At 34.1% G+C, this 144,179-nt stretch overlaps 1 protein-coding gene across 2 annotated transcripts; it reads right to left on the bottom strand.

The window, feature by feature from the left end:
* Positions 1 to 53,064: 53,064 nt before the first annotated feature.
* LOC126966854 (lachesin-like) lies at positions 53,065 to 118,399 on the bottom strand. 2 transcript variants are annotated; one of them, XM_050811119.1, is made up of 11 exons: positions 118,233 to 118,399; positions 106,996 to 107,052; positions 99,087 to 99,190; positions 92,084 to 92,291; positions 87,896 to 88,051; positions 81,830 to 81,958; positions 66,112 to 66,249; positions 60,762 to 60,926; positions 58,444 to 58,518; positions 58,286 to 58,369; positions 53,065 to 56,172 (listed from the first exon to the last, which is right to left on the bottom strand). In XM_050811119.1, the coding sequence occupies exons 1-11, from the start codon at positions 118,330 to 118,332 to the stop codon at positions 56,069 to 56,071; spliced, it is 1,320 nt and encodes a 439-aa protein (XP_050667076.1). In that variant the 5' UTR covers positions 118,333 to 118,399; the 3' UTR covers positions 53,065 to 56,068. The 2 variants fall into 2 exon arrangements, with proteins under 2 accessions (XP_050667076.1, XP_050667077.1); XM_050811120.1 differs by having other exon boundaries at positions 60,762 to 60,911.
* Between the last annotated feature and the right edge of the window lie 25,780 nt (positions 118,400 to 144,179).

The raw sequence follows: 144,179 nt of genomic DNA, 5'->3' as shown, positions 1-144,179 counted from the left end.
CGCCTTAATTCATTCCTTATTCAAATACAGATTTTGCTTGGTAATTTTAGAAACAAACCCTGCAATAACATTTGGGATTTGTATCAGCCGATGAATAAATTATAAATACATTTAGGAGCGTACGGTTCGAGCCATTTCTCTTCTAGCTCGGCTTGCCCATTTGCAGATCTCCAAACGGCGCTATTACTCAGCAATAAATTGGCATTTGCGCCGTCATACATAAATAACAGGAAAGCGAACCGAAAACTCAAGTTCTTCTGCACTCACTTTTTACGTATTAAGTGAACATTATACCCGTTCTTCGGGCTGGCTTCGATAAAACTGATTATTAAATTTAGCTGTGTCATGCTCAAGACCGACTAATGTTTATTTTATTTAATTTACATTATATTTATGTCTTATATATACCTACAGTCAGGTATGTATAAGACACAATGTTCATCATTTAGTGTCATCATCGTATGCAATCCAAGGATTGCATACGATGTACTACTACAAGTAGAAGGACTCGATTCTAGTTTATAAGTGAAGAACTCCGACTAAAAATGTATTATTTACATATTATTTCTCATTTACAATACTTACTTATATATATGTCGTCATATTTTTGTTGCAGTTGGTTTTTTGGTTAGTTGATTTTTTAGTTAATTTAATTAACCGGCTAAGTCTTAGGTTATAACTTTTAATATAATTAGTTTTCGTAGTGCAGCCAACGTGCTACTTTTTGGTATATTTCGATCTTATATTTATATTTTCATTTAAAGTTTTGGAGCATTGGAGCATGGGAGATTAGTTTGCCCCTGTAATTATTATTTATATCCTATTCCTGTCGGATTTCCGGGAAATAACAATACAACCTTATTAACATTTACATTAACCTTAGTTATAAATGTCATTACATTTGTCGTTGAAATCTGTCAAAGGGCTTAAGTCTTAGAGAGCGAACAAAATTTGTCAGACATAGATTTGTATATATCAGCATATGGACAATAATGGGCAATTTCTGCATTATGCAATACAAAATACAAAATATTGTATCTATATATATATGTTGTATATGTATTACGTTCTATTAATACAATAATATCCAAAATTCGGTGGTTCTTGTGTGGTTCTTCGGTGGTATTCCGTATCATCTGTTTGTTCTACTTACAAACATTTACTTAAATAGTTAAAATGTATTAATTATTACTGCATCTTAATTTTTTTTTTATGAAAATAAGGGACGAGATGAGCAGGACGTTCAGCTGATAGTAATTGAAAGGCCCTGCCCATTACAATGCAGAGCTGCCACAGAACGGATAATAGACAACTGTTCTGTTAGTGCTGCTTAGAATTATTGAAAAACCCAAAAATTCTGAGACACTACAACTGCGCTCATCACCTTGAGAAATAAGTTGTCAAGTCTCATTTGCCCTGTTATTTCACAAGCTACGGCGCCCTTCAGACCGAAACACAGTAATGCTTGCACATTCCTGCTTCACGGCAGAAACTGGACTTCACTGGACTCACATTTTGGTTACTTTAATATATATTTAAACAAGTAAGAAAACAAATAAACAAACTTAGAAAAGTATCCTTATAAAATTTTCAAGCTCTTAGACAAATCAGAGAGAGCGTTTTGAAACTTCAGAGTTTGTTAATACTTTAAACGGGTAATGAAGGCATTAAGGCAGCGCTGAATGCATAAGAAATGAGTTGGCGCCACAAGCTTCTACCAAATTAGTTTTATAATATAGTAACTTTACCGCGTTGTTTTGGTAACCAAATAAAATATATGGTGACAATAATTAATTCACGTCCAATTATAAAGCTAAATTTGAATTTCCTTTTTCTTCATGGTCGAACGCTCTTGGCAGTCGTGATTTTATTTTATGGAAAAAGGAGGACAAACGAGCGTACGGGTCACCTGGTGCTAAGTCACCGCCGCCCACATTCTCTACAACACCAGAGGAATCAAAGGTGCGTTGCCGGCCTTGAAGGAAGGTGTACTCGCTTTTTTTGAAGGTACCCATGTCGTATCGTCCCGGAAATACCGCTAATAAGTTCATTCCACAGCTTTGCAGTACGTAGAAGAAAACTCCTTGAAAAGCGCTCAGTGGAGGACCGCCACACATCGAGATGGTGGGGATGATATTCTAAATTGTGGTGTCGTGCGAAGGTGGAATTCGGCGGCAGGGATCAGGTCAAACATTGATTGTTAAGAAGTTTTAATAGTGGCAGATGTAATGCGCTTCACAATTTCTCACCATCTCTCTCTGTTAGAGGTCATACGAGGGCACTCATTCACGAGGCCACTCACAGCAGATTGGATCTGATCGGTACATCGCATAGGTATCCTTCCACGCGTTCTAATGCCTTCTTTTGTAGGTCTAGACGCACTGTAGTGGTAAGTTCGAGTACTGCGAATTCAGACATAGGTGCGTATCCCAAAAGCACAGACCTCTACTATATACCATTGTACTGGCAGCTGTAAAGTCCTTTTGTGCCTGTTTGATATTCGCCTTTTATTTATTAAAATAAGGGATGAGACGAGCAGGACGTTCAGCTGATGGTAATTGATACGTCCTGCCCATTACAATACAGTGCCGCTCAGGATTCTTGAAAACCCCCAAAATTTCTGAGCGGTACTACAATTGCGCTCGTTAACTTGAGACATAAGATGTTAAATCTCATTTGCCCAATAATTTCACTAGCTACGGCGCCCTTCAGACCGAAACACAGTAATGCTTACATATTACTACTTCACGGCAGAAATAGGCACCGTTGTAGTACCTATAATCTAGCCGGCATCCTGTGCCAATTAACCTCCCACTGGTATGCCATTTTGGCCAGCGCCATTTTGGCACTGTGGGCCATGTAGCGAGAGTCTGCGGTACTAAAACTAGTGATGACAACCTATTGGACAACATAGATAGTGGGAAACTATTTACAAAAAAAAAATGTGTACTTTATTACCTTGATTCTTCAAATATAAATAGCACAGAAAACGAACGAAATTAATTCAAAATGTAAAAATACTTCAGAGTATTGTACGTTCCTTCGCAGCCATTTGTATTATACGTCAAAATTAGTTCTCTGGACGCTCGCGAGTGGCGCTTCAAATAGGCACAAAAAGTTTGCTGTCAAACATATGGAACAGCCTGTCCAGTGGTATTTATACAGGTCAGTGCTCAGAAGGCTTCTTAAAGCGTAATCCGAGATAAAGTATGTCTCTTTCATGCACGGGTATGAAAACAGTGACAAAAAACACTTGATCATTTACGTATTTGAATACGGACCGTTTCTGGAATACGGACAGTCATAAAGAGAAATTGGCTGTTTGGTAACTAGAGCCCAAGATCTGACCAAAACGATATTTTTCAAAATCTAATTATCTTATAAATATACAATGTTCCATCACTCTTTTGAAAAATAATCGAATGAAATAAAAGATTTAGGGGAAAAAGAAAAATAAAAATAAATATGATCGTACGAAATTATGGCTATTCCTGTAAGTGAATTTATGTTCTGACAAGGAATTATACCATTCCCTTTAATTCATAAGTCTGTTTTCTGTAACCAAACTTTACGGAGTGGAACTTCTGATTAATCAAAAACTTAATGCTATTAGGAGAAGCCTTTGAAATATAATTTTACAATGTAAAGCAGTTGATGAATATTCTAGAACCGAAATTCAATTACGAGTTCAGAGCGTGAGTGACCATCAGATTAAGGGCAGACCCCAAGATCGAAATTAATTGGCTCATCCAGATATTGTTGTGTTCAAGGACCCTCATCTCAACGGATTTATGTTGTGTATATGTTTATAGTACTGCCCAGTCTATAAAGCTTAATGCGATTTTGTAAGCGGTTATGTTTTCCTTGGGTTACGGTTATGGTTTGTTTTGTTTTCATTAAATTACTCAGCTTGTGTAACTATATTGATATTAAAATATTTAATATAAATATTAGAAGAAGGTATATAATAAGGTGAAACTGGTAATAAGTGAGACTTCATTTATTTTAATTTTACTTTTTACGTTGCTAGTGAAATTACTGGACAAATGAGACTTAACATCTTATGTCTCAAGGTGACGAGCGCAATTATATTGCCCCTCAGAATTTTTGTGTTATTCAAGAATCCTGAGCGGCACTGCATTGTAATAGGCAGGGCGTATCATTTACCACCAACTGAAGTTTTCATAAAAAAAATATTATAACACCTACACTTTCTTATAATTGTCGGAAACGGATTACAAGTTTTTATACGTATTTCGCTGAGTTACCAATATACTTAATAAAAATTGTTTGCATATTCTGTTCGATTAAATACTTACTTGTAATGCTTCCACCTTCGCACGACCTACCATAATTTAGGATATCATTCCCACCATCTCGATGTGAGGCGTTTAGGCGAGGATTTTAAAACTATATTTTTCCAGCATTATTCTCTTTGGCCATTGCAATATTACCCCATGACACATGACGGACTGGTGTCTATTTGCAATGTTTTTCAGAATCACTATAATGCGCTCAAATAAACGAGCGCTCACGTATTTCTTTATTTAATTTAAAAGAACTTTTTGCCACGAATGAGCCTCCTTGTGAACTACAGAACGATCGTAAATTTGTACCTTCAAAAACAGCGTGTACAAACTTTTCTAAAAGGTTTGCAAAGCTCCTGTGATCCTCTGGTATTTCAATACTACCCATGTTCACCTGCAAGAGAACTGTAGCACGATTGTCGTCCTCTTCTATAAAAAAAATTAGTGAACGGCCATTATTAAAATAGTATAGCAAACTAACAAAAATAAATGAATTTTATTTAATTTTGGGTAATAATGGGTCGATGGTTTGAATAAAGATGTATTTAAAAACTCTTCCTTGTTATGATGAAAATTTATAAAAAATATACAAAGAAATTGTTCGCGTCGTAAAATTCACTGGAGTTCATCGAGATACTGGATTTTCAAGTCAAGTCGCGCATCTGTTACCAGTTTTCTTCGCTCTCCTGACTCGTATTAATGGAATTAACGAGCCGGTTATGAACAAACGAACTTAATTTTATCGTTTGTCTTTTGACCTAACTTTACACTTACATTTTTCACATTTAATAGAGTAATATCTGGATGACCGAGGCTTGCACGAATTTTTAAGAATGTACAAAACTTGAACAAAAAAAACTAATAGGACATTTGGATTCGAACCGGGATCTTCTGTTTTCCGGATCACCTACTAGAGCTAATACAGTCTTGTATATACGAGCAAAATTTATCTTAAAATTGAAACCTAGCTAGATCGATTAATCGCCCCCGAAATCCCCTGTATACTAAATTTTTTGAAATTCGTTGGAGCCGTTTCGAGATTCAGATTATATATATATATACAAGAATTGCTCGTTTAAAGATAAAAGATATCTATCGTTATTAAGGATGAAGAAGTTTTGTAGCGCGGTTCCTTCCATATAGTGACTCTCTGCGACCCGTAGCCTAAATGAGCCTTACTACTAACGTATCTTGGTAGTACTTGGTAATTACTTATATTGGTAGTTAAATTTTTTTTTATTTTGGTATTTTCTCCAGAACAGTTTAATGAGATTAGAACGGCCTTGTGGGCGGGGCAGGTGCGCCGCGTAAATGAGCGACGGACCATATTTCGACAAAATTAGCTTGACCGGCTGACAGTCGCGTTCTTATCGCGCATGAAACTCCGCGAAAATGATGAATTTTGCCGTCTTGCACTATAATAACTCGTCCTAAAAGAAGCCTGGTGTGTGGTGTAGCCCGAGAAGGAAGTTTCTTTTCATCGGAATGTCCAAAAACCTTCAAATACAAGAGATATTTCTAATTATAAAATATATCAAAGTTTGAATCCATGCACATCGATAGGGTTGTACCTAATTGTAAACAACGTCGATATTAAGTATGTGTAGACATTTTACATACACGAAATAGGTAAAAATGGCTGAATGGGTAATGTGGGCGTAAAAGCCGCGCTGTCACTATGATTAGGCAATCATACTTAAACCATTTAATGCGTTCATCGCTGGTAGTTTTTTTTGACAGCTTGTAGTTCAAATATATTAAAAAATATATTTGGAAAATGTTACTGTAATCTACGAATTCAGTATGTCAAAAAGGGTTGTTACATGTTAAATTCATCAGTTACACTTTAACTTTACTTTTATATATTGACATAAAAATTACGTTTCAATTCAATCAACAATCTGTCAATGACTGCACGTTTCATACAACCGTGTGATTCGCTTTTTTCTAAGAAGTTACGCTAAGCTGTATACAGTCTATATTTGATTATAATCATTATTGTGTTTTGGTCTGAAGAAAGCCTTAGCTAATGAAATTACTGGGCAAATCAGACTTAACATTTTACGCCTCAAAGCGTGTCAATAATCTAACAAGCGCAATTGCGATGCTGTTCCGAATTTGGTTTCAATCAAGTACCGTGATTGGCACTTCATAATTACCAGGGTGTATCAATTTTTGAATTGAAAATTTCTTTAGATATGTTAAACACTTTATAGGTAAACAAAATACATTCAAACCGCGTCATCGTCACCGCACGCTTCCCATGAGCTTATAATAAACTGTGTATATATGTATATAAATATACCTCCGTGCGTTTTTAGCATAATTCGTAGTATAGTAGGATCGTAGTATAGTTTAGTATAGACTTACTCTGTGTTTATAATTTTATATATACAATATTATAAGTACGTCTCTCTACATATAATAATTAATTATGAAATAATAATCTTATAGCTGAATGACACAATCCAAAACTTAATTTTCAATTCTATCCGCAGTCCCCAAACACTGCCATTTCTTTTTTTTTACTATAACCACAATTTAAACGACTTGCTCCGCGTGTCAGTTTTCATGAAATTAAAAGTAGTTTAAAAAAAATCTACAAAACACTCTTTGATTGAAAACTATTGTTGAAATTTAAAATGAACATCAGTTCCTGCCTTATCGACGATAGATGGAAAAATTATACAAATTAACCAAAAACTTATTTTGCAAATTGAAAAATGGAATAATTTTATCAAGTTTAAGTCTTGTCATCGATCCTCGATAAATCTACTTGCCGTTTAAAGTGGGTCAAAATTGCGCCCAAATGACTCGGTTACAAACAAAATGCATACAGGTGAAGCTAATAAAAAGCGTGTCAATATACTTAAAGTTAAAAATAATTTAAGTCATTCAGAGTCAGTCAGATTGTGCCTCAATAAATACCCATTCATTGGTCAGGATATTATTCCAACATTTATAAATCTAAGTGGATGACTACGAAGGTAACCTTTGTATGGCATGATTTTTATAAAAATTATAAATTTAAAATCAACTTGTAGTTGATGAGCTATCAAACCTTTAATAAAAAAACAATATAATTTACGCAATTACCGAGGATTCGAGAGCGAAAAATTATCCTGACCAAAATGGTCAGTGAGATAACATCTAAGAACCTCATTGCGATAACCAAGTTACCACTCCTATTATTTTCCTCTCCTCACGTGCCTCTGCACTACTGGAGTTTTCAAATGTTATCCTGTGTTGTGCCAAATAGGTCTAGCACTCTGTGTACATTGCTTCAATTCAGTTGATTTTTATAAATATATATAAAACCAACTACAAACCAACAAACTTTTAATTTTTATAAAACAAAACAATTTACGCAATTAACGAGGATTCGAGAGCGGGTGAGAGACGAGAGCTGACGTTCTGATTTGGTGTCCATTGTGTATTCTTGGACGAGGGTTCGTGATTTATAGGAGGGCATTGACAACAAACAAACGACGAGCAAGGTTGCTTTGTCTTATCACGCCGTGACGGATGCGTGTGTTGGTGTCATTAATTTCATTCCAACGGTGGGAATAAAAATTAAACCCGCCTTAATAAATCAATTGAAGTTGTGATGGTTATTAATTACCATGTCACAGGGTGGTAGTTCATTGTGATTGACGATATGAGTTAAAAATACAATAAATACAAATATTTTATTTTGTCTCAAAAGAAAATGTTGTATACAAAAAACCATGTACAAGTTACTACGTACTCATAATAACTACTACACAACATTATACATCACAACCTTTAGATACAAACATTAAGAAGAAGCCTACATAAATAAGTTTGGTAAGTGCATCTATACAAGTAGGTACGAAGTTTTTATTGCTAGGCCTTCTTAAATAAACTAGGCACATACAGACAGTAGGTTTATGTGAAACAGACATAAAAGCTGGTGCCTTTCCAGAAAATTAATATTTTTCATTTGTATTGCATTGAGTGTAGGTATGTAGTACTAGTAGATGGCTGACCTCTAACTCCTAATTAAGTTTTCCTGTGTTTCGGATATTAGTACTTCTCGTGTATCCATCATAAATAGATAGATAATATTTATTTATTTATTGAAAAGACTAAAAGCATAAATTTTACAATAGACTCTTAAAAATTTGTGTACATATAACAGCCAATTACAAGTCTCTCTATATAAACAAAAAAATTAACTAATGAATTTTCAACTTAATTTACTGTAACATAATAATACGAGTATGTCTAGTTTAAAAACATTATCAGAACCATAGACCAAGTATACCCATGAGACAGATAATATCCTATATATATAGGTATATAATTTAACACAAGCGTTCTTTCACTATCACTTTTACATAGTAAACCAAAATTCCTTCGCTTCATCGCACCATATTTCCTTCGATTCTACTTAAAATTGTTACTGATATTGCATAAATAGTGGATATTTCACACGTTTCACAACAATAATAGCTTATTTTTACAGGCGCAAATAAAAGTAAACAAAAGATCTGTGCAAATCTGTCAAGTTTGCTTAGCACACCGGGTGTGCTGACCTTGAAAAACCCGGCACGCATGGCGAAACAAAAAATCTAATTATTCTATCTCATTTCTTTATATTAGACTCGCATAAGTTTTTCTTTTTCTCGTGTGAGTGAGTCGGAAGCTATCAATTAATCTAGTTACTATACTTGGTCTATACTTGATTAGGAAGGCATTTCGGGGCGTTCCGGGGCGTAAATACGTAACCGTAGTTCCTCCTCTCAAAAAAAAAAAAAACAGTATTTCCTCATCTCAACAAAAAAAATATAATATATATCATATCATTATTATTGTCAATGCCGTTATATACATAGAACGTCATTGGTAATTGTGTTAATATTACGTTTGGATGTGTATGTGTGCGTGTAGTGTGTGTTTGTGTATATGTTCGTGTGTTTATGTGTTTGTTCGTAAAATATTACTCCAGTAATATTTTTCCTATATAATAGTATAATAAAATAGGTTTTTCAGGTTATATGAAATCTCATGTATTTTAAACACTCGTTCTTTTTGTATCGAATTTAATAAGACAACGTAATAAAAGTTGAGCTCTGTTAGGGCGTGCTCACATGGGTCTATCTTAGTTGACAACATTGTAACGAATACGGCTGTATGGGCTTGAACCCTTTGCCTGTCCTAATAATAAAAGTAAGTACAAGCCGAAAAAATTAATAAAGGAATGTCAAAAATGCCAGAAAATTTTGGAAAACACTTATTTATTAATTATCATTATAATAAAGTAGTAAATAAATATACAAATACACTTGGAGATTTTCAAAAAATTTTTTAAAAGCATTTTAATACCTTTAAATTATAATGGTTTTAAATTGTTTTAATTGATTTTATTGTGACACAAGGATCGCGTAACGTAACGAAACGGTTTGCCCTGCAATCATAAGAAGTTATGACTTCAAAAATTTATTTATTAAACCGAGTTTTTGACTGTATTAAAACATTAAAGACCAGTAATTTAAGTAACGGCGGTGAAATTAGGATTGCACAAAGCAGGCCTCAATGATATGGGAGAGGAGTTTTAATACTGTACTGTAATTTTTTTATCTATACTTATGCTTTTAATCCTCTTTTAAAAATTCTAAAACGTATTTCCAACATTAAAACACCAACTGTCCTAATAACCATTACATCATCCAAACGAGTGTTGTAACATTGTACTGAATTTCGTTACAAGTTACTAGAACTAGCTTTTTTAATGTTAGCAGTAAGCTTACTGTTTCAGAATCTTTTAAAGAGGATTCATTTTATGGGTGTAGATAAAATCTTGTATGCAACTTGATAATTAGGTGTTATGCAACAGTTGCATAAATAACTATTTAAAAGTATCGAAATGTTAAAATACGCAATTATTATTATACTTTTTAGTGCACATTATATCTATTGTTTTGGAATAGTGTTTTAAAGGCGGTTGTTTTTTTGTAATTTTTTTTTATTCTATGATTTTTACTGAATTTGAAGTACACTAACTAACAATTTGTCAAAATATGTGTAGATATACTAAACTTTTCAATGAGCAATGAACGTAAGTGCTTTGCAATTTGATTACAGACAGTGTTCCGTTACTTTGTAATGGATTTCGTAATTAGAACCTCACCAAACTATCTTTGAAGTATATCCTTTCCAATAAAAAAATAATCATCGAAATCGGTTGGCGTGATATTGAGTTATTCGTAAATTTATCATCCACTTTGCTGTACGTACGTATAGCAAATTTAAGACTTTTATGGTTTTCTCATAGATGCCATTGCCAGATCTGGATGAAATTACAATGGGACTAGGGGACACGGGAAGCACCAGCTTTCAAATAAAAAAAGAATTATTTAAAGCGGTTCCCAGTCGAAAGATTTGAGGTAACAAACATAAAAATAAAAATAAAACATACCGACGAATTGAGAACCACCTCCTTTTTGAAGTCGGTTAAAGATATAAAGATTCCAGTAGTGAAGAGGCACGTGAGGAGAGGAAAATAATTGGAGTGGTAACTTGGTTATCGCAATGAGGTTCTTAGATGTTATCTGACTGACCAATTTGGTCTGGAAAATTTTTCGCTCTCGAATCCTTGGTAATTACGTAAATTATATTGTTTTTTTATTAAAAGTTTGTTATCTCATCAACTACAAGTTGATTTCAAATTTATAATTATAAAATCAAGCGGCTGCCTTCCTATTCATCTACTTAGTTCGAATAATATCCTGATCAATGAATGGGTTCTTCTCATAATCTCAATGACTTATATTTTTAACGCGTTAGATTTTTTTTCATGAAAGGTGACGAGCCGAGCAAGTCCTTCATATTGTGGTTATAGCATGAATATAGAAAAGGCACTGTTCGTGGACTACCGATAGAAGTGAAAATTAAGTAACTTTTGGATTGTGTCGTCCAGATATTAGATTATTATTTCTGAATTATTTTTGGTTAATACATGTAGAGAGATGTATTTATATCAAGGTCTGTAGTACCGATCGGTGGCAGATCACAGCTAACATACTAGTTTGATGCGTCAGTCAAAGCAGCATCTGACTTTTTTTTATGGAAAAGGAGGACAAACGAGCGTACGGGTCACCTGGTGTTAAGTGATCACCGCCGCCCACATTCTCTTGCAATACCAGAGGAAACACAGAATAGATAGAACGTAAGAGAAAGCTCCTTGAAAACCGCACTGTGGAGGACCGCCACACATTCAGATGGTGGGGATGATATCCTAACTTGTGGCGTGTCGTGCGGAGGTGACTACAAAAAACAGGCGTATCAAACTTGGGCTGCGGCGCTGGGCTCAAAGGATCCGAACTGCAAAGTTCTAAGGAGGAAATATAACCGTGCCTCCAGATTCTTTAAGCGGCAAATCGCCCGTTCGAAATCAAAGCATGTTGTAAAAATCGGCGAGTAGCTTTCCTGTTACTCGACTGGAACACGCAAGTTCTGGTCGTTGTCGAAAGCTGTTCTTGGTAACTTCAACCAGCCATCCCTGCCGCCGTTGCACATGAGGAATAACACTCTGGCCCATACGGCAAAAGAGAAAGCCTATCTACTTTGCGCTTTTGTCGCCTCTAACTGGACTCTTAACGACAACGGAAAAACACCCCCGACCATCCCGCAGTTTCAGAGCTCTATGCCTGAAGTTCAGTTACAGTTCAGACAGAAAACTATTCTGCGAGCTCTGTTTTCGTTGGACGTCAGAAATTGGAGTGGGCCGGATGGCATTTCTCCAATCGTGCTTAGAACGTGTGCCCCTGAGTTGACGCCGTTGCTAACGCGTTTATTCCGGCACTCTTATTCAAAAGGCGTAGTCACTGACTCATGGAAGTCAGCCCTTGTTCATCCGATACAAAAAAAAGGAGACAGTTCGGAACCGGCAAAATGCAGGCCTATTGCCATTACCTCCCTGCTCAAAATCATCGTGAGCATAATTAACCGCCAGCTCTTAGCATACCTAGAAGGTCACCAGTTGACCAACGACCGACAGTACGGCTTTCGCCTTGATCGGTTGGCAGGCTATCTTCTAGTATACCTAACACATATATTGAAAGCAAGGGGGATGGCCTGGCAGTTAGCCTGCGTACAGCGAAGGCCTTTGATCGTTGGCGCAAGGTGCCCCTCTCAAAACTTCCATCATTTGGGCTTCCCGAGAGCTTATTCAAGTGGACCTCCAGCTTCCTCACTGGCTGCAGCATACAGGTCGTTGTTGACGGTTATTGCTCGACAGCACTGGTGATGCCGTATACACGGGCCATGCATGTCTCTCTCGCCGACCAGTGCCGGGAGAAACTTGTGTCTTCTATCGAGTCCTCTCTTGAGAAGGTCACGGAATGGGGTAAATTGAACCTTGTCCAATTTGAACCCCAAAAGACTCAAGTTTGCGCGTTTACCACAATAAGTCTCCATTTGTCCTATCACCGCTCTTCGACAACACTTCCCTTAAAGCCTCGCCTAGTATCGGAATACTGGGTCTCGAAATCTCGAGTGATTGCCAGTTCCGTGGCCATCTGGAGAGCAAAGTCAAATTGGCTTCGAAGAAGCTGGGCGTCATTAATAGGGCACGGCTATTGCCGTGTACATAAAAATATTCAATGAAATATAATGTGAAATTCAATATAAGAATATTGAATTATGCAGGTATCATAAAGTCCGAAGACAAAGTTTTCTAAACCGTTTTAAATTGAATATATTATGAATATGAAATATTTTTACAGACATGTCCCATTGTAATCAAGCTGCATTCAAGTTAGGATTATTGGAGGGAAATTGTTGATGGATTGCTTTAGTGGTTGTAACTTTCCTGGTATTACTTAACGCTAAGTAAGCGGAACTTTCCATAAACTTAACTAGTTTTAATCGATCACCTAACCAATGATCTGCGGAAGTTTGTAGGATGTCTAAAGTAACGGTGATTTATGCTGGATTAGTCCTTTTTAAAATAAAATAGATTCCAATTATATAAACTAACTAAAATTATTATGAAAAGGTGAGTTTGTTTGTTCATTACCCGTTCATGTCTTAACTACTCAATTGATCTTTATGAAACTTTGCACTGTGTCAGTGAACAGTAACGTATATAAACTACCTATATAAGGTTTTTTAGGAGTTTATAAATACTACTAGCTGACCCAGCAAACGTTGTATTGCCATTTAAAGTTATTAAAACATTTTTGGCGTATAAAAATAGATGCAACCGAATCTCAGACCTACCAAATTTATCTTACTACAATTATTGAATTCGATTGCCATCTTGCAACTCTATAGCGGATTTGTGGATGTCACAGAATAGTATAAAAATCGCGATACAAAAATAGTTGTAGATCGTAGAAGGGCGAAAATTTGAAGTTGTATCTATTTTTTAATGTTCAATCTTTAAAAAAAAACAAAAAATAAAAAAAAAAATTGGGGTGGACTACTCATAACATTTAGGGGGATGAAAACTAGATGTTGTTCGATTCTCAGACCTATCCAATATGCACACAAAATTTCATGAGAATCGGTCAAGCTAGTTCGGATTTAAAACAACAAAATCATTATCCCGTGCTTGATTCACTTAGATTCTTACGGCCTTATTCATTATAAAACGCTTATCGAAGGTATAACCCTATATTAGTACAACGTGTTTTAAGCCTACCGAACGCCCGATAAAATTCCTCATTGATAATCATTTGATAAACCTCTTATAGCTAATACGTGTCTATAGTACGCAATGTTGCCGATCAAAACTTTTTTGATGATTTAACGAGTAACTGTCTATGGAAACAGACATCTTTTCAACGTCAATGGTTTACCAGTTGTCAAAACGCGCCTATTTCTGCCGTGAAGCAGTAATGTGTATGCATTACTGTGTTTCGGTCTGAAGGGCGGCATAGGTAGTGAAATTACTGGGCAAAGACTTAACATCTTATGTCTCAAGGTGACGAGCGCAGTTGTAGTGCCGCTCAGAAATTTTGGGGTTTTTCAAGAATCCTGTGCACTGCATTATAATGGGCAGGGCGTATCATCTACCGTCAGCTCCTGTCGTCCTGCTCATCTCGTGTCTTATTTTGATAAAAAAAGCAATGTTTTAAATCTCCGATACAGTCTTATTCATAATGAAATTATATATGTTCTAAATTCATCCTGCAGGTATACGATAAAGCTTCTGTATTTTTATTAAACAATAACGGCTTTATATAATGGACCGTTATTGTTGCATTATTATACAGGGAACAGTTCGTAGAGGTCGCTTTGTTCACGTTTCATTAGTTGCGGCGATGTTGGTGAGGCGGGCGGTACGTACTGGAGCGATTGAGACCGTCTTGAATCAACACCGCTTCTTACTCATTAATATTAATACAGTCCATAATTAACAATTCAGGAGCCCTATTACGAAAATCGAAGTACGAAATTTCGGTTAACGGACCGTACATTTTGCTGTTACGAAAGTGTTTCGGATCCGAAGTTCGCGGTTAGACATTTTGTCATTCGTGAACATTCTTCCCAAATTCACTTGACATTTACTTTTTCGTTGTTTGACATTATTATGATAGTAATTACAACTTCACTCTTTATGGTTCCGAAACGAAATCCGTATGCACTATTCGGATCCGAAATACTTTCGTTTTTTGAAGTTTGATTTAATTCGAAGTTCGTCGTTCTTTCGTTTCGGACTGAAACTTCGGCTTTCGATTTTGGTAATAGATCTCCAGATTCTTGCGCCCAAAGCAAGTATTTTATTTAAATTGAAAACTTCTTAAGCCGTGTTGGGTAGTTTTTGGTAGGGGAAAATCTTATGGTTTCACGTCATCGACATGCTCATGTCTGGCGCACATGAAAAATAAATAACTAAAAAATTAATATAAATTTGTACAGTTAGACACTTTTTGGATGAGTGAAATCTTTTGAGTTCGCGTCACTGAAATGGATGTTATAGCAGTATATTTGTAGCTATACAGCTGACGTATTGTGCAACATTGGTGCTGTGTATATCTTATAAGTGAAATTGAATGGATTTACTGAAAAGTTCAATGTGTATATACCGTGCTTTATTGAAATAGTGTTTTTGTTTGATTATCATATTAATGAAAATAAGTTGTAAAAATAAATTGAAATTAAAAATTTTACTGTATTTGAACATTATGAAATTGGAAATTTAAATGCTTAAAGTTCTAAGTTTTCACTTCTATCAGCAATGTCTATAACTGCCATTTTATTTTGTAACAATTGAAGGACATATTTTTGTGTTTCTTGCGATCAGTGTATTGTGCAAGTGTCTTCGTGGTGAAAAATAAATTGCTTTTTATACAACAAGTTCGACGCTTCGAGTCAAAATTTAATTATTACGGCGTAGAGATAAAATGTAAAGATTATATAGATAGTAACATTGGCAAATTAAAAAAAAAATATAGGAATATTATTTCCTTGAAATTATATAAATTTGATATTTTTTACAATCGAATTCAACCTATTTATGTACTTTGGTGATACGATATTATTATTTCAATGTAAAGGCATTTATACAGGTGTATAATATATATGATGTAGTTTGATCATATCATTTATCAACCTTAGTGATATTTTCCGAAGATTTTCACAAAACTATGAGGATGATCGGATCACAAAAAAAGCAACAAAATAAAGCAAAATATTTGTACAAAAAGACAATATGATTTGGAGACTTTCATACATTTTCTTTATAACATTAATCTTTTGCGTCACATTATATTTTCTTTTCCCTTTTCTATATAAATCTCGGGGATTTCGCTCGTATTAAACAGAATTGGATACTCACGCAAAGTATGTTTGGATTAAATTTTGCAAGCAAATTAGCCATGTGTTCAAGATTAAATACAATTAAATTATTTGTTTAGAGTGCGAGTTCTTAAAACCATCTTACGGCATCTTAACTGTATTTATTTTTAAGGTGAAACTTCTTTAGAGGGGTAATTTTATTTGTGGGTATTGAATGAAACTGAACCCTGACGCTGGGGCTTGTAACTCTCATTTGGGTAACGTTGGCTCGGATTGACTAAGGGAGGCTACAGTTTAAGCGTATTTGTCTTAAGCACGTACCGTTTTTGAAGTTACACTTTCTTTGACTCCTTAGGGAAAAATTATCAGAGTTTATTTTTACGAGGCGCACGTACCGACACGACAAATTCGACACCTGACCTGTGTGTTGGTCAATTAGACCATTTGTATCTTCACCTACCATCAGCAGCCTCTTGAAACTAATATGTCTACTGAAGCACAACCGATGAACGAGAATCAAATAAATTTCAATATTTATAAGTTGTAGGTTTTTATATTTTTGTGTAGGTATTTTATAAAGTAATTTAGATATTAAGTAAACAAGGAAATTGTCTAATTTTAATAATGTTATTAGGTACTTGTAATTTAATTAATTGCATGTCGAGTTAGCCTGTAAATGGGGTATACGATGTTACATAATAAAAGTTATTGATGTGTAAATTTTCCATGAGCTTCCAACGAAATAAAATAAAAAAAATCAGTTCCTTATAATTATCTAAAAATAATTTAATGATATTTAAGCAAACGTTTTTAAACAAATTATGCGTTATTATAAAATTTTCATTGGTATTTAATACCTTCTTTATTACAATATAGTTCTTTGTACAAACGTAAAAAAGCTCAAGGAATATATTTTTTTAAGGATTTTTGTATTGTTATGCCAAAGAAGTTTAACTTCTTGCGTGCGTACAAACACACTTTTTTATTTATATAAATACCTACTTATACACCAACGGCACTAGAATCAATCATATTTTCAAGCTGCCAATCATTTCTCGTCCTACCACTCCACACGGCTTCCATTAAACGATTCAATTTTCTAAACGCCAACCGTATAATGAACTTGACGTTATCACGTTCTGCAGAAAATTTCATATTCAACGATAAATTTATTTCTTTAAAAGTACTTTGGTATTTTGTAATTGGAATAAAGTAACTATTTACTTCTTAGTGAGTGGTCCCTATCTTCATTCATGTAATTATGATATAAACCTTTTAATATACGTCTCAGGCTGGGTTGCATAAAAAGGCATAAAAGGCATTTATTTTCTCAAAATGGATTCCTTTAGAATCCTTTTTGATGTTATTTCTAATATACTAGATACTACTACCGCTTTGGAAATAATTGGCGTTCTGAGAGAGAAGAAGCGGCGTAAGAAACCCTGCCAGCATTCTTTTTAATGAAATAAACAATATTGTACTGCCATTGTTATTGCTATAAAATAATCATAATCTAGTCCCAGGCTGTCAAATCACTTAGATATTCAGCAATATAGTAGGATTTACGACAGAGCCATTTTTTATATTACACCAACTAACTTTAACAATAACAAACATGTTAAAGTACCGGTTAAGCAAAAAATGTATTGCACCATTTGTCAATTTTTAGATAACGTCATAACTGTAGATGTTAACCGTAACCGTTCAATCTTCTCCAGTTAAAGCTATTGTTAATATACAATAGCAACCTGTCTAAAGTTTCAAATAAATATTCGATATTGACTTAATATTTCACATTTTAACTATTCCAAGTAAAACGATGGTGCAATACATACCACAATCAATGTTAAAGTCAGAATTATTATTAACGGTAAAGGTTTAAGTCTTTAGTCTTTTAATATTTAGATATTTTTTGAGTTTTCTTGAGTGTTAATTCTGCCAATATTTGTCTTCAAACAATTCGACACGTGTTTAGTCCTTCATGAGCCATCCTCAGGAGATGTTGCCTCGCCAAACTCTGGCACGAGACTGTGTGAATTGTGAACAGCTAATATGATGCAACCCATCCTTAATAGATTGTACAATGCTGAGCGTAACTTTATAATATACCTATACTTGCTAGGCATATGTAAATAGCTTAATATGAAGTCTTAACTCACAAGCATGAGTATTCAAATTAACTCGTCTACATTCTCGCTTCGGTCAACAATGAAAATTCTCTTGATTTATCTATTTTACTTCGCCACACGGCTGGGTTCAGCGGAAACTTCGTAACTTCACGGCTTTGGTCCAATAAGTAGTTGTACTTAAGTTTGTGAACAATTAAAGCATAGTGCGACATTTTCTTCCTTATTTCCGAAAAAAAGGTGAAATGGCAGGAAATCATCGAGTTTAAATAAAAAAAAATTGCCAAACTAGTGATAATAATAATTGCGTGCGTTCAACGTACAAATGTCAGAAGTGAAACCTGCATTGTGTATGAACCTGTAATCTGAATATGAAGTCCTGGTACATCTTGCTAGGATGACACACGATTTCAACCGCTATGAAAGACATTACTATCACCACTATCATATTTATGTTCTCCTGGTGTCTACGTAGTGCGCATGACGTCAGAATATTTTAAGCTATACTCGCGTCATACATAAGACAATCTCTTCTTCAATTATGATCACCTGGTACCAAAACATTGTATAATGCTTCCTATCTCGTTTTCTCCCACGTTACATTTTATGAATTTATGTGTCTGTCTCATTTTACTGTCACTTTTTCGGTTCATCGACTTTTAAATCACAGCGATGCTAAAAAAGTTTTCACTTCAAAATCAATGTGTATGTACTCATTATGGAGCCAAAACCAATTTTGATTAATTTTTAAGGCACTCTACTGTAAGGCTAGCGCAGGATCTATGGTATATTAGTTTTACTAGCGATTCAATACACATAAATATTTTAGCAAGTTCTCAACATCCCTATATCAAACTGCCAATTATAACTCGTTCTCACACTCTAAACGGCTTTCATTAAATGATTCACTTTACTAAACGCCTGCTGTATAATGAAATTGGTAACGTCTGCTTTCCGCTGCTGTTTCAATTTTGGAGCGAGAAATTCTACTATGTTATATAACCTTTTTAGGTCTGTAAAGAAGTTAAAATTTCATTTTACTATTCTACTCTTGTTCCTAGGTCATTTATTGATTACTCAAAACTGACACAGAAAAAGCAAAATGAATGAATGGTCACATGAAGATTAGAGTTCCGCAGGTATCGAAAAAAAACTTTAATGCGTAATAAGTAATAAGTATAGTGCTTTGAATAATAATAATAATAATAATAATAAAATATTTTATTGCCAGCTAAAAACTTACAAAAATACAATATTACTTACTTAAAATTAAACATAAAACATAATAAACTTAAACTACATTAACATCAGCTGCAAATAGGCACAAGCTCGGCATATGCTGACACACATATTATGTATGTCCCACGCCGATCTTCCGATTGAGCCACTCTGAGACCTCGTAGCAGTCCCAACACTTGTACGCTATATACTAATATACATTTTTTTAAATATTTTTTTGGAGACTTTTTTGATTTGCGACTTTCTCGGTGTAACTCATGACATGACGTCGCATCCGAACGTTGCTCGCTCTGTGGTTAAGCGTCAACTAACTGTCAACTATTTAATAAACACTGTCAAACTAAATAGACTTAGACGACTTCTAGAGCCACTTTAAAGTTTAATAACAATTGTTATCTAATATATAAGTTACTCTTAATATTTAATTTATGCATTAGGCTTACAGTTTTGAGTATAATACGACATTATTTTACAGTGTACTACAACCAAAAATAAAATGAATATAAAAAATACCCAGCACCATATAGAAAATACCAATTAGATCATAGTTTCTCAACTTTATTTTGCTCACCGCCCACTTTGAGGATATGTTTTTTTCTAGAGTATTTTAGTGTATTTTTTTGCCTTTATAGACTATATTTTTTAATCTACCCACGCCCCATCTGCGCCATCTCAATGCCTCTTAATTTTCTCTGGGTCTTCTACAGCTGCCCCCCCGAAAGTCTCCAACACCCACAAGGGGGCGTTATCGCCCACGTTGAGAACCTATGAACTAGATTAATACCTATATTATTACAATCAACTATGATTAGAAATAGCTGTAAATAGATTATTAGTTCGGTTAATAATAATAAGATAAAATCAGCAATCAATCTGTAGTTAAATTAATAAGCTTAATATAAGTAGATACCCATTTGTCAATGCATCATTATAAACGAATTAAAACCGGAATGCAGCAATGAGCAAACTCGGTTATCATTCACTGATTTTATGTTCTCCTGTACGTGACGACTGTCTTAATGAGAAATTAAGTTCCTTAAACCGAATTTCTTTAAAAACTAATAGCGAGTAGCTATGTGATAGTAGTATGGTGATGGGCCACGAAGTATTATCCAGCTAAGTTTGAAAACGAACAGTTGCTTAAGACGTAGTTGAGTAGATCTCCTTTTTTCAAGATTATAGCCGTCATCTGGTAATTTTGTCGATGTTTGGACGTTTCATACAATCAAGTTTTTCTAAGAGAGTTTCGCTTGGCTGTTAGCAATGGCAATCTGACCCCTGTATTTAGATTTGGATGAAAAAAATTCATGTTACATGCCTTACTTCTTTAATGACATCAAAACCAGCCAGGTACAAATCGTGCAGCCAAAGAGGTTTTATTACAAGTATATACATGCTATATCCGAAAACACTTTTTTTCCCCTCCAGGCGGAAAGCATCTACCTGACATCTAGATCTATTATTTCCCCGACCGAACTATTACATAATAATTCATGGATCTTGCTTTGCTCCTTTGAAATTAATTGCAGCGTATGAACGTTTGTCTCAGAAGTAAAGTTTGTGGCTAAGGCGAGTAGTGAGTTGGAGTACGATATGGCCATTATGAATTAGCATAGCTTCTGTTCATTTATATTAATAGAGTCTGTATTAAACAATTCAGGTAATATATAGTAATTGAGTTTTATATCACATGCTTAAACTTATGAATAAATAGAAGAAATAAAGTAAAGCACTAGAAATCACCACCGTTATTCGTCTATTTTTTATTCATCATTATTATCAGAGAAAATTTTCTCTATTAATCGTACTTAATAATTAATATTGTCATCTGCAACTTATCTGAATATCTGACTCATTGTTAAAATTAACAAACTAAAATTAAAAATCATATTTAATTAAATTCTGGCTTTATATAAATTTTGGTATAATAAGCTTTAGCTCATTAATTTATTATAAATGCTAAAATGCATTGTATGTGCTAAAATGTACACAATCCTGTGCCCAAGAACAATGTCAAAAAGAGTTCTTAAATTTTCGAACTAAGTATTGAAGATAAGCACTCGGGTTTTACTTCCTACGATATACAAACTCATTTTATTTTACCACAATATAGTAACAGAACAGTACTGCCCCAATCGAACCCACTCACACATACACTTACAGGGCCGCTAAGCAATCTTGGGAAGACAAAAAGGCTATCAGCACAGATGAGGTTTTTAGTCGGTAGAGGGCGTTTACACCAGAGCCGGACAGATGGGCCCCGCTTCGGGGTCTTCAATACGTAAATGTATTATCCTCGTCTCGAAAAAAAAAGGGAAGACAAAACTATTGTGTGCCACGCCGTCCGCGTCATCCATCCTTGGTATGTATCAAACAAAATGTAGAGCTCCACCGTAGGTAGGTATATACTATATATAGACTAGGTCTACTCGGGGTGAAAATCTTACCGAATTTATGCACTTATAACACAATGCTATATCTCTGGTCCAATAGTTTAACATCAATAAGAGGAAAACCAGCGAGGAATCCTTTGCACAGGATGCCGGCTAGATTATGGGTACCACAACGGCGCCTATTTCTGTCGTGAAGTAGTAATGTGTAAACAAAACTGTGTTTCGGTCTGAAGAGCGCCGTAGCTAGTGAAATTACTGGGCAAATGATACTTAACACCTTATGTCCCTAGGTGACGAGCGCAATTGTAGTGCCGCTCAGAATTCTTGGGCTTTTCAAGAATCCTAAGCGGCACTGCATTGTAATAGGCAGGGCGTATCAATAACCATTAGCTGAACGTCCTGCTCAACTCGTCCCGTATTTTCATAAAAATAAAATAAAACAAACCGCTTCTTGAACCTGTGACATCATTAATGCATTACTTTATATTATAAATTTTATATTGGTGATAGAAGAGACCTAGTGTTCGGTGCAGTGTGACGCGTTGAAGGTACTGCCGCCCACAAGAGGAACAGCGGCAGATCGGCAAGTGCAAGTTCAGAAAAAGTGAACGCAAATAAAGACTCGTTCCTATAAGCGGAGTATTATTTCCAATCCCTGACCCACTCCCGTGTCAATTGGTGTCAGAAGTGGGATTGGAAAGATGCCATTAGTGCCCAGGAACAAGAAGGGAGTAACCACGCGAGCGGGAGCAGCTGCAGCGGCAGAGGATAAGTCACAAGAAGCATCCAGCTCTGGACTCAGTGCGACCGTGTCAGCACCGCAGACACCTGCTGTAGACATCAGCGCGCTCATGCAGCAGATGACCGCCATGATACAAGAGCAAGCGCGCCGACAGGAGGAGCATGCGCACCGACAGGAGGAGCAAGCACGCCGACAGGAGGAGCAGCTGCGGGGCTTGCAAGAGGAACAAGCGCGCCAACAGGAAGAGCAAGCACGTCTACAGGAGGAGCAGCTGCGAGGTCTGCATGAAGGCCTCTTCAAGAAAATTTTATCCGTGGTGCAGAAAAACTCCGCCCGGATTGACGCTGTGGAAAAGGAGATCGTCCGGATTGACACTGTGGAAAGGAAGATGGAAGCAACCATTCATCAGCTCAATAGGAAGGTCGTGTGTCGGGGGTCCTTCAGCCTGCGGAATCACATCGACCAGAAGTTTGAAAGTACCCCCTTACGACGGCAAGTTCCTGGGCCGCCTTCAAGCTACAATTAGAGACGGTCAGAAGGGCAAGTGGTTGGAGTGACCAAGAAGCATACTCTGCCCTCACACTAGCACTCCATGACGAAGCACATTCCGTATTGGAAGCACTCGGCGCTGGGAAGGAGGAAGTAACCTACACGGACCTTCTTGACGCGTTGGAGGCACGTTATGGCGATAAACAGCTTGAGCATGTGTATCGGGCGCAGCTTAAGGAACGCAGTCAAAGGGCCAATGAAACTCTGCAGCAGTGGTCCGTGGAAGCTGAGAAGCTAGTGCGTAAAGCATATCAGTCGTCGCCAGCCGCAATAGAAGAAATGTTGCTCCAAGTGTTCATCGATGGAATACGGGACGCCGAAGTAAGAGCAGCCGTACGACTGAGTCATCATACTAGCTTGAATGAAGCGGTGGCACATGCGTTGGAAGTGGAAGCGGTTCGCCACGATTCTCGGGCGTTGAGACTCCGCAAAATTGTACCAGCAGATTCCAGCCGAAGGCAAGCATATAGCCCAGTATGCTATGGGTGTGGGGAGCGAGGACACATTAGGAGCACTTGCCCCAGGCGTGAGAGCATAACGCAAGGTAGGAAGGATGCGGCGGTCTCAACATCACCGCTGGAGCAGCAGGGAAAACTAGAAAAGGCCAGGGCAGTGGGGTGGGCGCTGGCTGGTAGAAGCAAAGCCCCAAGGATCTTCGTTAAGCAGACATGTGACGGAAACACTTTAGTTATAGAGGGAATGATAAATGAAAAATCTTGCCGTTTCACTTTGGATACGGGAGCCTCACGTACAGTCGTTAGCCAAAGAAGACTAGAGAGCATCGGAAGACGACATATGCGAGAAAATGCAAACTTAACACTCACAACAGCTACCGGCCAGCGCATACCAGTCCAGGGAGAGAAGATCGTGGCCATGAAAATCGGTAATACGTTGTACTGGCAAAAAGTGGTAATCGCGGATATCACAGATGACTGCATCATTGGGTTGGATTTTCTTCGAAATCATCAGTGTACGATTAACATGAAACATGGTGTATTGAAGCATGGAGGTAAAGAAATTCCAATAAAAGGCGGAACTTTTGGGAAAGTGTTGTGCTTACGAGACACAACTTTAAATCCGAGATCGCAGACCCTTGTCCCGGTAGTCCTGCCAAGGGATGACAGAGGAAGACCTTGTAAATGCGCTGTAATAGAAAGAGAGACATCGGAGACGACATGGATCTCAGCCAGGACTGTTGTGGGAAACTCCCAAATTGCGATGGTTCCCGTGTTTAATCCTCATGAGGACAAGCAAATCATTAGGAAAGGAACAGTGATAGGAGCTTGTGAGGAGATAGCTTGGTTAAGAAAGTGTGAAGAAGGGAGGAAAACCGTAGCTGCAAGCCAGGATGTGAACATACACAAACTTCTGGATGGCTGTAAGGATAATCTTACCAAGCTACAGTTAATAAAAGCGAGAAATTTCCTGCTACGCTACGCCGGGATGTTCTCGAAGAACGACGGGGACATCGGAAGAACTGGTTTAATGAAACACAAGATCGACACAGGAGACACTGTTCCGATACGGCAAAGACCAAGACGTATTCCGTTTGCACGTGAGCAAGAAGTGGAAGACATGACTCGGGATATGAAAGAAAATGGTGTGATAGAACCTTCATCGAGTCCATGGTGTTCTCCAGTGGTTCTGGTGAAGAAGAAGGATGGATCAACTAGATTTTGTGTGGACTATCGGCGTTTGAACGATGCAACTAAGAAAGACAGTTATCCGTTGCCAAGAATCGATGACACATTAGATTCACTTTGTGGCATGACGTGGTTCTCTACTCTTGATTTGAAAAGTGGCTACTGGCAAGTCGATCTGGACCCTAAAGACAAGGAGAAGACGGCTTTTTCAACCGGAAAAGGGTTATGGCAGTTCAAAACAATGCCCTTCGGATTATGCAACGCCCCAGCTACTTTTGAAAGGTTGATGGAGCATGTGCTGGCAGGTATGTTGGGAGAAACCTGCCTTGTCTACTTGGATGACATAATCATTATGGGACGAAGTTTTGAAGATCATCTTAAGAAGCTCGAAAGCATCTTCGCAAAACTGCAGGGTGCCAACTTGAAGTTGAGTCCAAAGAAATGTTCCTTCTTTCTACGTCAGGTGAATTACTTGGGGCACGTTATCTCGGAGCAAGGCGTTGCGACGGATCCTGCCAAGATAAGTGCTGTCAAGGACTGGCCGACGCCGACAGAAAAGACACATGTGAGAGCATTTCTAGGACTATGCTCTTATTATCGACGCTTTGTGAAAGGGTTTTCCGATATTGCTAAGCCCTTACATCGACTGACGGAGGAGAAAAGAGCCTTTTCCTGGGATGAAGAATGCGAACAAGCTTTCTTAGAGTTGAAGAAAAGACTATGTGAATCACCTATCCTCGGATATCCTGACACAGAGGGAAGATTCATAGTGTATGCTGATGCTAGCAACACCGGAATCAGTGGAGTACTATCTTAGAAGAGAGGAGACACACTTGTCTATCAGATGCTGACACACTTCACTTCCCTGATTTCTTTCATCAATCGCCTTAATGTAACCACTTTTGTTCTTGATTTTCTTGAATTGTCTTCGATTAGTCCCCCTACGAACCGATTGTAGAGTTCCACCTCATCGGTGGATGGATCCACATTCACTCTTTAAATATGCGTAGTAAATTTACTTTTATTCAATCTACATCATCATGTGTGGTTTGATCATCTCTACGTCATGATCAAACCACTCCAACATTCCCTTATTAATAACTATAAAAAGACCAATATAAGTGTATCAATTTGACTTTCAGACTTTTTCTTTGGCCATAGGTACCTAACATTCACACAGGACCCAACACGCCTCTATATATTTTGCGAAATATGCTTTGCATATACTTGTGTAAGACTCCGTTTACTTGTTTTTTTTTCTCTATCCACTCCCACTTTTAAAACACATTTCTCACTTATATTATTACTAAATACTTCCTTAGCAAACAAATTCTTTTATTCAATTGGTTTATTTTGAATTCAGGTATTCAATTATTTTTGTATCCTAGCGAAAGAAAGATAAACAAGAAATTGACTAAACTCTTTGCATTTTCAGAAACACGAATCAAATTCACACGAAGCAGTACCAAACTGCTTACGAATTCTCCTTCCAAATGGCTCCCATTAAATAATTCAACTTTATAAACAACATCTAAAAAATTTATTATTGACGTCAAATTTCGGCTGCTGTTTTAATTAAAAGCCATAAACGAACTCTTCGGTAGAAATAATCTTGTCAAACTTTTAGTTAAACGTTAAAACCGCAATTAATATGTTAATTAATTATTATGTATTTACAAAAAGCCACCTAAAAATCGTTTCGTAAAAGAACTTGATACATAGAAACATAGCCCATTCTCTCAAACACCACCTCATTATAGATATAATATTGCATATTCAACTTTCAGGCAAACCTTACTCTTCAAAGGTACATTAAAATATCACAGAGTTGGGTTATAGATCCACAACAAAACACACAGCCGCCCTTTTTTTAAATCGTATGAATATAAATGATTAAGGTTTTTTAGTTGGTAGCCCGTGCCATTTATAAATATAAATGATGTTAACTTTAGCTTCAGACGCAAGGGTAGTTCACAGTCGTTAGCTTGGTGTTTGTAATCTTTAAGTTTTAATATTTATTTATATTTAGTAAGGACTACCAAAAGTTGTTACATCAAAAAATATAATACTTAAATCTACACAAACACACATAAGATGTAAACTAATTACAGGAAAAAGTTTACAGTATTCACAATGAAAACTTAATAATATTGAACAAAAGTGGTAAACTATGAATAAAGGTATTAAAATAATATACATCGGTATTATTAGTGCATAGTAATTACTTATTATTCGGTGGAGCGGTGATGGACTTTGGATTTAGATAGAGATTTTAAGATCACACGACATAGTGAAAACTTCATGAGGGTCAATTCAATAAAACTACTTTTTATTCATATGAACGTGAAGTAATTAACATTAGAAAAGGTGTCACGGGCGAGTGTGTTTTCAGTTTACGATTTCAAATGTACGTTTTTTTGACGCTTCATAAGTTCCACAACGATCTTGTGATTCTTCTGGTGTTTCAAGAGTATGTATGTGTGTATGCTCTTTTTATGAAAATAAGGGATGAGACGAGTAGAACGTTCAGCTGATGGTTATTGATACGCCCTGCGCATTACAATGCAGTGCCGCTCAGGATTCTTGAAGATCCCCAAAAATTCTGAGTGGCATTAGAACTACACCTTGAGACATAAGATGTTTAGTCTAATTTGCCCAGTAATTTCACTAGCTACAGCAGCCTTCAGACCGAAACACATTAATGCTTCCACATTACTGCTTCATGGCAGAAATAGGTGCCGTTGTGGTACCCACAATCTAGCCGGCATCCTGTGCATAGGAGCCTCCCACTGGTTCTCGTGCTCTCTACTCCTCTTCCATAAAGAAATTAAGATAATATTAATAATGTGTAATTTATTCTGGTAAAATGTGCTATGAATGATCATGTTCCCTCAGTCATCTTTAAACAACTATATCTGAATAAACGTTATATAGTCGACTGTGGTAGTAGTATCGTTCGATTCCCACAAAATAAAATACTCAGTGCACCTAAACAAGTGTCACCTCAAAAACAGGTTACAAATCTTATTGCTTTCATTTTAAATAAAATTTCTAAAATTATTTTAAGTGTAGTTATGGCAAAAAAGTAACCAGCAATCTTTCTATAATTATCTGAAACCAAAGAAGTAGCATAAGTAGGGCGAATATGTTTCGCAAGTACCTTTAGAGTTGCTACAACCTATTGACTAGCCACAAATTCAAAAATATGAGCAATGTCTTGTTCGAATGGCGTCTAAGAATATATCGAAAGTATGTATCGAAAGTAAGTACATAGTAGAAAGTTGCAAATGTTCTTATCAAACTAAAAGAAAAAAAGCTATTAATATTTTAAGAATTTTGATTCTGAAGGAGGAGGAAATTTTCAATAAAATAGTTTCAACTCTCGGAACTCCATCTCTATTATTTTAATTTAACGCTGAAAATGGTCTAACAGCATGAGCGAGCTCTTATCCCAAAAGCTAGAAACTAGTTATAGCTAGAAATGAGTTAGGAACAGCTAACAGCAGCGAGAATAGTTCCGATAGTTTTGTGGCTGGGCTATAGCGAGTGTACGAACGCTACGAACGATTACTCGAGCGTAGAAAATAAACACAGGAAGTATCCCGGCGAGTGTTTCTCATCACCAAGCGCCAATAGCTCAGTATCAGCTCGAACCATTTGACCGCGTGCAACGCAGAGCTGCTCAAATTGTCGGGGACCCAGTGCTCTGTGAACGGCTCGATCACCTGGCGTTGCGTAGACACTTCGCTTCATTGTGTGTCTTCTATCGCATTTATCATATCGAGTGTTCCTAAGAGTGGTTTCACCTGATACCTGCCGCCAAATTCCACCTTGGCACGACATGCCAAAAATTAGGATATCATGCCCACCATCTGGATGTGTGGCGTTCCACAGTGCGGTTTTCGAAAAACTTTCTTCCACGTACTACAATGCTCTGGAATGACCTTCCTTGTGCGGTGTTTCCGGTACCATACGAAATGGCTAACTTCAAAAAAGCGCGTACACCTTCCTTAAAGGCCGGCAACGCTCGTGTGATTGCTATGGTGTTGCAAGAGAATGTGGGCGGCAGTGATCACTTAACACCAGAGACCCGTACGCTCGTTTGTCCTTTACCATAAAAAATTGCTCAGTTAGAACAATCTTTGATAGCTCTTAACGCTGCGATATACTAGTGGAGAGATTCCTTGCCGGCCAGTGTGAATATTCAGCAATCAACTATTAAGAGGACACATATGTGGCTATTTTCCTATCCTAACTCAAAATCAAAATCATCAAGAACTGTGTCACGCTATTTTTTTTTTAATATTTCGGGTTTTTCAAGAATCCTGAGCGGCATTGCATTTTAATGGCTAGGGCATGTTAATTACCATCAGCTGAATGTCTCGTCTAGTCCCTTATTTTCATAAAAAATATATTGTAAGTGCTGCAGCTGTTCAAAAAGTATAATAGGCTACAAACAGAGTCCTAGTTTACAAATCCGAAAACTGAATATTTACTGCCCATGATTTTTGAGTTGTTTACTCAAGATTTTTTGTCGGAGATGAAGTTATCCTATCGCACTCATAATTGTCTAGCCCGCGTTAAGATGACAGTAAGGTCTCAGCTAAATGTTTGATCTTAATATGTTGTGCAAAGAGGATGTAAGTACTACCTATTAAGAGTCGGGACTGTCTAAGTAGAAATTGAAATTTAGTTTAGCATGAATCGTGCAGTGATTTGACATAAGTATGAAATAGTAGTAATTACAGTATGGTGATTTGCGACGAAGTATAATCCGGTAAAGTTTGAAAGCGAACAGTTGCTTAAAACCTAGTGGATTTCTGCTATCTCCATTTTTTACAAGATTATAGCCAATCAATCTATGAATTACAACACGTTTCATACCATCGCTTCTTTCTTAGAGAGTTTCTCAAGGCTGATATTGGGTCTCTTTTACGGCCGTTCCCAATATTCAGTCTATCTCTTACCTGAGATAAAAATCGTAACTATCGTTGACTTTTCTGTCCCTTTGTTACTCACCTTATCCGTGTACGCTGTCTGTCAATGGGACGACGTATAGCTTACCAGCGATATAAATTTTGTATGGAAATTGCAATTCACGCGTCCAATATAAGGCGATAAGATTGACTTATCGAGTGTATTAGGACCACTTCAGATTATTGACAGCTAATTACTGACAGTAGAAGGTAGTAATTTATGTCCATCTGTAGAAAATATATTGGGAACGGCCGTAAGTCACACGAAATGTGCGTTTCATTGTGCGAGACAATAAATGTTTGAAAGTCGCTTTCACGCCGGCGTGGGATGCAAATGCCTTTACGTCCGGTTTCACTCGCCGTGCAATTTTCATAGTGCCGTTACAATTGATTCTTACTCCTTAAGAATAACATGTTTACCGCAGAGTTAAATACTTAATGTGCAGTCTCCAGTAACAAGTATGAGTGTTCAAGTTAACAAGTCTACATTCTCGCTTAAGTCGACAATGAATACACTCATGATTTATCTATTTAACTTCGCCTCATGCCTGAGTTTAGAGAAAACTTTGTAAGCGTCTGCGTTTCACAGCTTTAGCCCAATATAGTTGTTCCATTGTTTGAGAATGTCTTAACTGCGTTTTATTTTGGCTTGAATATAAAAGTTAAAGTAATTTTTTAAACTTTATATTATATAATATTTATATTATACTATATCATAGTCAAGTACGTCAAGCATATATATAAACTTGAACCTTCGGCCAATTGTACTAGCCTTAAAAATTTATTTCAAAGTTTTAATTTGTTCAATGTATTATGAGAACCTACTAGAATCACTTCTACAACAGCAACCTGTTTAGATAATATTTTTACAGATGTTACTATTACAAGTAAACTCACACACGCAAGCATAGAGGATCAAGTTTAAAATATTTAAGTTTATCTTCATAAGAGAAATTGACAAGTTTTCTGTTAAATTTAAATAAAAGTCTTTGCAGGAATCGTCTTTGGACAGACTCGATGCTGTCAGCGTAAGTATTTTGGTAAGGGGACCAAACAGGAGAACCATATTCTAGGACACTGCGAATAAGACATGTGTAGAGTTGCATAAGGCTAAAAGGATTCTTGAACCCTTTTGTAATTCTGAAAATAAAACCCATCATCTGATTAGCTTTCGCAATAATGTTATTTATATGTAAATTAAATGACAAGGATGTATCAAAAGTTATTCCAAGGTCTTTAGCATTCGTTTTAGTTGTTATTATTGATAGTGAAGCCGAATTTAACTTGATTGCGCTTTTTAGTGAAAGTAAGCACAAAACATTTACTCACATTTAAAAACATTGCATTTTCTTCCAACCACAGTTGAACTGAGTTTAAATCTGTCTGAAGAGACACGCAATCTTCAACAATATTCACTTCGCAAAAGATTTTTAAATCGTCTGCACTTAGAAGGCACTTATTTTTTATGACTGATATGATGTCATTAATAAAAATGACAAAGAGCAATGGACCAAGGTGTGATCCCTGAGGTACTCCCGATGGAATAGTTATCGGCTTAGAATAAAAACCATTAACAGCAACTATTTGAGATCTATTGGTAACATATGATATGACCCATCTTAATAAATTCAAATTCAAATTCAAATAAATCCCCATAAACTTCATACTTCTCTAGTTTCTGGAAAAGGAATCGATGATTCACTTTATCGAACGCCTTCTGGAAATCGGTATAAACCGCATCAACTTGCTTCTTATTATCAAGACAGGTCACTAAATAAATGCAAATATATAATAATAAAAATTCTATAAATTCAAAAATATAATAATAAAAATAATATAAATTCTTAATAAATTCAAATTCAAATTCAAATAAATCCCCATAAACTTCATACTTCTCTAGTTTCTGGAAAAGGAATCGATGATTCACTTTATCGAACGCCTTCTGGAAATCGGTATAAACCGCATCAACTTGCTTCTTATTATCAAGACAGGTCACTATAAAATCTGAGTATTCTATTAAATTTGTGACAGTTGATTTGTTTTTAACAAAACCATGTTGTTGTGAAGAGATTAATGGTTTAAATAAGAAGTAAATATGATCATAAACAATACTCTCAAATATCTTGGCAAAACAATTCAGTATACATATTGGGCGATAATTACTACATTCAGTTTTTGTACCTGCTTTGAGTATGGGAATTACATTAGCTATTTTCCACAACTCCGGAAAGCACCCAGTGACTAGAGATTTATTGAATATTAATTTTAAAGGCAGTGTAAGTTCTTTACCACATAATTTTATAAAAAATGAGGGTATCCCATCTGGTCCAGGGCCTTTGTTCGAATCTAGATTCTTGATATTTCTCAAAATGTCGTTTCCAGACAGTGTTAACTTGCTTAAAGTGTTTGAGGTACCATCTGGAAAGCAAGACTTTGATGATGTATTTTGGTTATCCTGAACGTACACCGATGCAAAATAATCAGAAAATAGCTGGCAAATTTCAAACCCAGATGTTGCAACTCGATTATTATAACTTAAGGTCAGTGGCAGTTCATTACATTTTCGTTTTGATTTGGTGAAATTCCAAAACAATTTATTGCTACAAGCCATGAGAGACATTTCGACATTGTTAGTATAACCATTGTAACATTCATCCATCAATCTCCTGGCTCTAGATTTAAGGAGAGAAAAAGTGTCGTAATCTCTAGGATTATGATACATTTTATATTAAGTGTGCATTTTCTGCTTTTCTTTTAAACATTTAACTAATGACTGACTGAACCAAGCAGGTTGTTTTTCGTTATTAATTTATTTGTATGGTGTATTGTTTTTTATAAATAAAAAGAGTTTATCATAGAAGATATTAAGAATTTCATTTAAATTAACTGATGAAAGTAATGTATACCAATTAGTATTATTTAATTCTCTCTTGGTTGATATAAAATCACATTTTTTAAAATTAAAAACCGGATTAGAATTGTTTTTTTTTTCAAGTAATTAGTGACGCTAAGTTTAATATCCACTTCGAAAGGGGGGTGATGTTTATCCTCCTTACATAATGCAAGAGCTGGTACAAGTTTCACATCCGAGATGTTCGTAAGGAAAATATAAAGAGTTCTTTTGTTATTATTTTTTAAATAATTGTATTGACTCACTCCACCTAGATTTATGAGCTGCAGCAATAACCGTGATTTCAGATCATAAATGGATTGTTGACATCTTTAGACCAAGCTCACTCACTTCGCTTTTGTGGTCGCTCAATACAAGAGTGAAAGAGTCAAGTTTTCCATCCTGTAGTTTAAACTGATAAAACATTTCGATACGAAGATTTTTTATCTCAGTCAGAATAGCACTGCTGCAGCTATTATCACTGCTTGTTTTACTCGTATTTAGCTCTGGTATATTGACATCGACTGCAATAATACTCGATTGATGGGGTTTCACTGGCGTATTCGAGTTATCACCGCCTTTGCGCGCTGCAGCTATACAAATAGGACAAGTCCAGTTTGCTCGCGGTAGGGTTGGTTCATTGGTGATACACGGTGAGATGGTACACACGAAACTATCCATTTTATACGCTTTTGAGTTACGTAGACTATCGAATTACAAGAGGAGCATTCACCAGACATTTTATTAAAATATAATTAGCCAAACACTAACACCAACCTCCTTTGTCTCCCCCGAAGCAGTGGAAATCCTAAAAACTCACTTTTCCATGCACTATTGGTGTAAAGTTCGTAATAAGAACACTGTTATTTCATAGGCAGTCCGAAATCTTTAATATTAAATTTATTAAGAGTTAGTTTTATCTTGAGCACCAAACACTAAACAGTAGGTACTTATGATGATCAATTCCACTCCGTGTGATCGTACTGAATATAGTTGGTACTAATTAATAACTTAATCACAATTATTGAAAAGTAAATTGTATGTTTACATAATATTAAATAAAGAAAACACCTTGAAACTAATTAAAAAAAAATGAAAATCAATGAACAAAAATCAGTTTGGTTTCACTAGGGGCTTATCAACAATTAATGCGGGTACTAGACTCATTGAGCACATCTTTGACGCCTGGGAAGAGTCACAGGATGCATTGGGCATTTTTTGTGATTTGTCCAAAGCATTTGACTGCGTTCACCATGAAACTTTACTCATAAAACTAAAACATTATGTAGTGAAAAATAGAGCCCTAAATCTGTTAAAATCATATTTAAGCGAAACAGTTCAGATAGTCCATATAAATGGCAAACGGTCTTCGGGTAAACCCGTGGGAAAAGGTGTTCCACAGGGTTCTATTCTAGGTCCTTTTTTGTTTCTTATATAATATATTAACGATCTACCGTTTGTGGTAGATGACAGCCATGAGATTGTATTGTTTGCTGATGATACTTCACTTATTATTAAAGTGAAGCGACGTGCGGATATTGATGACGAGGTAAACAATGCACTCTCAAAGATAGTGCGTTGGTTTGAGACAAATAATCTGCACTTAAACAGTAAAAAAACAAAGTGTTTACGGTTCATTATACCAAACACAGCGGAGGTACAAACCAACGTACTTATAAATGACCAGAGATTTCTTGGGTATCACGTTAGATAAAAAGCTTCAGTGGGGTCCACATATTGCCCATCTAGCAGATACTCTCAGCTCTGCGGCATATGCAGTTAGAAAGATTAGAGAGTACACGAATGTTGCGACCGCTAGATTAGTGTACATCAGTTATTTTCACAGCATCATGACGTACGGTATATTACCATGGGGTCATGCTGCTGTCATTGATATAGTGTTTGCTCTGCAAAAGAGAGCTGTTCGTGCTATATATCAGCTTGGTTATAGACAGTCTCTCAAAGAAAAATTTAAAGAAATAAATATTATGACTGTCCAATGTACTGACACTTATGAAAATTTAATATATGTTCACAAAAATCGTCACCTTTTTGCTCTTTATAGTGATTTTCATTATTATAACACTAGAAATAAAAGATTGCTGGAAAAGGGTTTAAGGGTAAATGTTTACACTTCTATAATAAAGTCCCAGCCACTGTTCAGGCATTATCTACAAATAAATTTAAATGTTTTATAAAAAAATGGCTCTGTCGTAAATCCTATTACTCCACTGCTGAATATCTAAATGATCGGACAACCTGGGACTAGATTGTGATTATTTTATAGCGATAGAAATGACTGTACAATATTGTATATTTTTATTGAAAAGAGCGCAAAAAAAGAATGCTGGGAGAGTTTCTTGCACCGCTTCTTCTCTCTCAGAGCGCCATTTGTTTCCGAAGCGGTTGTGGTATGTAGTAGTATAAGAAATGACATCAAAAAGAATTCTAAAGGAATCAATTTTGAGAAAATAAATGCCTTTTATGCCTTTTTATTCCTCATAACGAGTACGAAGATGATTCTGTAGTCGTCGTAGCTCGGGTGTAATCAGCGTGTGGTGCGAGTACGGGCGAGAACGGGCGTCGGGCGAGCGCCGAGCAGTCAGTCTAGGGAGGAACTATCGAGCGAGGCGGTTGTGTCACACGTGCATGCCGGGAGCACCACGTTCTTATTACATAATTATAAGGCTATGTCAAGTATACTACGCAACGTTTGTAAGGCTGTGATTTTCTTGCTATCATGTTCAACGCCCACAAAAAAGGACGACCACGAAGATCCTATCCATGTGACCGGCGTTGCCCCGTCATATTCATTAAATAAACTTGTACAAACGATATTAGAGCTGTATGCCAATTTGCCTAACGAAAAAGGGGTCACAAGTACGAATCCATATTGCACTATATTTATTCAAAAAAAATCTTATATGAACATTGATAATACAAAGTAAAAGCGATGTACACGTCTTCATAATTGTTCACTGGTAATGTAAAAGCGCTTAAAACTGCTAAATCATAAAGGCCGCAGACAGAGCCCAATCAGTCTCACGCAGAATACAGAACAGCTCCTTATTTGCGCATCCTTCATTTGCGGTTTCACTGTTCGCGGATTAAAAAAATGCGATCCGATTCCTATATTTGTGGCCAAAGGTTTCTTTTTTCGCGGATCTATTCGGTACATTGGTATATACAAATAAAAAGGATTGCAATAAGTATCCAACCCAATATCCTTTGTAAACGCTTCGTCAAAAAGACTACTCGTAATTAAAAAGTAAAAACATAGCCTAAAGATTAATCAATGTGGTCAAATAATTTAATAATATTAATTTCTTATGATCTTTATTTTGTCACCTTATTCATGATTTCTTTTTTCGCGGCATATTTACGGAACATATACCCCGCGAATAAAAAGCTTCCCATTCAGCTTGCAAAATTTTGTAAAGATTGGTTAATTTTGTAATGAGAACAAACCCCTGATATTTGAGTTGTTAACTCCCGATTTTAGTTGGTGCTGCAGTAATTCTCCTTACCGCTCTTATGATTGTCCCATTTGTTTTTTTTTTATTATATGGCAAACGGGCAAGAGGCTCACGGGATGGGGAGAGGTGAGGCAACCGCCCATGGACATCCGCAACAACAGGTGTGTCAAGAAATGCGTTGCCGGCCTTTGAGGTGGGAGTATGCTTATTTGTTTTTTTTTACTGGAAAAGGAAGACAAACGAGCGTAAGGATCACCTGGTGTTAAGTGATCATCGCCGCCCACATTCTCTTGTAACTCCAAAGGAATCATAGGAGCGTTGCCAGCCTTTTAGGAAGGTGTACGCGCTTTTTTTGAAGGAACCCATGTCGTATCGTCGGAAACACCGCACAAGGAAGCTCATTCCACAGCTTTGTAGTACGTTGATGAAATCTCCTTAAAAACCGCACTGTGGAGGACAGCCACACATTCAGATGGTGGGAATGATATCCTAATTCGTAGCGTGTTTTTTTTTTATGAAAATAAGGGACAAGACGACTAGGGCGTTCAGTTGATGGTAATTTATTTCTCTGTTTATTACAATGCAGTGCCTCTCAAGATTATTGAAAAACCCCAAAATTTCTGAGCGACGCGACACTACAACTGTGCTCGTCACCTTGAGACATAAGATGTCAAGTCTCATTTGCGCTGTAATTTCACTAGCTATGGCGCCCTTCAGACCGAAACACAGTAATGCTTACACATTACTGCTTTACGGTAGAAATAGGCGCCACTGTGGTACCCATTATCTAGCCGACATCCAGTGCAAAGGAGCTTCCCACTGGTGTCATGCGAAGGTGAAGTTCAGCGACAGAAATCAGGTGGAAAAGGCCTCAGCTTATTTTTTCCCTTAAGAGAGCAACACTACATAAATAACATAAGAAAATAAATTTAAGTAATTAAACTAAATCTCTTGTACATAAAGCGCAGGTAACATTAAACTCACAGTCGTTAATAACATGAATTTTCACTTCTTGTGAATGAACAGCAACTCTCTAAATTCAAGACGCAAAAGTTTTCTCTTGAATTTCATGAAAGTTTCCTTGTAAATGTTACACGGTTTCTCAAATGTTCATGTACGTAGAATACTATATTATAAAATCTACGAAATGCCTTTAATGCAACTAATAATTATTAATATGCAAATACTAGGGTTGAGCAGGTTATCAATTGTAAAGTAGATCCTGTAGATGAAGCCACAACCTGAGAGTTGAACAAAGCATACAAGATTTTATAACTATACGTTACTCCAACGGTTGGCTCAGTTGGTTAGAGCACCGTCACGGAACGCCGGAGGTCGTGGGTTCGAGTCCCGCATCGATACTTTATAAGCCTTTTTAATTGTTGCGAAATGGAAAATTGTTTCATTTATGTATAAGAATATGTTTTGCTACTTTGGTCAGAAATCATGTTGTGAATTTCCTTAAATTGCATGAATTCATATTCATTCACTACCTACCAGATATAAACCTCTTTTATCGCATTATTACTCTTTGACAGTATTCTACTTAATGTCTCGCCTAGAATAGAGTCATAAGTTGTTAATATAATAGCTTTAAGGGTAAATGTAAACACTTTTATAATAAAGTCCCAGTTGCTGTTAAGTATTATATATTATATTACTAATATTATATAACTACATATAACTTTTGCATTAAATACATGGGATGCTCCTTTGCACAGGATGCCGGCTAGATTATGGGTGCCACATCGGCGCCTGTTTCTGCCGTGAAGCAGTAATGTGTAAGCATTACTGTGTTTCGGTCTGAAAGGCGCCGTAGCTAGTGAAATTACTGGGCAAATGAGACTTAACATCTTATGTCTCAAGGTGACGAGCGCAATTGTAGTGCTGCTCAGAATTTTTGAGTTTTTCAAGAATCGTGAGCGGCACTGCATTGTCAGGGCAGGGCGTATCAATTACCATCAGCTGAACGTCCTGCTCGTCTCGTCCCTTATTATCATAAAAAAAAATACATTCGTACCTATCTATTCTTACAAAATATAGGGTTTATAATGCCTATGTGAGATCATCATAAAAAATACTTAGTTCTAATTTACCTACATTACACAACATAGTTGTTCAAATACTTATAACTGGAAGATGGCTGGACCGATTTTCATGATTTGTCTCAGTACCGAATAGCAAAATAATATAGAAAAAATTTAAATTTTAGTGAAAAAATAAAATACTTTCTAATAATGATAACCTGCATCTACTGAACCGATTTTAAAATTTCTGTTACCAATAGAAAGCCACATTATTTGTGAGTGTATAGGCTACAGTATAGGCTATATTAAATAAACCGGAAATAGAAACTTTAAAAGTAAGTCGGAGAAAAAACAGTCAGCTAATCTAGTCTGTAAATAAATTTTATTAATAAATGGCTCTGTCGTAAATCTACTACTCCACAGCTGAATCTAATCTAAGCGATTGGACAGCCCGGGACTAGATTATGATTATTTTATAGCAATAACATTAATAAATGTAAGTTATAATTGTATATTTTATTAAAAAGAGCGCAAAATAAAAATGCTGGGTGAGATTCTTGCGCCCTTTCTTCTCTCGCTGAGCGCCATTTGTTTCCGAAGGGGTACTGTTTGAAGAAGAATTCTAAAGGAATAAATTTTGAGAAAATAAATGCCTTTATAGCTTTTGTAGGAATACTGGGTCTTGAACTCTAGAGCGGTCGCCAATTCCACGGTCATCTGGAAAGCAAAGTGAAATTATCTTCGGTGAAAGTGGAGACCATCAACAGAGCTAATACTACTGCAAACCAGCTCATATTTTTGTGTTCTATACGACGAACGTCTGGCCACTTACAGAGTATTGTTTTCATCCCTGATCTAGTACACTCAAGCAACATTTCGAATTATTTGAACCAGATCCTTACTTTTTGATTACTCTGTGGACGATTAGAACACTTGGCGTCATTAGCTTCACTTCTTCAGTATCTTCGAGAGATTTAAGGCAGTATGCTTTTGAATGTGTCTTTGCGCTTCGGGAAAACAGCAGTAAGTAATTGATTACACAAAATGGCTGTGCTGGTTTCATTCTGTGTTCTGTATCGCATTTATCACGAGCATTGTTCCGAAGATCTGTTTAATCTGATTTCTCGCGCCTAATTACAACGTCGCGTTATCGCCACAAATAAAGGTCTCATTCATCTTCAATTGAATTTGTGCTGAACCCTACCTAAGAGGCCGGCAACACTTACACTCTTAAAAATCTTCTGTTGATGTAAGACAGTATGGGCGGCGGTGATCATTTACCATTACTCGTACGCTCGTTTGTTCATCTATAACATAAAATAATCTTTCCATGTTGTATTGCAGCTTTTGTTCTTGAATCACTTAAGAATATAAAGACAGATTGATACGCAGAGAACATCTTATCTTATCTTTAAGCAAGCAATTTTTGTATATATATAATCTGAATCTCGGAAACGGCTCCAAAGATTTTAATAAAATTTAGTATATAGGGGATATCGGAGGCGATAAATCGATCTAGCTAAATTTAATTTAAAAAAATGTAGTTTTATCCCTGTTTTAATGAGAAACAGCTACAATAACATTACAATACAAAGGTAAATTTCGCCACTATATACATGACTATAATAGCTCAGATGGACATTCGGTGATCCGGAAAGCTGAATACCCTGGTTCGAATCCAGATGTCCTATTAGTTTTTTTTTTGTTCAAGTTTTGTACATTCTTAAAAATCCGAACAAGGCTCGGTAGTCCGGATATTATTATTAATAAGAATTATTATATATTAATTAGAATACAATGAGTTATTAATATGTTATGATAATAAATACCAAATGACAAGGTGGAAGCTGAGTTAGAGACAAGGAGAGTTCTCATCATAAAACGCATGAGGCAAAAGCAGCAAAATCCCGATTTATCTCTTTAAAATAAAATACAGCGTAAGATTTTGTATTTTAGTGCAACACTCGACGACGTCTTGGAACCAAAAACATGATAATACAAATGCACTTTAAAATACTACTTCAGTGTATTGTTCGCATTTATTTTGCATGTTGTGCTTTTTGGCACGAATTATTTCATAGCATTTTAAAGCCCTGGTTGTACTTGTAGAATCATAATAGGAAATGAATACATATTAAGAATAGTCTCAGAAAAACTGTTTTTACAAACGAAATTCGAAAGCATAATCAAAAAAGCTGTTTGCTATTTTTTCGAAGTATACACAGCTGTCTAGACGTATTCAAATTTAAATTCAAATATTTTTATTCAAAATAGAATTCAAAATCACTTATTGAACGTCAAAAACTACCACACATTCAAAATAGACAAACCAAACCTGAGAAGAACGAAAGCTCAGCGGACTTTTTTGTTATAAAAAAATGAATAACAATGTAATTTCGTACAATAAACATTTATAATTAAAGAGCCTGTGGGTGTTCGCTTCATTCCCAGTCTATGGTATCATTAAGAAAATCGTTCATGTTATAGTAACTTTAACTGGGATCATATTGTAAAAGCATATACATCGCCCAATAAAAGACTTTCTCACATGACTAATCCGATTAGTAGGCATAACAAGTTTATGTTTGATCCTCGTGTTAACATTATGATTGTCACGTTGTTGTCATGTTGATTGTATGTTAAAACATTTTTTTTTGCTTCTATCAGCCACTTTAGGAATCAAGTATCGGCTGCAGTATTCCCGACCAGATACGACTTAGAGATCTTTAAGCTTAGAGCATACTCTCATAATAAAGGTCGGCAACGATTCACTTGTCTTCTTGTCTGCGGATGTCCAAGGGTGGCTCCTTCATCATATCCTATGAAGTGAGCATCCTGACCAATTGCCCCTTCTAATAATATTAGCAGTTTCAATATTTTACTAGTGGGAGGCTCCTTTGCACAGGAAGCCGGCTAGAATATGTGTATCACAACGGCTTCTATTTCTGCCGTGAAGCAGTAATGTGTAAACATTACGGTGTTTCGGTCTGAAGGGCGCCGTAGCTAGTGAAATTACTGGGCAAATGATACTTAACATCTTATGTCTCAAGGTGACGAGCGCAATTGTTGTGTTGCTCAGAATTTTTGGGCTTTTCAAGAATCCTGAGCGGCACTGCATTGTAATGGGTAGGGCGTATCAATTACCATCAGCTAAACTTCCTGCTCATCTCGTCCCTTATTTTCATAAAAACGTAATAATATTAATAATCTGTAAGTAAAATTATTATCTGAACCGAACCGAGCAAGAAGCGCGGGCAGGGCGTTATTTTTGCGGTGTGTAGAACTGTGGTTGAATAAGCCTTCTGATTTGTTGTATATTGTCTTTTTTAGGAATATTCTTAATCCAAAATTTAACATAGACCATTTTGTATACAAGGATTTTTCATTATCTTATTTCCATTCAATATTAGATTTTTAACTGAAATGAAACACACAGGGTCTCGAGTTTCGCGGTCAATTTGAAGGTGAAATCAAGTTATTTTCAGGGGGCTAAAATAGCAGTCATCAATAGCGCAAGACAATTATTACGGTGCAAGTCCAGCTACACAAGGATAATTACTCCCTTATCTAGTCTAGATGTAATGGAAATACCAAATGGTTCGTTTAGTCAAATGACCGTGTTCGCTCCAATACAGCTCGAATCATCAGAGAACTCCATATCTAGGTACTATATCGCATCATTGTACGTCTTCTACCCATCTATCTTGGGGAGTATTCCAAAACATTATTGATTTCTACCACTAACTTTCACCTTCATAAAACACGCCATAAACTTAGCTTACATCATCATCTGGATGTGTGGCGTTTTTCTATAATGAGGTTTTGACTTAAAAAAAGCGCCTTCGTAAAAGCTGACAACGCCCTTGTCCTTATTCCTCTGTTCTTTTGTGTTGTCATAAAGTGATGAAATATTTAATAGTCTCTTAGAGAAAAACTTAAATACATAAATATTATGAATGTTCATTGTAAGTACATTGTGAAAATTTAATATACGTTCAGAAAAATCGTCACCGTTTTGCTCTTCATAGTGATTTTCATTATTATAACACTAAAAATAAGGGATTGCTTGTAACTAGTTCTAGAAGGCTTCATAAGATAAGTAAGTAAGTATGTCTTTATTTGGAAAAAACACTACAAATACACGTAAACATTTACAAAATATAATAACAAATAATGTATAATAATGACTATAATATGCCTAATCTAATTAAAACTAATATAAATTAAGAATCAAAGAAAAAACTAAAGTTAGGCTTATTCCATATCAACATAATAGGGTGGTGTTTGCAGTGTTTTGTCCCAAAAAGGTTTACTACAGGAGCTTCCTTCAATAAGGCGGCCGTCGCGATTACAGCCACAAGTGCTTCCATTATTAAATACAATAATTATTATTAGGTAAAGGTAAAAAATAATATTATAGTAGACGGCTTGGTCGTAATAATTATTAGTTAGATATGTATTGATTATTTAATATATAAAATTCTCGTGTCCCGGTGTTTGTTACAAAATTCCTCCGAAACGGCTGCACCAATTTGTATGAAATTTTGTGTGCATGTCGGTTTTTTTATAATAATTTTTTATTTTTATTTCTTTCATATGCCAAAATAAAGTTTGCGGGTAATTTGCACTTTTATAATAAAGTCCCAGCCATTGTTCAGACATAATCTATAAAATAAAAATAAATGTTTTATTAAAAATGGCTCTGTCGTAAACCCTACTACTCCAAATCTAAGTGATCCGACAGCCTGGGACTAGATTATGATAATTTTACAGCATTAGCAATGACAGTACAATATTGTAAATTTGATTAAAAAGAGCCGAAAAAAAAGAATGCTGGGAGAGTTTCTTGCGCCGCTTCTTCTCTCTCAGAGCCCCATATTTTGTTTCCACGGTGGTACTAGTGTCTAGTATATTAGAAATGACATCAATAAGAATTCTGAAGGAATCAATTTTGAGAAAATAAATGCCTTTTTTCCCTATAATAAATTCTAACGTAAAGATGGCCTTGACCTGAAATACAACTCAACTAATTGTCCCTCCAACCAGTGGTGTTGATTATGTAGTGTATGTTATTTTTCCCACATATTGACAAGTGTGAAAATCATAAAATATTCAACGTCTTCGGTATATCAATTATTATTTTAACGTAATTAAACCACAGAGTGACAAGGGTCCCTTTTAACAGCTATATGTTCATCGAAATAATTTTAAGTTAAAGATATTCTTGCCAGTCTTTAGCTTAAGTTTAATTATCATCATCATCATCAGCCGGAAGACGTCTACTGCTGGACAAAGACCTCCCCCAAAGATTTCCACGACGATCGGTCCTGCACAGCTCTCATCCAACGAATTCCGGGGATTTTGACTAGATCGTCGATCCATCTTGTGGGGGGCCTACCAACACTGCGTCTTCCGGTACGTGGCCGCCATTCGAGGAAGTTACTGCCCCAACGGCCATCTGTCCTTCGAACTATGCCCTGCCCGTTGCCACTTCAGTTTCGAAATCATTTTGACTATGTCGGTAACTTTTTTTCTCCTATGGATCTCCTCATTTCCGATTCTATCTCGCAGGGAAACTCTGAGCATAGCCCTCTCCATTGCCCTCTGAGCGACCATGAGCATTCTCATAAGGCCCATAGTTAGCGACCATGTCTGCGTACCGTAATTCATCACCGGCAACACACACTGGTTGAAAACCTTCTTCTTCAGACAATAAGTTTAATACAAGCAAATAAATAGATTATTAAAAGCTATAGAGGGAATGTGTACATTTCATTAGTTGTACATTTAACAATTTGGGGGGCCATTAAAAGATTGTAAGAATGGTTTGAAGCGAGTGGATGTAATTAGTCATATACGTTGCAAATGCAGCTCTGTAAAATTTCTCTTATAATAATGATAGTACTAATGATAGCAATATAAATACTGATCTACAGCACAAAATGTCAGAAGCAGCAAAAGTTATATCAAGAAAAGAAAGTTTTTGATCAATCGTTTCACTTACCTTATAAAGAATCATCCATAATAACAGAATGTACCTACAAAAAACTGACGTATATCGTAATGTTAAATTTGATATCGCGAAAATGCAATTATTAGAGCTTTTAGGGAACCATAACCCAATTTTCTTGTTGGCATTGTCTTTGTTGGCTTCAATTCAAATATATATTCCTTCTTGCAATCGATAGTGCTTTGTTACTGTTGAATTATTTTGTTGTAGAACTATTATCTGTTGATATTTAAATATAAACCTCATAATATTTCATATTAGCACCTTTGACAAAACCTCGCTCAAGCACCTAAATGCTTCGGCTAGTATCAGAATAGTCGGTCTAAAAATCTCGAGTAATTGCCAGTTGAACAGTCACCAGTGGGAGGCTTCTTTGCTCATGAGGCGGTTAGATTATGGGTACCACAACAACGCCTTGTAAGCATATATATATTATGTTTTGGTCTGAAAGCCGCCGGTGCTAGTGAAATTACTGGGTACATGAGACCTAACATCTTATGTCTCAAGGTGAGGAGCACAGCAATTGTATTGCCGCTCAGTATTTTGAGTTTATCGGCATCCTTAACGGCACAGCATTGTAATGGGCAGAGCGTATCAATTACCATCAGCTGAACATTCTGATCCTCTCGTTTCTTTATGTCACAAATATAAACCTTTAAGGCTAAACCAAATTGGCCTCTAAGAAACTTGGGGTGATAAATAAAGCACGGAAGTAGGTTTTGCCCAAGATTTCTATTCCATCTTTAAAATATGCTTGCTCACTGAACGAGTTTAAAATTAGAGTAGTTGTTGCATGTTCTAGTAATAGTAATTTTTTTTTTATGGAATAGGAGGACAAACGAGCGTACGGGTGGTGTTAAGTGATCACCGCCGCCCACAGTCTCTTGCAACACCAGAGGAATCACAAGAGCGTTGCCGGCCTTTAAGGAAACGTCCCGAAAACACCGCACAAGGAAGCTCATTCCATAGCTTTGTAGTACGAGGGAGAAAGCTCCTTGAAAACCGCACTGTGGAAGACCGCCACACATCCAGATGGTGGGGATGAAATCCTAACTTGTGGCGTGTCGTGCGAAGGTGGAATTCGGCGGCAGGAATCAGTTTAAACAGCTCTTCGGAACACTCCCCGTGATAAATGCGGTAGAAGACACACAATGATGCGACGTCTCTACGCAACGCCAAGAGATCCAGCCGTTCACAGAGCACTGAGTCCCCGACAATTCGAGCTGCTCTACGTTTCACGCGGTCAAATGGATCGAGCAGATACTGGGGTGTGCCAGACCAGAGATGACAGCAATACTCCATGTGTGGCCGGACCTGCGCTTTGTAGAGCGCTAGAATGTGGGCGGGCTTGAAGTATTGCCGTGCTCTATTGATGACGCCCAGCTTCTTCGAAGCCAATTTCGCTTTGCCCTCCAGATGGCCACGGAATTGGCAATCGCTCGAGATTTCGAGACCCAGTATTCCGATACTAGGCGCGGCTTTAAGAGAAGTGTTCTCGAAGAGCGGTGATACGACAAATGGGGTTTTTTTAGTGGTAAACGCGCAAACTTGAGTCTTCTGGGGGTTAAATTGGACAAGGTTCAATTTATCCCATTCCGCGACCTTCTCGAGAGAGGACTCGATAGAAGACACAAGTTTCTCCCGGCACTGGTCGACGATTTCCCGAGAGAGACCTGCATGGCCCGTGTATACGGCATCACCAGTGCTGTCGTCCGCATAGCAATGTATGTTGGAGGTGTCCAAACACATCAAAGAATTGAATGCAAAGGTGTACGGACTGATTCATTTTATGCATGAAATCTCCTAGCTACAAAACTTTTTTGATTGAATTACTAATATAAACTTTACGGTAATGATCAAGCTCGCAAGAGAAAGTCAAATTTAATCTCCGAATCATAATTATAGCTTCTAAAAGTACGCCATGTCTAACAACTGTATTGAGGAACATATTTCAATAGAAACACGGTATGAATATATTCCGTTTGAAGTGAATATTATGTAACGTAAGATAGTGGATTCATCTAAGTATGAAATTTCGAGCTCTATTCATTAAATATATCCTGTTATGAAAGAGACTGGATGTGAGCCAAGTAAATAGTCTGCATCGAGAGGTCATGGTCCTACATAAGGAGAAATGCTTATGAATATAGTACTTTGAAATAAATCTTTACTACAATGTTTTATGCGAAACATTTTATGACGACCTATATAGCCCAGTGGTTAGCGACCTTACCTACTAAGCTAGAGGTCCCGGGTTCGAAACCCGGTTGGTACAAGCATTTATATGTTGAATATGGATGTTTGTTCCCGAGTCATGGTTGTTAATATGTATTTATGTATGTTTAAGTAAAAATATTCTATTAATTTTACATCGTTGTCTTGCAACCCATTGCACAGGCTAAGCCCAATTTGGGGCAAGATAATTTGTGTAAAAGTGTGTCAATATTATATTATTGTTATTGTTTTGTCTACAACACAATTTGCTACTCAAAATTAAAAGAAAATTACTTAAACTTAGTGTCATTTATACACTTACATAAAATATTAATATAGCAGATTATTTATTAAAGATTATGCAGGTTATCGCATACTTTTTATGTACAATAATGTTTGCGGGTAACTTAGGGATAAGTGACGAGTGTTAAAATGTTCGCATAATACATTTATTTAGTTACAGTATGCATAGATAGAAATGCAAACAAGATAACCGGACAAAAGCCATTATAGAGTGGTGTCCAAGATATGGATAAAGAAATAGAGGGAGACATTTCAAAAAGATTGCTTTATCAACATGGAGAAAAACAATTTACGCCAGGAAAATGTGGAAAGATCTGGGGGAGGCCTATGTCGGCGGACCAGCGAGCAATGATTAAGATGTAACACATAAGTGTCATTTCCGTGACCTACATGAATAAAGTGATTTTGATTTGTATTTCTACTAGTACTTCTTTTGTAGTTTCTTTCTACTTCTACTACTTCTTTTGTAGTACTTACTGTTGAGTTGCACTCCAGCATCTAAGTCACCACGTACAATAAACAACAAGACTCCCAATCGCCTATTAAAAGGTCGTCATAAAATGTCCGAGCAGCGTTGTATATATACATAATCATTAACTTATACACATAACATTATAGCATTCATTTAAAATAATACCTTATTTTGTGGCAGTAATGTTTAAAGTCTTTTGTATACGCTCATTAGAAGCTCGGACGGGAACACGAGGCAAGAACAATTTGTTTTAGCGATTGAATATAATTATTTAGCAAAATGATTAAAAACGTCAAGTTAGTTACACCCTTTTGTTAATTTAGAGGGGCACTTACCTGAAATACACACATACTTTTTAAGTTTTAAAATGATGTTATTTGGACAGTTTTACACGGATTACTTTGTGTGGCGTTGTATTCAAAGCGAGGCCGAAACACAAGTGCCGTTTTGATTCAGACAATTTTAACAAGATACCGCGCGAGTTGATTGCAGAGTTCAGAAATAGATAGTGCTGTGACCTAAGTATACGATAAACTTAAAACAATACTTAAACATGACCAATTTACACAAAGTTAAAAGGATGAAAAAGTTACTTCATTCTTTTTTTCATCATTATAACCTTATAATTGAATCTAAAAGTTTTGTTCTCCTTTTTGGAACGGAATCGGATGGATTCCGATCATTATTGTATATTATTATTATTAAAAACAAAACAATACCACGTAATCGGAACTTTACTATTAACGCGATAGCACGACTAGGGCACAGCACTACACTGTAGGCACGCGAGGCGAGGATTGCGGATAGCGGGGGGAGGTCTTAACCCCAGGTCCCGACTGCATTCAAATCACGCGATATCTCTACTTTAGTTGCCCGTTATTAAGCTTCAGCTCGTCCAGCTCACATCTAGAGAAATCTCTCTCTCGTCGTCTCATGACTGAGGACCATAGTCATCAACAAGTGGCCCACACTTGGAATGAACTATTTGTTTCCATCGGCTTCTGTCCATCGCGGCCCTGACGATGGAGGTAAACCACGGGCGGATATTTAAAGTTAAGGCTAGGCCAACGGCCTTGAGGAATCGAGCGGAGCTAGGTTACCTCTCTCGCACAAGATCGCCACAGTTTTAATTCGGTATTAGAAACATTTTTAATTTCAAACTAACAAAACAATGCCATGTTAAATAGTATTGGTGTACAATTAATAAATTTTCATACAATTTTTATCTAGATTTGAATGATTAGCATGGCTCCAACAATAAAAGTTAGGGGTATTTTTTTAGTCCATAAAAAATAGAAATATAATGAATACATGAATTTTCTTCTCATACACTGTAGATATATAATTATTTTTTGTAAATATATAAGCTTTATATAAAACGTCAAGAAATGCTTTCATCTATGCGCTATTTTGGCGATTTCTTGGGATAGCAGCCTTAAGGTGTTAGTATTATAGTAATTCATTTTAATTAATTTACTAATTGAGTACTTAGGCAACATATTCCAATTCACTATACCATTAAGCAAAATTAAGGTTCTTCGTTCACCATCAACTAAATTCTTTTTATTTACTACATTGTAATAAGTTCGTGTTTTGTAGTAACGAAAGGGGAACACAAAAGTTACGGTAAAGTTGGCACATTTGTCATATATTTGTAATCATAATAAGATTTAAGTTTTCCTACAGACATGATTTATAGCAGACATGGTATTAGGTTTGCTAAATTTCATGCTACCCTCAAAAAATCTTGCAGCTGTTTTATTGCGATTCGGTTATTGTTTTACTCATTGTTTTGTTCACCAGTGGGAGGCTCCTTTGCATGGGGTGCCGGCTAGATTATTGGTACCAAAACAGTGCCTATTTCTGCCGTGAAGCAGTAATGTGTAAGCATTATTGCGTTTCGGTCTGAAGAACGCCGTAGCTAGTGAAATTTCTTTGCACATGAGACTTAACATCTTATGTCTCACGGTGACGAGCAACTGCGTTCGTCACCGTCATAGTGCCTCTCAGAATTTTTGGGTTTTTGAAGAATCCTGAGCAGCACTGCATTGTAATGGGCAGGGCGTATCTATTATCATCAGCTTAACGTCCTGCTCGTCTCGTCCGTTATTGTTATAAAAATCTGTGAGTCATAATAAATGATAAGGCGTTGTTGGAAGTAGCCTTCTAAAAGCATAATCAATGGTCCTGGTCCGTGGATCAACTCGTGAACGGGTGCTGCTTCTGGAGCCAGGTCAACCCGTTATAGTTTATTGTAGTTTTTGGATGATTGGAGACTAATTATGACAGTAATCACGACCATCAAGGTCACGAAGCATCCTTACACAAACAATTAATTCAAGCTCTAAAGGTTAATGCATCCAGTATACGATAATTTATATTTATATAGTTTATTCTTTATTACTTTTTATGATATATTTGATTTTATTTAAAAACGATTCATATATTGGATGCAACCTTACAAACTAATTTGTGATGTATATTACAGCCATTGTAAAGTTATCTGTATGTTCTTCTCAAGCTCCACTTTTTCCGAAAATATTATAGTAGATTCAGTAATTTAAATGAAATATTTGGAGTGACAATTAAAAAGCGCTTAGTTCAAGCCTAATTGAATAAAGTTTATTTGAATTTGACTTTAAATGAAACTCTGTCTTTGTATAAAACACACACAGTTCCGGTCCCTACCCAATGTCAGTTAAAATTTATAATAAGTTACCAGAACACTTAAAAGCCGAAACCAATATTAAAAAATTCATAAGCTCTTTGAAAAAGTTACTTTTGGAAAAATGTTACTATTCTATTAATGAATACCTAGAGGAAATATATATTTGAATGTCTGCCCCTCTGTCGTTCATTGCTATGCCTTATTACGAGGTACAAGTGATAATTATTTAGTACTACAATTTTATTTACTAACTAAGTCGCATGTAACGCAATTTAATTAAATAAATAATTAAAAAATGTTTTTGTATGGCGAATTCTATTTAAATTCATATCATAAGAATGTACGAATGACAAATTTCGTTAAATTATCCCTTGAATTTTTATTTGATTCTCATTTATGAGTTCTTTTTCCGCGTAGATTCCCCAGGAGCAATAAAAATGACACCGCTGTCACTCACATGACAAGTGGAGCATGAAACAATTTGTCAAATTATTTTTGTTAATATTCTACTAAGAAATTAAACGAAATAAGCAAAATGAGATGTGAAGTACACTTCATTGCTTTATATATTTCGAGAAACCCAAAATAGGAAATATTTGGATAAAATGTTATTTTCTCATTTCGTACTGGCCACTAGTTCAAGTAATAAATAGTAGATTGTTCAATCAATTCCCGAGGTATTTAGACGCCCGAGCGCAGCGAGGTCGGCTATAGTCTGAGTAGGAATTGATACTTTTACCCGTGTTCAACACTCTACTTTTCATTTTGAATATGAGGAAAATAAAACTAGTTGTTTATGTAAGCACAAATTAGTATCCCGCCAATTTATGTCGACTTTTTAAATTTCAAATATGGAACTTACCGCGTAATTTTTGCGGCTTATTCCGCTCAAAGAAGTTTGCGCTAAGTTCACACTGGCTGTTTATAAAGTCACATGGCATTTCTTTTGAATAGTTTTTTTTACGTAAAACTCTTCATAGCTGATAGCAGTTCTATTTTAAAGTTTATTCCGGCCCTTGGGTGGGAAGTAATTTGTATGAGTTTTTCCCTCTCTACGGAGGGAAGCAGCATTTTCCACCCAATAATAAGATCAAAACAAAATTACTTTCCAAGTATGAGAAATGAAAAAAAATGACCATGCGGGTCACTTATTATTAATTGATCGACTCCTACAACACCAGAGAAATAACAGGAGTGTTGCCGGCCTTTGAGAAAAGTATACGCGTTTTTTTGAAGTATCCCATGTCTTATCGTCCGGCAAACAGAGCGCAAGGAAGCTCATTTCACAGCTTGGTTGTAAGTGGAAGAACTCTCCTTGATAACCACACTATACGAATAGTAGTCATCTAGGTGGTGGGGATGATACTATTATTTATGGCGTGTCATGAGAAGGTAGAATTCGATGGCAGGCATCAGGTCAAAATAGATCTTCAGAATATTACACAATTAAGCGACGTCTTTACGCAATCCCAAGTGATGTAGCCGTTTACAGAGCACTGGATCCTCAACAATTCGAGCTGGAATACTGGGTTGCGCCAGTCCACAGCTGACAGCAATACTCCATATATGGCCGGACCTGCGCTTTGTAGAGCGTTACAGTGTGGGCTGGCGTATTGCTGTGCTCCTTGTATTATTCATCAGCTGGAAGACGTCTACTGCTGGACAAAGGCCTCCCCCAAAGATCTCCATGACGATCAGTCCTGCGCTGCCCTCATCTAACGTATTCCGGCGATCTTGACCAGATCGTCGGTCCATCTTGTGGCGGGCCTACCAACACTGCGTCTTCCGGTTCGTTTTTGCCATTTGAGGATTTTTCTGCCCCACCGGCCATATGTCCGTGGAACTATGTGACCTGCCCACTGCCTTTTCAGTTTCGCATTCACTTGGGCTATGTCAGTTACTTTAGTTCTCCTACGTATCTCCTCATTTTTGATTCGATCTCACAGGGAAAATCCGAGCATAACCCTCTCCATTGCCCTCTGAACGACCATGAGCTTTCTCATCAGGCCCAGCTAGCTACCACGTCTCATCTCGTCATCGCTAATGACACACCCTGGTTGAAAACCTTCGTCTTTCTTTGCTCTTTGTTTTACCTTCAGTTTTTTCGAAGCCAATTTTCTTTTGCCTTTCAGTTGACCGCTTCCCAAGATAATCAATCGCTCGAGATACCTACAGCTCCAGCATTGCTTGCATGCACCTAAATTAGGATGATGAAGCTTGGGGAAAAGTACTCTTTACCGTTGAGTTCGGATTTTGTCCTAAGTCAGATGATAGAAGGGTAAAAATATGGTATAGCCTGGAGAAAAATACCCTCAGTGTAAAATTTTTGGAATTTTCTGTAGTGTGGGGCAGTATTTTCTAAGGAGCGTGTACGGAGCTGCACATAATCGAAATTAATAAGGATAAGGTCACATTAGGCTTGTGAATCGTTAGTAAAATTACGTTGTCTTCATAACACTTTTATGGAATCACCGATTAAGCCCATGACTCGAACATAAATTATTGGGTAACGTTTTTCATAAATTAAATTTGCTTTCTTCATTTTAGTAAAAAAAATACACTTATGAATCCCAACAGATCAATAACCTCTTACCATTTACCACCACAGTGGTAAAGAACCTTTCAATAGAAGAAATGTCAAGAAACTTATTTTCACTGTTTAAAATCAATGTTTAAATCTTCATAATAAGCCGATGACTCAAATTTTTCGATGATTTAAATCAATTCAAAATTGTTTTCTTCATTTGAGTCAAAAAGTTATGACAAAAAAATATACTTAGTACCACCTCACGACGCTGCAACAAATATTGATAGTAAAAAGTATAATTTTATAAATGAAATACAGTTTTTCTTCTATATATACATTTATTTGGCATTTAAGCGGCACTTCATATAAAAGTGATGAATAAAATTAACATTTGTAACACAGATAAATAGGTATGTAACAAAATACACGTTCTTATCCTAGTTATAATCATTTTATTGTTAACTAATGTCAAAGACTCAGCGCCTACAGTACCAAAAGATATCAATGCAAAGGGTCTGTGATGCGTCACTTATCGCAAGTGCAATAAAATAATTCAAATAATAAGAAACTGAAAATAATTCATCAAATAATGTTTATTTAAATTTTTTACGAGCTATAAGGATTAGGAGTGATGGTGAAAATATATAGATAATTACATACATAAATACATACACATAACATAAATACATACTAACCATAGGTAGGTATAAACCACTTCTTTCTACCTGCTACGATCTTTACATACTTCTTTCGCTTCGTCCACTTTCATTATTCCCTTCATACATGCTCTTCGGTTTAGGGTACTCTTGACCTAGCCTATTTCAAGGCGTCCCTGATTTGGTCTCGTACCCCTTTCATCACTTTCATTCACACTTACGCCTTATACACTTCTTCATCAATCGTTCTTCATTCATTCTCTCGACATGGCCAATCCATCTCAGCATACCTTTCCCAATTTTTGTCACTGCATCATCTTTCAGGCCACAACGTTTCCTTTCACTTCTGTACATGAGTGTCGGAACCAACACACCCTCATGTACAGCCAAACGAGCCTTGTTAGACACCTTCCGACTGTTCATAAAGGAGTTCAAAGCTCCATTCACCATGTTTCCTGCGTTCACTCTACTTTCAATATCACTCTCACACTTTCCACTTTCCAATGAAAATAATACTAATTGATATCGCATCACAATACGACAGTAGACTGATCGCATACTTCTGCGCCCTTCAACCTTAACCTTAATATGAAATGAGTACCTGTAAAAACACTGGTATCCATAACGAAATAATAAGGCTTATAGCCGGTACTTACAATTTTGTAGTAGTTTTGCGTTAGAAATTATAGGTGTGGTGACCGTACTCTTTTGAGCGAACACTGCACGTATAGTATACTGTACGCTTTCCATGATCAAGTGTGTTTTGTCACTGTATAGCCTTGCATGAAAGAGACAAAATACAGATAATCGTGAATCACGTATTGTGACGCCTTCTGATATGGGGGTTTAGTTCTACTGTTTATCGGTAAGTGACCGACAATAAGGCTAAGCGTACGCGGTGACGCAGACAACGTAGGTCCACGCAGCGGAGGGCAGAGCAGATTTTGTAACATATGTACGTATGAAAAGCTTCGTAGCCTGCGGTGCAAACACGCACGGCGCAGACATGCATTTTATCCTGCTCTGCGTCTCGTTGTACCGCCGGCACAGATTTCTGCGCGATGCGTGCTTGTTTTTACCGCTAATTTTAATTTTGTTGAATTACAGATCTTTAAATTCAATTATTGCGTTGTCAACTTGCTTGTATGATACAAATCATCCAGACTATTCAAAAACAGACATTAAAAGAGTTATAATGGGTAATTACTACCGAGAAATTAAAATAATTTCAAATTATGTATGTTGTAAAAAAACCTAGAAGCAACCTCTTGCAACCGCCTCAAGGTTGCTAAGAAACTGCTCCTTTTGTATTTAAATAATTTTTAAAACGACAATCGCAATAGTATCTTCCTGCATCGCAGCATACGCTCGTGGCCTATGTCTTCCTCTCCTGCCCTGCCCTGCTAAATCTGTGCTGTACTGTGCTGTGTCTCAGCGTACGCTTAGCCTTAGAGTCTGTCCTAGCGAACTGATACTTTATGGCAATGTTGGCAAAGAGTTTGACATTACTACAGATAATATAATTAAACATGTATGTTTCATCAATTAAAACAAATATTATAATTTAATTTCTATTATTCCTAGGCATGTAATAATTTGACAATACGAAGAGCAACAAAAGAGGTTACATATCCAATAGTAGGTATATAATATTGACAGGTGACCGTAAAATCTAGCACTTTTCAAAAAAATACAAAATCGATGTAGAAAATTTGTTTTCTTAAGCATTATCTTATAATTATTAAATCGTAAATAAACTAATAATTCTAACAAACATAATAATCCCTAAAATAATTTAAAGCTATTTACAGTATTAACCATAGACGTTGCAATAAGGTCAAATTAATTGACTGACTGTACATCTTAATGAACTAACATTCACACATATCATTCGCAGTTGAAAGCATTTTTCTAATAACATTTTATATTAAGGCGAACGGTAAACAGAAAACATTTAACACAAGGTGTTTTTAGACAAGTTTTGTGGTGAAAATATAAGATTTTGAGCTATGAACACTACTTTATCCTGTTACACATACCCTTAAGTCTTACTTGTAGGTTGCTAATGCTTATTTTTCGTTAAAGTTAGCACTCCAGAGCTATTATGAACTACCAGTTTTCTTTGCAGTTAAACAAGTTTTTTCTCGGCATCATGCATTTGTTTAGTATACTACTATCATAAAAGTTGTTCTTATAGATTTTACTTTTTGATGAAGGTACATTTATTCAGATTAGTGATCAATAATGAGGATTGTAAGCAATTAAGCAGTTTGCACCCGTTAAAATGTTACATTTTCGACCCAAGAATTTTGAAAATATTGGCTTTGTTACATAGGAGCCGTGAACTCATATCGCTCAAGGTCACCGGCATTTAGTGTCGCCTTAACCGTGAACCCCTGGCGTTGGGAACTTTTACGTTAACAAAATAATCTGTCAGTTAAACTTAAACACTTGCTTAGCAATGCTATTATACTAAACACAATAAGCATAAAAACACTTCTAAAACTATTCTATCCAATTATTATTAATCTTGATTTGCGTATTATTTTAACAAATAAATATATGGTGCTACGTAACATAAAAATTAATTTAGTAGAAGCTAATAAGTTAATTTTTCGTTTTTAATTCCAGAAAAACGTTCCAAACCACAAGCATGTCGAATTTGAGTTAAGAACACAAAACTGGTCACGTGATTCATATTACCGGACTGACAAAAAATGGCAGACCTACTGTCACTCTTTAAATGACATCGTGACTTAGTAGCCCAACCAACATGCATGGAATACACTAATATTTATTAAACTTTAAACAGGAATTCCTAAAAATGAGATGTTTGTGGATTGGATACGTTTTTCAGGAATACCTCCAATTATGGCAAAGTTACACAGATTATATTTATAAACTTAAGCGATAATCTTAAAAGTTTAATAAAATAATACTTAAAAAAATTATAATTAATTTGTATCCAAAAGTATAATAAACAAAATAGTTATGAAGATATTCAAACAATGTTTATTGTCTGCTCAGCATGACGAATGTAAAAGGAACATTATTATCACAAAGTAACAATTAATTGAAACATCACGAAGATATGATATATTCTATTATTGGTATGATGCAGAGAGATATTAGTATGGTCAATGATTTATTACGTTTAGTTGAAACCGAAGAATTTTCATAGAAATCTGAAACAAAAATTTTTGTTGTTAATTAATTAATAATTAATCTAAAGGTAAATAATAAAACGGTAAATAATAAATAAGTAAACGGGATATATCTGTGAATTAAATATGAAAAAAAATATCAAATATGTTTTGGACTTATACCGAGTTCAGTTAATTTAATATATAAAATTCTCGTGTCATGGTGTTATACATTGAACTCCTCCGAAACGGCTTGACCGATTCTCATGAAAATCGGACAATATCTATTTTTCATCCCCCTAAATGTTTACCACCCGTACACGAAATATTTATTTTTTATTTTTTTGACATTTTTTTTAAATTTGTTTGATTATGAGTCAGCATTAAAAAATACATACAACTTCAAATTTTCACCCATCTACGATCAACAGTTACTTTTGAATGGCGATTTTAATATCGACAATACAACGTTTGCTGGGTCAGCTAGTAATTTATAGATTTGTATGTGCAGGCTAATTTCGGAAACATACACCAATTAATATGCCATTTTTATTGATGTATTGTGACAAGCTCCCCGTTACACTAGGCATAAAAAGGAATCAATGTTGAGAAAATAAATTATCTCAAAATTGATTCCTTTAGAATTCTTTTTGATGTCATTTCTAACACTATCACAGTTGGACTGTGTTTCATTACAATTGGCTTTCAAATAAAAAGTTAAGTTAACTTTACTCAACTATAGATAGACTTAAGATAACACGGGAGTAAGTTGTTAGGTTGTGTGTTTTACTTTGTGAAGTTTGCGTTTTGCAAATTATTTAAAATATTTTTTTATAAGTAATATATAAGGCTTAATTAATAGTCAGCCACAAATGAGTATATTGCTGGGTCTTCATTCAGGTATGAAAATTTTATTAATTGTGTAGTTTTGTTTTGATCTTCTTCTTATATTTATCCAACTTAACATTAAAACGTTAGAAGCAGTACTGGTAAATGTGATTTATACATATTACAGATTTGGCACGAAAAACCAAAACGGTAGCAAAACCACTGACTGTTAGAATTTTTTCCTGTTGTAGAAACTATTTTTACAACTATACCACTATCAACAAGAATACTGCGATTATAGACATTTAATATTAGTATATCCTAGTATAGGTCGGTGAAGATCGGCGCCATTTTGGCGCTCGCGCAGCGTTCTGACAATGCGTATTATTTTACGTTTAGCAATAGATTGGAATATAATAAGGATGATTCGAGTAAATGAATCTGAAAGCTATTGAAACAAGCTAAAAGACCATGCAAGATAAACTATCTTATAAATGAAATAAGGGTCAGAACTTGGTGAGGGAATAGAGTGCCGTACGGCACACTTTATTTTGGTGTATCCGAAAAATCTAGTGCCCTGAGGCTCTGCCGATTCGGGAAAGTTATTACTTATTACATGTCTATAATCTAGTATGTTTAGAGCAACCCGGCAAGACAACACGTGACCATTTTTATTCAACTTAGCTGACTGTTTCCGACTTGTCAATCAAAATCGTTTATAACAATAGATTCGTTTTCCATCTTGCATCTCTGTTAGAGATGTTCTCCTCTCTTTCACGCTTTGTTTGTCTTAAATTTATTTGCTAGTATCTTAGATTAAGGATTGGTATCCGCTGCCCCCCAACTAGATACCGCAGGTGTAGTCGCAAAGTGCGGCAACTAATACTACGCCCAGGTGGGGGTACTCTTGTTCTCATGTTCTTTAAAACTTTACTAATAATTGAAAAAAAAAAATCTGAGTTGCGTACTTTTTAAAAATAATACTACAATAAATAAGAAAGGCACTGGGATCACATATCATCAGTATTTTGTATCTTATTAATTTCAATGTTAAATAACACGAAGCGTATATAAGTTATAAAATTTGAAAGATGTCATTGAGTGTCAAGATGCCACGCACACAGGCATCTTTACAAATAGCCAATACACTCTACGCTATATAAAGTTGCCGTAAATAAAAAGCTATTGTTCTAAGGTAGTCCGATATCTATTTGGAGCGCAGCGGAGACCAATCCTTAAACTTAGACTTGTATATTGTAAGCGTAAGACTGTGACAAGGACTGAACAAAGACTTTTTTAGACACATAATATATGTCAAAATACATACCAAAATCTCTAATTTGTTCACCATACGCTTCTCCTTGAAAAGTCGAACTAACAGCATCACTTGTTTGAATAATTTGTGGTTGACCTGACGACATGAAAGATGTTATATTCAATTGCTAATTTTAAAAAAAGAATCCAGTTTTAAAAATTATACTTTACCTTTCTTTCGTATTGTTTGATTATCCAAAATAGATTTCTGTGTTGTTGTAAACGCTGAAGGTGGTGCCGGTATTTCTATGAAAAAAAAAAACACTTAACTTAAAGATTATTTACTTTATTTAATAAATCAAGTTTATGTCGAAATGGGAGTATAGATCTATAAGAAGAAAAGCTCTACTGAATTTTCTTGTGACATCACATAGCTGCCAAAAATATTAAAAATAATTAAAGATAAAACAAAATGTTTGATAATATATAAAAAAGATAATATATTTCAACATTACATTATATAAACGGGGACCCAGTACTCTGTGAACGGCTGGATCACTTGGCGTTGCGTAGAGACCTCGCTTCATTGTGTGTCTTCTACCGCATTTATCACGGGGAGCGTTCCGAAGAGCTGTTTTACCTAATTCCTGCCGCCGAATTCCACCTTCGCACGACGCGCCACAAGTTAGGATATCATCCTCACCATCTGGATGTGTGGCGGTCCTCCACAGTGCGGTTTACAAGGAGCTTTCTTCCACGTACTACAAAGCTGTAGAATGAACTTCCTTGTGCGGTGTTTCCGGGACGATACGACATTGGTACCTTCAAAAAAGCGCGTACACCTTCCTTAAAGGCCGGCAACGCTCCTGTGATTCCTCTGGTGTTGCAAGAGAGTATGGGCGGCGGTGATCACTTAACAACAGGTGACCCGTACGCTCGTTTGTCCTATTCAATAAAAATAAAAATAAAAAATATAATACTTCAACTTTTTTCGCACACAAATCGTGAAGCTAAAATTTACTTGTCGAACAAATAAAATCAACTATTGACAATATATATTGAAACAAAAAAATTACCTGTATTCAAAGCTTAACCTTTTTACGGGTCTATTTAGTGTAAGCTTAATAACCGATCTAATCATCTAGCATTGAGTTAGTTTTAATTTAATATAAAAACCAGTAATCAATCACAAATATGAAGTTATCAAACTCTTAATTTTCTAATTCTTAATTTTATTATTACTAACTATCATCTATGGAGATCCGAAACATGGAATCCTTACAAATAAACTTGTTCTAGAGTTATACCTAAGAATAAACCAAGAATGTGCAAAATGTTTATAAATAGACATTTTGATTATGATTGGGTTGTACTTAATTCGAACGAAAGTTTCCCGCGTTTATTAGCAAGGCTGGCTGAAATTCGGAAAACTTCAGAATTATCATAGTATTGACAGCGTTGTCTGCGAAATAGTCAACATTTTGCATATACTTGTTTTATTCTCAAATTTAACTTTATACCTTAGATCTTTTATACGTCTCGATAGACTATGACAGTTGTGAAAACGTCGAAAAAAATTGAGTTTAGAACAAACCTCTATTTTGAGCAATTCACGCACACTAACATAAAGTGTCATACAAATCGCGAGTGTTAAACGTAAGTTGTCTCGCACACTAAACTAATATTCCTGGTCTGTTTTTATCGGTTGTCTAACAGTATGAGGCTATCCAGATGTATAAATTATTAAAGCTTTATACCAAATGTATTTGTAAGGCCGCAAAGATCTGAGGCATGCTTTTGAAATAAGAGCGAATAATATTCTCATAACTTTAGTAGAAACTTCGCGTAAGTGGGCGTTTTTTTTATTTTATTTTACCTTGACTTTTTGTCCTGTCCTGTGGCTGTTTTACGCCTTTAATTATTTTTTTACACATGTTTACGTGAAATATTTTTTTTATATGAATAAACATGAAATCGACTTATTATTTAACTGCTTTAATAACTGTTACATATAATATTTATATATAAATAATTAGTTATTTAAATTGAAAATACCCGTTTTTAAGGGTGGCACGAAAAGTGGCATTCAGAAAACATAAAAACCATTATGTGTTTTTAGGGGCACTGTACTTTTTTACAGCAAATATTAATCTGATCTAATTGCATTGATTTTTAGTTCTATTTCATTAAATGTAAAAGATATTATCGCATTAGTCGCATGGCCAAAACGTAACTCAAAAGAAAAACAACATTATGAAAATAAAAGGAATTATACTGTAACCCAGTAGAACATTAAGATGAAAGACAAATTAATAACATTTAACAATAATCAGTTCGCTTTTTATGAGAACTTTAAAAAAAATACAATGTTCACATAACTAAGACTTAAAGAAAACCCATAAATATGAATTGGCTGTCAATAATTCTTTTTCGTCAAATATTAACTTTGGTACAAACGCCATATCACAAAAATTGAATTGAATATGGTACACAAAAATAAAAAAACCGCCCAAAAATCAATTTGAAAGAATATTATAATTATTTCTTACCATCAAGTTTAATAATTCCATCAGTTTCTCCGAGCGAGTTCTTTGCAATACATTTGTAGAAGCCGAAGTCATCTTTGGTGATGTTTCTGATCTTCAACATCATGAACTTGTTGTATCCACTATCCACTGGTATTGCTTCGTATTTTCCACCTACGATTTCCATTTCTACTTAAATTATAATGGCTGCGTCACTTGTCATTAATTCAGAAATAAAAATATGTGTTAAAATACCCCTACTTGTAATATTATAAGCAATTCTGACCCAGTGTTTGTTACCAAACTCCTCCGAAACGGCCAAACCGTCTGAGAATCGGCCAACATCTATTTTTGATAAGGGAGACTCACCGTTAAATTTTTTTGACTATTTTTTTTATTTTTTTCTGACATTCACTAGTTTGACGTATTTAGGAGAAAATGATTTATTTCCATGTCTATATAATACATAACTGTGCCTGATATTACTGACCCAATATTATTAATACTTTACCAGTGGAAGGCTCCTTTGCACAGGATGCCGGCTAGATTATCGGTACCATAACGGCGCCTATTTCTGCCGGGAAACAGTAATGTGTTTCGGTCTGATAGGCGCCGTAACTAGTGAAATTACTGGGCAAATGAGACAACAACTTATGTCTCAAGGTGATGAACGCAATTGTAGCACTACAATCAGAATTTTTAGGATTTTTCTAGAATCCTTAGCGGCACTGCATTGTAATGTAAGCTGAACTTCCTACTCGTCTCGTCCCTTATTTTAACAATAAAAAAAACTATTATTAGTTTTCGTTTTACGTATATAGGAAATAATTCCTGCAAACAATATGTTTAAAAGTTTTTTGGAAGTAAAGTAATTTAAAAACGCACAGATATTTTCAATAGTAGAAACAAATTTACAGTTACCAAATGAATTAGTGCAAGTACAGTAATAACATAGCGCTGCTTTTGTCGAAGTTATGAAACTAATATTTTAAATTATTAAAATAAGCAAAACTAGCTTCGTCGTGTTTCCTCAATTTTCTAAAAACTTTAAATTAGTCTGAAAATTGCAGTAAAGTTCATTTGGCAAAAATACTAAATTGCGGAACACGTTTTTCCCTGCAGGCGAGGAATGACATCGGCTAAAAAGTAAAAAGTTTACTGTAACGTGTCTGTACTTTGGACTCCTAAAGCCTGCAATCCAAAGCCTCTAGCAAGATATAAAAAAAAATATAATGTTTTTTTTTCCGCTTTATCGTATATATCGCAGTTATATTATATAATTAACGGGCTGGTTTTAGCAGAATTTTAATTGTACTTTATAATGTAAAGTAATTATGTAAATATTTACTTTTGACTTTATACATGAAAACCAACGCTGGTCTCCCATTCGGCCATTTGATGACGCGTGATAAATATACTAAATATATATATTATTTTATAAGAAAAAAAAAATATTTAAAAAAAATATATTTTCTTTCTTCTTCTTTCAGATAAACGATAAAGCAGCACATTGAATATGAACATAGGTTCATTGGTATATGTGTATATATAATCTGAATCTCGGAAACGGCTCCAACGATTTTCATAAAATTTAGTATACAGGGGATTTCGAGGGAGATAAATCGAGCTAGCTTCAATTAGCTAGGTTTCAATATAAAAAATGTAGTTTTATCCGTATTTTAATGAGAAACAGTTACAATAACATAAGAATACAAAGGTAAATTTCGTAAAGTTAAAAGTGTACTCATTTACTTTAAAATAAAATTAAAAAAAAAAAGTGTGAGAAGTCGGGCTTTCTGATTGGTAAATTTTTTTCATCTGCAATTAGCAAAACAATAATAGTTTTTGAAATAGTAGTCATTGTGGTCAACAATCTAAATATGTTTTTGGGACCTATGAATAAAGGCCGATTCATTTAGATAACAATTAGTTGATTACACTAATGCGTAACTTAATAATGACTATACAATAAATACAAGAAACAGACCAATCAGAGACGGCCTCATACACTAACAACCAGTAAAATTGTCAAAATATCCATTGCCTTACAATATCAGTATAGTGTACCTGTGACATTACAATGTCACTAAAACCAGGTCGTTAAATTGTAAGAAATGAAGTCGATTAACAAATGAAAATCTAACCGTAAACTATAATATCACTAGTGAAGTTGTACTATCAGGGCTTTGACAATATAACTGCGAAATATATATAACGTGGCTGATCTTTCTGTTTACTTCGACAAACAGCAAAGCTTATAATGTTTGGAAATTTTTGCATTTCACATTTAACGTGAGTTTTACTTTGTTGCGCAACTTTTACAACCCTATTATTTCGACTGTCTAGAAAATACTGGATTAATGATAGAAACAGCAACGCGAGAAAAACTCTTTTGTATCAGACTTTAAATTGGTATAGAAACTTACTCTGAGTTCCCGATCATACTACTCAATAAAGTATTTATTAATTCTAATACAGTAGTAGTAACTTTATTTATCTTATTTTAATCTCTACTTTTGCATGCTGCTTTTAAGTTCCGTAACCAACAGTTCGCTTTATTTTCTTTATCATTGAGTTTACAATATCAAATTTTTTGGCTTCGTTACAGCTTTTTGGAATTTTGGTTATCTCTTATTTTTTATTATATTCTTTAGATATAACAATTTTAATAGCATTACCCTTTACCACGTTTTATATAACGTAAGATTTTCAATACAAATTTAATTAGTTCCTGTATCATAATGGAGATTAATTAAATTCCCACGGAGGAAACGAAAAGCTATTTCCATTGTAAGTGTTTCAATTCACGCATGAGTAAATACAATTGTATCGCAAAGCTTTTCCTTAATATGAAAACTATTTTCACTAGCCTGTAACAAATCATTGATAGGAAATGTAGCGAGTATTATGTTATTTTATTATTTCCTAACAACGGCATATTATAGTATTATTGAGATACTTAAGACGTTATCCTTTTTTTATGAGATTAAGGGTAATTGTTATGGTTAGATATTTTGTAATGTTTTTACTTACAGTTCCAAGATTATATCGAATACCTAAAACCTGAAGGGTAGAAGTTCAAAATTTCTCGTGCACATTTAAATAAAGCATATAAATATTTTTAACAATTATTATTTTTACTAAGCGAAACCTCCTGAATACTTTTTGAGACACTTTATTATCAGAGGTAAGATTGTAATTTATTCTCATAAATTCACAGAAACTATTAAGGCAAAAAATATTAGAAGATAGAAAGAAAAAGATAGATTATAAGCCCTACGCAGCATACAGATGATATGATAAAAAATAATTTATTAACGACTTCGTACTAAAATTGTTATTATGTACTTATTTCCTAATATGATATAATTCCCAATAATTGATTGCGGTTGAGCAAGCTATCAACTGTAAAGTAGATTCTGTAGATGGAGCCACAACTTGAGAGTTGAACAAGACATATGAAAATTTACGATCCATGCGTCCTCTACTCGAACGGTTGGCTCAGTTGATAAGAGTGCTCTAACGGAACCTGAGAGGTTGCGGGTTCGAGTCCCTCATCGTATATAAAGTTTGGTTACAAATTTAATTAATCCCAGAATTGAGGGAAATCCAATAAATTACAAATTGTTTAGATACCGGTAAAACTAATTCAATTTTGTATTTTGTGTATGTATATATAATGCAATAAAAGATGCACTTACAAAACTATACCTCTCCATTGAACAGGTATTTCTTTGCGCCGGAAATAACGAACAAGCGAAGAGAAGTATTTCTTTGTAACTTACTTTACAATCGAACGGTTTTCAATAAACCAAATACATTGTTGCTGTAGATAAAATACGTGTTATAAAATACAAGGTTTGTGGAAATCCGATAGATTTTAATAACATAATGAAGATTAACAAAATTGATCGCAGTGTGTTATTGAAAGCTTAGTTTTGATTAAATTATTGATAACTTTGACCGACATAGGCATAAGCAAACATAAATAATTATTCAAATGCTCACAAGCCTTCTTGAGTGTGAATTTCGCTAAGATTTGTCTTCAATCAATTCCACACGTGTTTCACCTCTACACGAGGCATCCTCAGGAGAAGTTGACTCGCTAAATTCTGACACGAGTCTCGTACGTGTAGAGTCTCACAACATAGTTATTGATTCCCGCAAAAATAACGCCTAGTTCAATATTTTTTTTGAATAAATACATAAATAATTTGAATATATTTTATATATATTATACGCATAGCAGTATTTGGCAACTCTTTACTATGTTTTGGGAGATGTTTTAAGACCTTATTTATTATTATTTTTGGGAAAATAAGCACTAAATCTGTAGATCTAATGTGCCCCCTATATATGCTCTGACGCACGCCCATGACTGTGCTCATGGGCATGCTATGATGAGGCAATTGGTCAACGTTTAGAGAATTTTTCCCTTACATATTCGGAGTTCAATTTGTAACTAAATCCCATCCTTCAGGCCTTTAAGAAGCGCACTATTCTCAGTGGACACAGGTGGGGTAGATCCTCTGCCTGGATATTGAGGGTCTTGAGGCAACCTCATTAAAATCCCGCCGTTTATACTTAGATATGTTTTTTCTGTACAAAATTATAAACAGTAAAATAGAGTGTCCTGCTCTATTGAGTTTATTTAACATCAATATTCCCCATCGACCTCCTCGTAAGGCATTGCTAAAAATCCCACTCCGCAGAACGAGGCTTGGAACCAATTCAACTTTAGTAAGGCTTTCGCGGTCATACAATTATCTTCAAGGATTGAGGGCTTAGACATTAACCATAATTCTGAAAATGAATTTAAGCGTAGGCTTTGTAATTTTTTAAATAATAATTTAATTTAAATTTGTTCTTTAAGTGTACTTTTCTTTTTATTTGTGTAGAAACAGTTGTAGAATATGTTTTAGATTTATGTAATACGTTATTAGTATCTAGCCGACAACCAACGTCAAAAAAGAATGTTTTTTTTAATTACTAATTAAATTTAAATTTGTTCTTATATGTTTTTTTTCTTATTTGTGTAGAAGTAGTTGTAAAATATTTGTTAGATTTATATAATTCGTTATTACTTTATAGCCGACAAACAATCGTCATAAAATTAAGTTTCATGCATGTCTGATTGCCTGTAAGTAGAATCACAATTATCATTTTTTTTAAGTATGTTGTAATTTTAGTGGAATGTATGTTGTAGGTAATCTTAAATAAATAAAACCATGCCCTCATTGCGACGTAGGCCTCACATTCCAGAAGGATGTATTTAGAATCCTCGTAGGCCTCTTGGCAAAATCTAAAGACCTTAATACACATGACGTTTGCGTTATTTTGTTAATATATTGAATAAAAAATAATAAAATCTTACCGGATATGATCATGTCTCCTTTGTCCGTGGTCCAGTAATTGATGGAAGACGGGTAAGCCTCTGTATGACACTCCAGAGTCACGTCTTGACCAATATATGCTCCTTCCAATTGGTTAGGTATTGACAACATCGGCGGAACTGTTGACAGAAATTGGCAATATTAGCTGTTTTTGATTAAAGAGGTTATGCTTTCAATTAAATACAATGATCTTCTTGCGATACATTATTTAAGGAATTTCTTATAATAAATTTTTAATACTCTTTAAAGCAACAAAACTTTGTAGCTGTTCTTTTTACATGAGGTTTATACGTTACATTTTTATTAGAATTTATTTTAATGCGTTTTAATCCTTTACGAAGTATTGTATTTAAATAAATTTGCAAATCTCGCGTTAATAAAAAAACAAAATTGATAGATAGATATTTATTTCATATATAGATAATATAATTTAACTTAAAAATAAAAGAATAATAATCGTATAATTTAAAATAATACATCGATATCTATTTCACGTACTATTGCGATGTTCAAAACAATTAATAGTAATAAAAAAATTGCGTGTGTACAAAGTAGTACATGTCAGAAGTGAAACCTGCATTGTGCATGAACCTCTAAACTGCATATGAAGTCCTGGTACATGTTGCTAGGATGACACATGATTTCAACCGCTATGAAAGACATTACTAACACCGCTACCATATTTATGTTCTCCTGGTGTCTATGCAGTTATGTCGTGCGTATGACATAAGAATATAATATTAAGTTACTCGCGTCATTCATAAAAATAAAATAGTATGCATATTTCTGTCTCATTCTTTGCCGGCTTCATCCTACATATTTTTGTATTTGTGTCTCTTACCTGTCGTTTTTTCCGTTGCATCCGGTTTGAAATCACAACGATTCTAAAGAAGTTTCACTTCAAAAAACATGTGTGTTTACACACGTAGTAGAAGTGATACCTTGAAAATAGAGACTCAGAGCTTACATTTTCGGTACCTAAAGTATGAAATAAATACTTTGGTCTTAATATGGTCCATATATTTTAGGAATACTGCGTCAATTAGTGTTTTTGATCTTGTTGATGATACAGTTGTGTGACTGCTGCACATTTTCAAATTTATTTCGGCGTCCAAAAACTCAATCAACAGAATTGCTGTATCCGATGCAAAATTTACATTAAACCTCTAAACTCCACATGATGTCCTAGTACATGTTAAAATAAAATTTATTGAAGTAGGCGTTACATTTAGGAAATCCTAAATGATTTGATCAGTTGAATTTACAATGAACTGAATGTGAAAATGTATTTATCGTTACATCAAATCTATTATAAAATATTATGTTAAGATTTTTAATAAATACCAAATTTTAAGTTAAGTTCCTAGAAGATATAATAAAGTTCCATTGCAAAATTTGCTGAGATTGGATTGGACCAGTTCGTGGAGTCTTAAAAACTTGGAGATAACACAGATTTCAATACTTTCGGTAATCTTGGCTTTCGCCCAAAGAAAATTCGGTGTGCCATAAAATACTTAGCTTATATTTTACTGAGATTTTCTATTAGTGGTCTATCTATATTATGTAGAACCATAAATCTAAATTTTAATCTTAATATATTTAAACTAGCTGACCCAGCAAACGTTGTATTGCCGATATTAAAATCGCGATACAAAAGTAACTGTTGATCGTAGATGGGTGAAAATTTGAAATTGTATGTATTTTTTAATGCTGACTCATAATCAAACAAATTTAAAAAAAAAATGACAAAAAAATTAAAAAATAAAATCGTGTGGACCACCCTTAACATTTAGGGGGATGAAAAATAGATGTTGTCCGATTCTCAGACCTACCCAATATGCACTCAAAATTTCATGAGAATTGGTCAAGCCGTTTCGGAGGAGTTCAATGTTGAACACCATGACACGAGAATTTTATATATTAGACTAGCTGACCCGACAGACGTTGTTCTGTATATAATAAATAAAACAATGTTTTAATATGAATTTGTCAATAATATATCATAACATCAAAAATTACTTCGTAAAATATGCACCCTGCTGTCGTAATGAAATTGTTTCACAGCAGAACTGTCAAACCGTGCGTCAATAAATTCTCTCATAGAAATTATGTATGGACACATCAAAGGAAAAGCAAATTCGTTGTTTTTATTTAATTTGCAGCATTTTCCTATTTATTCACCTTTTAAACCTTCTCTGGACTTCCACAAATAATTCAAGACCTAAATTTGCCAAATCGGTCCAGCCGTTCTCGAGTTTTAGCGAGACTAACGAACAGAAATTCATTTTTATATATATAGATAGATTAGATAAATCTAAATTCTAATCTTAATATATATAAATTACGTGTCACGTTTGTCCGCGATGGACTCCTAAACTAATAAACGGATTTTAATGGGGATTACTTCATGGAGTGCAGTTTGGTCCAACTTGAGAGATAGGATTTGTTTTGTATGGACATATTTTCTATGGGACAATTTAGTGACGCACGGTTTGACAGTTCCGCTGTGAAACAATTTCATTATAATAACAGGGAGCATTTTTTACGAAAAAATTCTTGATGTTTTGAAATATTATTGGCAAATTCCTATAAAACAGTATTTTATTTTTATTATCTACAGAACAACGTCTGTCGGGTCAGCTAGTATATTATATTTATTCAAAATAGGATTTAAAATAATATATTGAAATAGCCAAGTCAATAAAGCCATAAGACAGGCAATCATCGAAAGTACTCAGAAACAGCTCCAATTGCGATTTTTTTTTCGTTTTTGTTTTTGTATATTATTTTAAATCATAAATATTTGAGAGAGGTATTAATTATTTTTATTGTTAAACAATATGAAAGTTTTTTATATAAGGAAACAAGTTTTTAGCTTTCTTATGTTTTATTAACTCGAAAAAAATAACACTAAATAAGTAATTTTGTGATTTTTTTTATGTTAAAAAATAATATTAAATTTTGAATATTCATTTGTGTATTAAAAACATCACTCTTCAAGTGGTGGGTGATTATCGCAGTGGGAGGCTCCTTAGCACAGGCCGACATGGCTGAGATTATGGCTACCACAGCAGCGCCTATTCCTGCCGTGAAGCAATAATGTGCAAACATTATTGTGTTTCGCTCAGAATTTTTAGGGTTTTTCATGAATCCTGAGCAGCTATTGTAATGGGCAGGGCGTATCAATTACCATCAGCTGAACGTCCTGCTCGTCTCGTTCCTTATTTTCATAAAAAAAAGTCAGATCCACTGCTTGCAATGCGCACACACAGCCACACGCTGATTCACATCTTGTTTTGTCAAAGATAAATATTATTTATAAAATGTTCATTTGTGCTGTTGACTTTGATTGGTGTTTAAAAAATGTCCTATTAGTTGATAAAAAATACAAGAGTAAGTACCTCTCTTTTGAACGAATCAATATCGTATACAAGGTATGAAATCTTTATCGTCTATATACTCGTATATAATGAAAATGCTCATTGTTTGAGGCTCAATCACGCCAAAGCCAATGATCGTATCGACATGAAACTACCACCATTCGATGCGAAATTTATCCTATATAGTTTATTACTACTTAATTTTTGAATTCCATTATTCATTCCTTTTAAAATTCGCCCAATGAAGCGGGCGGGAATGGATAGTAACATTTTTTTTTATTTTTTTTTTGATATTAAGGGACGAGACAAGCACGATAACAATGCAATGCCGCTCAGGATTCATGAAAAACCCAAAAATTCTGAACGGCACCACAATTGCGCTCTCCACCTTGAGACATAAGATGTTAAGTCTCATTTGCCCAGTAATTTTACTAGCTACGGCACCCTTCAGACCGAAGCACAGTAATGTTTACACATTACTGATTCACGGCAGAAACAGGCGCCGTTGTGGTACCCATAATCTAGCTGGCATCCTGTGCAAAGGAGCCACCCACTAGTAACAATATTATAACGATTGTTTGACGCACGTACATTATAAAACGTACGTCCTATTGATTATTTGATAATTGTATACGTTACGTCTATGATTGCTCGTAATTACAGTGTACGGTCTCATTCCTGGTTATTGATTGTTTTTATGAAGGAATCTTTTGACAATCTTTCATGATAACAATCTTTTTATTCAAGCTTCAGGAATGAAAGAATCAAATGAATTAGTAATAGGAAGTATGAGCAAATGGCACGGTTGACTGTTGGAACTATTAGGTCAGATTAGACTGCGGACTTCTGGTGTCATTGTTAAAAGGCCTAATTTTCTACATGTCCCTAAAATGCAACTACAGAAAAAATACTTTTATGTTACGAGCATGCAGATGTTATAATATCCTATCCAACCAAATAGATGTCGACTTTTGTAATACGCCAGAACTTCGCCTTAAGAAACATTTAAATGATACATTTTTTAAACGTGCCTGACTGAATACCCAAGCTTATAAGCAATACTTATACTACTACTAATAATTTTATAATTATTATAATATGTCCTCCTCCTAGCGTCGTATTCCTCATTGCTGAGGGTCGTGATTTATCTGAGGATTCAACTTTACAACTGACAATAGTTCGCAATCTGTGGCTGTCTTTGGCAACGTGCAGAGCGTCATGTAATCCTGTGTTCAGAGATGTGCGGATTTGGTCAGACCATCTTATAGGGCTGCCATCTCTAGGGTGTCGTCCGTCTACCTTCCCAGTAACCATCAGTTGTTCGATTCTACGGAGACACATGGATGAGAGTCTTGTTTGCGACGCGACGCGAATCCGACGCCTTATTTCCAACTCGCATGAGAAATTATCGTCCTGTTCTAGATTCAGTGCCCGAGTCATTGTTAGCTTTTTGGTGCGGTCGATTACCATAAGCTTAGTTTTAGTGATTTTAAGGCCTAGTTCCAAGCTAATATTATCAACCCTGTTGAGTAATTCCACCATTTCAGATTCGTTGGCTGCCAAAGGCGTGGTATCATCGGCATAATGCAGATTTGTAAGCTTAACGCCTCCTATGGTGATGCCTCGTTTCCAGCCTTTACAAGCCCGTCTTATAATGTATTCTCCATAGATATTGAATAAAATCGGAGATAAGATGCACCCTTGTCTGACACCCTTCTCGAAGTTAAAAGCGTCTGAGACAGTTTGGTCGATCTTGACTACCCCTTGATTACAGAAATATAAGGACTTTTTCAGAGCAACTAGATGTTGAGGTACTCCAAGTTCTTGCAGAACTTTCCATAATTTAGTCCAGATCAGGCAGTCGAAGGCTTTACTGTAGTCAATAAAACACATGACAAGGGATGTGTTGAACTCATAGGCTTTCTCGATCAGTTGGCGGATATTGAGGATCTGTTCACGCGTTCCCTTACCTTTGACAAAACCTGCCTGCTCCTGGAGAATCTGCCATCTCAGATAATGGTGGACCCTGGCATTGATGATATGGAGAAGTACTTTGGTGGCATGGGCTATGAGCGCCAGAGTTCTATAACTGTCGCATATGGTTGTAGAACCCTTTTTGTGTAGAGGTAGAATAATTGATCTACACCAGTCGCCAGGCCAAACTCCTGTAGCCCAGATGTCGCTGCATATACTATGTATTGCATTTAACCCTGCTGGACCCATGGCTTTTAAAATCTCTGCGGTGAGCTGATCAGGACCAGGAGCCTTTCTGCCTTTGAGCGCTGCTATTGCTGCTGAAACTTCAGATCTTAGAATGCAGGCTTCCGGGGTGATATCATATTATTATAATATGTATTCAGCTAATTTATTTTATGTGTTACTTTCTGGCGAATTAAATTAAATTCTTTTGTTTTAGTTTTTAATCTTATTAGTATAACTATTAGTGAAAATTTGTAATAAGCCTTCGTACTTAATTATGTACCTATTTGTTAATAACCTAGCTGTAAATTTTCCGAAAAGAATAAAAAAAATAAAAGCTAGCATTTACTCTATTACTCTCTATCTCTTACAGACGAAAAAAAAAATATCAATTACAAACATGTATATAGGTACTAAAATACTTAAAGCGCACAACGCCGGGAAAGTAGAACATCTACCCTTTCTTGATAGCATTGATTCACCCAGGTTTACCGTGAGATGCGTATAGTCGTGATGATCTACGATCAAATTTTGTATCGATCTACATTAACTTCTGTGACTTTCATTAACTTTTTTATTAGAATGTCTACCTACCGTACCTACCTACACAACTCAAAACAATGCATTTTCGTTAAACTATTTGAAAAATAATATAGTTAAAAGACGCAGAAATAATATTATTTTATTACTAAATTATTTTGATTCAAGTACTCAGAAGTGCTAACCCTGACTGATGCGGCACTGACATGGTGATCATCCCCAACAATCGTACTCTAACCCACGCCACCCAATTTTCCCACGTACTGCCTGTTTATAGCGAAACTATTCTACTTTTAGATAATATTTTCTTTGCATATTTTTTTAATTATTTGATCAGGAAGGACATTTTGATGCCCAGCTTCATCATCAGATAAGTTCGATGGCACTGTTTTCATTATCATTGATTTTGGTTGTTTAAAATCGGTACACTGTCACACGTAAAAAACTTACTATTAAAAAAATTGATGGCTATTTGTTCATTATCAGGTCAACTTCATCAAATGTTGTTGAAATAAGACGGACGCGTGTGTAAATCTATGATCTCTTAATATTGTTAATACATTTACTTTGATAGGAAAAACCCTGTTATAATGTAGAAAAACAAGTAATTATTCAAATCAAATCAAATCAAAATCAGTTTATTCACGTAGGTCACGGAAATGACACTTATGAATCTACCGCTACTTCGTAAAGGGTTGAGCTAATGAGAAGAAGTAGCAAGAAACTCATTGCCACTCTTTTCTATCAAGATTTACAGATCATTTCAATTACAATATAATATGTAAAATTTAAAATGATGCAACAATCACACTCAAACGTCAAATAGTCAATGTCTTACACGAGTAAGTCAAAAAAGTAAATGTAAATTAATACAAAAGTTATTGAGTACAGTAGCTGCATCATCCACATACACCATAAATAAATAAAGGTATTCTGTGAGCATTTTATATTATGAGATAAACGTAATCTAAAGTTATTTTTGGTTGTGTTGTTATTTTTAATATATTATAACAATAGCATTACGGTTAGAAACATGAGTTTATACAAGTTGTGTTGAGCTTTACGATGACTCTATACACTCATAGTCTTTCGGAGTAATCCACTCGGTAAGCCGAGATTAACTTAAGCTTAGATTAATGCCTACATTGTGTTATAAGCGTCGAACTACACTTTAATCGTCAAACCGTTTAGGTTTCCGTGTATTGGTTATAAATAGATATACTTATTCACCGTAAGTTTATAATAATCAACAAAAGTGGAGCAATGTAGAATCCTGATCCGAATATGAGTTTTCACCAGAGCAACAGAAATTGAAAGGAATCTACCGGCGCTAAGGAATCTTAATCTTGATATACCTAGCTGTTTTGTAAGCAACTTGTTCATTTTTTCCTTTTTGAAGTGAAACTCCTTTAGAATCGTTGTGATTTGAAACTCAATGCAACGAAAAAGCGAGATGATAGGGACACAAACAGGGGAAATTTATAGAATTCAGCCGGTGAGAGAATGAGATGGAAGCATTATACAAGTTTCAATACCAGGTGATCATAGTTGAAGAAAATATTGTTTATGTTTGATGCGAGTATAACTTAATATATTCTGACGTCATGCGTTCGACGTATTATACATAGAGAACTTGAATGTGGTAGCGGTGATATTAATGTCTTTCACAGCGATCGAAATCATGTGTCATCCTAGCAACATGTACCAGGACTTCATGTGCAGTTTCAGCGATTCCGTTGCTTGAGTTTTTGGACGCCAAATTAAATTTGAAATCATAAAATATCATCAACAAGATCAAAAACAGTAATTGACGCAGTATTCCAAAGATATATGGACCATATTAAGACCAAAGTATTTATTTCATACTTTAGTTACGATAAGCCGATCGAAAATGGAAGCTCTGAGTGTGAATAAACCTATGTAATATATACGAATAAAATGTAAAATAATTATCAATCTTTTTATCACTATGATCATTTCTAAAACCTACAATTATCCTCGTCTCGAAATTTTACATTCTTGTCATTATCTTGAAGCCAAAATTTTTGAAAGTTTCATTTCCACGTGTGAATTACATACATGCTTTTTTTTTGTTGCTGGGGAAAAATAATCACAGTGAATTTTTACGATACGCGTGCACACCGACACCCAAATTCGACACCCTGGCGTTAGTTTATATCCAACTTTATCATTTCTTCCAACTTTGTTTTCAAAGTCTGTGGACTCACTACGGTGCTTTTTTTCATTGGATTGTACAAAGTCTCAATGTTGAGTGAAACTTGGTTATACGATAATGAATCTATTAATACTCCAAATTTAAATTCATTGTTTTTGTTTGTATAAAAATAATTTAATGATATTACTTAAATAATCCTATGACTCATTTATGAAGTAGTGCAATAATATTGTGTTATCGCAAGTAATATAATAATATTATGGTTATTCACTTTTGGAATTTGACCCTAAGGCTATCGTTTGACCTTAGACTTCTATGATTATATTGTTTATCACCTAATGATAATAATGACAAAACATGTTAGTTTCACATAAGATATAATTCTGTTATAGTTATTTCTGCAACTGTTGTGTAATAAGGGGTATTAATACACGAATATAGGGGTGGGGTGATAATATATCACATGAGTGTTTTAATACCTAATTATCAACAGTTACATACAAAACTTTATCTACACTCATAATAAGAATCCTCTAAAAGATTCTGAAATAGTTAGCTTACTGCTACCAATAAAAAAGCCAGTCCTAGTAACTAATACATCATCCAACCGAATGTTGTACTGAATTTCATTACAACACTCCTTATATAATATATAGGACTTAAAGCATGGGTGTAGATAAAGTAAATTAACGTCTCCCATCTTCTATAAGATATAAATAAGGCATCCTTAGTTAAATACTCTTGAGGATTTGTGTATCTGTCACCAAGGGATAAATTCTTATTAATTGATAAGTGACAAGATCATTAATTGTTTGGTTCCCACCAACAAATGTTCTCGTAATGCATGGATGAGGGTAATCACCTGATAACCGTCACAATATAAACAATAGATAACAGTTAAAAAAAAAACTAAAAAATACGCTTTTTACAGAAAACCGAACTACAAAATAGTTGAAAATTATATAAATTAAAATAAATCTCATTTTTCCAATTGAAAAATGGAATAATTTTATGAAATTAATGTATTGTCATCGGTCCTCGGTAAATCTACAAAGTTTGAACGAAATCTGGCCGTTAAAAGTGGGTCAAAATCACGCCCAAATGAGTCAGTTAAACTAACTAATCAAACTAACATAGATACAGGTGAAGCTAATAAAAAGCATGTAAAAACGGATATTTTCTGGTACACCTGTAATATTTACTACGAGACGTATTTGATAACTATTTCTATAAATACCAGACGTATCTAACGACATTTTACTGATCGCTCATGTCATGACAAACGGAGGGCCGGCCATACGGATAACTGTCAGCGAGCGATTGTATAGAAAGAACGATTTTAGCGTTTCTACAACATTTTTGGTGAAAGAGTCAGTGACGTTCTATACATAAAGAAAAATCACGTCGTGTAAAAATAACTAAGCTGAAATGAAAGTATGAAACGTGCAGTCATTGATAGATTGACAGATGACAGCTATAGTCTTGTAAAAAACGGAGATAGCCGAAATCCACTACGTTTTAAGCAACTGTTTGCTTTCAAACATAGCCGGATTATACTTCGTAGGCAATCGCGATACTGTGAGAACTACTATTTCAAACTTATGTCAAATGGTTGCACGTTTCATACTAAACTAAATTTCAATTTTTACTTGTGGAGTATAAACTACTAAAAGGACATATCATTCGCAGTCTGATAGCAGAAGGGCAAGCAAAGAGAAGGTAAATATTACGTAATAAGGGGCGGGATAGACCTTCCATGGTCAGATACTGAATAATTTACCAGCCGTCAATCATTCGATAACCGTTCATCGGGGGATCGAAGTTACAACTTGTAATATTTTTCGAATCTAATTGAGATGTGGGATGAGGTGAACGTGATAACAGGCGTAGGAGAGTTTATAAACAGAGGATTCATTACTTAGAGTTTGAATTCATGCAAATTTTAATTAATATTTCGACTATAAAATAAGTTGAGCTATTACTCGACGAAATTCACACGTATTTAAAGGCGTATAGTAACCCTCTGTTGCATTCAATATTTATATCACATTAATAGTTACGTCTCCCTAATTTTTTTACAATTCCCTATTCCTATTGCCTAGTTTATTTATAATATCGTAGATTAGTAGTACCCACTTCAATATAACTTATTGTTTTCGAAATCATGGAATAAGCTTATTACACCAATCATTATTGGCATTGAGATTTTTTTATGATTTAATTAAGATTAAGTGTTAACTTAAATTTCTTTGTGAGTACCTTAATTTTGGTAATAAAAATTTCCTCTTATAATGTATTATTTAAGAAACAATCTTGTTGCCAATAGCTGACTTCATAGAGTTCTCAAAGGCATCTGATTGAGATTTGGTATTAATAAACTACATCTTCTTTTGTCGTTACTTTCCTGTTTTTCGGTGTTAAAATCAATCATTGCAATACAATCCTTTTCAATATTTCTATGAATATTACCATCTCACCAGAACATAGTCCATTTCACTATAGACTTATATATAATAGCGTATAGATAAACGAAGCATGCGAGAGAGAAGAACATATCGAACGCAGATACATTGAGATAGAAAAGGAAAGTTAATCTATCAGCCCCGTTAGGAATTAGCTCCTTACTATACAAATGATTTAAGTTTTCTTTAGTGTTAATTCCGCCAATATTTGTCTTTAAAACAATACACATGAATAGTTTTAAAGACAAATATTTGCGGAATTAACACTAAAGAAATCTTAAATCATTTGTATAATTATGGATTTCCGCAATTAATACTACTAATTCAATAAATTAGCTTCTTACTATTTTGAATATTATTAAGCTAGCTAACAAAAACAATGAGAAATCAAAATTGGTCTCCAATTATCAGGCTATTAAGTCATTCATTTTACGTTAGCATATTCGAAGTCTATGTGTTGCACCCAGAGAAACTCTCTAAGAAATAATGCGATTACTTCGATTGTATGAAACGTGCAGTCATTGATAGATTGACACATGACGGCTTAAATCTTGTAAAAAACGGAGATAGCCGAAATCTACCACGATTTATGCAACTGTTCGCTTTCAAACATAGACGGATTATACTTGGTAGCCAATCACCATACTGTAATTACTACTATTTCAAATTTATGTCAAATGATTGCACGTTTCATAGTAAAATAAATTTCAATTTTGACTTAGGCAGTCCCGCCACTTATTACGTAGTATTTTCATCCTCTTTGTTGCACCGAAAAAAGTAATAATAGTTAAATAGTAGGACAGGCAAAGGGTTAAACTCATAAGCCAATTTGCCAAATATATGCTGTGAAACGCTTAAAATGTATGGTACTTGGTAGGCAGATTATCATTCGTAGTTTTTATACTACGACGTTTCGTTTATTAAAGGTACCGGGCATGAGCCTTTCACATAAATGAACTGTTAGTTACGAATTACGATACTACTGAAGCCTATTTAAAATAGAGGTTCTGGAAAATTCACACACTAAAGTTGTGTCGACTTTTATCGCTTTGGGAACGATGAATAGTTACACGTGCAGGAAATTGTATTAACTTTCATACATTCCGTGATGTGCCTCACTTTATAGAACCTTTTATACTAAATTGTACAATTAACTTTTCACACTCGTATTTCATTATTACCCCTACTAATAATATTATAAATGTGAATGTAAGTTTGTTTGTTAAACTTTTACGCCTGACTACTGAACCGATTCTGATGAAATTTGGCTACTTTTTATCCCGGAAAAAAGCATGGTTCCCGGGGGATTTTTGAAAAATGAAATTCACGTACATGAGCTATAACTATACCAATAGTAGAAATGAAATGAAATGAAATGAAATGAAATGAAATTTATTTGCAGGAAACATTGTACTTAAGGTGTTAACAATATAATGGATAATCCAATATGTTTCGTCAATCGACATGCAAAATATGTTACAAAATTGTCTAAACACTAATCGTACTGTTATATTGAAACATGTCGGATTTCACAATGATATCAATAATATTTATAAAATGAAATTTTAATACTTATATAATATTATAATATGAGACGTAAATAACTTAATAATTCATTTAGTACCTATGTATAATATTAACAAATTCAATGTCATAAAAGTATATTAATTTACATATATTATTATCAAATAGACTAATTCATTTTGTATTGAAAAATTCATTTAAACTATAGAAGCACTTATTTGTTAACCACTGATGCAGTCTTCTTTTAAAAACTTTGAACGGTAAATCTTTCAATTCATTGGGAAATTTATTATATATTTTCACAGACATGCTGAAACAATTTCTACTAAAAGATGCAGTTCTACAGAAGGGCATTATGAGTTTATTTGGATACCTTGTATTTAAAACCTTCTGGCTTTTTTTTGTATAGAAATCACACATATGTTTTTGAACAAATGGGCTTATTTCATAAATGTATAGGCATGGCAGCGATAGAATTTTCAATTTTTTAAATAGCGGTCGACAAGAATCTAGGGGGCCGGCTCCACAAACCGCCCTGATACACTTCTTCTGTCCAATAAATAAATGCCCTATGCTCACCGAGTTGCCCCATATGACCAATCCATATCTTAAAGCTGAAACCACGAATGCATGATATGCCATTAGCGCTGTTTTTTCACCTATTGTTTTTGATACGCGTTTGAGGACAAATACATGTTGGTTAATTTTTTTGCTAATTTTGTCAACATGTGACTTGAAGGACAAGTTGCTGTCTACAGAAATACCAAGAAAATTGACAAGTTGTGCTTCTTTAATATTCTCATTATGATAATTAACATTAATATCTTTTCCTTATTATAATACTGCATATACATTGTTTTTTTTATATTTACAGTCAGGTTATTTTCAGTAAGCCATTCAATTGTGTCCTTTATTGTTTTATTAATTTCTATATCATATGTCAATTCATTGTTACATTTAATTACAATAGAGATGTCATCAGCAAAAAGAGTACAGTTATTAGTAGTAATGCTAGGTAAGTCGTTTATGTAGATTATGAATAGAAGTGGACCCAATATACTTCCTTGTGGTACACCTTTTGTTTTAAGTCTAAGTTCTGATCGATAAGGTATTACTTCTTGTTTATTATTTAATTTAGCAATTTCAACGTATTGAGTACGGTTTGAAAGATAACTTTTAAGCCAGTCATTTGCTAGACCTCGAATACCATATTGAGCGCATTTATCTAATAGTTTTTCATGACAAACATTGTCAAAAGCTTTGCTCATATCAAAAAATACTGATGTTACTGGAATTTTTGTATCCATGCATTCCGATATTTCTTTTATTAGCGAAAAACACGCTAAAGTTGTTGATTTTCCTTTTTGGAAACCATTTTGTTCCTCCAAAATGATATTATGTTTAGTTAAAAAAGATGTTAATCGCTTGTGCAGTATCTTTTCAAAAATTTTTGAGATAACAGGAATGAGTGTGATTGGTCGATAGTTGTTAATATCCTTTTTATCACCCGCTTTGAGTAAAGGTGTTACTTTTGCCTTTTTTAAATTTGATGGTAAAGTACCTTCTTCAAAAGATAGATTTATTAAGTAGGCTAGGACTGGAGCTAGTTCCTTTGCACATTCCTTTATTACCTTTGTTGCTATTTCATCGCAGCCCGTGGAATTTGAATTATTAAGTGACTTAATAACGGTTATTATCTTCATTTCATCAGTTGGCATTAAGAAAATATTTGAATTGTTATGTTTTAATTTATATGTAGGTTTTTTATTTTTTACATTTTGACTTTGACTTTGTGTGACTGTATTTATAAAATAATTATTAAAAATAGTAGCAATCTGAGTTGGATTATTTATAATTTTATTTTCATATTTAATTTCATCGATACTTCCTACATTAGAGTTAGTTTTATTTTTAATCACATTCCACGACGCTTTGCATTTATTTTTCGAGTAAAGTATATATTTGTTTGTTACTACTTCTCTGAGCTAGGTCTATACACTTGTTCAGAATCTTTGAATAATTATTAAATTTGTTTTTGTTGGTAGGTATTTTATTCTTATAATATTGATACCTTAATTTTCTTTTTGTTGCACATGATTTTTTTATACCTCTGGACAACCATTTTATTTTTGAATTTGAAACATTAATTTTATACTTAAGAAGAGGAAAACATAATTTATAAAATATGATTAATGTATTGTAAAATTCATCAAAAGATTCGTCCAATTTCTGGGCATCATACACGTCTATCCAGTTAAGACTTTTTATACAGTCCTTAAATTTGTTTATGTTTTGATTACATAAATCTCTTTTGAAAATTAACTTATACGACGGGGTTGAATTATTTATTTTTGTCGGTACTACTAAGAATTGTGCTGTGTCATGATCCGATAGGCCTAACTGACGAATCTCCCCTGTGGCATTTTCTATATTACTAACAAAGAGGTCAATACAGGATTTTTGCCGAGTAGGTTCATTAATATGTTTAAAAAAATTATAATTTCGCAATAAATTTGTAAACTCCAGATTCGTTTTAGTATTTTTTAGAGTGTCGATATTAAAATCACCAACAATCACAATATTACTGGTCTCCCAATATCTTAATTTGTGTAAAAGTAAATCAAGCTTATTCAAAAATTCAGCAACGTTCGAATTCGGCGTCCTGTATAGACATATTACAATTAATTTGTGCTTTGGTATTCTTAAACCACAACATTCGAAAGAATATTCTACACATAGCTCATCCATGACATCAAATTTTACAGCCTCAATATAGTCTCTGACTAGAATGCAGACCCCACCACGCTTTTGCTTAAGTAGGTTAAGTTTGCCATATCAATGTTCCTTGAAATAAGATTCATATAATATGCTGGGAACGGGAGCGAAAACGGGAACCGGAACTGGAATAGGACATGAGATAATCTTTAATTCCAAACTTGCTTATTATTTTTAAGAACCCCTAATCTACGCATCTGCGTAATTCATCAGAATTCGCGGGCATCAGCTATTTTTCCATAAAAACACCATAAAAAACTGACAGTTTGTTAATTAATCAACCAGCTCTTGCTTTGTACAGAATTATCACTTACTATGATTTTTTAATTAATTGTAAAATTAAAAGTATTATATGTTTTAAACTATTAATTCTAACGATTGTGAAGTATTTATTATTTGGTGGTTGTAGCCCTATTGGTGTACACTAAATTAGTAATAGTTCAAACCTCAGTGGGTTCTATTGCTATGGAACCTCAATGTAACATTTGTATTTTATTAAAAATTAATTAAAAAATATTTCTTTTGGCAATCAATTAAGACTAGTTTACAGTAACACAAATTTGTATCTCGTCCTAGATCCAAGCTTAAAAGCCATACAAAATATTTGCCGTACAGAATGTATATGCTAATAATCAATACTTACATTGCACCATCACCATGATCCGTTTGCTGATCGACGGAGGGACTCCATTAGAGGCTATACACAAATACGCTCCCATGTGTAGACGGGACACTTTTGTTACTGTGAGAGTTTCACCGTCGACTACGCTTACTGTTGACAAATATAATAAGGCTAAGTAAAATACATGTATTATTATTATACTCTTTATTACAATTTCATATTTAAATATGTAACATATTGACACGGGAGTGGGTCAGGGATTGGAAATAATACTCCGCTTATAGGAACGAGTCTTTATTTGCGTTCACTTTTTCTGAACTTGCACTTCGCCGGTCTGCCGCTGTTCCTCTTGTGGGCGGCCGTACCTTCAACGCGTCACACTGCACCGAACACTACTTCTCTTCTGTCTTCTTCTTCTTAGAACACTTCCACTTTTCACTACTTCTTCTTTTCTTCTTCTTCTTCTTTACACTTTCGAGTCAGAACTAGAACTGCCGTAGGCCACGCTTAGTACGGCTTATATACCCCCGGATCCGTTCTATTTTCAAAATGATTCTCCCATTCCATCTTTAAATTTAAATTGTACTAGAAAATTCTTTTAACTATTTTTATCCTGCTTACACATTTTCCATCCCTTTTTTTCTGTTCGATTTGATCCTGAACTTACCAGAAATTTTCTTTAACTTTACAAAACCCAAAAAAATCCAAACACTGGTAGGTGTTTCGAACCGGGTCTACTGCGTCTAAAGTAAACACTTTTCCGCTGAGCTACGAGTATTGCTGACGGAGCTGTTGAAATTAACAATGTCTTGAAGTTTGACAACTCTCGTCATATACTTCGAAGGGTTGCTACGCAACAATATTGATAAAAAACAATATTATGAATATAAATAAATACAACACGCTTTTTATAGAAAACCGAACTAAAAAATAGAAAAGAAATTTAAAATTAACATCAATTCGTGTCTTATCGACGATAGATGAAAATTATATAAATTAACAAAAATCTTATTTTGCAAATTGTAAAATGGAATAATTTTTTCAAATTAATGTATTGTCATCGATCGGTCTTCGATAAATCTACGAAGTTTTAACGAAATCTGGCCATTTAAAGTCAGTAAAATCGCGCCCAAATGAGTCAGTTACAAACAAACATACATACAGGTGGAGCTAATAAAAAGCGTGTAAAAAATAAAGTCCCACCGGTGTAGGTTAACGACAATTCCGGTGGTTAGGGCGACAGACTGAGGAACTTCCGTACGATGTGTGCCGTTCCCAAAACAGCTGCTTTCTGTAACTGACCCTTTATCCAGTTAATCAAGAGAGAGCCTCTTGAGATGATAGGCAAGGCTCTTTGCTATAAGACTGTTTAAGGAAATTATTGTCGATTCAATATCCTACATGTCAGTAACCTCGTGTGCTAGGTCATTGTCATCATATTATCTAATATCTTTAAGCGGGCTATTCTTGTATATATATATCTTATATCTTTAAGCGAGCTATTCTTGTATATATATAATCTGAATCTCGGAAACGGCTCCAACGATTTTAATGAAATTTAGTATATAGGTAGTTTCGGGGGCCAGAAATTGATCAAGCTAGGTTTCAATTTAAAAAAATGTAGTTTTATCCGTGTTTTAATGAGAAACTGCTACAATAACATTAGAATACAATGGTAGATTTCGCCACCATATACAATACTATAATAGTTCAGATGGGACATTGGGTGATCCGGAAAACAGAAGACCCCGGTTCGAATCCAGATGTCCTATTAGTTTTTTTTTGTAACTTCATAAAAATCCGAGCAAGACTCGGTCGTCCAGATATTTATTATTATTGGGGAAAGTAGCACTGAAATTTGTAAATCTATTGTGTCCCCTACATCTGCTTGGACATATATATACTCTAGTAATAACTATGCTCGTTGGGATAACATAGATGGGAAAAGTTTAGAGGAATTATTCCCTTGAATAATCACATTATCCAGGTATGATCTTTAAGAGATGCAGTCACAAAACAAGTGATAGAACAATTGCGTAATTTAGCGGGCTCCTTAAAATGTATACCTACGTCTGGGCTGAGCACTAGGGTTGGTACATTTTTTTATTTATTTATAATGAAAAATAGAATTAATATTAATATATAATGGCCATGAACCACAGAGATGTTAGAAAAATAATATTATCGTCTACAATGAATATTAACTTATAAGTACATAATTTAATAGTATACTGTAAAAATAATAAAATACAACAGGTAGATAATAACAGTACTTATTGTAGCACGGGTGAGACCATGCTGGCCACCGTAACGTATTGAATTTTTGAGTGACCGTCTGTTTGATGTATTAATCAGTAATCAATATTCAACTTTATAACGAATACTTAAGTACTCAAGTGCAGATAGCACGACACTCTGCGCACCAATCATGGCTACGACAACGAACGGTAAAAACATACAAAAATATATTAATGCTCTGATAATTTAACACGGACAGTGACCAGTCTCGGCAGCGTGTGGTGTGACACTCAATAGTTTTGTCCTCCCAAGATAGCTTAGCGACCGTGTCTGTATGTGTGCGTGCATCGATTTGAGCGCTCTAGTATGAAGTTAAGGTTCTGTTCTATTACTGTATTATGGTGCAGTATACTCAGGAAGCACAAGGAAGGTTCTTAAATAGGTTCTTGAGGAAGGTAGGCTCCCCAGAATGTTGTGTTTACGGTCATCGTAGGCCTTTTGACAAAAACTACATAGTCCGGATTCACTGAGGCCTATTTTCGCAAAATTTTGACTATGCTATGTAGCCTCCTGATCCTACTGTCCCTCTTTTTATCGTATTTATAAAAATTAATACAAATACAATGCTATGCTTCTGGAATGTAAAACTGGACTGGAATACTGATGTTAATTGTAGCCAAGTTAACTTATTTTTTTATAAACTTGGACGGGACAAGGTCAGATGAGCTTTTTATTAATATGAAGAATACATTATTACAAATCACGCACTCATAATTATAGTCAGCACAATAATATCGTTACACTAGTTAAGAATCAAGTTTTTAAACTATAGCTAAAGTGAAATATCTTTCATTTAAAGTAATACTGTCGGGTCTTACCATATTTAAAGTTGTAAATGCTTCGAAATTCTTGTATTTTATACAATTTATCATTATGAAGATTGAAGTTTACTAAGGACTTACTTTACATACTAAATCCTTACGCAATCTTTATATAATTTTCAATCATAGAACAGAGATGATTTAGGTTTGTTCATACTTGTTATAAAATATTGAAGTCATTATTGATTATTAAGATAAAAATTGATGAGGTAATTGATACGAGCTGCCGATTACAATACCGGGCGACAGGATTTCTCAGGATTCTTGAAAAGCCTAAAAATTTTGAGCGGTACTACAATTGCGCTCGTCACCTTGAGACATAAGATGTTAAGTCTCATTTGTTCAGTAACTTCACTAGCTACGGCGCCCTTCACACCGAAACATAAAAACGCTCAGATTTCTGTTTCACGGCAGAAAAAGGCGCCATTGTGGTACCGGTCTAGCCGGCATGATTAGTATAAATAAAGTTACTCCGGTAAAACCGTATTTTAAATTTGGTCTCTGGGGAATTCGCACACTAAAAAGTTGTTTTGAGTTTATCGCTTTGGGAACGATGAGTAGTACCTACATGTACTGGAAATTGTATTAACTTTTATACAGCCCATAGAACTATTGTGAACCTCCTATTACTCCTTTTGTTAGAACAAAATCTAATCAAATAAAAATATAATTACTTATAACATTATTTATTTATATAAGTTACGTCTTACTGATTGTTATGTTAACTTAAACTTCAACCCAGAATTCACTGAACTAAGTATTATTTTTTATATAATATAGAAAAGTCAATATAACTTCACAATTTTTACAGAACTGTTACACTAATAAAAATTGAAGACAAAATTTTATGAACGATGCGGGACTCGAACCCACGACCTCTCTCGTTCCGTGCGAGCGCTCTTTCCAACTGAGCCACACGTTCGATTGACGTGGTGGTGACCTCTCAGGTTGTGGCTTCATCTACAGGATCTACTTTACAGTTGATAAACTGCTCAACCCCAATATTTTCATATTAGGAAATTGACTTGAGATGTCGCTCTTGCAATGTTATGTTTTTAAAGTGACAACTAAGAGAAAAGAGTTATCACTTTAAAAACATAACAAATTGTACAGAATTATTACAAGTAATTTAAATATGCCAATTTTATCAATTGTGTTTCGGTCTGAAGGGCGCCGTAGCGAGTGAAATTACTGGGCAGAGGCTGACTTACATGAGACTTAACGTCTTATGTCTCAAGGTGACGAGCGCAATTATTGTAGTGTCGTTAAGAAATTTTCGTTTTCTCAAGAATCCTGAGCGGCACCGCATTGTAATGGGCAGCGCGTATCAATTACCATCAGCTGAACGTCAGCTCGTCTCGTCCCTTGCTGTCTTAAAAAAAATATGGCAAACACAAAAAAAAAAATAGTAGATTTGAATAAACATCAAGTATACTCACCTCTATAATCAAATTAATATAGTTCATTTCTTAAAATAGGATAACTGGATCACTTTTTGAAGTCACAAGAAATATTTAATAGAATAAAAATAAATACGCAGAACTTAAAACGTAAATAACATTGCTTTTATCTCATTCACTTTTATCTGTTCAATAATAATATCCGGACGACCGAGCCTTGAAGAATGTACAAAACTTGAACAAAAAAAAAACTAATAGACATCTGGATTCGAACCGGGGTCTTCTGCTTTCCGGATCACCCAATGTCCCATCTGAGCTATAATAGTCTTGTATATAGTGGCGAAATTTACTTTTGTATTCTAATGTTATTGTAGCTGTTTCTCATTCAAACATGGATAAAACCATTTTTTTAAATTGAAACCTAGCTAGATCGATTTATCACCCCCGAAATCCCCTGCATACTTAATTTTATGAAAATCGTTGGAGCCGTTTCCGAGATTCAGATCATATATATTTATATATATATACAAGAATTGCTCGTTTAAAGATATAAGATTTAATTGTTAAATCAGCTTTTTCTTAAAAGTTTCTGATTAAGTATTCTTTAAACTGTTTAATGTTAATCATTTTTGAAGTGAAAACTTCTTTAACGTCGTTGAGCACTTTTCTTGGGATGGGATTAAAATGATAAACTCGCGTCAGGACACGTGGCCTCATTAAAAATTCGTAAGGCAGTCGTTGAAATTATGAATGAAAGTTGACTTTTCTCAGAGATAAACTTTTTAATGTAATAAATTATAATAGTTCTGAATCGTTAAATTTTTAATAATAATATATAACAATACTAGCTGACCCAGCAAACGTTGTATTGCCGATATTAAAATCGCGATACAAAAGTAACTGTTGATCGTAGATGGGTGAAAATTTGAAGTTGTATGTATTTTTAATGCTGACTCATAATCAAACAAATTTAAAAAAAATATAAAAAAAAAATAAAAAAATAAAAGTGTGGACCACCCTTAACATTTAGGGGTATGAAAAATAGATGTTGGCCGATTCTCAGACATACTCAATATGCTCACAAAATTTCATGAGAATCGGTCAAGCCGTTTCGGAGGAGTACGGGAACGAACGAATTGTGACACGAGAATTTTATATATAAGATAAATTGTTATTTTTGTGTACGATAGCGCAATAAATGAATATTGTATTTAACTACTTCAATGATAGTTACTTTTCTACTGTTAAATAAGCAATTCATGCAAAATTATTCCTAATATTCCAAAATATTCAAAAATGGACAACGTTCATGTTCATGTTTTCACTTCTGCCAGCACTCCCGGAGTGCAACCCGATTTCTTATTAAATCATAAAATTAATTAAAATTTTTACAAAATCACATATTGAAACCACATCTTGAAACGAGATACATAATATATAGATATAACAGATACGATGAGCGTAAAATTGTGAAAACGTATACAAAACCGTTTAATCGGCGGATTATTTTTCAATTAAAAATATGTCCATCCCAAAATGAGACGCAAACAATATAAGATGATAAATACCTGATTCGCCGTTGTAATTAAAATCCTGTCCGTCTTCCCTCCTCCACATCACGTAGGGTTCCGGATAGCCGGACGCTCGACACACGAGAGTTACGTCCGATCCCTCCCTTACCACCATGTCAGTCGACGTCATGTTGTCAATGATTGATGGTGGTACTGAAAGCGATACCTTCATTATGATACCATAATAGATTGCCGTCGGGTACCTAATTATTATCGGCTGCGATACAAGTTTATAAGTAAATTTGGGGTACTCGGTTTCATTATACTTAGTTTGAAAGGGTAACGAAAACGATAAATAAATTAATGCAATTAAAAGACTAGCGCACTTAACTTGATATGTTATTTCTGTATGACGTGTGCAACAGCAAAATTGATCTTTATTCATGCAATTTAGAGTTCCGTATAAGTGTACAAAGTATACCCTTTTTAATGTCCCAATTACTCACCCTATCTATGCCCAGAATTGAGTCGTCGGCCATACCCTTAGTAGCTATAGTAAAAATTTCTTTCCCAAAGATACATTCGTCCAAACTATTTGTAATTCGTTTACTTTTCATGTGCTGTTAGTTCAATAATAATAAAAAAAAAAGATATATTTAATACAATATTATTTTTAGAAGTAAGGATTAATCTCGAATGTTCTCAAGCGGTGTACGAATAATAAGTTGTTTAGTAAAGAACTTTATTTACTAAACATTTTTTTTGGTATTGATAAGTTATAAGCGTTGTTTTGCTTGAATCAATTATTAAAAATGCATAATATATTTTCATACAACTATACCATAGTTTTATAATTTGTACTAGTATACTAAATGTTCCGTTGTGTGGTGCGTAATTTTAATCTAAATATTAATGTCTACAGATTCATAAATAAATCGCATTTTTTTTCTTTTCTAGAAGTAAATAAAAAATGATTAGCATGGGTTGCGTATCGTAAGAAAGATAAAATTCAAAGATTTTACCGCCACTTTGGAAAAGTTGAGTTTTAGTGAGAAGAAGTCGCAAAAAACTCATTGTCACTTTTTAAATCCATCTTTACAGTTTCAGAATTTTACATTATATTTTATACAATGTAGTGATGCACAAAATTACTTAAGCCATTGACTAACTTGTGTAAGTTATTAAGCTTTGTTTTTTAATTGTCTTGCCTTAAATCTTAGATAATTTATGCATATAGATAGTCTCTTGGTGTTAGACAATCGATAAAAACAGGCCAGGAATATAAGTTTAGTTTGCGTTACAACGCGTCTTACACTCGCAATTTGTATGACCATATACAATGCAGTGCAGCTCAAGATTATTGAAAAACCCGCAGCACTACAACTGCGCTCGTCACCTTGAGACATAAGATGTCAAGTCCCATTTGCCCAGAAATTTCACTGGCTGGGCGCCTTTTCAGACTGAAACAGTAATAAATAGACCGAAAATAGGTACCGTTATGGTACCCATATTCTAGCCGGAATCCGGTGCAAAGGAGCCTACCACTCCTCCTTTCATAATGTGAATTAAAAGCAGGCTTCTTTGAGTAGCCATACTCAATATTTCCCAAGTAGTTCTCGAAGCTTCCTTCAACTAATTACGTTGCTGACATTAGCGATGCTACATTAAACTAATTAATAAGTGTTCCGTCTACTACAGAAGTTTAATGTCTCTATGACAAAACGTTTTCGAACTTTCGTATGTAATTATCGTAGTACCTATGGAATAATAGGATCTTTGTTACGGTAAAAATGAGGTTAGAGTATTTATTATAACACGAAAGAAACTTTAGAAGTGAGTTACAGAGAATAAAAGAGTTTTTGTTTTAACATGTTTGGTTCGGTACATAAAGAAATCTTTCACAATAATGCATAGTAGTATTTAAATACGACGACACAGATTCCAGAAATTTCCAGAATATTCTTCCACGTTCTACAAAGCTGTGGAATTAACTTCATTGTGGGGTGTTTCTAAGGTGTAAAGTCTCATTCAATAAAGTACTTGCCGTCAAAGGAAAGTTTTTACATCAAGAGTCATTTACTGTTTTTGTGCAAAGAACTGTAAACTATTAAATTTTTATTTTATTTATTTATTTTATTTATTTGTAGAAAAAAACAGAACAATTATCTAAAATCTAGGTACAAATAAGTGGCTTATAATATGTAATTCTAAAACAATTGTTCCTTAGAAATTTCTCACTAAGACTTAAAGTTTAGACATAAATGAAGAACATAAAAAAAGACTAATGTTACAGAATTTATGAGCTTCATTTTAGATCATGTATTGCAGTAATTCTCTTGTTTATTACATATTTAAATTGTGCTAAATTAATTATATTAAAATCTATATCAATATCAACAGAGACAAAGTTTTTATTGAATGAATTCATAAGTCTTTTAATTGGAGCGCGGAAACCTGCATTTGTGCGACATCTATTAAATATGAATGGTTCTTACGATCTAGTACCAAGTGTAGGTATTCTAAAATTAATATATTGCAATAGTTCTGGTGTGTTGAGCAAATTACGAATGATTTTATATAACGCAGTCATGTCTAATACTAGTCTCCTGTCAGATAATGTTCTAAAATTGTAATGTTTTAATAGTTCATGAGAACTTAATCTACTTTTATTTAGTCGAAAATGTATAGCACGCAAAAACTTTTTCTGAATTATTTCTATTAATAGAGTAATAAGGATTCCAAATCACAGATGCATATTCAAGATATGGTCTTATTAGAGTTTTATAAAGAATCATGAATGATAAAGGCTTTTTAAATGGTTTGGATAAAAGTAAGTAACTAGTAAATAATAGACATATAGATGGTCAACATAGAAAACTCAGGTACTCGGGAAAGATCTTAAGCTGATTCAAATTTAGTAGGGATTTACTACCTTAAAAGTAATATAGACACAACAAATATTTCAAGCCTTTATATATCCCAAATCAAATCCCAAAGGCAGGAATAAAACGCAGTATTAGATTCTTTGATAATCCTATGCAGCTCTGTATTCAGCTAATCATCTTGAGACATACGATGCTATGTAATTAGGTGTGGTCAGGTTTGCTCCGCATTATGCTACACGAAGGCTACACGCTTAAGTGAACGTTTCTGGTGCTCTTAACCTAACGGCATCGACCCTAATACTCATAGACGCCTGATAAATGGCGAACGCTTTCAGACTCCACCTTAGGAACACTGATAAAAATATCCAGAAGCGATTCTGCATAATATATTGTTTATTTTAGATACATTTTTTAAATATCAACTTATTATAATAAGTATTTAAGCGATGCGACAATTATTTATATTTTTACTCCTAAATGTAAGTTGGGGTCACTGAAAATCAGTATAGTGCTCAAGTATGGACACAATTGTAACTGAATATTCTCTAGTTTTGGAATACCACTGCCAAATAGATTATATAGTTTTGCTTTTTTTGTATTTAACATTAAGGTAATATTTTTTTTCATTATTATATTATCTTATTTTGTTTGAATGTGTAGTAAAGTTTTACTTGCGAAATTAATTAATTTACATTTATTTTCATTATTGCCTGACCAATGAGTATTCAGTATGCCGTGCCCACTCACCTTAGTTGGTTGATGGAATTGTTTGCATTATGAATATTTAGGTATTAAAGGTCAACGTTAACCCCGTAGATTTTAAGCTTCTCCAAAAAACTGAATCAAGTAGTCAAAGTCACATGAGCTTTATTCAATTAGGCTTAAACTAAGCGCTTTTAAATCGTCGATATAAATATTAATTTTAAATTACTGATACCATCTGATCGGAAAAAGTAGAGCTCGTGAGAAGAACATACAAGAATTTCTGCGGTCACTCTTTTCAATCACATAGAGTATTTTACAATCGCTGGAAAATACATGACTAATAAGTTAGTAAGGTTGTTTGCATGCAATATATGAACCGTGTTTAAATAGAATCAAATATTTCATAAAAAGTCATAAAGAATAAACTGTATAAATATAAATTATCGTATATTGGATGCATTAACCTTTAGAGCTTCAACTTATTGTTTTTGTAAGGATGGTTTGTGAACATGATGGTCGTGATTACTGTCACAATTAGGAATTGCATCCAACAAATACCATGATTTATTTACAATAACAGGTCGTCCTGGCCATTTATCGTTCCCTTAATGTCTAGATTATTGCAGTAATTTTATATTCACATGATGATACTTACCAACAACTTGCAGGTATCCCTTCCTGGACCTCATGGGGTCCGTGTTGACCTGGCACATGTACCATCCCCGGTCCACCTCCTGCACGTTCTTGATGTGCAGGTACCAGGATCTGTGGTCGTTGTACGAGAGGCTGATGCGAGGGTTCTGTGTTATTATGTTGTGGTGTATACTCAGGATTGTCTGAGTATCCATACGAACCCACGCCACCTGTAGAAGAAAATTTTATTTAGAATTAAAATATACAGTACCTATCTATATAAAGCAGATTAATTTCCCCCACAACTGAATCAGGTATACATAACTTCAAGGAATTATCTGGGTGAATTTTTACAATGCGCGGGCACACCGTAACGACAATACGACACCTTGACGTTAGCTGGTCAACTAGAGCATTTGTATAATACTTCAGCTGTGAAGCCACATAACTCATATGTCTACTGAACCACAACCAATCAATGAGAATTTAAAAAAATACCTATAATTGTATAAAACTAATTTAATGTTACACCTCATTTAACTAAATTTTGCGGTATAATTATACTTACATTGGTTGTTAAAAATTATTATAATTAGGCCAAAGAAGAATATCTATAATATAATTTAAAAATAAATTAATGAATAATTGTTGCTGCAGTGTAGTCACAGCTTTATAATATTTACAAATTGCGAGTGAAGGTCTGCGCATGCGCATTTCGCCGCTCGATCGCGTAATTCACTAAAGTTCTTGTATTATTGTATTCAGTATTGTGTCTTTAGTTGATATTCATTAGTGTAGTGTAGGTAAATTAGGTACTTATGAATGTTCTTTAGATTATAATTTGTATAGTTATTTCTTTTGAGGTGTTTCATCTAGTGTGTGTTTACTGTTTTTTTCCACTTTAATTACTTTGTTAATACTTCAAATTCAAATTCAAATATTTTCATTCAAAATAGGATTTAAAATCACTTATTGAACGTCAGAAACTACCACCCATTCAAAAGAGACTGCCTCAGACCTGAGAAGAATGGGCGCAAGAAACTCAGCGGGCTTTTTTTTTAATAAAATATGGATTACAATTTGATATCGTACAATAAACATTTATAATTAAAGAGCCTGAGGGTGTTCGCTTTATTCCCAGTCCGTGGTGTCATTAAGAAAATCGTTTATGCTAGAATAACCTTTCCCACACAAACGTTTTTTAACAATTATTTTAAATTTCGTAACACATTTGTTTTGTACATTTTCTGGGATCATATTGTAGAAGGATATACATCGCCCAACAAAAGACTAACTAACTCGACCCAACCGAGTAGTAGGCATAACAAGTTTATGTTTGTTCCTCGTGTTAACATTATGAATGTCACAGTTTCTAGAGAATTCCTCAATGTGCTTATGAACATACAGAACATTATCAAAAATGTATTGAGAAGCAACAGTCAAAATGTTTATTTCTTTAAATTTTTCTCTTAATTATTCTCTAGGACCTAGGTTATAAATCGCGCGAATAGCCCTCTTCTGCAGCACAAAGATGGTATTAATATCGGCCGCACTGCCCCATACCAATATACCATAGGACATAATACTATGAAAATAACTAAAGTATACTAATCTCGCCGTATCTTTGTCAGTTAACCGTCTAATTTTCTTAACCGCATATGCTGCAGAACTAAGCCTATTCGCCAATCCTTCAATATATTATATAATCTTATAGTTAAACATGAAAAAATAATCGATATATTATAGATATTGTTAAATTCTCACTGCTCACATATTATAGAGTAATAAGAATATTATATTTTCTCTATAAGTGAATATTGTAATATTCTTCTGAGAAATAAAGTTCTTAAATCGTAAATCGTAACTTCGTGCGTGCGTACAAGAAAAAGTGTGTGTATACTTTTTTTACACACGAACTTCTTTTTTTAATTTTTACTATGGAAGATGAGGATAAACAAGAATTCATACGAGCAACTGAAGGTATGACCGCGTCCCATGGTCAGTAATTGAGTAAAAATCTGGTTTTGTGTGCAGAAGTACCTCCCCACACTCGGAATATCATAAAAGGATTAAGACAATTGCAACAATAAAAGAAAGACTCCAAGAAGTATGCATTTTTTATACTAAATGAAGGAGAAACAAGCGTACGGGTCACCTGGTGTTAAGTGATCACCGCTGCCCACATTATCTTACAACACCAGAGGAATCACAGGAGCGTTGCTGGCCTTTAAGAAAGATACACGCGCTCTTTTATGAAGCTACCCATGACTTATCGTCCCGGGAACACCGCACAAGGAGGCTCATTCCACAGTTTTATTGTACGTGGAAGAAAGTTCCACCACACATCCACGTAATCAGGATGGTATTTTTATTTCCCGCTAAAGGCCATTCTAACATTTAGACATATAATAAACTAGCTGACCTGACAGACGTTGTACTGTACATAATAAATAAAATACTGTTTTTTATGTATTTGTCAATAATATTTCATAACATCAAGAATTATTTCATAACGTATGCTCCTTGTTGTTATAAGTAAATTGTTTCACAGCAGAACTGCCAACCTGTGCGTCAATAAATTCTCTCACAGAAAATATGTCTATACAAAACAAATATTGGTAATAAAAATAATTATGGTTCAAGTTGGACCTAACTGCACTCCATGAAATAATTCCCATTTAAATCCGTTCATTAGTTTAGAAGTCCATCGTGGACAAACAACGTGTCACGTAATTTATATATATTAAGATTAGTACTATCAAATGCTCATAATAAAACTAAAAACAATTACAAATGAATTAACTTTAATTAATAAAATATTTTTTATACATTTCTAGCAATAAATTTCTTTTAATATGACTGTCCAGTATTCTCGAATCTTAATTAGGATACACTTAAATAAAACACATTTTAAGCAGATAAGTTTAAAACGTTTCGTCGAGCACTGCATTCATTATTCTATCCATGCTTTTAAGTAGATACACTTAAATAATTTTTATATTTATAATTAAAACAGAAGGGTGATATTAAGCTTAATTCACAAAAAGTAGTGTTTCCGTTGAGTTTTTACAACAAATATTGTTATTTAAGTTATCTATATATCTATCTATCTATGTCGCGGTGTTTGTAGTTAAACTTCTTCCCTTCTTCTCGATTCTCATGAAATTTTGAGTGCATATTGGGTAGGTCTGAGAATCGGACAACATCTATTTATCTATGTTTCATCCCCCTAAATGTTAAGGGTGGTCCACGCCAATTTTTGTTTTTAATTTTTTTTATATTTTTATTTAAATTTGTTTGATTATGAGTCAGCATTAAAAAATACATACAACTTCAAATTTTCACCCATCTACGATCAACAGTTACTTTTGTATCGCGATTTTAATATCGGCAATACAACGTTTGCTGGGTCAGCTAGTCTTACTATACATATTTCTTTTGTGCGTCTGTTGTGACTGAACTCATCCTAAACGGCTGGACCGATTTTAATGAAACTTTCTGTGTTTTCAGGTGGATTCGAGAATGGCTTAGATTCACAATTGAACTACCTTCTAAGCGTCTGGACCGATTTTGATGATTTTTTTGTGTGTTCCAGTGAATTTGAGATTGGTTTAGATTCTCAATTCCGTCCACATAATATAATTCTACTGCTCATGTGTATGTTAGTGAACTCCTCCTAACGGCTGGACCGATTTTTCAAATTTAAGACGTGTGTACAGGACAACGTCTGTCGGGTCCACTAGTATCTTTATATATATATATATATATATATAAAGATACATATAAAGAATTATATATATATATAATTCTTCTGTACTTGTGTTGAATGTGAACACCTCCTAAACAGCTGGACCGATTTGAATGAATTATTCTGTGTATGTCCAAGTGTATTCGAGGATGGTTTAGATTCACAGTTGAACTACCTCCTAAATGGCTGGATCGATTTTGATAATTTTTTAGATCTCAATACAGACTATATACAGGTTGTCCCAAAGTTATGGGACATGAAGGGAAAGTACCTTAAATATCGACGATAGGCTATTTTACTGAAAGAAGACTTTATGTTATTTTTAAATGTAAAAAAAAACTAAAAACTTGTCTTGAGTAACATAGTATTTTAAAAGAAAGGAACAACGTTAAATTAATGTTTTCCTACGTATACGGATTTCCTACGGATTGGTACGAATGGACCGATTAGATGGCCGGCCAGATCCCCGGAACTTACACCATTATATTTCTTCTTTTGGGGATATGTGAAAGATATGCTATACAAAAAGCGATACGAGAACGTGGGCAAGTTACAAACAGAATTGTGCCATATCATATCGAGTATTCACCATAAAATGATAAGAAAATCAACAGGCAGCGGACTCATTAAAAGATTGGCGATTTGCGTAAGACAAGTGAGATCACATTTTGAGCATTTAATTAATTAATTTACAAAAAAATACCCACTTAATTGACTACTTTCTTTTAAAATACTATGTTACTTAAGAAGAGTTATTAGTTTTTGGCCACTCTTTCGATTGGCATCATAAGAGTAGGGGTGTTTTTTTTACATTTAAGTCGGTTCGATTCCCAGACGGGGCAAGTAATTCTTAGAAAATCTTTGAATGCAGAATTACTAACTTTTAAAAATAACATAAAGTCTTCTTTCAGTAACATAGCCAATCTTCGATATTAAAGATACTTTCCCTTCATGTCCCATAACTTTGGGACATCCTGTATACTCCTGCGTATGTTAGTGATCTCTTCACGTCTGGACCGATTTTTCAAATTTAACATGTGTGTACAGGACGACTGTCGGGTCTGCTAGGATATATAGGTATTATATAAAATACAAAGACGTTGAAATCTTTATTCTTCGGCAACCACAATAGAAACAGACCCCATAACATATCATTGGAAAGGTCTTAATGAGAAAAGCTTAAAATCGTTGAGTTCCCATAGAGTTACATTAAATGTGAAAAAGTGAAGTATGTTCAATAATTGCATCATAAAATAAATGCGACATATTTCTGATTAACTAATAAACAGCTTTAAATAATTATGATAATAATTTTGCATTAGTAACTTAATATCCAGACCACCGAGCCTTGCTTGATTTTTAAGAAGGTACAAAACTTGAACAAAACTAATAGGACATCTGGATTCGAACCGGGGTCTTCTGCTTTCCGGATCACCTGAGCTATTATAGTCTTGAATATAGTGGCAAATTTAACCTCTGTATTTGTATTTGATGTTATTGCAGCTGTTTCTCATGAGAACACGGATAAAACTACATTTTTTTAAATTGAACCTAGCTAGATCAATTTGTCGCCACCGAAACCGCCTGTATACTAAATTTCATGAAAATCGTTGGAGCCGTTTCCGAGATTCAGATTATATATATACAAGAATTTCTCGTTTAAAGATATAAGATATTTAAATTTTACATTCTTTTACTTAGCATGACATAATAATCACTTATTCCTATTGATTTGAATAAAGAATCCACTTCGACAGACATGTAGAAGAAATATACCATTGCGAACCCTACTATGTGATGTAACAAAAGGTGACGTAACACATTTTTCTTGATATAAAATAAAATTAACATTTTACAAATTATTATAACTAAAATCTGATCTCAATATAATATGTTTTATAATACGATTTATCGTGATTTTTATGTAAGCATAGACTTTAAATATTTTATGTTTTCCTTCTTTTTAAAAATCTTTCTTAAATAATAATATAATATAATATATAAAATTCGATCGTGTCGCAGTGTTTGTTACCAAACTCCTCGACGATTGTATGATTTTTTGTGTGCATATCGGGTAGGTCTGAGAATCACCCAACATCTACTTTTCATACCCCTAAATAATTACATTATTTTTTTATTTTATTATGACTCAGCATTGTAAAATACATACAACTTCAAATTTTCACTCTTCAACGATCTATAACTATTTTTGTATCGTGATTTTTATATTATTCTGTTTCATTCACAAATCCGGTATAGGGTTGCAAGTAGTACGATGTATTTGGTAGGTCTGAGAATGGGTTGCATTTATTTTTATACCCCAAAAAATTATTAATTAATTTTTTTTTATTTTTTTTTATATGGCAATACATCGTTTGTTGGATGAGTTAGTAATTTATAATAATATATAAATACACTTTTAAACAAAATATCTTACCACAAATAAGGCATAGCCTGTACTATACTTACTTCAATATACATAAATACATATAAACATCCATGACTCGGAAACAAACATCCGTATTTATCATATTTTAAATGTTTGCACCTACTGGGATTCAAACACGGGACCTCTAGCTCAGTAGGAAGGGTAATAATAATAATTTTATCATGTGAACTGCACCTAAACGGCTGGACCGATTTGAATGATTTTTTGTGTGTGTTTGGACCGGTTTTGATTATTTTTTTGTGTGTTCCAGTGAATTTGAGAATGGTTTAGAGTCTCAATTCAGTCAATATATAATACTCCTTCACATGTTAGTGAACTCCTTCTAACGGCTGGACTGATTTTTCAAACTTAATACTTGTTTACAGGAGAATGTCTGTCAGGTTCGCTAGTTTTATATAACTTATTAATAGCTTGTGCTTTTATAAAACTAAAATGATAACTATAGTAGTATCTTCCCCTTAAATAAGAACATAAGCCATATTGTATAATTATGTACCAGTGGGAGGCTCCTTTGCACAGGATGCCGGCTAGATTATGGGTACCACAACGGCGCCTATTTCTGTCGTGAAGCAGTAATGTGTAAGCATTACTGTGTTTCGGTCTGAAGGGTGCCATAGCTAGTGAAATTACTGGGAAAATGAGACTTAACATATTGTCTCATGGTGACGAGCGCAGTTGTAATGCCGCTCAGAATTTTTGGGGGTTTCAAGAATCCTGAGCGGCACTGCATTGTAATGGGCAGGGCGTATCAATTACCATCAGCTGGACGTCCTGCTCGTCTTGTCCCTTATTTTCATAAAAAAATATCTAAGCCAAGTTGAAACTTACCTTGAATCCTCTTAAGTTATCTACAACACAGGCCAATAAGGCATCTCTCCCCACTGTGACCGTCACGTTTGGTATTGGCTCAGCGAATCTTGGATACATTGACTCTGCAAAAAATATATTCATTACAATCTCATCTGAGATGGATAGGGCGAGGTAAACATGTTTACCTACTCACAATAAAAGACCTAATGGAATAACTTTATAGACGGAGTGTTTCTACACTAAGACACTTATACTAATAAGACACTTATAAGACTTTAATACAAGAGAAAGCGATTTTATCAACGATAATATTATTTTTGATGACCATTTTAGTTCGATGCCATTGCTACTACTATAACAATAATATTTTGATTAGTAAGTAAGTAAGTAAGTATATCTTTATTTGGAACAAACACTACAAATACACGTGAACATTTACAAAATATAATAACAAATAAAATGAAAAAACTTATCTTAAAATTACTATAATATGCCTAATGTAATTAAAACTAACATACATTAAAAACTAAAGTAAGGCTTATTCTATATCAACATAATAAGGTGGTGTTTGCAGTGTTATGTCCCTAAAAGGTTTGCTACTCAGCATACAATTTATTTATTTATTATATGACAATAATATTGTTTTAAAAAAATCCATAATCTTTGTTTTTTGAAAATTTATTAGTTAAAGTTAAGAAAATACTAATTAAATTCAATTTTTTTTTGATAGTGTTTGTGTTTTCGAAACTAATTGTATTTTAAAATCCGACATTTTTTCATGTCGTACTGAAACATTGATACGATCTGATGAACCCAAAGATTTTGTAAAGCAACTATATTCTTATAACATTTCTCCATAGTTTCTATCAAATGAATACTACAGGATTGGAATTAAATTATTATTATATTAATGAAAATAACGAAGATCTTCCACCTTTACGTTAAAGGATCAAATATCCTAATCACTTACACAAATAAAATTTGAAAACAAAATTTTATGAACGATGCTCAACCCCAATATTTGCATATTAGGAAATTGACTTGAAATGTCGCTCTTGTTATCAACTATAACGTAGATCCTGTAGATGAAGCCACAACCTGAGAGTTGAACAAAGCAAACAAGATTTTATGACGATACGTCACTCGAACGGTTAGCTCAGAAGAGGACTCGGAACGCGAGAGACGTGGGTCGTTTATACCTTTTTGTTTTCAAATTTTATTTGTCTTTTAATCATAGAAATGAAGGTTATCAATTTAAAACATAACAAACTAATTATATACAGTAAGTAGGTACTACAAAATTATTATTGTCACCGAAATTCAGCAAATTATGAACATCTGGGTAAATTAGTTAAAGTGATTCACCTTGCCGACCAAGCGGAAGAATATTTATAACAGTATCTAACATCTAAACCAAATTTGTTTACTCAGAATATAAATTACACCTTGTTCACTTGTTTTATAATCCATAAAAAGTCACGCTGAATGCAATAAAATAAAGTCGCTCGCTCATGTAATATGCACGCTATCCACCTAACACGACAATCGGTCGGTGCCACCGTGTCTGCGGTGTCTGCTAGGGGTGCGTGATTTGTGACCGACCCACATCGACAAATAGCGCTTTCCTTGTATCACTCTTTGCTCGCAACGTAAACTTAACTCAAAAATTATTTATAGTAGCCATTTAAAAGCTCTCTTGCCGTACTTTAACTCAAACAGATGTTGTGTAAAAGCTTCAAGTGATACCTAATAAATAAATTTGAATGTTACTTACGTGAAGTAAGTTAAATATTTTTACGCGTGACTACGACTCTGACGTTTCTTATTTCACGGACTCTTATTGACATGTGATAAATCTCTAGATCTTGTGGTAGTCGAAAGTCTACTAAGTAGAACTATAGATTTATTTTTGTTTACCAGTGGGAGGCTCCTTTGCACAGGATACCGGCTATATTATAGGCACCACAACGGCGTCTATTTCTGTCGTGAAGCAGTAATGTGTAAGCATTACTGTGTTTCGGACTGAAGGGCGCCGTAGCTAGTGAAATTACTGGGCAAATTAGACTTAACATATGTTGTCTCAAGGTGACGAGCGCAGTTGTAATGCCACTCAGATTTTTTTGGGATTTTTCAAGAATTCTGAGTGGCACTGAATTGTAATGGGTAGGGCGTATCAATTACCACCAGCTGAACGTCCTGCTCGTCTCGTCAATTTTCTTTCACTTAGTTTCAAAATTTTTAATTACTTCCTTTCAGATTATTAGATACACACATTTATAATACAATCAATATTCAGATTTTACTTTACAACAAATTTATATCTAATACATTTTTAGGGTTCCGTAGCCAAATGGCCAAAAACGGAACCCTTACAGATTCGTCATGTCTGTCTGTCTGTCTCGGTTTTTTCCAAAACTATAAAAACTATATTGTGGAAACTTGGTAAGTAGATGTATTGTGTGAACCTCATTAAAATAAAAAAAAAAACATAAATTTTGGGGGTTCCCCATACTTAGAACCGAAACTCAAATAATTTATTTCATAAAAACTTCAAAAATGATATTGAGGTTTCTAATATCATTTTTTCTAAACTGAATAGTTTGCGCGAGATACACTTTCAAAGTGGTGAAATGTGTCCCCCCCTGTAACTTCTAAAATAAGAGAATGATAAAACTAAAAAAAAAATATGACGTATATTACCATGCAAACTTCCACTGAAAAGTGGTTTGAACGTGATCTAGTTACTTAGTAGTTTTTTTTAATACGTATAAATGATGTGAGCGCTGAGATTTGTACTGTATGATTTTGAGTAAAGATTTTTTGCCTTTTCCATTTAAATAATTTAATATCATTTTACTTTTTTTTTATATAACTTTTATATTATGATACTTACTGCTACGGAACCCTTCATGGGTGAGTCTTACTCGCACTTGGCCGCTTTTAAAATTCATTACTACATTTAACTGTACCTACATTAGTAAATTTAATAATACTCTACAGGTATTGAAAAATTCTTGATTTCAAGTAGGCAATGAAAGTGAAAGATAGTAGGTAAAAATTCAAAATTCCAAACTTTCTTCTATAATATTAGAGAAGAGATTTATTTGTAGAACCTTAGTATATATATATGCACATAGCTGGCCTATATACAGAACGAATGAAAAATATTTACCAAATCCATTAAGTACGACAAAACTTGTTTAATCCAAACTGAACCGGTTTGTCTTACGCGTGTCAGAAATACCTTCAGGTACAGCCCAGTAATTATTGTATTCCATAGGGAAATTTATTATTTCAAGAAATGCAAATTTACTTTTGTTGTAACAATATTACAGCAACCGTTTTTTCAACCTTTTAATAAATCTTATCTCATGACAGGTATGGTTCACAATTTTTATAAACAAAATTTATGAACACGCGACCTTTCACGTTCCGTGCGAGTGTTCTTCCACTGAGCCAACCGTTCGAGTGACGTATCGTTGATAAAACTTTTATATGTCTAGTTCAACTCTCAGGTTGTGGCTTCATACACAGGATCTAATTTAAAGTTGATAAGCTGCTCAAATATTGGGGTAGGTTACATCACTTGTTATGGTTATAATTTTAGTTTGTGCAATAAATCGGAGAAGTGAGGCTAAATTTAGGTAACAAGTTTAGATATGGTTCAATTATTTGAAACCTCGCCGTTTCAGTTTAATAAATCTTCAGACAGATTTATTTATTAAGGTTTCAAAATCAATATCCTATTTTTAGGAAAAGTTCTTCAAGGCTCACAGCAAAGTTTCAGTCGCTAAATACCTTAAGGCGAAGGGTAAACAGAAAACATGCAAACAAGGTGTTTTTAGACAAGTTTTGTGGTGAAAATATAGAATTTGGAGCTATGAACACTACTTTATCCTGTTACACATACCCTTAAGTCTTACTTGTAGGTTGCTAATGCTTATTGTTGGTTAAAGTTAGCACTCCAGAGCTATTATGAACTACCAGTTTTCTTTGCAGTTAAACAAGTTTTTTCTTGGCATCATGCATTTATTTAGTATACTACTATCATAAAAGTTGTTCTTATAGATTTTACTTTTTTATGTAGGTACATTTATTCAGATTAGTAATCAATAATGAGGATTGTAAGCAATTAAGCATTTTGCGCCTGTTAAAATGTTACATTTTCGACCCAAGAATTTTGAAAATATTGGCTTTGTTACATAGAAGCCGTGAACTCATATCGCTGAAGGTCGCCGGCATTTAGTGTCAAAAGTCCTTAAGACCAAATTGATATTGTTACAAATTTTATTAAAAACGGTTATGTTAACTAAAGTATTATGATATCGTGAGGTAATATAATCCATTTAATAAGTGTTAAACAGTTATTATTTCCGCTCAACACTCACTCATACTATCAGTAAAGTAATCTAAGCAAAGCAATTTGTCCTCGAGCAATCAGTCGCTTTTATTGTGAAATGGTTGTTAAAACTTGTATGGTTAATAGCTCGGCACCTATTAACACGTTTTCCTGAAACTGTTAGATTTCTTTTGTAGGAATTGCAAAGGGGTATTTGCTTCCATTTTGAGTGTGCAGAGTTTTGGCAGCGCACAATTTTTTGCTGCAGTCGTAAAATTCTTTCAATGTGGGAGTTATGACATGTGTTTTGGTCGGATATTTTTTTTTGACGTTTCTAGTGTGTTTTTGGTTAACGTAATAAAGATTTTATATTCAAAGGGACACACCGCTGACCGTCCGTTTGTCAGTGGGTTATCCCTACTAATATTATGAATGTGAATGTATGTATGTTTCTTACGCTTTCGCGTTTAAATCACCGAACCGATTTTGATAAAATTAAGTACTTACAGAGATAGAATAGTTCTTGAAAAAGGACATAGGCTACCTTTTATTGCAAAAATAAATAAATGGACGGGTTGAAATAGGGGTTGGCAGTTTGTATGGAAATTCGTTATAATCGAAGATAAAACCATGAAACTAATATGTATTTAGGCACTAATTGATGAGAAATAATTTATAAACTTTTAGTCGAGCATTTTTGAAACTTTTAACTACAAGGGGATGAAATAGGACATTAAAGTTCTCAGGGAAATACTATTATAGAGACTATCCACAACAACAAGGGAAATATGATTTGTCATAGAAGATTGTCATCATTCCACTGCCAGCAGCGGAATGAGTAGTTTGCGCGTGTATTAGATGAAAAGTATCCTAAAAGATAAAAAAAATGCTCAAAGTAACTATTCAACGCGGACGAAGTCACTGGCAAAAGCTAGTATTTTATAAGTAGCAATGGCTTGACAGCTGATAGAAAGACAAAGTGTGTATAGCATGCCTTAAGCATGAAGTGCCTAAGTATGTTTTTTACACAAATGCTATTGCCCCAAGCTTGGCATAGCTGGTGGTGTGGGTTGCACGATATACGATACGATAAATTCTATGTTTTCACTTAGCAAACATTTACGTTTTAATTTAAAAAATTATGTTAGGTACTAGTGCTGTATTACAATAAAAAAATTATTGAAGTTGGCGTTACATTGCGGAAATCCATAATTATCCAAATGTTTTGAGTTTTATTTAGTGTTAAAAATAATTCATTCTTTGGAGTTAAAAATATTAAACTTTTTTTTTTCGCCAGTTTTTGGCGAGTCTACATGTCCTGAGGATGTCTCGTGTAGCGGCGAAACACGTGTCGAATTGTTCAAAAGACAAATTTTGGCGGAATTAACACTAAAGAAAAACTCAAAACATTTAGATGTGTGTATTACAATATTTAGAGGAATAGTCTAATTCGTGTAAAGTTTTATTAATGAAAAATTTTAGTTGTTTACTTGTTAGTTAAGTGTGATAATAAATGTGTAGAAACAGCAGGTGAAAGCAGTTCCCGCGGTGCTAACCGAGTGACAAATAGATTCACTAATCCTAGATATTCATTACGTGCTTCCAGAGAAATACTCATGTGTTATTTGCACAATACTGTAACAAGGAGTTCTAATCCACATATAAGAACTCATTGTTCTATGGTTGGCCGTGTGGTAAAAGAATAATATTTCATTCTAAACAATATGTTATGTTTTAAAAGTGATAACCCTCACTTCTAGGACTAATACACAAATAAAATTTGAAAAACAAAATTTTATGAACGATGCGGGATTCGCACCCACGGCGTTTCGTGCCGGTGCTCTAACCAACTGAGCTAACCGTTCAAGTACCGCCTCGTTATAAAATTCTGTTTGCTTTGTTCAACTCTCAGGTTGTGGCTTCATCTACAGGATCTACTTTACAGTTGATAACCTGCTCAACCCCAATATTTGCATATTAGGAAATTGACTTGAGATGTCGCTCTTGTAAATCTAAGCAATATGTTATGTTTTTAAAGTGATAACCCTCACTTCTAGGATTTTTCAAATTTTATTTGTGTATTTCATTCTAATTTAAAATAATGACGCGGATGAGAAGACAATCGAATAGTAACAGAGTAGAAATGATGAGAAGTGAAAACGGTGATTTATAATTAATATGGTTAATAGAAAGTGAAAGTGAATATAGATGTGTTAGAAGAATTATATTGTTTCGTTCTATAACGAACTCGCGTTACAATACCATTCTAAGGTGTTTGTGTAGTTGTAGAAGACGTATTACAGAATACCTATATAGCCGACCTATATAGCCGAGTGGTTAGTGATACTACCTACTAAGCTAGAGTTCCCGGGTTCGAATCCCGGTAGGTGCAAGCATTTATATGATGAATACTAGCTGACCCAGCAAACGTTGTATTGCCGATATTAAAATCGCGATACAAAAGTAACTGTTCATCGTAGATGGGTGAAAATTTGAAGTTGTATGTATTTTTAATGCTGACTCATAATCAAACAAATTAAAAAAAATGTCAAAAAAATTAAAAAAAAAAATTCGTGTGGACCACCCTTAACATTTAGGGGTATGAAAAATAGATGTTGGCCGATTCTCAGACCTACTCAATATGCTCACAAAATTTCATGAGAATCGGTCAAGCCGTTTCGGAGGAGTACGGGAACGAACATTGTGACACGAGAATTTTATATATATGATGTATGTTTGTTTCCGAGTCATGGATGTTTAAATGTATTTATGAATGTTTATATGTATGTTTATATGACTCAATGTATGTTTAAGTAAGTAAATTGTATTAAATATATCATTGTCTTGTAGCCCATAACACTAGCATGTCCCCTACCCAATGTCACATTTCATATGCTTCTTTCATAACTTTAATTATTTTATGGATAACTGAACTCAATCGCACTCGCACATTTTTTGTATCTACATGTTCGCCATTTTTGTTTTGTTATTGCAGCAATAGCAGTACATACTCCGTGAATACGTGGTACAATATATTATACCAGCTGACAGACGGAATGTGTCGTCAAATAGGGTGCCATATGCCGGTAGGGGGTATGCTTCACCTTTTTTTATTAAAATAAGGGACAATACGAGCAGGGCGTTCAGCTGATGGTAATTGATACGTCCTACTCATTACAGTGCCGCTCAGGATTCTTGAAAACCCCAAAAATTCTGAGCGGCACTACAATTGCGCTCGTCACCTTGAGACATAAGATGTTAAGTCTTATTTGCCCAGTAATTTCACTGGCGACGGCGCCGATCAGACCGAAACACAGTAATGTTTACACATTACTGCTTCACAGCAGGCGCCGTTGTGGTACCCATAATCTAGCTGGCTTCCTATGCAAAGGAGCCTCCAACTAGACCTACCAAAACTAACTTTACTCATTTCTAGACAACTGTTTGGATTTTTGAATCTACTGTACTCAATAAGAGCGCTTTTGCACTACGTCCGATCCGTACCCGTGAAAATACAGGGCTGGAAATCTCATACCAAATTGATAATATTATTATAATTATACAGTACGTATTTAAAAAAAATCTTACCATCCAGGATTTGTATAGGCGCTACGGATACAACATTTTGACCAGGAATTTCTCGACCTGTGAACGATAAAAAATTGTGAAATCACTGATAATTTATGATGAATGCAAAATATTATGCACAAATATAATATTATTCAAATAAATCAGTATTTTGAAAAGCGGATGTGATTGGAGTCGTATGGAATTAGGCTACGCTTTATGTCATTTTGCGGCGCGATAAATCAACTTTGTTAACAATAGTAATTAAGATTAGCCTCTATTGAATGCAAAAATATCCGCACGCATTTACCAGTGGGAGGCTCTTCTGCACAGGATGAGCTAGATTATGGGTACCACAACGGCGCCTATTGCTGCCGTGAAGCAGTAATTTGTAAGTATTATTTTGTTTCGGTCAGAAGGGCGCCGTAGCAAGTAAAATTACATAACATCTTACGTCTCAAAGTGACGACAACAATAATTGTAGTACCGCTCAGAATTGTAGTATCAATTACCATCGGCTGAACGTCCTGCTCGCCACGTCTCTTTATGTCATAAAAAAAAACCATTTTAATAAGCCAAATTTCTAATTTTACAAAATCACTCAACAAATATTTAAGATAAGTCTTACTTATACAATGACAATTAATTATAGGATAATAAGTTCCTGTTAATATTATAATCGGCATAGTATTGTTTCGTAATGATCTAAATTTAATTTTAACTACGTAACTCAAACCGCTAAACACCGTCAGTTTCACCTTTCATTTACTTGATTTTGTGTAGCCAATAAATTGCCTTTGTTAGGTAAATATATACCATTATCGACGGCGTTGACAGCCCCTCTTCGCTACAGAACTGTTCCATTATAGGCGTGGAGATGAATAATTGACACACACAAGTATGTTCGATGGGTGAACTAACGAGATGACGTGATTTTTTACGAGTACGTTGAGTGTTTTAGTATTTTTTTATGGATAGAGTGGAAAATTCGTGGAATATTTCAATGTGACGCAATATGTTCGTAAAATATTCTGCTTTTAAGCTGTATAACGCATTTAAAATTACCGATTTTAGAATTACGTTAGTGGTTACGTGTAAAGTTCTTAATAGAATAGATATTTATAATTATTTTTTAACAGTTTTTAAAATAATAATAAGTAGCAATAAAGCTTAAGAATGATGAGAACTTTTTTATAGCATGGCTTAGATTAAGGATTGGTCTCCGCTGTGCTCACACTAGATAGAACTAACAGAGATTATCTAACTCCAAAACTAACAGGAGAGTTTCATATTATGTGCTTGTTAATGAGTGTGTACAAATAAAGAAATTTTCATTTGATTTGTTTTTTATTAGATACCGCAGGCGTAGTCGAAAAGTGTGGCAACTAATACTACGCCAAAATGGACGTATTCGAGCCGGTCTAGAAAAAATGTCACACATTGTTTCTAGATTGGCTCGTTGACGTGCAACATGTAGAAACGGCTGTTAAACTTTTCTTATAATTGAAACTAAAATTCCGGGTTGCGTAGTAAATTTTGTAAATATAATACTGCAAGAAATTAGAAACACTGGGATCACAGTATACCATCAGTAAGTATTTTGTATTTTATTAAGTACAATGTAAAATAGCATGAAGCGTATGTAACAAAATTTGAAAGATGCCACGCACACAAGTATCTAATAGTTGCCGTAATAAAAAAGCTATTGCTCTTAGACAGTGCGATATCTAGTTGGAGCACAGCGGAGACCAATCCTTAATCTAAGGGCATAGGTTACATAACTGTTGAGAAATTAGCCCAAAATGACTCATTCTTAAATTTTAATTTGGAATTCTATCAACTAAATTCTTAAACTATCACATTATCTTGAGACAGAACTGTGAAAACAACAATGACATAAATTCTATCCATCTATTGACAACTGTTCTAACCTACTTAGAGCATCCTTTGCCTTTCCCCCCTGAGCATCATTAAAATTAATTGCTATTCCCACTGTTATGACTATGACATAATAAAAATGTTGAACAGTGGAACTAAATTAGCTCTACGATAGCCAAGGAACTCCCCGATACTTAACTACTCAAACCTCGTTGACACTGGGTCAGCGAGCAAACAGCCAACCCCACTTTACCATAAGTGAATTGGATTACTTGGAACATCTTAACTTCTATATCTAACGATACCGTTTCTCATTGAATTTTCTCTGAGTGTTAGGGTCAGTAATTAATTAAACGAGCATAGTCTGCGGTGAAAATTTGATTAATTTTGATTATGTGTATTTCTGTTTATATTTCACCGTTTTATTTGGGCAAATTAATATTTAGAATCAAATTGTTGCCTATCTTCAAATATATAAGTCCAGTGTCTTAGTGTTTGTTTCCAGTGAACTCCTAAACTAATGAACGGAATTTAATGGGAATTACTTCAAGGGGTGCATTTTAGTGTAACTTGAAAGTTAGGATAGTTTTTATTTCGATTTACGACTTTCGGACCCATAATTATTTTTATTTACAATCTTTGCTTTGTTGATTTTATTGACGCACGGTTTGACAGTTCTGCTGTGAAAAAATCGCAGTATAACAACAGGGAGCATATTTTATGATAAAATTCTTGATGTTATGAAATATTATTAACAAATTCATAAAAAAACAGTATTTTAGTTACTATGTAGAGAACAACGACTGTCGGGTCAGCTAGTTTGAACTAAAATATTTACTAAATCTTATATTACTATTATTTTCAGCAACTGTTATTTTTCCGCGTTATAAATGCAACAATATAGGAAATATATGTCGAAAGACTGAATTTTAATTAACAGATTTATAAAAAAAATGTATCAATAGTTTCGGTTCGATTGTTTCAAAATATATTAATATTATAGTTTGAAAACATTTTTACAAATAATTCCAAAATAAATATATAAACCTAACTTACAAACCTTCATAGGAAAACGGTAAATATTGAAAAAAAAAATGGTTTTAAAAGTATCAAAATGCTTTTAAAGTTTTAATTAATAATTTTAACTATAAATATGTGTTAAAGTATCAATGATTTAGTTTTGCTATCAAGTTTCAATGCCATTTTGATTGTTTGTAAAAATCTTAGATCATTTACGTCTAAATAGACAATGACAGCTGTGAATCCGTCAAACAAAATTGAATTTAGAACGAACCTCTGTTTTGAGCAATTCACGCACACTAGCACAAAGTGTCATACAAATCGCCAGTGTAAGACGTAGCTTGTCACGCACACTAGAGTGTTATTCCTAGCCTGTATTTATAGGTCTAAAAGCAAGAGACTCTATCTAGACGTATAAATTATTGAAGGTAATAATTTCTATTTTTGGACCCAGAATAAAGCATTGAAAAGTTATGGAGTATTTGTAATATTTAACTAATTGAAAATACAATCTAGAAATTCACTTTTGTACTACACCTTCTCTGAAAGTACGTATTGATCTGACAGTTGCAGGCTGCGTCATTCAGATCGTTCCATTATGCGTACCTACAATTTCTTAAATGTTTTTCATTATCTATCTACCTATATAAAAATGAATTGCTGTTCGTTAGTCTCGCTAAAACACGAGAACGGCTGGACCGATTTAGCTAATTTTGGTCTTGAATTATGTGTGGAAGTCCAGAGAAGGTTTCAAAGGCATTGAATAGATATGAAAATGCTCGGAACTAAATAGAAACATCAATTTTGTTTTTCCTTTGATGTGTCCCTAATGTTGCAACCGATAGTTATCGGATATAATAATTATTGTATATACTATGATATATTTTATGTTCGATTTAACATTTGATAGGTCGGTCGTCATCTATATTTTACACTCCAACAAATTTAATTATTTATTTCTTTCTTATAACTTAAATGGCAATACAACGTTTGTTGGATCACCTAGTGTGTTATACTTTTAAGGTTGCTTCTCGGATCAAATAACTGAATTTATAAAAAAGTGTGTATGTACTTATGTATGCACGCAAGAAGTTATACTTCTTTCGTCTAACGAAGCAAAAATCATTAAAATGATTTATTCCGCGTGCTATTTTATGTTTTTTATAAAGACCACATTTTGTAAAAATCTTGCAAAGATGGCTTTGACAATTAATAATTAAATAACGAATACGGCTGTATGGGCTTGAACCCTTTGCCTGTCCTAATAATGGATGAAGAAACCAAAAATAAGACGAATGACGCAAACGTCATAAAATTTTAGGAACCAATTTCAACCTGTTACTTTTATATTACAGTGATGCGCGTGCATCTTAAAATTTCATCTCATAATTTTTTCATAACAGGCACGTTAAGAAGTATAACTTCAAAAATAGTTATTTTTAGTTTTCGTAAGTGGAGTAATAAGAGAATTATAATATAATGTATCCTATCCAGTGAAACTTGACACTCTCGGGTTAGTCTTTCATTCTCGTTAGAGTTGCTAACATTTTCCTCTCTTAACAATTTGTTATTTTTTTTAAAGTGATAACCCTCTCTCCTGCGATTAATTACACAAATTAAATTTGAAAACAAAATTTATGACCAATACGGGGCTCAAACCCGCGACCTCAAGTGTTCCGTGCGAGCGCTCTTTAAAATCACCAACATCTCAAGTCAATTTCCTAATATGCAATTATTGGGGTAGAGCAGGTTATCAACTGTAAAGTAGATCCTATAGATGAAGCCACAATCTGAGAGTTGAACAAGATATACAAAATTTATTTAACGATACGTCACTCGCACGGTTGGCCCGGTGGAAGAGCGCTCGCACGGAACGCGCGAGGTCGCGGGTTCGAGTACCGCATCGTTTATAAATTTTGTTTTCAAATTTAATTTTACCCTCTTCTCTTGTTGAATATTGTACCTTCCACAGCAAATTTATTGAAGTAGGCGTTACTTTGCGGAAATCCATAATTATACAAATGATTTAAGTTTTCTTTAGTGTTAATTCCGCCAATATTTGTTTTTAAACAATTCGACACGTGTTTCGCCTCTACACGAGGCATCCTCAGGACGTGTTGTCTCGCCAGAATCTGGCACGAGACTCAAAACTGGAGTACTAAATCATTTGTATACCGTCCAACAGTTGTACAGCGTCCAACTCACGACTCATATTGTAAATCATTAGGTGGATTATCTTACGGGATTGATAATACTTTTTAGGGTTAAATAAAAATAAATTTTGGGGGCTCCCATACTTAGAACTGAAACTTGGGGCTATCTATGGAAATGATATTGAGGTTTCTAATATATTTTTTTCTAAACTGAATTTAGTAGTTTCTATTTAATACGTATAAATGATGTGAGCTCATTTGCATTGGATGATTTTGAGCAAATTTTTTTTGCCTTTTTCATTTAAATAATTTCATTTCATTTTACTTTCTATATAACTTTTATATTATGTTACTTGCTGCTACAGCACCCTTCATGGGCGAGTCCGACTCGCTCTTGGCCGTTTTTTTACAACTTTGATGCCTGTGCCATAAATGAACAGTGCACTATATAAATAAAACTAATAGACCATTGGAGAGCGTCGTGTTTTTTTTATGAAAATAAGGGACGAGACGAGCAGGAACTTCAGCTGATGGTAATTGATACGCCTTACATACATACATTACTATGCAGTGCCGCTCAGGATTCTTGAAAAACCCAAAAATTCTAAGCGGCACTATAATTGCGCTCGTCATCTTGAGGCTGAAGATGTTAAGTCTCATTTGCCCAGTAATTTCATTCGCTCCGGCGCCCTTCAGACCGAAACACAATAATGTTCACTGCTTCACGGTAGCAATAGGCGCGTTGTGGTACCCATAATCTAGCCGGCTTCTTGTACAAAAGAACCTCCCACTGGTGAACTATTATTAGCAAACTATTCTGCGATTTTATAAAAATCCATGGCCTGTTTTATCACCTTAACTCACCTATCTAATAAATATTTGTTTTGCAATTCGTTTTACTTTAATATAAAAGAACATCGAAGGATTTTCCACAGAAACTCACATGGCGAAACTGAGTATTGTATAAAATATTTTTGGTTCAGAGAACTGACTTCGGTATTTTATAAAACCCTTATCGCTCTGGCGGAATTCTTACAAGGTCTGAGCAGCTTACGATGAATAACAACGTATAAAACTGAATATTATCTCATAGTATTGGACAACAAAATAAATGTGTTTCATTTTATTATTTTGTTTACATTTCCTTTTCGGATTTCTAGCGATTACTTTGTCAATCCGTGGCATGATGTAAGCAGTAACTAAACTTTTAATTAATATCTTATAATCTTTGTTCGTCTGGTTTTGAATTAAAAAAAAAATATTGTTAGCAGCAGTAAAATACAATATAATATAATATTTTTATGCATTGAAATTATCCGATATGACAGTGGGAGGTTCTTTTGCACCGGATGCCGGCTAGATTATGGGTACCACAACGGCGCCTGTTTCTGCTGTGAAGCAGTAATGTGTGAGCATTACTGTGTTTCGCTCTGAAAGGCACCGTAGCTAATGTAATTACTGGGCAAATAAGACATTTTATGTTTCAAAGTGACGAGCGAAGTTGTAGTGCCGCTCTGAATTTTTGGGTTTTTCAAAATTCCTGAGCGGCACTGCATTGTAATGGGCAGGGCGTATCAATTATCACCTGCTGATCATCCTGCTCGTCTCGTCCCTTTAAAAAAGTGTACGCGCTTTTTATGAAGGTACCCATGTCGTTGGATGGGATTGGGAATGGGATTTATTTTGTGGTAAACGCGCAAACTTGAGTTTTCTGGGGGTTAAATTGGAGAAGGTTCAAATTACCACTTTCCGTTTATTTTATCAATTTTAGATTATTACTTTAGTATGAAACGAGCAGTGGATGTCTTTGTTTTACATATTATAATGTAGTGATGTAATGTAATGAGTGATGGGTTAGGGCTATATGGGTTTTTAAAAGCTTATTCCTTACTAACAGTTTCAACAGTAATAAAAAAATGGGTGAATTAGAGAGAACTATTGCGCTCGTCACCTTGAGACGTAAGATGTCAAGTCTCATTTGCCCAGTAATTTCATTAGCTACGGCACTCTTCTGACCGAAACTCAATAATGCTTATACATTACTGCTTCACGGCAGAAATATGTGCCGTTATGGTAGCCATAATCTAGCCGGTATCCTGTGCAAAGGAGCCTTCTTTTCGTATTAGTTGTGCATTAAAAATTATCGCATAAATATTTTAAGGTACAGTAAATGCTTTTTCTCCGAAAGAAAGCTGCATAAATTATTGCTTTCCCTTATTCGCTTTAAGCCACCGACGTAAGAGTTAATAAACAACCATAATATAAGTATTGATTATTGAAGTTACAATAAATGTTAGCGGATTTACAAATTTGAACTTAGCTGCAAATTATTAGAATTTAGTTTACGCCACAAATATTTTGATGCGGTTTCCGGGCGCCCAGTTTACTTTGAGGGCAGGATGTGGCCGGATTTTAATCCCTGTTCCATGCGTTGAATATAATATACGTTTTAAATTTATAGAGTACTCTTTGTAATTAATTAGAGAATGCCCAGATTTTGTTTCTTATTATAAATAATAATAATTATTATTATTCACCAACCGACATTTAACGACAGTTCAGAAAATATTTGACATTTAAATAATTCTTGATTTCGTTCGAGTCGAATTAAGAACACCCTCTTTTTTTAAAGTCTGAAGACTTTTAGGTCTTTATTTGACCTTGTCGTTGTCGCATCTCGCTTTAATTACGTTTGTGAATTTCCTTATTATAATATCGGTTATTAAATTTATTTCTCCTATCCTGGATAAAATATTTCTCGCAGCGATGTCAAGATATGACTCCCAGACTGACAGTCTTTTGTCTTACTTTAAATGTATGGAAAAGTTATAATTAATGGCGATCTATGTTAGTTAGTTTGTTTACTTTTTTTATGAAAATAAGGGACGAGACGAGCAGTACGTTCAGTTGATGGAAATTGATACGCCCTGCCCATTACAATGCAGTGCCGCTGAGGATTCTTGAAAAACCCCAAAAATTCTGAGCGGCACTACAACTGCGCTCGTCACCTTGAGACATAAGATGTTAAGTCTCTTTTGCCGAGTAATTTCACTAGCTACGGGGCCCTTCAGACCGAAACACAGTAATGCTTACACATTATTGCTTTACGGTAGAAATTGGCGCCGTTGTGGTGCCCATAATCTAGCCGGTATCCTGTGCAAAGGAGCCTTCCACTGGTAGCTTATTACGCGTTTACTGGTTAACCAGCAATATATAGCGATTCCGTCGACTAGGGTATACAAAAGGATATAGCGTCACATATTATTCTGTCAATTTTCTAACGGCCAGAGGAAGATGATACGAATTTACCAAGGACGAAGACTACGTTCTGTTCATAGTCTAGTCATGAATAAAAAGAATATCAATCAGCGCAAGACTTTTGAAAATTATCAAATATTAAAAAACAACTTATGACCAATAGCAATAACTTATTGAATTAGCAATCAAGAATATTAGACAAATTACCTCATATACATTTTATCAGTGGCTCCTTTGCACAGGAAGCCGGCTAGATTATGGGTACTACAACGGCGCCTTTTTCTACAAGTTCCGTGAAGCAGTAATGTATAAAAATTACTGTGTTTCGGTCTGAAGGGCGCCGTAGCTAGTGAAATTACTGGGCGAATGAGACTTAACATCTTATTTCTCAAGGTGACTTTTTGGGTTTTTTAAGAATCCTGAGCGGCACTGCATTGTAATGGTTAGGCGTATCAATTACCATCCTGCTCTAATACTTTAGGCAATTAGTCTTTTTAAAGGGCTGGGAAGGGCGGAAAATAGCAGGAGAATGTGGGCGGCGGTGATCTGTCCTCTTTTATTTATTTACTTAAAATTATTATCTTTCACATTCTTATAAAGGACATAATGATAGATGTAATTAAGTACCTTTTCTGTAAAAATATAAGAAAAACTGTAGTTAAAATTGGAGCCTTCCTTAGCACCCTTAACTTTAAAACTCTTCTGTGTAATAGTCTATATAATATTATAGAAAAAGATAAAAGTAATAAATTATCTATTTATGAAATAAAAAGCGGCCAAGTGCAAGTCGGACTCGGCCATGAAGGGTTCCGTAGCAGCAAGTAACTTAATATAAAAGTTCTTGTAGTTCGTTGTAACTTTATATTTGAGTCGATTGAATGAAAGGTAAATTGCAGTATACGATTTATGACGAATTAAAAAAACGACTTTCTAGATGTCGCTCAAACCAATTTACAGTGGAAGTTTGAATGCTAATGTACATCATATATTTTTTTTACTTTTATCATTCTCGTATTTGAGAATTTACAGGGGAGGGTGACACACATTTTACCACTTTGGAAGTGTCTCTCTCACAAAGTATTCAGTGTAGAAAAAAATGATATTGCTACAAAACCCTAAAAATGCTAAAGAACGCCTAAATTCTCAAAACGTTCTCAATTCCCGAGGGTGTAGAACAGCAAAGCAAAATTTTCGAATATACTCCAAATCCTATTGTCAAGAGCGTTACATTAATATTAAGTGAGAACTACTATATTGCGCCGTCATTTAATCGATATGAGTACAACAAGAATAGCGCGAACATTTTCATTTCCATCGGGTAATGGAAGAAAATCCATTACTGTCTTGGACGGAGATGTTTCAGGAAATCCGTGGATGACTCACGAAGACGACCCCTGTCCATTTTGTTTGCGATTCTTTCCCCTTGTTAACGGAATAATGTTAAAGAAATAGGAGTGCGTCTTATCTTGAACCCTCTGAATACAGATAGCATTTGAAATCTCGGTGGGGTTGAGTACCTATGCTCTCCACCTCTGTTATGTTTTAATTTAAATTTATTCTTATCGCTTCGGCCGCGCTTGCTAATTTAATAAGTAAGTTCTTGACAGGATGAATTCCTGACGTCTCAAATGAAAGTTTGCTTAATTTTGTGAATGAGACGTTTCCAAAGCGTATTTATGTTATTTTTGGGAAAATAAGTTGTAAATGGTAAACAGCTGATATTAAGACTGGAAAAAGAGCAAAGTTTAACATATAATTAATTATTTATTTAGTAGAATAAGAATAATTTATTGGGGTACCATATTAGTTACAAAATATCTGTTACAAAGTATACATTGGTACAAAGTAAGTAACTTTAATTTTACAAGTATTCTGGCCTCACACTAGGATTCCCTGTGTCGTGAGGTCCAGTATCTTCCCCTATAATAGTATAAAATAAAAAAAATTAAAAATCGCGTGTGTGTGTGTGCATGGACGTATGTGTGTGTATGTATGGATATGTGTGTGTGTGTTTGTGTGTGCTAAGTAAGAATAGAAAATTGCTAACGTTGCTATAATAATTTAAATTATTGTTGGTTAGTTTAGTACATTTATAAGTTTTCTGTATCATTGTAGTTTAAAACTTTTAACTGTTTAGTAGTTTTTATTACTTTTACGTAGAGTTCAACTTTTATCTGTCAAAGATAATATGAATAGTAACGAGTAAATATTACATTAACGTTTCTGTATTGTTATCAAATAATACTCAGGTTATCATCAATTCGTTTAAATATAATTTAAATAATAATAAATTAATTATATTTATCGTTTATTTTTACTCTAAGGGATCTGGGAAAGTTATTAAGCTATTCAAATAACCTTATGGTAAAAAGTGGTTCTTGTAAGAAAAAAGTTTTGTTGGTTTTTAAGTTAATCAGATGTAATGAAATATTATGTCCGCTTAGTAGATACAGAGTTAACGAATTTATGTAATTAATATATTATTAATATGTTATTTGTAGAGTACGCCTATATAGGCGTTACTGCAAGCTAAGCACTGTTTTTGTGAAAGTGATTTTACACATTAATAATAACGTTGTTTAAATTAAATACAAAGTTATGTGTAAGATAATATCTTATACATTATAACATAAATTTTTCATAAATGTTATGTCTTAATATATAATATAATATTAATCTTAGTCCATATTATGAACTGTATAAAATACCTAACTTAGAAACACTTAAACAAAACAGAAGATAATAATATTCGTGAACAACATATCGTAAGTAGTAAAGATAAACGGCAAAAAATACAAATTTGACTTAATTTTATGCAAGAAGTAAATGGAGAGAATAATGGCGAAAATACCTGAAGGCGAAAACTCATTCCGCACTTTTTCAATGGAGAAAAACTTCTCGAAGTTGTCAACGAATTCAATAAAAATGCTAATTGTATTCTCCACTCACCTGTCGTACTGCAGGCGGTTAAAGCTATCCAAACAACACAATATAAATTTACAAAAACAGTCATTTTGTATCCGTGAGTAAAAACGTGTCGAAACTTCATCTGTATTTTGCGATGTTACGTGAAAAGTCGTATGTTTGCGCGGGATAAGCGCGTGCCATCGCGTGGCAGTCGTCGAAAGCACTGACGCGGGGTAACGCCCCGGTTCTACCCGCTACCAGCCCACTCTACCCCATACCGGATAAACAAGGGCGAGAAAACTGGGAGCAGGCAGACAAACCGTCTCGCTTGCCTTTATAGCCGGCACCGAATAATGGCATAATAAAATAAGACAAAAGACGAATAACCGACCGCGCGGCGATGCCCGCTTTAGACGTTCGCTGTCAAATATGCATAATCCGAATAAACCAATGATAAATTCATCTGGCCACAAGATATTATTTATTCATGAATACGTTATAGATGATTATCGTTTTACACAGTGATTTATTTATTTATAATTTATATAATCAATTTATTTAAAAGAGCATGAGCATCGTAACGGCGGTATTGATTTGTTATGATTTTTAATTGTAGCACGGTCTATTAATTTTTAATAATAATGCGAAGAAGAATAATTTGAGTAGATTTTACCTAAAAGGAAAAAATAAATCTTATATGATCACTTTGTTGTCGTCCGTGTGTCTGTCAAGACCCTTTATTTTGGGAACGTGTGGAGGGATCGAGTAGAAATGAAAACCACATACTCAAGTCTACAGTCTCTTAAATGTGTGAAAAATATTAATGAAAAAAAGATACGGCCATCTATGTCGACCTAGAACTATGATTTTTCCAAATAATACCGTCTTATACTACAAATATACGAAAAAGTCTTATAACTATACATTTGTAATCAAAGCAAAGAACTGTGGTCCAAATTTTAAATTGAGTTAAAGTGTCCATGTCTAAATATGGTATTGTATAAAAGCTTCATTGGAATAAGCTCAGATAGATTTTTAATCTATCTGAGATAGATTTTTAATCTATCTGAGTATTTCACTTAACACGAATTAAAAAAAACATTTGCCTTTTTTAGAATTGCCATTTGTCTTTTATAGGTACCTAATAATGTATAATTATATATCTAAGGAACCCTAGGTGAGCGTATAATAAAAACTGGAAAATGAGACATAGTCATTCATTTCCAGTCTCTTCCTCCAGAATCTCAAGCACCTACGTATTTCCCGTGCGAAAAATACGAAAAATCAAGATTTATTCCACACACTTGTAACAGTTAAATTCTAAAAATCATTTTAAGTTCGGCTTAATGTTATTCTTGATTGCACAAATTTTTAACAGTGGGCTCCTTTCCACAGGATGCCAGCTAGATTATGGGTGCCACAACGGCGCCTATTTGTGCCGTGAAGCAGCATATGTAAGCATGATTGTGTTTCAGTCTTAAGGGCGCCGTAGCTAGTGAATTTATTGAGCAAATGAGACTGAAAATCTTATGTTGCAAGGTGACAAGCGCAATTATAGTGCCGCTTAGAGTTTTTGGGATTTTTAATCCTGAGCGGCACGGTATTGTAATGGGTAGTGCGTATCAATTACCATCAGCTGAACGTCCTGCTTGTCTCGTCCCTTATTATCAATTTAAATTCGTTGTGCCGACATCATCACCGACAAAAACATTACGTGGTTTAGCACCAAATCAATCCTTGCAAATCCGATGCAATGTACTTTGCATCAGTAAAGGAATCGATCGGCTAAAATTAATACATTTTGTCGATTATTTAACTTTGAATTTATATTTTATAGATGCTGTGTTATTGAGATTTTATTTACCTACTTTAAATATCTATTAGTTGTTATTGTTTAAGAACTTACGAGATTTGTTATTTGAATTTATAGTTTATTTTGTTTTAAAGGTCAAAGTTGGAAGGGAAGTGGCTTGCCTATTATTTATTCAAACCTATGTTATTTTTTTGTATGAAAACTTTTCCCGATTACTTACCGATGTTATCATAAGTGTATTCACTAATAGATTTTTTTTTTATAAAATTTTATATTTTTCATTGCCAAAAGAATGTAAGCAAATACGCGTTGAGAAGTAAAATTCCTAACATAATGCTTACTAACGTCCTGCTCGTCTCGTTCCACATTGTCATAAAAAATGTACTTATTGTACTCATATTATTTAAAAAGATTAATATTATAATAAACATACGGGTGATATATGTTCAGCATTTACTTGTATGTTAGCTTTTCATTTGAATCTTTTGGGAATTATAAATTCTAGAGCACATCCGAACATTAATTTCCGATAGATAACACGTATTTTAATTGAGGCTCCATTTTGCCGTAACCGTAATAACTTATCCGCCCATACAAAAAACAAACACTGAAAAACAGAAGCTGCGGAAATAATTCATTACGATGTAATTTTTAAAATTTTTATCTTAAAAGCTTTGGATGTCTTTCATAATGAATCACCGGAGTATATTATAGGGATTTTACACTTGTCATGTTAATCGTAAAAACAGTGTTTGCTTTATAAAATTATTAACAGACACACGTACCTTTTTTATGGAAAAAAGAGGACAAACCACCACTTGGCCCCAGAATAAAATCACCATTTGTTTCCAAAATACTTTTGTAGAAAAAAAATTTAAACATAACTGTTATGAAAATTTATAAATTTCAAACAGCCAGTTGAAAGATCATGAAACCTTAAAAAGTACGCATAATATTTCTCTAATTGCATTGGAGTGAAGAAAACTCTTAACTTTTTTCAAAAAAAAAAATATATTGAATTAGGCGTTACTTTGCGGAAATCCATAATTATACAAATGATTTAAGTTTTCTATAGTGTTAATTCTGCCAATATATATATTGGCGGAATTTGTTGACTTTTTTCTTTTATTTGACGTACGAAAACCAAAGTTTAAAAACAATACAATCTTATTTTTTATCTAACATTCATCCTCGTAGTTGCATTTATTTCTGTTTATTGCTCTTATTAATGTGGACAGTATTAATATGTAGGTATTTAATGCTAATATTATTATAATTTACACATTATGACTTCAATGATGCGGTGATGAAATTACTTGAAACCAGTCGCATCTCAGTATGTAAATTGATTTATATATGTAAGGCTAATTAAGATAGGTTTTGTTTACATCCCGCACTCCCCACACAGCCTCCACCAAGTGTGGTATTGTAGCCGCAACAATTTTAGTATAGTATTTTAGAATTGAACAAAGCAGACAAGATTTTATGACGATACGTCACTCAAACGGTTAGCTCAGATTGAAGAGCACTCGCACGAAACGCAAGAGGTCGTGGGCTCGAGTCTTGCATCGTTAATAAAATATTGTTTTCAAATTTTATTTGTGTATTAATCTTAGAAGTGATGGTTATCACTTTAAAAACATAAAAATCTGTTTAGATTTACAAGAGCGACATCTCAAGTCAATTTTTCAATATGCAAATACTGGAGTTGAGCAGGTTATCAACAGTAAAGTAGATCCTGTAGATGAAGCCCCAACCTGAGAGTTAACCAAAGCATACAAGATTTATGATGATACGTCACTCGAACGGTTAGCTCGGTTGGAAGAGCGCTCGCACGGAACGCGAGAGGGCGTAGGTTCGAGTTCCGCATCGTTCTTAAAACTTTACTTCCTAGAAGTAAGGGTTATCACTTTAAAAACATAATTTAAACATATTTTTTTTTTAATATTTTTAAATAGCGCTTAGTGTGTATACACCCTAAAACGCGAAGATTTTCCACTGAATGTGCAGTAATGCAGTGTTATTGCAACATAATGTCGTAGAGTAGTGTGTCCGACAATATACTTTGAGGCAGACTATAACAATAATGGCCTAAGTGTAAACGTAAGTGTCCCCCAGCGACTGAGAGCTCTACACTATTTATGGACCAGATTCAAGAGTTAAAAGGAGAATTTTTTAAAATGTTTCGAATGAAATCGTCGTGTTTTTATAGAACGATTTATAATCAGTTTTATATTACAAGAAATCGCAAAAATAGCGCATAATTGAAACCATTTCTTGGCGGTTTATATAAAGCTTATATTTTAACAAAAATTATATATTTATACAGAATATAGGAAAAAAAAATTTTTTTCTTTACATTTCTATTTTTTTAGAAAGTTCGAAAAAAAATCACCAAAATACCCCTAACTTTTACAGTTGGAGCCATGCTAATGATTCAATCTAAAAAAATGGATTTCCGCAAAGTAACGCCTACATCAATAAATGAACGAAAATTTATTAATAGAAACCCAATACTATTTAACATGACATGGTTTTGTTACTTTTGCAAAGAAAATTGTATTGTGTTTATAATAAATTAAAAATTCTTCTAATTCTCAATTAAAACTATGGCGATCTTGTGCGAGAGAGGTAACCTAGCTCCGCTCGATTTCTCAAGGCTTGGTCAACAGCCTTAAGGTAAAGGCAAACCTCGATACCATGACAAATTTATTTAATTAAAACATTTTGAAGTGATAACTACTTATAGGAGGGTAAGCCGCTTCGCAAAAAATTCAGCATCTTAGAGGGTGAAAAATGTTTCCAAGGTTATAAAGAGTTACCAAGATCCAACTTATATAAATACATACTTTTAGTAACTCATTGGCTTTCTATAAATTACTTTTAAAATTTTTGTTGAATACGATTTTAGATGGGTTTATTTTGTTGTAATTTCTTAATTGTTCAGAAACCTGGGTATTAAATTATACTATTATATTAAAATAACTAATTATTATAATACATATATATTATATTTACTATAATATTATTAATTACTAAGTAATTTAATCTTAGATCATTTATACGTCTAGATAGACTGTGACAGCTGTGAAAATGACGAAAAAAATGAGTTAGACAGTTAACCTCCATTTTGAGCAATGCACGCACACTAACACAACACATATGAATCGCGAGTGCAAGTCGTTGCTTGTGATAAATCTGGTCTGTTTTCATTTGGTTGTCTAGAAGCAAAAGATCCTTTCTAGACGCATTTATGATCTCAGATTAAATTACTTAGTAATTACATAATATTTTAATATAATATTTTAACTGGGCAACCTCGTGAAACTATAATGAGTATACCACTTTCTGTTATAACGCGATGTATAGTTGTCGTGTGAAAATTTAAGAAAAAGTAGAAAGTCGTTCATACGTCTATACTTACGTAACGGATGTTTTATGGCAACTCTGGAAAATTGTTTGTATAAGTAAAACAATACAAATACTCTTGTTGTAAAGTTAAATAAAACTATGTAAGCTAGTAACATTTATTAATTATTAATATTTCCTTTAAAAATCAGATTAATTACTGGTTTCAAATCATTTCCGGTTTACAATTCGACTCTATTCTTATTTAAATGTATGTTCTCATATATTCGCTATTTGAAATTTTTTGTAAACATAGCGTTTAGTTTTCTTTAAACTTGTTGAAATTGTTATTTGACAATTCATACTTGAAGGATGTGGTAATCGAAATTTCACATAATATGTTGATGAGATAGTTAATATTTTTAGTATTAGTTTTTTAGACATATAACCATTGAAAGTCTTTTAATTGGGACGACTTTTAAAATAGGGAAAATTAATTTATACTTTGAGTTGCCTTGTTTTAAAAAAAATATTTAAAAATATTTTTGAACAAAATGTTGATTGATGCTTTAGATAAAACAAAAAAATGAAGTTACTGCAAGTCGATCTCAGTATTTATATAAAAATTTAAGGTCGAATAATTAATTTTTTTTTTTGATAAGATTATGATTTTAATTAAAAACAAAGTCACAAAAAGTTTTTTTGACACCATGAACGAAGATAATATGCAATATTCATGACGTCATAAGTCAATTAATTTATTATTTATTTTGGGTTTATTGTTGTTCGGTAAATGCTTTAAGCTTAAATAATTTATAAGTCTAAATACACTGTGACAACAAAACAATTACGAACGACTGACATTTCATGCACACTAAAATAAAAACCAGGCCTGTTATCATGCTCAAGGTTTTAAGTTTTTTAATGAGCTAATTTTACAGGACGAGCCAGATATTCACGTAACGATAAGCTACTCCGTCCATTACAATGAAGTACCAAGTTACAAAGCTTTCTTAGACTTTTCTTAGACTTTACTTACGTAAGACTTAGCTGAATGCAAGGGTAGCATAATCTTTAATTTGGTATTTATTGTCATTTAACAGCTAAAATTATGCTAAGCTTAATCTAAGACAGTCCAATGCAAGATCAAGTTCGCATTATATCACACACAGCTGAGTTTTAAGTTTTACCAGTGGGAGGCTCCTTTGCACAGGATGCCGGCTAGATTATGGGTACCACAACAGCGCATATTTCTGCCGTGAAGCAGTAATGTGTAAACATTACTGTGTTTCGGTCTGAAAGGCGCTGAAGGTAGTGAAATTTCTGGGCAAATGAGACTTAACATCTTATGTCTCAAGGTGACGAGCGCAATTGTAGTGCCACTCAGAATTTTTGGAGTTTTTCAAGAATCCTGAGTGGCATTGCATTGTAATGGGCATGGCGTGTCAATTACCACCAACTGAACGTCCTGTTCGTCTCGTCCCTTATTTACATAAAAAAAAGTAAATTCTAAGTGCTCTATATATAGCCTGCCATCAGTGACTTCACTATTTACGGCAACCTTCTAACCGATATACAATAATGTTCAAAAATTACTGCTTCACGACAGAAAGCCTTCTATTCGTAAAAATATTAACTTACATTTCTGTTATAAATTTTCAGAGGCATAGAAATTGAATTGAATCCTTATTGCCACCTATAAAATTAACACATTGCTTGTTATAGCACTTTGGCCAGCTGGCTTTCCTAATCTCATTGACATTTCCTTTGAAATACATGGGTAAAGGTACTGGGTAAAGGGCTCTATCTCCACTGGGACACATCCCTTGCTGTAACGCTGAAAATAATGTAACTCTGTAGTATAATTTATTATAAAAGTAATACTGATTCTAACAATTTACAAAGGTATTATTTATTTTCTGTACTTAAATTTCGAATGCATTTAATTATTATTACTATAATTTATTTTTAAAGAGATTTATCCATAATTACGTTATGTATGTTAGAAATAATCTCGGTTATAAAGTAGAACGCATTTATAACAACTTCCATGAATACCATAAATAACGTTTATTTTCAAAATAAAATAGAATGGCATATTAACGAAAGCAATCTAGTGTATGCCTTGTATTAAATGTTTATGGAGCCAGTTTAATTATTTTAAAGACTTTTTTTATGATTAAAAATTTTATGTATGACTTGAATTTTTTTACACCGACTGGGTTGAGCTTTATACATAAAAATATAACAAATAAAACAAAATATAATATTACCATCCATTTCAACAACATAGCTTTGAACTGACATGGAAATTAAATTTGCATATCAGCTTATTTCCACTATACTTAGACTCAGTTATTTCGGCCAACGGATCAGCCAAGCTATCAAACTCTTTTTATGAAGTAAAAGTTAAGTTTATTAATAAGCTTTTTTGGTGAAAAAAATGTTTAAAATGAGAAAACGCTATATCGGACCATAACTGCAATGTGACTATTTATTATTTTCTTTTGTTATAAGTATGCAAATTTATAGCATAAGCTATATATTGTTATGAGTTCGTTGGCATCTTGCGAACTGTATCCGTGCCAATCGGAACGAATTGCGTCACAAGACATGAAAATTTATAGAGCGTTCCGTTTTTTCTGGATAGCGTGTGATTTGATCAAGTAATGTCTGGGGCGGTCGCCGCTCAGACGCGGTGCTTCAGTTTATCGGCTTTAACATGTAAGATAATGACATTTGTTACGAGCATTTTGTCGTCCATGTAACGCTGTTTTGCACCAAGATGCGCTTGAAGTAATGGCCCGTTTTGAGCGGAGATTGCAACGAGCGCCAACCATAACGTCGCGTCGTGCAATGACCATTCAAAAAGGATATCATCTAAATGGAAATTGTTGAATATTCTTAGATATAAAAATACATGTAGCCGTAAGATGTAAATTGTGATATATCGTGTATCTTTGACGTTGTTGTATTATTGTTTTATTACATAGCCTGAAATATTTTCGCTGATCGATTGCATGTCGTATTACAGTCGTAATAACGATTGTAGTAGGGGTGAAGCTGTATCATTACTTTGAACTACTGCTTCCAAGTCAGTATGGCCGCGCGGTCTAAAGCGCCAAATTTAAACTTTGGTTCCCGAGTAGGTTGTCCAAGTGGTAGGTTCCTTTGCACAGGATGCCGGCTAGATTATGGGCACCACAACGGTGCCTATTTCTGCCATGAAGCAGTAATGTGTGAGTATTACTGTGTTTCGAACTGAAGGGCGGCGCAGCTAATAAAATTACTGGGCAAATGAGACTTAAAATCTTATGTCTCAAGGCGACGAGCGCAGTTGTAGTGCCGCTCAGAATTTTTGAGTTTTTAAGAATCCTGAGCGGCACTGCATTGTAACGGGCAGGGAGTATCAATTTCCATCAACTGAACGTCGTGTTCGCCTCGTTCTAAAACATAAAAAAATCAGGTGCGTAATTGCCATACTACGTTTGTTTGGGAAAATGACTGACTAGCGCAACCTTAAGTCGTTTGATTGCCTACAAATAGAATAATATAAGAAATACTAGCTGACACAGCAAACGTTGTATTGCCGATATTAAAATCGCGATACAAAATTAACTGTTGATCGTAGATGGGTTAAAACTTGAAGTTGTATGTATTTTTTAATGTTGACTCATAATCAAACAAATTTAAAAAAAAATTACAAAAAATTAAAAAAAAAAATAGGCGTGGACCACCCTTAACATTTAGGGGGATGAAAAATAGATGTTGTCCGATTCTCAGACCTACGCAATGTGCACTCAAAATTTTATGAGAATCGGTCAAGCCGTTTCGAAGGAGTTTAACTACAAACACCGCGACATGAGAATTCTATATATTAGAATTAAATATTTTTGAATATCGTAAAAAAAATACTTTCTAATAAATTCAATACAATAAGCGATTCTTTTAAGAACTATACAACGGTCCACTCCCACAGGAATCATTTCTTAAAATTACGGCGAAGAGAGAAGAAAATTAAGGCAGGAAGAATTGATACGTTTGAATTTTTTAAAGTATTAAAATAACAATTTGACACACTTTTTACACAAATTATCTTGCCTCAAATTAAGCAGATATAGCCTGTGTTATGGGTTGCAAGACAACGATATATTTAATACAATATACTTACTTAAACATACATAAATACATTTAAACATCCATGACTCGGAAACAAACATCCATATGATATATATGATCCTGTAAAATATTAAATAGGGAATATATATGTAAAATATTAAATATTAAAAGAAATAGATTTTCATCTTGATGAGACTTGATGTGACTTGTTTCTCAAGAAATTAATATTTTTAAATTTAGATTATAACCTTGCTTAATACAATCTATACTTTTAAACGTCTTTAGTATTTTTAAGCTATTGCATGGCTTCTATCGCGGGCCTTGAACGTGGAGACCGAATCCAGAAATTCCGTAACGAAAATAACCTAACACTTACTTACTAGATGTATACATATATCTCGCCATGGACATTACAGTTGCCGTGGAACAGCGGTTATCACGTATGCTTTTTGTGCTTAATTTTTTTAGCACGCTTTTTAATTTTTATTATTATGACAAGCATTTTTATTTCGTTTCACCTGTCCCGTAGTCTGTCTGTAATCAAATCTTGCAAGTAAAATTTTACTCATTTTCCGTTTGCTTTTTTTTTTTAAAATATTGCATAAATAAAATAAATAAATAATTATAATTGCATAAGTTGATAAAAAATGCTATGCAATAGCTTTACCGTGGCAGTCCCCGAGTGCCACACGTCTTTTTTTTTTAAATGTACGTTTAGTTAAAAATTTGAGATTCTATTAAGCCAATTTAATTTATCAATCTTATTATCTGTACTCTACTGTAATTATAAAAAAGCCTCATTAATAAAAGAAATTATTAAAATTTAACGCATAATAAATTTGGGCAGATGTTAACGTAATTTATTGAACAGATTTTATACATATAATTAATTAAATAAATTATAGGCCCCACATTTTTGGCAGCAGCGTCCAATGCAATACTTATTTTCACGAATATCTCGCGCTATAAATTGTGCTTAAAAGCCAATGTGATATTCAATATTATGTGAAGTATCGATTCATAATTTTGAAAAATTTTAATATCGAAATCATCGGGTTTTGCATATAGTAACTACATTTATTCTTATTTAACTGATTTCTCATCTCTTTAAACTTGAAATTTTCCAAACATACCTTCAAGAAATTTTTGAAAAATATACACCTGATGAGGTGAATTAGGGGTTGAATTAGTGTATAAACAGATCGTTAATTTTGAAAGAATAAGCCAAACTAAAGTTTTTTGGGCTTAACTAGTACGTGGTATGTACCGTTGTACCTATAGAGTTTTTGAAGCGGGTGGCTATTTGACTAGTCCTGGTGAGTCCTTGTAACACTCATACTTATAGCGAGTATTACAAACAGCCCAGATGATGTGGTAAGTTGTAGTCACCAAGGATGGTGTTACTCTTATGCATTAGTGGGCTGCAATTGCAGAGGAAATGAAGAGGCGTTTCATCAGACAAGAGGCAAAATCTGCAAGTCTAAACAATTTGTTGTTTTTAAAGTGATAACCCTCACTTCTGGGATTAACACACAAATAAAATTTTATGAACAATGCGGGACTCGAGCGCACGTCATCTCGCGTTGTTCAACTCTCATATCAAATCATCATCTCAAGTCAATTTCCTAATATGCAAGTATTGGGGTTGAGCAGGTTATCAACTGTTAAGTAGATCCTGTAGATGAAGCCACAACCTGATAGTTGAACAAGGCATACAAGATTTTATTACGATACGTCACTCGAACGGTTAGCTCAGTTGGCAGAGCACTCGCACGGAACGCGAGATGTTGTGGGTTCGAGTCCCGCATCGTTCATAAAATTTTGTTTACAAATTCTAGTAGTGTTATCGTTTTTTATTCCGATCTAACTGAGGTGCCTGTTTCGGCAACAGTGCCGAGGTAGCAGCTTTATTATACAGAATAAACCAGTGGGCGTGCCGGACATCTACTGTTGCGGTTATCCATAGGCCGGTTTGCCTTACCACTCATTATTCCGTAAGATCTTGACTCTTTGCCCCCTCATATATATAAAAAAAGGAAAATGGTTTACCTTAAAGGCCATCCCTGCAACCTCCCGCTAATTCCATACCTAAATACTTCAAAAAACACTCTTTTCGGTTTTCTTTCGTCAACGATAACTCACTAATGAATCAACCGATTTTGACCGGCTTGGTGGCAGTCGACGTGATTTTTTGATGTTTTAAATGAACTGATTAGTCTTTGGAATCGATTGGTACAGCCGTTTAAAAGTAATTAAAAAAACACATATCAATAAAAAATATTTCGTTAGTTTAGATTTCTTAAGGTCGACGGTAATCAGTCCGAAATGTATTCAAAATCTAAGTTTGGTGAAGCCCTTACGAATGGCATTAACCGTGATGAAATTGGTCAAGCCTTTCAAAAGTTATAAGATTTTAACATACATCTATATAGCCAGGGAATCTTCCTAGGACCTTAAAACGTCGAGATCTGATGAAAACTCGATTTTCGAAAAACGAGCTAAAACTTCCCGAATTTGGGAAAATTTTCTATTTTCTTAGAGGGAAGTTAAAAAAGAATTCGGCGAGGTATCATCTCCTGAAGATGCCTCATGTAGAGAATTTACAGTCACGAAAACTCACAACATTTGCATAATAAATTAACATAGTCTACGATGTATCTAGAATGAATGTAATAATTTAATGTATCGAGTTCCTTGAAGTTGCCGCAGCGACATTGTAGTTCCGTAAAGTTGGTACCTACATCAGCAAGAAAATGCAGATTGGAGAAAAGCTATTTTCAACAAAACGTCCCGATTCGGCTCAGAAATTGGTTCGTCTTCGCGCTCCATTGGCCAGAGAAAGTTGCTACGTTGAAACCTATTTTTATTATTTCGTTGCGGGGCTTTTTATACGTATAGTTTTAATCTGCCATAAAAATATTTGTAATCTGTTCTTCTCCTTCACATATTCGCTATTATAAGTGAATATTGTAAGCTAGTTTGGTTTATTGTTTTATAATTCTGTTATTCATACTTTCAATACGATATGGATACCTTTAAAAACGGCACGTAAACTTTTCTAAAAGGCCGGCGACGCTCTTATGATGCGCTGATGTGTTCAGCGCTGATGACTTAACATCAAGTGACCCGTACGTTCGTTTGTCCTCCTCTCCCATAAAAAAATAAATAAAAAAAACTCTGATGAAGTGTTCACTTCTATAGTATGTATTTGAAATTAACTATTAAAAATTATTTATTACTTGCTGACTCGACATACGTTGTTCTGTACATAATAATTCATAACATTAAGAATTATTTCGTAAAATATGCTCTCTGTTGTTATAATGAAATATGTCCATACGAAACAAATATTGGAAATAAAAATAATATTTTTTTTGATTTCAGAATATTTATTATCTCAAAAAGAATACAAATTCACTTACTGAGATACTTAAACTAACATGATACATATATTGAGCGGCAAATCGTTATATACTATACACAATTTAAGACGTTATATTTAAAGTTACAATAATTACACAGAGTTACAATAAATACTAATTAGGTAGATACATTAATAACGAAATAGGTGGGTAAAGTATAAAATAAATGTTTACAGTAATGAATAAAATACCTACACTATTTTATTATTTATTATAATGACAGCTATGAGGGTATTTGTTTATTAAGGTCTCGTTCATGGTCATAGCCGGAAGCGGTCTAATAATAGGTCCCAAATCAAAATAAAAACTTGAACTAAACTGCACTCCATGTTAAGTAAATTAAAATCCGTTCATTAGTTTAGGAGTTCACTGGAAACAAACATCAGGTCACTAGATTTGTATATAAGCTAGTTCAGTTCTACATTCTAAAGGAATTATATGAACGCTTAATAAATTTTAATTCAAAACGAATTTTATTGTTTAATAATAATAACTTCAAATTCAAATATTTTTATTCAAAATAGGATTTAAAATCACTTATTGAACGTCAAAAACTACCACCCATTCAAAAGAGATTGCCTCACCTGAGAAGAATGGGCGCAAGAAACTCAGCGGGCTTTTTTTTTAATATAAAATATGGATTACAATGTGATTTCGTACAATAAACATTTATAATTAAAGAGCCTTCGCTTTATTCCCAGTCCGTGGTGTCATTAAGAAAATCGTTTATAAGAATATAACCTTTCCCACACAAACGTTTTTTAACAATTATTTTAAATTTCGTAACACATTTGTTTTGTACATTTTCTGGGATCATATTGTAGAAGCATATACATCGCCCAACAAAAGACTTACTAACTCAACCCAACCGAGTAGTAGGCATAACAAGTTTATGTTTGTTCCTCGTGTTAACATTATGAATGTCACAGTTTCTAGAAAATTCCTCAATGTGCTTATGAACATACAGAACATTATCAAAAATGTATTGAGAAGCAACAGTCAAAATGTTTATTTCTTTAAATTTGTCTCTTAATTATTCTTTAGGACCTATGTTATAAATCGCACGAATAGCCCTCTTCTGCAGCACAGAGATAGTATTAATATCGGCCGCACTGCCCCAAAAAAATATATTCAACTAAAAGCGTAACTGAAAATGAATCGATAATCATTAATCAAACACTCGTGTTAACTTCTAAAAACGGTTTTATATCACCATTATTTCGGTGATATAATATATGAAACCATTTATATGCACGTTTATCATAATAAAATCCTCGGTTAAAGTTTTGTGGGAATTTCGCATTCCGCCTTGAGTTGAGAAATCCTTGTCGCCTTCAATCATGTGAGCATCGCCTCAGTATACAAAAACGTACCGCGTCCTTTGCCGCGTCCTTTAGTGGATTCACAAAATACTTATTTAAAGCATTTTGCCAATATTTTTCCCCGGTAAATGGAGGTGAATTGAACACAGATGTTAAAGTACCTAAAATTCAAAATTTGTATATTTCTCTCAATATGAAATCAAATCAAATCAAAATCACTTTATCCAAGTAGGTCACGGAAATGATACTTATGAATGTCAAAAAAAAATTTTTCTTATTAAAATCTACCGCTACTCCGTAAAGGGTTGAGCTAAAGAGAAGAATCTCATTGCCACTCCTTTAAATCAAGATTTACATTTTCATCGTTTTCAATTACAATCTATACTAATATTATAAAGCTACAGTGTTTGTTTTTTTGTTTGTTTGTTTGTTTGAACGCGCTAATCTCTGGTACTACTGGTCCGATTTGAATGATTCTTTCAGTGTTGGGTAGTCCATTTATCGAGGAAGGCTATAGGCTATGTTTTATTTTTTCAAAATTAGGGATACGTAAATAAATTGCTATTTTGTAACAGAAGGTGTAAAATCGAAAACCTATTTTTGCGTGCGCTGCAAAAACTATTGACAATAGAACAAAATGATGTACAGGCTATAATATAGGCAATATTTTATTACATATAAAACTATCGTGTGAATTATACTTTATATGGCAAAACAACGTTTGCCGGGTCAGCTAGTATAATATGTATATAAAAAAATAAGTAATGAAAACCAGCCACATAAAACGATACTTTAACTATTTTAATCTTAGATCATTTAAATGTCTAGATAGACTTTGAAATCTGTGGAAACGTCGAAAAAGATTGAGGTTAGAAGTTAATCTCTATTTTGAGCGGTGCACGCACTAACATAAAGTGACATACAAATCACGAGTGTATTTTGTAGCATGTCACAAATCATTATCATCATCAGCCGGAAGACGTCCACTGCTGGAAGGAAGGAAAGGCCTCCCCCGAAGATCTCCACGACAACCGGTCCTTCGCTGCCCTCATCAAACGTATTCGTGTCACGAATACTAAAGTAAAATAAACCTGGCCTATTTTCATCGGTTGTCTAGCAGCAAGAGGCTCAATCTAGACGTATAAAATTATCTAAGATTTAAATTATTTCGTTACGTAAATATTTGTTCGTATAAAAATATATAGTCTATGTGGATTGTAAGCCTTCCCTTGGGCAAATGAGACTTGACATCGTATGTCTCAAGGTGACGATCGCAGTTGTAGTGCCGCTTAATTTTTGGGGTTTTCAATAATTGCATTGTAATGGGCAGACCGTATCAATTACCATCAGCTGAACGTCCTGCTCGTCTCATCCTTTATTTTCATTAAAAAAATAGGTATAACCTTAGGATATCACCACACTACCACCTTTTCTATCCTGTTTGCAACCAGTTTACCAATTCATATGTACGTTTATTTAACTCTGGTTATTTCTCTGGTGTTACAAGAGAGATTGGACCCAGTGATCACATACCATCAGGTTACCCTGCTCTGGTATGGTCATTTTTACTCTTCTTCCATTAAAATTAAGCAATCGTACATAAATCATGGTAAAATTGTTCAACTATCTAATCGTGACATTTAGATAGTTTGCCCAAACTCAATATTTGCACGGGAGGCTAACTCGAATTGCACATTGTTTATTTATTTTAGACCGATGATGTATATTTTAAAATTATTAATCTATACTAATATTATAAAGCTGCAGTGTTTGTTTGTTTGTTTGAACGCGCAGAGATTACTCTGGTACTACCGGTCCGATTTGAATGATTCTTTCAGTGTTGGGTAGTCCATTTATCGAGAAAGGCTATAGGCTATGTTTTTTTTTTTCAAAATTAGGAATCCGTAATAAAATTGCTATTTTGTAACACAAAGTGTAAAATCGAAAACCTATTTTTGCGTGCGCTGCAAAAACTATTGACAATAGAACAAAATGATGTACAGGCTATAATATAGGCAATATTTTATTACTTATAAAACTATCGCGTGAATTATACTTTATATGGCAAAACAACGTTTGCCGGGTCAGCTAGTCCAAGAATAAAGGGAAATAACTGAAAAAAAATTGCAATTTATAATGTTGTGATTATGTCATAATCATAGGCTACCCTCACTCCAGTCAATCAAACGATATCGCTGTTTAAGTCAAAGTTCAATCAAAGCCTTGAATCATGAAATATGGAAAGTAATAAGGACTCACAGCGTGCGTATTGTGAGTGGAAGAAACTTGTATGTTCTTTCGTGCCGTCTCTTGAGAAGGTTGTGGAATGAGATGAGATTACCTTATCCAATTTAAACCCCATAAGACACAAGTTCGTCCGTTGACCACTAAAAAACCCCATTAGTCCTATCACCGCTCTTCCACAACACTTTCCTTAAAGCCTCGCCTAGTATCGGGATACTGGGTCTCGAAATCTCGAGCAAAAAATGCAGAAATGAAATAGCGCAATAAATAATGCTGGAAGTTTCATGCTCCGTTTCAGTTCTCTCAGAACACCATGGATCAATTTGAAATAAATTTCGAAAAATGAATGACTTTATCGAAATAACTGAAAGTATTATTCAAATTCTTAGTTCAATTATTCAATCAACACTGGACCTTCGGACTGACTCACACTTGGTCACTTTTTTCACACACTTTTTTATCGACTTAAACCAGATTGATCAAGTTTTATCGCTACTTAGCCTTAACTTGTATTAATACACTGATTTAATAATAAATACATCTAATATCGTTCATATTATTGAAGAAAACACAAATTTTATGTAAGCCTTAAAATTGTACCTTAAAATTGTCTCTAAGAATATTTGTCGAAGTATATGTGATAATAACAATAAAGAGAAGGAATTCTTTATCACCATGCCACATTTGGTGTCACACTCCTCGCGTGAAAATTTATTGGCCTTTACGGTTATCGTATTATTTGAAAAGTCTCAATATGAGCTTTCGTGAAATTGTTTGAATTCCAGCAAACTCTACATTCTTCACTGTTTTTGACTGTGTGAGCCGTGGAGCGCCAGGCAGCTCTAAATAGGAATAATTCTTTGTGAATTTTCTATTTCAGTTCGAGAATACACAACTTTAATGGATTTATTGGAATACCATAAAAAGGCATAAAAGGCAATTATTTTCACTACACTACTATCGCTTCGGAAACAAACGGAGCTCTGAGAGAGAAGAAGCGGCGCAAGAAACTTTCCCAGCATTTTTTTGCGCTCTTTTTTAATCAAATATACAATAAGACACATAATCTGTATGTGTGGCGGTCCTCCACAGTGCGGTTTTCATGGAGCTTTCTCCCACGTACAACAAAGCTGTGGAATGAGCTTCCTTGTGCGGTGTTTCCGGGACGATACGACATGGGTACCTTCTAAAAAAGCGCGTACACCTTCCTTAAAGACCGGCAATGCTCTTGTGATTCCTCTGGTATTGCAAGAGAATGTGGGCGGCGGTGATCACTTAACACCAGGTGACCCGTACGCTCGTTTGTCCCCTATTCCATAAAAAAAAACATAATGGGTGAAATAACAAGATGTCTATGTTTGAATATCTGTCGATATTTGGCTTTTAAACTATTTATTTATGTTATGATATAACATAAATAAATAGTAGTAACAATAAATTTTGGAGGGAGTGTACTATTTGTACCCCGAGTAATGTTAAATAACAATAAACTTGATCTCTAACTAAATACTCTGACCAAAACACAAAATAAGAATATTCTGGGCGTTAACACCGTAGACTTACCTGATAGGATAAAGAAATAGACCGTACCTAGCAATTGAAAGAAAAAGATAGTACATATCACTAATTTATTTCCTAGATAAGGCAAATCATGAACATCCTAACTGAAGTTACAAACAATAGGAGAAAGGTGGTAAAATGATATTAAACTAACTCTGGTAGAGAAACTCGCCTTAAAGAAAACTCACCAATTATGTTATTACATTAGAAATAATGTTTACAATTTAGCTAAACATTTGAAGCTAATTTAACAAAACTACTATAGAATTCTAAACTACGGTTAGTACTTAGATTACATCGGCACTATTTGAATTCCGAATGTTATATTTTTTGAAACGTTGCAACCTTCTTAGTAATAAAAAAAACAATTGGCGGGAAATCATTTGTCAATTGTTTTTTATCACATATCAAAGTTCTACCCTACCCTAGTATTTTCCCTAAAATCAAAGATTTGATGAGAGGTTTCACTTTTATCAATTCCGAAGAGGCAGTGATAGCCTTCAATCAGCACGTCGAAAACATGCCTTCAGATATGTGATCCTACTGTTTTAAAAAATGATTCGATCGCATGAAAAAATGTTTAAAATGTAAAGGAGAGTATTTTGAAAAGCAATTAACATTATATTTCGGTTATAACATGTTGTTTTTTCAAGTTACGCAAAAGTTTTAGTGTGACCTACGTTCTTCAAGATTTAATCATTTATATATATATATATATATATATATATCTAGCCGCAAAAGTTATCTTCTTAAACATAAAAATTACCTGAATATTGTCGTGTATTCTCAGACTATCACTGATATAATCCCTAAATATCACCAAAACCACCATAGATCGTACTTTCTGTGGTCTGTATATTATATGATATCGTTTTATAACTAATAGGACCCAAATCAATAAAAATATTAATAATATTTATAATTATTGCTTAATGTTATAAACAAATATATTTATCTATTATTATGTTGAAAGCCATTTATTTTCTCAAAATTTATTCCTTTAGATTTATTTTCGATGTCTTTTCTAATATACTTAATACTACTACCGCTTTGGAAACAAATGGCGCTCTGAGAGAGAAGAAGAGGCGCAAGAAACTCTCCCAACATTCTTTTTTTTGCGCTCTTTTTAATAAAATATACAATATTATACTGTCATTGCTATGTTATAAACAAAATCAAGTCTCAAATAACTAGAGAATTTCTTAAACTATTAATGAGTTCCTAATTTTACTATAACTTGGTATCCTAGAGATACAGAAGGAATTATATTACCACAATCAAAAATGAGATGAGAGAACGATAAACGCTTGACAATATGACCCCGTATTAGAAAAGGGTTGCGAGGGATACAACTGAATGGAGACAGTTGAAGGAGGTCTATACCAAACGACACAACGAGTTGAGAGACATTTAATAAAAGGAGAAAAGAAAATTATCTGTTATTTTTAATTATACATATATAATTTATTAATTAATTCTCATCTCTGAAATAGACCGGCTTTTTCGCAAAGCGTTTTTATAATTTTAATTTCGTATTTATTTATTTATTAAATATCTATACCTCACTTACAGGCTAGCTCAACATGCTTAATGGATATATTATAAAAAAGAACTGAAAACAATTCGACTCATTCTTTACAAGTAGTAATTTTTAAAACTTACATTACTAAAAATATTACGTAAGTTATATATAACGTTAAATTATGTAAGAATAAAAAAATTAAATAAAACAAGAAAAAAAAATCTCCATTATTGATACAACATTTAAATAAGTGGTGAACACTTTTTTAAATTGTCGTTTAAAAGATGAAGCGGATTTTTGGAAAATATCTTAAAATAATATCATAATATTGTAATAATATCATTATGGATAGTGGCGTTGAGCACTTTTCATGGGATGAGTATAAAATGTTAATATCGCGTCAGGACATGTGACCTGATCGAAAATACGTAAGACAATTGTGGAAATTATGGATGAGAATTGTTTTTCTGTGAGATAAACTTTTTAATGTAAAATAATCGAATCGTTCTGAAGTGTTAAGTTTTTATATAATATTAATTGTCATTTTTGTGTACGATAGCGCAATAAATGTCTATTGCTGCTGCATAAACGCTGGCATTTTTTTTATGGAATTAAGGGACGAGACGAGCAGGTCATTCAGTTGATGGTACTTGATACGCCCTGCCTATTACAATGCAGTGCCGCGCAGGATTATTGAAAAACACAAAAATTCTGAACGGCAATACAATAGCGCTCGTCATCTCGAGACATAAGATGTTATGTCATTTGCCGAGTACTTTCACTAGCTACGGCGCCCTTGGGACCGAAACACAATAATGCTTACACATTACTGCTTCACGGCAGAAATAGGCGCCGTTGCGGTACCGATAATCTAGCTGGCATCCTGTACAAAGGAGCCTCCCACTGGTAGATTAGACTGATTTATATTAATAAATAACACAATATGTGCGAAATTATTCTTAATCATTCCAAAGTATTCAAAAATACACAACGTTAATTTTCAAGGTTTCAATTCTTGAAATTAATAAAATAAGTGAGAATAAATCAATTTAATGAAACACTAGTGAATTTTGTATTCAGTACACAATAGAGCTTGTTTGTAAGTGAAGTATGTAGTAGTGCAAATTGAGCGAGGTTCGAGTGGCTAACTTGGCTACCCTCCACGGAGACGATTTAAATGTTCTATTTAACGAACCGGTAAAAGAGTACTCAATTTTAGCTTTAAATTTTTCTAGAGAGCTACGAGGATAGACTAAGATTAGTTAAGCAATCAGATGGTTAGATTGTTATTCTAAAAGACTTGATGTTTTTAGTTTCTTATTAAATGGAAACGGTTTTTTTCTATCTATCCGCAGACACCTGACGAACTGACTAGTGTCAGAAATATTATTATATTTTATTAATTAACATTAATTTGATTCGTGTAGATCAGTTGGCAGTTGTTAGTGCCCTATATAAGCTAGAGTGTTAAGATCGAGTATTCATTACTTATTGTGAATTCTAAGTGGAAACTCTGCCCGAATACAGGGATTTCAAGAATTGTGTGTGTTTAAGAATACGGGTCATCTGGTGTTAAGTGATCACCGCCGCCCAAATTCTCTTGCAACATCAGAGGAATCATAGGAGCGTGGCCGGCCTTTAAGGAAGGTGAACGCGCTTTTTTTGAAGGAATCTATGTCGTATTGTCCCGGAAACACCGCACAAGGAAGTTCATTCCACAGGTATATAGTACGTGGAAGAGAGCTCCTTGAAAACCGCACTGTGGACCGCTATACATCCAGATGGTGGGGATGATATCCTAACTTGTAGCGTATCTTGCGAAGGTGGAATTCGGCGGCAGGAATCAGGGGAAACAGCTCTTCGGAACACTCCCCGTGATAAATGATAAATCTTACATTTGTACGAGGTTAATTTCATGGTAGGTAGTCACGTATTCCACGATTAAATGGAATTGTTCTAGCCGAAAACCTGACTCTGTACTATGATCGACAGCAGCAGTTCCACCTCCACACTTACCTCTGCACCAAAAAAGGGTGCATTTGTATTGAGTGCACCGGTTAGAGATTTATTAGATACTCAATCTTAAGTCTCAGGGTGACGGGCGCAAAACGTTGTGATCAGGGTCTTACATCTTCTAGCTATGGCTTATGTTGTACTGTCTGCATTAACAAGACCATAATGTCACTGTTACCAGTGGGAGACTCCTTTGCAAGAGATTCTGGCTAGATTATGGGCACCACAACTGCGCCTTTTTCTACCGTGAAGCAGTAATGTGTATGTGTAAGCATTACTGTGTTTCGGTCTGAAGGGCGCCGTAGCTAGTAAAATTACTGGGGAAATGAGACTTGACCACTAATGTCTCAAGGTGACGAGCGCAGTTGTGGGGCCGCTCAGAATTTTTGGGGTTTTCAATAATCATTACCATTAGCTGAACGTACTGCTCGTCTCGCCCCTAATTTTCATGAAATAAAAAATGTCAATGTTACTTCCACTTTACATCCGTTGGACCTTATGCCCGTTGCACTTATAAACTCCCTCAAAAAAATATACATCTGTTCTTCATAGTTCTAACATTTAAAGTGAACTCTTTTTAAGTACGCTAAGTGCTATAAATTTGTGCGTAACCACAGATATCTATTCACGTCAACTATTGAGGTGAATGCTAGAGTAATAAGATAAAACCGAGAAAACAGAAAAAAAGACCGAATAGACTGGCTGAGAAACATTGTCCTTAAAACTAACCATAACATCACTTCTTAAAACTAACCATAACATGTGTATAAAATTATATAACAAATTGCCTGCGGACTTGAAAATACTGTCAAATAAAATGTTTCTACCAAGACTCTTTAAATGGCAGCTTGAAAATATTGTTTAACGTATTAATTAATGTTTAAATTAGTGTTAAGTTTTTGCATGCTTTTAATATAAGCTGGATAGAGGACACATTGTAATGTTTAAGATCTCGACATACCCTATTCCAAAGCAAAGTAAAGAATTTCATTTCATTTCATTTATTTTTTGGTATTGAATGAGATTGAATTGTCACGCAAGGCTATGAAACGTTTGCACCTACTGGGATTCAAACGCGGGATCATTACATTGCATGTGGTTACTTGCTAATATCATTGACATCTTAAATGTTTTTTTGAAGTAAATTATAATTCATTAGTTTACTTTGTTAAAATTACTTTTAAAATAGTACTTATTATTGACTCAAAACTATTAAATAATACACGATTACAGCCAAATGCTACCAGACGAGTATCGTGTCATAAAATAAAAGAACGAATGAAATTTTATTATAAAACTCACATTCACAGTCTGAATAAAGCGACGATAGTTTATATCACGTTCTCGTTATTGCTTCAATAAAACTCCAAATATTTTATGTAATATCATATTATTACTTGGTAAGTATTCTCAGACTAAATTTGTGGGTGTTAGTATGGCATATACCATGACAAACTTACATTTAATTTGTGTAGAAAAGTGTACGTGCATTAGTTGATGATGATTTATCACCACGCATAAAGGAATCATCTGGAAGCGAAAGCGTTAAGGCTGCGAACCGAGCCAACGGCCTTGAGGAATCGAGCGGAGCTAAGTTACCTCTCTCTCCTCATCGCCATTGTTTTAATTCATAATTAAAAGGATTTTTAATTAATTACAAACATAATACATTTTTTTTACAAAATAACAGAACTATGTCATAGTATTGGTAAAAAGTAAATAATTTTTCATACATGTTTTATCTAGATTTAATGATTAACATGGCTCCAACTGTAAAAGTTAGGGCAATTCGGTGATTTTTTTCTCAGTGTCTATTAAAGATAGAAATGTAAAGAAAAATGAGTTTTCTTCTCATACTCTGTAGACATATAATTATTTTTTGTAAAAATAAAAACTTTATATTAACCGTTAAGAAATGGTTTCACTTATGCGCTATTTTGGCGATTTTTTGGGATATCAACAAACAATCCTTTAGGTTTTTGGGAAGTTCACATTATAATGATTTTTCTGACTGCTATGCCTGACAATCTTCTAGTGGTGCACCACAGTTAAACCCTCCACATACCTGCATTGTGGTTTACTGCTGATCTATACGCAACCGTGTAATATAAACATGATCCCTTCTGCAACTTTATAATCACTGGACAGTTTTCAAATAGTGATTGTCTCATTTAAATAATTTTATGGTATATTTATGTATATCTATCAATGATAGTTCCACTGTTCTTTTATTTTGTATTTAATATATTTTTTGGTAATGTAATGTTTGGTTGGCAGAACAAATATATATAAGGGTTCATATATTGTTTATAAGGGTATATTTCCTACAATATCGATTTTGACAAGCAGAGTTATCTAAGAACAAATCGATCTTTTTTGTTAAGAACAAACAACTCATCAATTAATCTTTAAGACACGTTATGACTTGTGAGTTTTTTTTTTGTAATTTTTTAAGTTTTCAATAAATCAGAAGTGGTAACCCTTATTGATTTGCCGGTACTCACGTAGTGTGCTCTACACCCACCGCACTGCCTCTTCCCACTTGTGTCGCCGCTTTATCGCGAAGATTTTCTACTAATAGTTTTTTAATTTGGCAATAGAGCAAATGCAAATGTTTTTTTACTCTGTAGATAATATTATGTTATTTGGAGTAAATAGAAATTTGTGCTATCTCATTATATTTTCTTAGCAGTTTTTTTTCTATGTATATAATATCTCAACTTCCTTTTCAAATTGAAAATTAAAGTATATTTTGCTTCCTATAAAATACTGAACAAGTAAATAAATTAACTTAATTATTCTTACACATACAGGCATAATATACTACATTTAATAAACTTTTAATAGCTTAATAATATTATCTAATGTGTAAATAAAGGAAGCCTTCTGTTATTACTTACATTCTATTATCTCTTACGAGGTTCATTTTAAATTGAAAAATAGTTTTGAAATCTCTTAACTAAAGGCATCCTTTATAAATACCTGAAATAACTTAAGTTAACTAAGTTATATTGGAATACGTGGTGTACATATTGTATTAAAATACGTGCAGCAACATCTATTTGAAACAGAAATGGATCTCGTTTCATCGAGAAATTCGTTTAATAAGATTCAGGGGCTAAGACTAAATTTCAGTTTAAAATTTGTAATATACTCCCAATAATTAAAAAGCACAAATACCTATTAGCCTTAAATAACCATGACTCTCAAGATCATAGCCCATCCTTAATTAGTCATAATCATGGCACACGTTCGATGACATCAGGCAAACTTGAAGTACCTAAAGTAAACACTTACTTTGGCGATATAACTTAAAAAAAGAAAACCATATCTGCTTAATAGTTTGTCAGAGGACATCCGACGGGAACCAAACAAAAATAAATTAAAAAAAAACTATTAAAGTATTATTTATTGTTCCTTTAACATTTGTAAAATACGTTTTAGGATTTATTGTATGAGACACGCTCGATCCTGTAGACAAACTGTGTAAGCAGTTTTACAGGACTTTGTATTCGTTTAAGAAGAAACTGTATGTTAATAATAAATAAATAAAAAAAGACTTGGACAAAGTTACTAAAGATTAAAATTACTACTGAACCAAAAATAATTTAAATAAAATGGAATATTTTAAGATGATAATATTGAGCATTAATAAAATAGTATTAATTTATTATGCTAAATTAGATTCGATTAATCATTTTTGCACTAGTTTGCAAAATTTTCAGGGTTAAGGAAAGTTCTTGATAAGTATAATAAAGCAAAATATTGGGAATGAAATTCAATTTGCTTCTGAAGTTGTTCGATCAAGTTTAACCTTTTTTATTGATAGTTAAATATATTTATTTGACGGGGCAAGGCCCGTCTCATAGTTCGAATCTTCGTGGCTGTCCATTGTTGTGGGTTATCGTAATCAACGGATTACGATAACAAGGAAAACACACGGTATCATTATTAGCTACAAACCTAATAATCGTAATGGTAGGGACACTTTACAAAGCCTTATGATTATGTTATAAGAACGTGGTGTTCTCGGAATACGCGAGTGACACAACCGCCTCGCTAGATAGTTCTTCCCTGACTGCATGCTCGGCACTCGCTTGGCGCCCGATCTAAACCCCACTCGCACTGCACGCCAATTACAACTAAGCCTAGAGTAAGCCGAAGCATCACAATATGCTAAAAATAAATGTAATTTTCTGAAACGAACAGAAAATTGATATAATTGAGGTGCAGTAATTAGCATCTCTTTAATAAATGCATACAATTTTTTTCATGGTGATTGTAATTTCCATACGTGAATATCTGTCTGTCTTCCTTATTGACTTGGCTTATCACCGGAATGACTGGACAGCCAGGAGTTGATATAAAATGTTATAAGAAGCACCTTGAAAAATTTTATTGTAACTCAAACCCCTAAAATCAATTTGAATAAAATTTAACTCAAATTACATTTTTTTTTTCAATTCAAAATTAATTTCAAATTTAATCTTTAAACCTATTCTCCTATTCGTTATTCCTATTTGGGAGAGTTTCTTGCGCCGCTTCTTCTCTCTCAGAGCGCCATTTGTTTCCGAAGCGGTAGTAGTATCTAGTACGAGTAGTTATTAGAAATGACATCAAAAAGAA

Source organism: Leptidea sinapis, chromosome 11 (genome assembly GCF_905404315.1).
Source record: "Leptidea sinapis chromosome 11, ilLepSina1.1, whole genome shotgun sequence".
Lineage (NCBI taxonomy): Eukaryota > Metazoa > Arthropoda > Insecta > Lepidoptera > Pieridae > Leptidea > Leptidea sinapis.
This window is presented reverse-complemented; position numbering and strand designations above follow the sequence as displayed.

Excerpts from the sequence above, each read along its gene's own strand:
- LOC126966854 (XM_050811119.1), bottom strand. The coding sequence starts at position 118,332 with ATGAAGTTTCGACACGTTTTTACTCACGGATACAAAATGACTGTTTTT. Across the intron at positions 99,191-106,995 it reads GCCTATACAAATCCTGGATG|AGTCAATGTATCCAAGATTC; the intron begins GTAAGATTTTTT and ends TATTTTTTGCAG. Across the intron at positions 58,370-58,443 it reads TCAAACAATACGAAAGAAAG|GTCAACCACAAATTATTCAA; the intron begins GTAAAGTATAAT and ends TCATGTCGTCAG.